Source organism: Mesoplodon densirostris, chromosome X (genome assembly GCF_025265405.1).
Source record: "Mesoplodon densirostris isolate mMesDen1 chromosome X, mMesDen1 primary haplotype, whole genome shotgun sequence".
NCBI classification, from domain to species: domain Eukaryota; kingdom Metazoa; phylum Chordata; class Mammalia; order Artiodactyla; family Ziphiidae; genus Mesoplodon; species Mesoplodon densirostris.
In genome coordinates this window covers 41203052-41347230 of record NC_082681.1, presented here as the reverse complement: position 1 = coordinate 41347230, position 144179 = coordinate 41203052, and the positions used below count along the sequence as shown (strand labels likewise).

The 144179-nt window shown below is 39.9% G+C and overlaps 2 protein-coding genes across 6 annotated transcripts; both read right to left on the bottom strand.

Moving 5' to 3' along the window:
- Positions 1–22110: 22110 nt before the first annotated feature.
- KCNE5 (potassium voltage-gated channel subfamily E regulatory subunit 5) lies at positions 22111–22548 on the bottom strand. The gene has a single exon (XM_060088097.1). It carries the CDS (start codon positions 22546–22548, stop codon positions 22111–22113), a length of 438 nt encoding a protein of 145 aa, XP_059944080.1.
- A 15753-nt stretch (positions 22549–38301) lies between these two features.
- Positions 38302–128079, bottom strand: ACSL4 (acyl-CoA synthetase long chain family member 4). Of its 5 annotated transcripts, none has more exons than XM_060086815.1 (17): positions 127942–128077; positions 93679–93731; positions 82205–82311; positions 80508–80747; positions 80092–80269; positions 79585–79694; positions 79329–79467; positions 75259–75409; positions 74986–75109; positions 72864–72935; positions 66390–66529; positions 65426–65598; positions 63240–63314; positions 58918–59109; positions 57226–57340; positions 46700–46857; positions 38302–41139 (listed from the first exon to the last, which is right to left on the bottom strand). In XM_060086815.1, the coding sequence occupies exons 4-17, from the start codon at positions 80733–80735 to the stop codon at positions 40982–40984; spliced, it is 2013 nt and encodes a 670-aa protein (XP_059942798.1). In that variant the 5' UTR covers positions 80736–80747; positions 82205–82311; positions 93679–93731; positions 127942–128077; the 3' UTR covers positions 38302–40981. The 5 variants fall into 5 exon arrangements, with proteins under 5 accessions (XP_059942798.1, XP_059942799.1, XP_059942795.1 ...); XM_060086816.1 differs by having other exon boundaries at positions 80508–80744; XM_060086812.1 differs by lacking the exon at positions 82205–82311 and having other exon boundaries at positions 80508–80924; positions 127942–128079.
- Positions 128080–144179: the final 16100 nt, after the last annotated feature.

Below are 144179 nucleotides of genomic sequence, written 5' to 3'. Positions count from 1 at the left end.
CCACAGAGTTGAAACAGAAGAGTTAAGATAAATGGGAAATGTTGCATTTGTTGTGGTAGCTGTATGGATCTGCCCCCAGGTTTGGCCATTTGTGACTTGCCTCAGGCCTACATGGCTAGAACTGAATATAAGAGTAGCAGACACTGTTTTTCACTAAGAAAGAATGTCCTTTGGCTAGATAGCTGGGATCAAATTGTTAGACTGTTACCTTGTGCCATAAAATAAATTCCAAATGGATTAAATATTTAAATTTTCAAATGAAAACTTTAGAAGAAAATTTAAAATTATATTTTTAGAACCGAAGGGTGGGAGAGGCCTTCTTGTGCAAGACAGGAAACTTAGAAGCCATAAAGATTGACAAATTTGGGCCTCCCTGGTGGTGCAAGTGGTTGAGAGTCCGCCTGCCGATGCAGGGGATACGGGTTCGTGCCCCGGTCTGGGAGGATCCCATATGCCGCGGAGCGGCTGGGCCCGTGAGCCATGGCCGCTGAGCCTGCGTGTCCGGAGCCTGCGCGTCCGGAGCCTGTGCTCCGCAACGGGGGAGGCCACAACAGTGAGAGGCCCGCATACTGCAAAAAAAAAAAAAAAAAGATTGACAAATTTGACAACATAATTTAAAACTTGTTGTGGATCAAAAGATGCAGTAAAATGTCCACTGAGAGAAAATATCTGCAATTAAATAAAAGAAAACATACTCATAACCCTATAATATAAAAGGAACAGATTTATAACCCTACAATATAAACATAAACCCTATAATATAAATATAAACCCTATAATATAACCCTAAAATTTTCTATTGAAAAAGCCAACAACCTAAAAATTGTGGCAAAGGTTGTGAAGAGGCAAAATCACAGAAGTAGAAATACAGATACCAAGCATGAGAAGTTTCCAACCTCATGGGTTGTCACAGATATAAAATATTATAAATAATGGGGTAGCACTTTTTTTACCCTTCTGACTGACACCATTCTAAAATATTGATGGTATTCAGTACTGGCAAGAAGATGGGCAAACAGCAACTCTCTTACACCTGTCTTTAGTAGAAGAAGGTGTTGCTACAACCATTTTAGAAGGTAATCAGATAGCAACTATCAAAAATTGTAAATGTGCAAACCTTTGATCTGGTAATACCTCATACAGACATGTAACTTAATATGTTATTTTTACAAGTGAGCAGAGACCTATGCCCAAGGATGTTCACTCCAGTTGGCAGTGGCAAAATAAAGGAAAACAATCTGAAGGTCCATCAAAAGGGTAATGGTTGAGTAAGTTAAAGGAATACTGAAAAGCTGAAATCACGCATGAGTGCTAGCTCTGTATCTGTCGGCCAGGAAAGCTTTTCATGATACATTGTTATTTTTTTTTAAAGATGCAAAGTATGGAGCATAGTAAGATGCAATTTTTATTTTACAATAGGTGGGGGAAGGGGCCATATATCCCTGGGCATTGAGCTGAACTCCTCTGAATTCGACTCAGTGCAGTTCAAGCTACAACTGAACATTTGTATGGGAAACGTGCCCTTGTCTATCAAACAAAAATGCTTCATTTCTGCCACAAGATTGTGATATTGTGGGTATCTTGCTATATTTATTAAAGGAACATGTAATAAGCCAGAAGTTTTCAAATAACGGAGAACATCTGCAATTTTGGTAAAGTCTTCGAGTCTAAAGAAAGTCTGTGTCAAAACTTAAACTAAGGTGTGTGTGTGTGGAGAAAAGTGTTAAAGGACACACAACAAACTGTTAACACTGGTTGTACTCCAGAGATTGTACAGGAAGGGGGGAGCTTTTTTCCCAATACATCTTCGAATTGTTTGAGAGCAAGCATGTAATCTAAAAAACACTTGGCAAAAATAAATTCTGGAAGGCGAGAAAAAGAGAAAGCAAGACGGAAGCCAGCATGAAAGATGAAAGGAGAGAGAGAGAGAAAAGGAAAGAAAGAAAGAAAGAAAGAAAGAAAGAAAGAAAGAAAGAAAGAAAGAAAGAGGGAGGGAGGGAGGAAGGAAGGAAGAGGAAGGTAGAAAGAAAGAGAAAGAAAGAAAAGCAAAGAAAGAAAGGAAGGAAGGACGGAAGGAAGGAAAAGAAAGAAGTAGATGGAAGAAAGAAAAGAAAAGGGAAAGAAAGGAGGGGGGGAGGGAGGAAAGAAGGAAAGACGAGCGGGCAAGGCGCGCAGAGGCAGGCGTGCGGGAGGATGGGTGCGCGGAGCCGAGCGGCGCTGGAGGTCAGCCGCAGCCTAGGAGCTGCTAATCCCCGCGCGTCTGGGGCCAGCTGCCTGCAGCGGCCTGGACTGGTGGGCGCTCCAATAATGTGGGAAGAAGCGGGACCTCATACAGTCATTTCTGAAGGGAAGGAGAGCAAGCCTCTGAATGCAGGCAGATGGGAGCGGCTACTGCCGAAAGCAGAGCAAAAAAGACAGGCAGGTAGAGTCTGGGCCGCCAGTGCGCAGGAGCCGGGTCTCCCGAGATGCCCTCGTGGAAGCTCGGACTGCAGCACATCCTGCCACCCGCCCCTTGAGCCATTAAGCACAGATACAGGAAGCACGTCTTGTCACAAGTGGGTGAGAATCTGGAGGAGGAGGTGAGGTAGCGCAGAGGATCACTAAGGACCGGAGCGGGACAGAGGCAGGCCAGCTATTCCCGCCCCGCTTCCCACTGAGCCCTGCGCTTTGGAGGGGAGTCGGGGAAGGCTCCTGTCCCTGCGCCCCGGCCGCGGACAGGCCCTGGGGCCTGAGGATGGGAGGACTACTGCTGGGAGATGGCGGCAGGGAGGCCTGACTCTGAGAAGGAAGAGCGTGGAGCTGGAGACATCATTTAGGAACAGAGCCCCCGCATCCCGCCAACCCTGATCATCCACTTTGAGGCCATTCACACAAGGCAAGAGGTTGAGCGCTCAGGCGCTGGATTCAAAGCCCAGCTCTGCCACTTGCTAACTGTGACCTGAGGCAAGTTAGGTAACACCTCTGGGATTCAGTGTCTTATTTGTAAAACGAAGGCAATAATATTATCGCCCATCCTCTAGGGTATTGAGGAAGGCGAGAAAGAGAGAGAGATTCAACATGATAACGCTTATGAAGTCTAGCTCCTGGGAAAATTTAAGTGCTCGATAAATCTTAGTTATTCTTAGAACATTAATTAATGTGTCATTTGTGGGCAGAGCCCTAGACCAGGTGCTGAGTTTTAATAGCCGCAGAGGCTCCTAGATTCCATCTCCTTCCACCATTTCCAACCCCTCCCCATCTCTTCTTCCTGCCCGCACCAGTGCCGGATCTAAAATTCTCTCTTGCCTTGGAGCGTCTCCAGCTGTTTGCTCATTTTCCACCAGCTCGCTGTGGGCCCCCCACACACATTCCCTTGGGGCACACCTTCACTTGGAGGGTGAAACACACACACACACACACCCCAACCCTCCTCTCTTCCAAATCCCTGTGGAACCGTGGGGTAGCTGGACGGATTGGGGGGGGCAGTCTTAAGCTGCCAACAGACACCCAGAGAAGATTGAGAAAGGATACCGAGCCCCTCTTGTGATGCCTTCGGGGTGCTCAAGGCGGCCAGCAAAGAGCAAACGCATAAGGTTGGTTTTTTTCATCAAGCATCTGCAGTTGCTGGATGTAACCCTAGCCTCCTTCCTCTGTGAAATGTGTGAATGCCCTCTCGTCAAGCACTCCGCGTATCGATTCTCTCACATTTCACTGACTTGATCCCTCTTGCCCCCATTAACCCCACGTCATGGGCACTTGCCCTTTCCAATTCAGCTCAACCCCACTGATGACCAAGTGCTATCATGGTTAACCAGCCATCCCGTGCTCCCCATCTCTGCTCAGAATATGCTACCCTGTAGAAGAAAACGTGGGGTGTACAAAGGAAGCCAAAGATTATTTCTTTGAACCTTCGCCTGTTTTGCCAAAGCATAAACATGATGCTGCAGAATATGTCCAAATGTTCCCAAAATAGACCCAGTGCTGAGGCTGTGTTCATGCCTGGACATTCCCAGAACTGGTCTCGCTCTCCAGCTTCAAGTCGCTATCTGTGCAGAAGGTGGTGAGGAATTCTCACTTGATGTGGTGCTGAATAGTCAATCCTTCGAGATTAGAAAAGCTTCTTGATTTAGGAGACATGTGTCATGGAAAGATCTCAGTCCCCTTTGAGGAATCTTCTTCCCTCAAGCCCCCACCCCCAGCCACTTCTCAGGCAGGTTATAGGCAAGGCAAGGATGTCCCCACATTTGCTCAGCCTGGACCACTCTGGGCAACCGTAACTGTCCACATATTCCTTTCTTTTCTCCAAGTTGCACAAAGTAGATGTGCTTCTTTTTAGTTACTTATCTTCTGCTGCCTCACCCTCATCATCACCACCCGCCATCATGCCTTTAGGATATACATCTTTATTAAGTCGGATTATGAAAGTTAAACATGATTATTATAATCATGGAAAAATTACAACACCACAATCTAACCATGAGTACACATCAGATGAGCCTAAATTGAGGGACATGCTATAAAATGGTTGACCCCTCCTCCTCATAACTGTCAAGGTCATCAAAAACCAGGAGAGCCTGTGAAACTGTCAGAGCCCAGAGGAGTCAAAAAAAAAGAGATAAAGACGTAGATGTAGACAATGGACTTGAGGACACGGGGGAAGGGGGGAAGGGTAAGCTGGGATGAAGTGAGAGAGTGGCATGGACATATATACACTACCAAACGTAAAATAGATAGCTAGTGGGAAGCAGCCACATAGCACAGGGAGATCAGCTCGGTGCTTTGTGTCCACCAAGAGGGGTGGGATAGGGAGGGTGGGAGGGAGACGCAAGAGGGAGGAGATATGGGGATATATATATATGTATAGCTGATTCATGTGATATCCTGGATGGCATACTGGAACAGAAAAAGGGCATTAGGGGAAAACTAGTAAAATGTGAATAAAGTGGTGTGGGCGTTGGTTAATAATAATGTATCAGTATCGGTTCATTAGTTATCACAAATATACCATAGTGATGTAAGGTGTCAGCAGTAGGGGAAACTGGGTGTGGAGGTATATGAAAATTCTGTTCTACCTTTGCAATTTTTCTGTAAATTTGTGAATATTCTAATGTTAATAGTTTATGTAAATATTTTCAATGTTACCAAAAGGGGTGGGTTGGAGATTGGGGTGGGCATGAGGAAACTTCCTGGGGTGATGATAGCATTCTCTGTCTTGACAGACATTTGGGTTACACAGGCATATTCGCTTGTCACACCTGTGGAATCATTTACTTAGATTTGTGCAATTCATTGCGTATAAATTTTATCACCAAAGGAAAAACTGTAAATAAATATAAATCCAGTAAATAATATGCATGCTGAAGTATTTTGGGGATAATGTGCTGATGTCAGCAACTTATTTTAAACGTAAACTGAATTTAGAATATATGATGGATTGAAGGGATGGAGAGAGGGATAGGTAGTTGGAGAGATGCATGTGACAAGGCAAGTAAAGTAAAATGTATGGCGGAAACTAGGCATGAGAGAACAGGTGTTCACTACACAAGTCTTTCTAATTTTCTGTACATTTAAATTTTTTTCATGGTGCAATGCTGGGAAAAATTGCAGACAGACATTAAGTAGGAAGTCATTATAACCCCCTCCCAGGAGTAACCACTGTTAAGTTTGTTGTGTATTCCTCCACATATTTTCCTACTATATACATATATTTTTAAAGGGGATACAGTTATACATATACTGTTCTACACTATTTTCATTTAATCATTTATCTTGGGTTATTTCCAAGGCATCCTTTTTAATATGGCTTCATAATACTCCATCATATGTTACATAATCAATTTTCTTTTGAAGGAAATTTTAGTTCTGTACAAGGGTTTTTGTCTGTTGGCTTGTTTTTTAGTGTTACAAACTTCGAAGCAGTGGATATCATTACACATATATCTCTGTGTATTTGTGTGAGTCTATCCGTAGAATAAATTGGTAGAAATGGAATTCCCAGCTTAGAGATATTGTGCCAGCCTGCACTCCCACCAACACTAACTATGAATGATTTGTTTTAATTTTTGTAAATCTGATACGTAAAAGTACAAGAAATTGTTGTTTGTTTAAATCTTAATTTTTTTATTAGTGAGGCTCCGGACACACAGGCCCAGTGGCCATGGCTCACAGGTCCAACCGCTCCGCGGCATGTGGGATCTTCCAGGACCGGGGCACGAACCCGTGTCCCCTGCATCGGCAGGCAGACTCTCAACCACTACTGCGCCACCAGGGAAGCCCTGTTTATCACTCTTTGTAGTTCTTCTTCCATTAATTGCCTACTCATTCTTTTTGCCCATTTTTCTACTTTCTTTTTGATTTGTAAGTGCCCTTTGTGTAGTAAACCCATTGTAGTATGTGTTGCAAATGTTTTCTTTTTTTTAAATTTTCCCACAATTTATTTTTCAAGGTGTTTATGATGGAACTGTTTTTCCCTTTCTTTGGTTTTACCAGTCTCCTTTCTTTCACATAACAACCCTTTGAGGTAGATAAGATAAAAGATAGAAAAAGGTCACGTTAGCTGTCGCGCGGTCACACAGATGATGATGAAACGCTGCACTTGGACCCAGGCCTCTTCAGTCCTAATCCAGGACCTTTTCCATGACCAAGAAAGAGCAGAAATAGTTACTTCCACTTGAGAGAAGGGCAAACTTCTTTCTCCATGCTTGTTGCTAAGCGCTGCTGGAGAAATACACAACTGGGCAGCCTTTTACATACCATCCAGTCATGACTACCAATCTCAGCTGGGTCCTTCCTGCTGCCACACAATCTTTTTGGTTCCCTAATTAACTTGTTCAAACCTCCTCCACAACGTTGCTGTCTGCGAGAGCACTTGTTCTCTGTATCTCTGTGAGGTGGGCACTGACGTTGGTTGACAGTCCCAGGAGATGAACTTCACAAGTGCCACTGTATGCCTTGAGCACTGGCAGAATTTTCCCTGGGGAAAGCGTGTCTCTGATAAACTCCTGTTGGTTCTGAACTTGGAGATCTCAAATAACCACAAGTCTGTCCTTAGGTCATTATGCACTGAAGTTTGAGGAGAAGATAACAGGAGAGACTTTTTTTAATAAAAGCAAATTTCAAAGAGTGACTTGAAGTTGATGCAGATTGTGGAAAATTTTCCGCAACTCATCGAACCTCTGATCATCATCCCTCGCCTCCGCCTTCTCTGGTTTCATAGAGAGAATAGAAACTATCGGGTGGGAATGCTCAACTTCCTACCCCACCACTGCTAAATTGTCCAACTGGGTAGGTCCTCATTTAGTGCTCCCTCCCTCCTGTCACAAAGGGGAGAGGGGGTCCCACCCTTTGCCTTCCACTCCAGGTCCCGGCTCCAGCTATAACCCCCTTCATTCCTGTGTCTTCACCTTCTTCCTGTCTACTGACCCTCCTCAGAACATTGAAACATGCTCAAACCTCTCCTTTCTTAGTAGAAGCAAACATGAAATCGATTTTCAACTCTAGGTCCTCCTCCAACTTGTTCCTTATAACCATACAGCTGTAAAAGCCAAGACAGACCCAGCCTCGGAGTGGAGGTGTCTGAGATGTTTGTGTGTGTGTTGCTACAAACCTGCTTTGAAGGTGAAGGACAAAATAATTGCTTCTGGTAGCAGAGGCAAGGCTGCTTTGGCGAGAAAAAATGGGTTTTTAGCTGGGCAGAGAGGAGGCTGACTTGGGAGAATGGTCGGGCTTCTGATCCCCTTCTGGTCCACTGAGCTGGCTTTAAGCCCCTCTGGTGAGAGGAGTGGCCAGAAACCAGCAGAGTCTTTGTAAGTGACAGTGTGAGCACTGGAGCTCCGAGGCTGGGAGAACAATTGGGAATTGTTTATGAGACTCTAGGCATAAACAGGCCTACCTTTGGGCACCACTAACCTAGTGTGGAAGAGAATTGGAGAAGGATGGTTTGTCCAACCCATAACTCAGCTCTCCAGTGGCTCACAGAGGAGCGTGTAATACCAGGCAGTTCCCTAGGTGTGGACACACATACGCCCCTGATGGCTACCCTCAGCCACAATAGCCAATGTGGACAATGGGTTCTGGAGTAGAAGAAAAAGAGTAGGGTAGTGAGTACAGGTGACAGAACTGAGTATAGGCACATGGCAGGCATCTCTTTTGGGGATTCTCAGAAACAAGTGGAGGAGTTTCTGAGGGGGCCAACCTACTACTTGGAACAGCTGAGGGGTGGAGAAATATAAAAACTTGAGCATAACTCTAAATGTGACCCAGAGTCACAGGCTGGAGGTGCTGGGAAGCCTCTGAGTCACAGGACTACGCTCAGTCACTCAGAGAATCTCCAAATGCAGAACTGATATTACATCCAGAGTCAAGGGCTCTACCTCTCCAAGACATCCTTTCTTCTTTCCCAAAAGGTGACCAGCACACGTTGAAGAGAGGGCCCAGCAGCCTGTAGATGGACCTTTCTGCTCCCCAAAGGAGAGGTAGACTGCACATTGTATTTGGATTAGGCCTGGGCTTGGAGGAAAAATGCTGCTTTACTCTAGCTAGATGAGAGCAGGCTTGTTTCACCAAAGCCTGGGACTCCCTTCTGATCAGCTGACAGGGCTCAGTGGCAGGGTTCCCTGAATCTGCTATAGAAAACTCTTGCCTCTACATCCCCCCTTCCAGGCATCTTGCTTGAATTCCAGTTCTCTGCCAAAACAGAGTCCCACTTTAGGAAAGCTCTAGTCAGTGTCACCAGATATACACAAGCAGCAACTTCAGCCATGGGAAAGAGGTCTTTCCAACTGGAAACATCTCTGAGACTGACCTAGGTGAGAGGGCAGGAAGGGTTGTAATTGTGGGTGGTCACTCCAAAGACTCAAGGGAAAGGAGCAGAAGAACAATGACAAGGGAGGTAAAGAAACTGGGGTGGGGTTGAGAGGGAAAATCCCCAGAAGAAGCCTAACATCCCTTTCCATGTGAGTTGCTATTAGGTGGAAGCTTCTAGAAGCCAGGGCCTACATGTTGCTCAAAGATCACTGGGTCAGCACTTGCTCTCCATGTCTCTATGAGGTGGGCACTGATGTGAGTTGCCAGGCCCAGGAGATGAACTTCACAAGTGCCACTGTATGCCTTGAGCACTGGCAGAATTTTCCCTGGGGAAAGCGTGTCTCTGATAAACTCCTGTTGGTCCTGAACTTGGAGATCTCTAATAACCACAAGTCTGTCTTTGGGTCATTATGCACTCAACTTTGAGGAGAAGATAACAGGAGAGACTTTTTTTAATAAAAGCATGTTTCGAAGAATGACTTTAGGTTGATGCAGATTCTGGAAATTTTTCTACAGCATATAGAGATACAGACCTGAACAATAGATGCTTCTGACCTCTGAGATCTTGCAAGATCCTTAAGTGCATTCGGAATCCTGAAAGAAAAACTCAGTAATGTCTAGGAGAGTTTTGGCGTTACATGTATCCCATTGTATTGTCATGTTTTTAAAAACATTTGCATGGAGTTCATGGAGATTTTCAAAGGAAAAAAGAAGAGACAGTGGGGAGAATTTCCCATGTTGAAAGTGGGCAAATCTCCTTAAATACCTAATGCCAAGAAGCTTTAGGTTTTATTTGCTTCCTCAGATGCTTAGAGAAACCAGGACAGGAAACGGTCTGTGGTAAGTCACTTCCCCTTCAAAGCTCTGGTTCTCTACCTAGTCACTGTACAGAGAGGTAACGAGTTGAAAGGCCATCTGTCTTTAGCTTCTGTGGTTTGAGTTTAGCCTCTGTGACTTGACTTCAGTCTGAGGTGACCCCAAGAAGATGTTCCTATCGACAGCAATTGCTGACTCCAGTCTGGTCATCACTAATCTCAAAAACCTCGAGGAAGCTGGAGTCAGAAGTTTCCTGAATTCTCAAGATCACTGAACTAGATTCATTGACATTTATTGAGCGACAAATAACAATAGTTAATCATGTACCCACTCTATCAGTATGCATTTTACATGCATTGTCTCACTTTCTAACCCTATTATAACAGGTTGTTGTTATTATTATTTTATATATATATATCTATATATATCTATATATAATTATCATTACTGTTATTATTATGAGGAAACTGAGGCTCCAAGAAGTTAAATCATTTACCCAAGGTCACCCAGCAAGTAAGTGGCAGAACAAGAAATCTGATCTGTCTGCATGATCCAAGATGCTGTGCTGATTTCTTCCAAAACTTTATCAATCAGTTATCATTCCCTTTCAGTTCATTTCCAACATTCCCAAAAGAATAGTCCATACCAGCTGCCTTCTGTTCCTACCACCATCTCACTCCTTAACCCTGTGCCTCTGGCTTTCCCTGTCCCCCACTAACTAGCCTAGCCATCTGGAAGGTGACCAGTGACAATCACCAGCAGATCAAATGACCCCTTCTCAGCCCTTCAGTTGGAACACATCTGCAGGATCAGACACTCCTTCCTTCTTGAAACTTTCTTCTCCTTTGACCTCTACAATTTCTCCATTTTCCTGTTACCTTCCTATGTCCTCTTCTCTGTCTTCTTCAGCAGATTCCTCTTATGCTTTTCTCTCCTCAGATGCAGATATTCCTTAAGGCTCTTCCCTCAGCCTTGCCTCTACCGTCCTAGATTCAAGTATTATCCCTCTGCAGACGAAATGACCCCTGCGCAAGGCAGTACAGTATAATGGCTGTGAGCACTGACCCTAAATCAGTCTGCTTGAGTTCCAATCCCTTCTACCCCGTCACATGCTAGTAACTTTGGCAAATTACTCTGTACCTTGGTTTGCTTATCCGTAACATGAGGATTAACTGAGATCATGTATATAGAGTACTTGGACCAGTGTCTGACAAGTAGTGAGCCTCATGTGTTTGCTGTTGTAGAGTCTGGACCCCCAGGCCCTAACTTTCACCTGCACTCCAGATTCACTCCAACTGGCTGCTTCATATTTGCCCCTGCAGGTGTCTAAGAAATTCAACATGTTCATAATTGCCTTCATGTTTTCTTCATTTCTACCTGTGCAAGGTCTCACTTTTTATTCACTTGCCTCTATTAGAGATCACCATTATCCTGATTAGCATGCCATCGAAACCTAATGAACTTGACCCATGCCTCTCACTCACCATCAATATTTCATCCATTACACAGCCCTGCCAGTTCTACCTTTTCGAATTCTCCAATCTGGGTGATGAAAATGTTTTGAAAGTGATAGTGTTGGTGGTTGCACACCATGTGAATGCACTAAACACCACTGAATTGTACATTTTAAAATGGTTCGAAGGGTGAATTTATGTTAAGTGTATTTTACCACAATTAAAAAAATCTGTCTACGGCTCTCCACTTCCATAGCCACCACCATAGTCCAGGCCACTGCCATCTCCTCTGGAATACTGCCATAGCCTCCTAACTGGTCTTTCATGCTTCTGCTTTAGCCTACCCTCAGAGGTACTGATCTGGTAGGTCTGAGGGTAAAGCCTGGAATTCTGCCCTATTAACAAGCACCCCACAGACAGCTGACTAAAGTTTGGGAATTACTACCTACAGGATGAAGTTCAAACTCCTTAGTCTGGCAATATCCTTCATGACACTAATGTGTCTCTCTTCCCCTTTAGTTTACTTTTTCCTATAGTTACTTTATATTTTGGCCAAAGATGATAATTGGCCATGAAGTGAGGACTAGGGTTAGGAGAACCCTCTGAACTTCAAGAGAGGGAGAGCAAGTGGGAGAGAGAGAGGGAGAGGAAAGAAGGAAAGAGAGGGCTCTGGAATTAGATCTTAGCTTAAATCTTAGCTTCGCCATTTACTAGCTCTATGACCCAAAGTAAGTTACTTAACCTTTCTGATCCCCAGTCTTCTTATTCGATTTTTTTTAATGGCACTACGCTGCAAGCTGGCTGTGAAGATTAAGTTAGATAACACATGCCAAGTGCAATGCTTTTGTACAATAAAATGCGTTTTTAAGCTTACAGGAAAAAAAGAGAAATGAGACATGTTAAAAACATAGTTTTTCAACAAAAATCAGAGTTGTTTTATCAGTACTTATCCTAGTGTATGGTCCATATCCAGAGCTAAATCCTTTTTTTTTTTTTTTTAAAGCTGGGGCTGGGATCAAGCACACCGGCAGAGAGCTTAACCTTGGCAAGGTGAGGGAGCACGTCTCCTTGAGAGCCGGAAGCATCTGAGATGGCTATGTGGAGATGGCTCCAATGGAAGCTGAAGAAGCCCTTGTCAGTTGGCCTCAATCTTCTCAGTAATGAAGGAGGTGAAGTCATCTCCTGAGAATGAGGGGGAGGGCTGAGGCTGGGGGCTTGAGGAGAGGGCAGGAAGTTTGGAGCAGCTGCTGCAGGGAATGTGATAGGGAGCCAGCAAGCGAGGAATGAACGGATTGTTGAACAGCCAGAGGGGCCAGCTTAGGGTAGAGAGCATGCGCTGGCAGTGAACCCAATGAGCAGGGTTTCTCCAACAAGCCAAGAGTGGAAACACTCACCTTCCACTCAAGGGGTCACCCAGGGCTGCAGATTGGAAGGGCAAGAGGAGGATAAGTGTTATGGTGGTGAAGGATTCTACAGTGGGCACAAGAACAGTGGAAACATCCACTAACCTGGGCTAAAAAGGAAGGCTCAATCATTCGTTCAACAGATATTTAACCACCACATGCTGTATAAATATTATACAGGTGCCTGGGCATGGGAGATGTTGCAAAGAACCAGACACATAAAATCTCTGCCTTCAACATATATCTACATAAAGACTTGCTGACAAATGTTAATAGAGGCTTTGTCCAGCATTGTGAAAAACTGGAAAAAACCCAGATATCCTTCAACAGGTGAATTGATAAACAAACTGTGGTACATTTCTACAATTACTCAGTAATAAAGAGAAACAAACTCTCGATACATGCAACAACATGGGTGAATCTCAAAATCAGTATGCTGAGTAAAAGAAGTGCATACTGCAGGATTACATTTATATAGAATTTTAGAAAATACAAATTAATCAATAGCAACAAAAAGCAGATTATTGATGGTCTGGACCAGTAGGAAGAAGGCACAAAGAAAGGATCACATGGAAACTTTTGGTGGTAATGGGTATGTTCATTAATGTGATTTTGATGATGATTTCATAGGTGTGTACATATGTCAAAATCAACAATGTTATGTGTTTTACATGTGTGCGCTTTTTAATGTTAATTATACCTCAAAAAGTTACAAAAATAAATTTTAAATGTTTTAATTGACCTAAAAAAGCCCTGCTTTCATGGAACTTACAGCCTACATGGGAAAGATGGACAATAAACTATGATATCTTTAGTCAGTGCTTTGTGCTGTGAAGTTAAAATAAATAGGGTAATGGAATAGAGAATAGCGTGGGGCAGAGAAAAAGGAGCAACTGCATATAGGATGGTCAAGGAAGGCCTCTGGGGAAGTGATGTTTGAGCTGAGACTGAATGATAAGGAGGAAACAGCCTTGAGAATGTGTGGAGGAATAATATTCCAGGCAGGGGGAGAAGAACATGCAAAGGCTCTGTGGCAGGAATGAGCTTGATGTATTCAAGGAACAACAAGAAGACTAGTGTAACTTGAGTTTACTGAGCAAGATGGAAGAGTATCAGAAGATGAGGTTTAGAGAGGTCAGCAAGCGTCAGATTGCATGGAGTCTTGTAGACCAGGGGTCTCCAACCCGGGGCCATGGACCGGTACCCCACCACATCTGTGGAAAAATTGTCTTCCATGAAACCAGTCCATGGTGCCAAAAAGGTTGGAGACCATTGTTGTAGACCACGATAAGGAGTTGAGATTGTATTCTAATTGGATGGGTCATCCAATGGAGGGCCTTAAGGAGAGATGGAACATGATCTGCTTTATGCTTTAATATTGCTTTGGCTGTTGTGTAAAGAACTGACTGCAGGAGGACCAGTTAGAAAGTGTTATATTAGTCCAGGTAAGAAATGATGGGGGTGTAGACTAGGGTAGTAGAAGAGAATATCACGAGAATTGGTCATATTTAGAATCCTTTTTGGAAGTAGAGTTGAAAGGACTTGGCTCCTAAACTGAATGTGGAATAGTGAGGGAAAGAGCCGAATCAATATGACTCCTGTTTTGGCCTAACCATTTATAAAAACGGGTTGGGGGAGAGATTAATGCATTAATGCCTTCCAGCTAACAACCACAAGGAACAAACCTGCAGTTGAACAAGTTAGCTTTATTACTCATGGCACGAGTGAAGAATTCACAGCATGGTGAACCATGGGTATCTAAGTAAGAAGTGTAAGAAATATTAGAAAAGACTTATTATTGGGTTGGAGGTTATGTTAGGTGTTTTTAGGGTGGGTCCAAGGAATCAAGTGTTCACTCTAGGTTGGATGTGATTAGGCAATGAGGCTAATTCTGTGATTGGGTATCTTAATAAATCTTATCCAAAATGGAGGAAAGCTAAAGCAAGACTAAAGCTGTGATGGGTAGAGAAGTAGCGGTCACTCAAATTGACTGGGAGAAGAGGATGTTTGGTACTTTGTGAGTTTCACAGTAACCTTGTTTTTGTCTGTACTTAGATAACATTATTAAACATTCTTGTTTTGTCTCATTCCATCATAGTCACAGAAACGTGTCTTGTCTCGGCTGATGTGGGTGTTCTGTGAGATGATTACTGTCTGACAGGAGAGTAACATGGCTTACGTGTGAACAGCTTCTAACCAACGGTGAGGCCTAGATGCAAATGTCAGACCAGTTCCCAGATGGCAGGAAACTTTCTTTTTCAGGTAGAGGAGTAAATTTTGAGGGAAGGGACTCAAAAGCTCTGATTTGGGCATGTAAACTTTGAGACAGGTATAGATATCTAGGTAGAGTTGTTAAGTAGGCAGTCAGATATGAAACCCAGGAGCTCAGAGTAGTGGGTTTTAGGGATAAAAATATATATATCATTGTAAAGATGGTATTCGTATATGAAGATGATACTTTGAATGTTGGGACTAGTCGACATCACCAAGGGAGAGAGAATAGATGAAAAAAGAAAAGAAGTCCCAGAATAGAGCCCTGGGTAACTCAATATTGAGATGTTGAGGAGATGAGGAGAAACCAGCAAAGGAAAGACTAAAAAGAAGGAGGCAAACCAGGAGACTAAGGTGTTTTGGAAGTCAAGAAAAAAGTTTCAAGGAAGGAGTGATCGATTGCATTAAATGCTGCCAAGTGTCATAGAAAACGAGGGCTGAGAATTGAGCATTTGATTCAGCAGCATGCAGGTCATTGGTGACCGTGACAAAGCAGTTTCATTGGTGTGGTGTAGGTGACAACCCTGCTTGGGTTGGGGAAAGATTGGAAGCTACCATTACTGAACTTTTACCCTGAACCAGGCACTATGTTAAGTATTCAATCTTTACAACTCTGTGAGGTAGGTATTATTTCTTCCATCCATTTTACAGATGGAGAAAGGAAGCTTAGAGAAAGTCAAGTAATGTTCCTGACATTACATAGCTGATGAAAGGCAGACGATAGATGTGTACCTAAGCAGTCTGGCTCTAGAGCCCATACCCTATGCACTACACTATCTTACTTTACTGGATGAAGGAGAAAGCCAAAAGATGGGGGCTTTTGAACTGACCAGCTCCCTGGACTTGCTAGAAGGAAAGCCCAATACTCTGAAGGTTAGTGTCAGTTACTTGGGGCTGGGATGGGGACTAACCCAGCTGATTCTAGAGCAGCCTCCTCCAAGCAGGGCTTGTCATTTGGCTGCCGCCTTGGCTTGGTACAGATGTATAGGGAGATGGCAGAAAAATAATAGGAATTCCATCTTGACAGTTTTCAAGGGATCCATCCTAATATTTCTTTTCTCACTCACCTCAGTCATTCCTCTCCAGTGTCCTGTTTGTTAAGTTAGCCTCCCAGTGTAGAGAGACCTAACTGGGGAGCAGGCCAAGGGTTTCTCACCCTTCTGCCTGTCCTAGTTACCCCTATCCTCACCCCCATCCCACCCTCCACCCCAGGAGGCTCACCTGGAAATGCAGGTGCCCTCCTAGATGGCTAAAGTCTACAGTCTTCTGAACACACCCAGAAGGAGTGGGGATAAAGAAAGAGCCAAAGTTCTGTTCTTGAGCTTACCACAATGATGTGACTGTCAGAGACGGCTTACCCAAATCAGATTTGAGAGTCCTAGGACAAGTCCCCATTGACATCTCTCTTTCATCCAGTGTCTGAAAGCCACCATTAAAGATACACTCCTTGGATCATCGCTGGGATGAATAGCAGATGAGATTAAATGAATAAGATCATTAGACCCTGGCAGTAGGGAAGAAACAGTTTTGGAGGACTGAGAATGTCAAGGGGAAGCTTGGAACAGGAAGGGGGAAAATGAGATAAATACCAATTCCATAGTTTTGCCAAGGGCTGGTCCCAACCACAGTGGCCCCCAGAGCAGTGATCCCACAAGAAGAGGAGCAAAATTAATGTGCCCCCTTGTCTCCATTCTTTCTATTCCAGGTTCGCAGGAGCTGCAACCCCTACTAGATCATATCTAGATCCTAAAAAGAGCCAAGGGAAGGCCTCTTGTCCTTCCAGAGACCTGAAGTGTTTTCATGAATGGACATCTTGAGTCAGGTATGTGGGAATTCAGCGAATTCCTACTGAAATCCAGTCATCCATGGCCACCCTGGTCCTCCCCAGGGTTCTAAGAGCATCTGGCAAGAGGAGTAAGATGTGACTTGAGAAGTAGTGGGAAGTTCAGTACACCTCTCCCACAAGGACCTTCCTCCTCGTGCACAGACATCTCCAGATAGCTCTCCTTCCAGATTCCACTGAAATTCACAACTCAAGAGTCTTTCCTTGGGTTTCACCTTTACATCGCCCTGAGTGGTCTATTATAAAGTGTGAATACCCTAGAGGGGGAGTCATCTGAGCAATGATTAAGTCCTGATGCTTCTATATAATTGAGCTGCTTGCATTTTTCTCTGACTTCAAGGGCACTGTGACAGAAACAATATGAATGTACTTAATGCTACTGAACTATATACTTTTAAAAAATGGCTAAGATGGTGAATTTTATGTTATATGTAGTTTATCACAATTTTTTAAAATAAATAAATAAATTCATTTAAAAAAATGATTGGCTAGGTGGGACATCGTTAAGGATTTTTTTTTAAACAACTTTATTGGAGTATAATTGCTTTACAATGGTGTGTTAGTTTCTGCTTTATAACAAAGTGAATCAGCTATACATATACATATGTCTCCATATCTCCTCCCTCTTGCGTCTCCCTCCCACCCTCCCCATCCCACCCCTCCAGGCGGTCACAAAGCACCGAGCTGATCTCCCTGTGCTATGCGGCTGCTACCCGCTAGCTATCTACCTTACGTTTGGTACTGTATATATGTCCACGCCTCTCTCTCGTTTTGTCACAGCTTACCCTTCCCCCTCCCCATATCCTCAAGTCCATTCTCAAGTAGGTCTGTGTCTTTATTCCTGTTTTACCCCTAGGTTCTTCATGACTTTTTTTCCCTTAAATTCCATATATATGTGTTAGCATACGGTATTTGTCTTTCTCTTTCTGACTTACTTCACTCTGTATGACAGACTCTAGGTCCATCCACCTCACTACAAATAACTCAATTTTGTTTCTTTTTATGGCTGAGTAATATTCCATTGTATATATGGGCCACATCTTCTTTATATATTCATCTGTCGATGGACACTTAGGTTGCTTCCATGTCCTGGCTATTGTAAATAGAGCTGCAGTGAACATTGTGGTACATGACTCTTTTTGAATTATGGTTTTCTCAGGGTATATACCCAGTAGTGGGATTGCTGGGTTGTATGGCAGTTCTATTTGTAGTTTTTTAAGGAACCTCCATACTGTTCTCCGTAGTGGCTGTATCAATTTACATTCCCACCAACGGTGCAAGGGGGTTCCCTTTTCTTTACATCCTCACCAAATCTTGTTATTTCATGTCTTTTTGATAATAACCATTCTACCAGGTGTGAGGTGATATCTCATTGTTATTTTGATTTGCACTTCTCTGATGAGACTGGCAGATATAGAGAACAAACTAGTGATTACCAGTGGGGAGAGGGAAGGGGGGAGGGGCAGTATAGGGGAGGGGAAAAAAGGGGCTTATTATGGGATTATATGAAATCATGTGTGTGAAACTTTTGAAAATTGTAAAGCACTATAGAATTGAAAGAATCTTTCGTTCAATTAAAAAAAACACATCTGATGAGGGACTGGTGGGGTCACCTGGTCTCATGCTCTGAGATCTAACAGAGAAAAAGAGTTGCCTTAGTCACATTGTTTGTCTTCCAGGATAGGCAGTAGTGTAGGTTAAGTAACAAAAGGGGCTGCGAAGTGACTTTCCAACCAACTTCTTCTCTCAAAGCCATTCTGATGGGTGGTTCAAGTTCACTTAGGCTTGGCTATTGACCGATCTAATCTATTCACCCTTGGGGGTCCTCGTTCATGCTCTTCCCAGAACATTCTAGACTGCCCTTCCTCCTACCTCTCTCATGAAGCCCACAGCCTGTGATTCTTTCCCTTCATTCTCTTCTCTTATGCCATCCCTCAATCCCTGACCCGTGTCTTCAGGGTCTAGACATCAGTTCTGGTAGAGCCCTGAAAGTACAGTATGTATTGTCTTTTTTTTTTTTTTAAGGGCACTTGCAAGCCTACAGGTAAAAGGGAGTAGAGTAGAATGGTGAGAAAGTTATGCACAGATTCCTAGTCATCCAAGATTCTGAGAATGGGGGGAAAGGCTCAGAAATCTGGGAGCTAGTGGCCAAGTCACTGCAATCCTCTTCTTTATAAAATAAGAGTAGACTATGCAGTAGAGAATTTTCTCTTCCCCACTTTCCCCGCACTGCCCAAGGGCACTCCCCCAAGGAAGGAAAAGGAAAGTATAAACGTAACACCATATACTTTTATAGCTGCTGTACTTCTCCTTTCCCATATGTTATCTCACTAGATCCTCAGATTCCCACAGCTGTGGAGACAGGCCCAGAGAGGTTAAGCAGCTCACCCTGAGAAACAAAGCTTGTTAAGTGGCAAAGCCAAGGCTGGACCCCAGTTCTCCTGACTCTCGTCCTATGCTCTCTCCACGACACCACAGTGCACTTGCTTTAGCCATCAGGCAAGACTGTTTGGAAAGCAGCCCGTTCCCTTTTCTCTTTGTTAATACAAATCATGTGCAGATCTTTGGTTTCTAAAGGATATGGCAAATTGAAAAGGAGATGGTAGCTACAAACAAAGGAAAGACCCCATTTATATCCCTCTAGAAAAGTGACTCGACAGCACAGAAGTTTGTCTGTAGTGGGAGAAAAGCTTCTGTTTATTTTTGCTCCGTCGATGAGCACTTCCAGACATTGGAACTCAAAACATCTCCTAGCCCCACTTGGTTGAAAGCCTCAAGTTACAAGTAAGGAAGTGCGGGTCTTCTTCTTCCTTATTATTATGGAGCAAAGATCTGAACCTGAACTGAAACGGGACCTGCTTACACAGAAGAAATAGACTGGTGGGGGAGGGAGTTGAAAAAAATTCACTCTAATTGATTAGAATCACATTGAAGGAGAAGGCTAAAAATTTCCCAGTTTGTACTGTCAGCTTGCGCTATTCAGCAACACATTATTAAAACTGCAGGCTGGCCAGGCCTCTAGTTTTTCTTTCTTCTATCTCTTGCTCACCACAGTGTGATCACTTCAATGCTGTTGACACACGCACTGGTTGGTAGAGAGTCGAGTGTCCAAACTTCTGGGAAACTTCATTATCTGGGACACAGTTGCAACCCTGAAAGTGTTTGGGGAAAGTTGGCAGTCAAGCAAATCGCTCTCCCCAGACCAGCTCACTTTTCTCACTGGGAAATCTCGGTGGCTACTCTCACGACATGTGTCTTAATGAGGAACGTCATCATCATAAAAAGGTTAAAATGTGTTTAAAAGCAGGAATATTTTGGCAGTGGGATTTGTTTCCCACAGCTGGCACATTCATGATTATTATGGGCATTATCCCAACTGCTCCCAGCTGCCTTTCTTTGGCAATATATATATTTTAGTGTCTATGAAAAATAGTACAGATGTTTACAAAATTTCAACACCTAAAGCAGTGAGAATGCTTCATTATCAAACAACCTCGTGTCCCCAGTTATGCCAGATCAATGAGGGACCTTGTTGTACCTGAAATACAAGGCTGAGGCCTGCCCTCCCCCATATGCCCCTGGCATGGCTGGATATCTGTGCCCTCCCTCCGCATCCCACTCAGGCCTCCCTGCCTGGCCCTGAGATGGCTCTCACAGCATCACCTCTCTTTGTCTCGTTATCTTGGACCACTGCCCAATCCCTGGCCCCCACCTGCAAGGAAAGGGGTCGACCTTAGGGCTGGAACTAGGACTGGAGAGGAGCCAATGGGGTAAGGCCAATATATCTTCAAGGAGTGAATCCTGGGAATGAAAGTAAGTTCATTTAGCTTATTAATAGCTCCAGTAAAATACCATATGGGCTACAAGGTCAAAACCAATGCCTTGAATGAGGCTTGTGTATTATCAGTGCATTTAAGTAACCCATAATTTCTTTGTCCTGCTATTACTGAGAAACCAGTTGTCTTGAAGCAAGTTGGCTTAACGCTAAGAGGTGATTTTATGTGTGTTTGATGAGGCCCAAACAGCCACCATCAGGTATAAGCATTTAAGCCCTAAGCAGGCAAGTTTCTGATGACCTTCAAAGGAGAATAAATCAATAAGCATACACCTCTAAACTTACCCATCATTGATTAAGACAGCTTAGTTCAAGCATCTCCTCTCTGACTTAAGATTTACACTCTTTGGTGGCTTTTTCTCTTTTAATAAGTCGCTTCTTTGGGAGAGTTATGAAGGTGGCTTCTAAAAATGAACTTTGATAATAGCTAATAGTGATGGGTGTGAGAGGTTGTTTTAATTTAAAGTATATCCTGAAAAACTGCAAGAGGTAAGTGGGAAATCCTTATTTAGCATTGTGATATTTGAAAGTGCTTCAGAATTAAGGGAAAAGGAGCGGAGAAGTAAGAAAGTAGTTATAACTTGGAAACACTTGAAAAAACAACCCATTTAGCCATACATAAAACTTTTCTTCATGCACAGTGATATCTGTTGCATTGGAACTGGATATATAGATATAGGTATCAAAACAACCCAACTCCCCAATCTAAACATTATTTCCAAAAGCAAAAAGGGTTCCTTCTCTATATAGTACTGGGTCTCATGGCTGGGATCTTTGAGAAAAGAGTCTCAGGTTATTGTTTAAACGACCTTTATTACCTGCCTCTGACATTCCCCAGGTTACAGAGCAGGAGACGACCAAGCCTCATGTTCCATGGATGAAGCAGACAGCTGCCATGACAACTGAATCAATATAGGAGGCATTGGGAAGTATTGGGGTGATATGCCCAGCAATGGTTACCCATGGCAAAAGATGGCAGAGCTACTCAAAATTAGGCAAGTTACCTTCAGGACGACAACTGGATGCAAGAAAACCATACAGTTGGGGGTAGTAGGTCTTCCCCACCCTCTGAGCCCCCTTCCACCTCCAGTCCCATTAAGTCCATTCTATGCCACAGACTGGTCCTAGTGTCCTGCTAGCTCCCTGCTGAAGGAGGAGGGAGGGAAAAGATGTCTGAGTTCTCTTCATTTTCTTTGTCTCTGTCCCTAAGGCAACAGGAAGCTGGAGCTGCCCCAGCCGGCCTGGCAGTGATGGCAAGCCCGTTGGCTCTGCAGAGTGAGCAGTCCCTGGCAGCCCCCGGAACAGCTGCCAGTTAGACGGCCCAGAGTTCGGATAGACTTCATGGCTTCAGTTCAGTGCCAAGTGTTGGACGTGTTGGATTCAGTTCCCAGAGGGCTGGAGCGTGCTGTCAGGGCCGTCTGAAGACAAGAGAGCAGAGACAGTTTAGTGCAGTGGGTTGTGCAGGGTCGGGGGTGGGGGGTGGGGGGGGAGAGGAGGGAGAGGCTGGCCCGGAGAGGGTAGGGTGGTGCTTCTTCCAGGGCCTTCCAGACAAGGTCTCCTGGCCTCTCAACGTTGTCCGGGCCTCAGGTGAGGAGAGCCCTGGAAGGGGAGGAGAGGAAAAGGCGGCAAGGCAGGCGGGTGCTGCGCCCAGGGATGAGCGAGCTGAGGAGGGCGCGGGCGAGCCAGCGAGCTGGGGCGGCGTCTCTAGACCCCCTCGGCGGCCCGGGCAAGGGCTGGGCCGGGCAGACCGGCGGGGCCGAGCTGGCGGCGGTCCTCGGCGGGCGATCCAGCGGCTGTCTCAGCGTCAGCGGCGGCCGGGGCACCTCCCGGGAGCCACTCGTGCTGGGCGCAAGCCTGGGACGGCTCGTCCTTGGCCTCGACGAGCTTGCGGGAGCGAGTGTAGGCCAGGATGAGGCCTCCGGCCAGGCAGGCGTAGAAGATCATGATGAGCAGGATGTAGAGATAGGCGTCGTTGCCCTTGGCGCTGGTCACCTCGCGGCCCACGAAGGGGTCGGGCACGACCCCCATGCCCATGCTCGGGCCGGGGCCAGCGCCCAGGCCGCTGGCGTTGCCCCGGTGGTGCAGCTCGAGCAGCAGGCGGCTCAGCAGGGTCCGCAGCCGCTGGCTCTCGCTGCAGTTCATAGCTGTCGGGGAGTGACACGGCGGCTCCAGATCGCTGCTGACCTTGCCCCCGGGCCGGGACGAGGGGATGCGGGCGAGCGGCGGCGGCTGCACCCGGCTCCCGGGCGCGCGACGCAGTGGCTGGGGGACCCCGCCGCCCGGGCCTCCTTATCCCCTCACCCCGGCGCCTCCTCCCCTTCCCCACCACGCCCCCTCGGCCCGAGGCCGCCTCTTCCCAGGCTCCGGCTGTCTCGCCGCCCCGGGGAAAGGGGACAGCTGGTGGGGGGAGGAGAAGGGGACGAGGGAGGGGACGAGGCCGGGAGAGGGGCGGAGGGGGCGGGGGCGCGCGGAATGCGCGGGGCCCCGGGCAGCAGAGGCTGGCAGGGCGGCTCGCTGGGGCCAAGCGTGGACCCCGGGCTACTGAAGAGAATTCCTTCCACGTTCTGGCCACCTGCCCTGCAGGCCCAGCTTTGGCCCAGATACAGCATCTGGCCCCCACGAGGCGGGCCCTGCACCGGGGTTCCATCAGCACTCACGAAACGTGGCAGCCGAGACCGTGGGTCCACATCTCAGGGCGGGTGATTACTCCCATGGACAAGAACCCTGGCCTATCTTTCCAGCCCTCACTGCTTCCCCTGGACCGAGGTGAGCATCTTATTCAGAAGATGCTCAGGACAAATTTGGTGACTGAAGTGGAGTAGGACGCCCGGGGCTTCCAAAAAAGGTTTCTGATATTATACCAGCCTCCTGGGAAGTACCCCTGCTCTGATTTCCTATCACATTTTTAGAGGGGCCTCCACATCTTAGCGTATGAGTGTACCATCTATGATATGACCCTGTTTCCCGTGGGCGGCAAGCCATCTTCCCAGAAATGCAACCAAGTTCTTCCATTAAAAGGAGTAAGGACATTTAAAAAGCCCTTTGGCTACACTCCCTAGACGTCTCGGGATCTGAAAAGTGCCAGTTCTAGAGAATATGCTTACCTCCACAAGCAATTAGCCAGATACTCAGCTCTGTGCCTTTCTGGGGCTTGGGAACAGGTCTAGGCCCTGCTGGCTCATGAGGCAGCCTTTTTTTTTCTCAGAAGGTATCTTCCTTTAGGGGAAAACAAGTCACTAAGACAGAAATAAATCCATAGTATGTCAAACTGGAAACAGACTGGGATTCACAAAGGGAAAGTGCTCAAAGGATTGATTTCTAGACAGCGAGTAGGAAAAAAAAAAGTGAAGTAGTGCTGGTCGGGTCGGGTTGTATATGATTGCCAAGTAATAGAAGGAATGAAACAAAGCTATATGCCTTTATGTACCCCTTGCAAACCAAGGTGCCTGTTCAAGACCATTCGGTCCAGGGACCATTCAATTGTCAGGGGCCATGGGTTAAAAAAGAAGGTTTTCTGATGCCTCTGTTTCAGTCACCCTTCAGCCCACTGTCCACTCCGGGCTGTAGCCTTCTGTGTGTTGGAGTGAGGTTGGCACCAAACTATATCCAGGGTCTCAAACGGAGCCTTGTTTAACAGCCTCTACATACATCTTAGAGACATTCCACGTGCCCCTGACCACTGGCTCCCTCCTAATCACCTTGCCTCAATGTCCTCACCTCAGAGGGGCTCAGGGAAGAATTGTTCAAGTGAGTTGGCGTGACTAACGACAGAGGACACAGCTAGGAAATTCTCAAAGCAGTACCAACCTAGCGACAGGACTGTTAAGCTAAAAGACTCCTCTGATCTGTTAAAACATGCCCAGAATCTCTAGGGTTTTTTTCGGTTTGGGGCAGTGGGAGGAAGAAGCCCCTTCACTGTAGCATAAAAGCAATCATTTAAACGTGTATTGTACTTTCAACAGCCTTATGAGCCAGTAGATTCAAATGGTTGAGCAGCAGGTTTAGAATAATAAAGTTTGACCTTGTTCTATGTCATAACACATGACTCTTGTCACATGGGCTGCCTCCATTTCCCCACCACTCCCTTCCCTGGAACTTTCTAGAGTCCAGCACTTTCTGCCCAAACCACTCTCTGTAAGTAAGTTCACCAGCGGCCTCTCAGCCAAATTTAAGGGTCTCTGCTCAGTTTGCATCTTTGACCTCAAGGATGAATTTGATACCATCAACCACCCACTCCTTCCTGTCCTACCCTTGGCTCTCATGGCATTGCATTCTCAAGTTTCTCTTCTTATCTCTCTGACGCGTCACTCTCTGTCTCCTTTGCTGGCCCCTCTTCTTTCCTCCTCCCACTAACTGTTGGAATTCCTTAAGACTCAATCCTCAGCTATTCTCTCTTAACATCCATTTCCTTGGAAAGTGTCTCCTTACATGCTTTCACCTACCACCTGGCATATATTTAGCCAAATTTGAATCTCTAGCTCTGATTCTTTCTTGGTAACATCTCTCAAATCCATCCGCTCCTTCCTTGCTGGTTTTATTGCCACAAGCTTAATCCAAGCTCTCGTTACCTCAGGTCAAATATGCAAACTGAGAGTCTCCTGGCAGATCACCCTGCCTACAACCCAGTCCACCCTGCTATGGCTGGAATAATCCTCTGCCAACACCACTTCCATCCACTCACCCCTGTGTTCAGAGACCCAGAGTTGCTCCCCCACTGCTTCTTTAATGGAGCCCAGTCTTCTTTGATGGGCCTGAAGTCCTCACCACCGTAGACACCACCTTCTTCCTTTGCACTTGAAAAACAGCATATTCCTCGAGTTCCTCTCCAATACTCTATGCCTTTCACCTTCCTCAAAATACACTCACAAAAGGAAGTCTTGCTTGATTCCCCTTACTTGTGCTTTCAGAGTCCCTACAATGCACCCCTCTTGATAGTGCCCCAATTCAGACTGCAGCATTCAGTGCAGAAAATTTGGAAAACACAGAAAAACATCAATAAGAAAAGTCAACAATAGCGCACATGTGTTGCACATGGACACACACACACACACAGGCACTATACATCATTGTTTTGTAGCCTATTTTTTCACTTAACAAGATATTGGGAATTTTTCCCCATGTCAGTTACTATTTTTTACAACATCATTTTACTACCTATACAGTATTCCATACTATGGATCTGCTATTATGTATTTAATTTAGCTCTTATTGTAAGATTTCTGATTAATTTCCAGGTTCTCGCTCTTGAAGATAATGTTTTAATGAACACATACAAGGCCAATTCTAATTCCATTAAAAGAAATAATTACCAGAGAGAAAGCAAATTAGAAATTTACAGAAGACTGGCATAGGAAGCAAGAGATGTATAGAAGGGGGTGGAAACAGGAATGGAGACTAGTCATAAAATTTAAAAAGGCCCAACCCTCAGAAAAAAACAACAGGTGTGTGTGTGGGAGACTCTGGCTTTCTTTTCACTCAAGGAGCTGCTGGACATCCCTTCAATCCCAGCCCTGAATGGCTGAGATGCCAACCCCCTTTTCCTCCCCACACTTAATGAAAGTCCGAATCCATCAGACAAGGACTGAGTCTCATTCCTCCCCAGACTTCCAGCCCCTCTACACCTGTCCCATACCTGCCCCATAATCATCTGTTGATCTGTTGTCCAGAACTCACTTATTTCCTGAACGGTAATCAAGTGTGTTGACAAAGGGAAGTAATTTATAATCATGTATTTAGACTTTCAAAAAGTCTTGGAAAAGGTTCTGTTCCATGCCAAGGTTGTTTTAAAAGTACAATTGAGGCGCCATGGGCTAGGAAATGCTTTCACCATTCCTTGAGACTGTGAATGCTTCCTGCCAATAGTGCAGCTCCATGGAAGTTGGTTGAATTGAACTGAGTTGAGTTTGGCTAGTTGCCAAACGACGGGCACAGATGGTAAGCACTGTTGGAGTCCAGGAGGTTGGCAAAGCCACAATGGGCTCTGAGGGAGGGGAGGAAAAATGTCTTCGTGAAGCACCAACTACAGACCCAGAAAGAATCACTCATTCATTCATTCATTTATTCAACAAACACTTGTTGCATGTTACACTTTGCAAGGCACTGTGCTGGGTCCTAGAGACACATCAGTGAACAAGTCACACTGGTGAACTGTCTGTGGCTTTGATGGCTTACAGCCACTTCTTTGTGAACTGGGGACAAGCAGGGAGTGCCAGGATCTGGAGTGGGATGAGCAGTGGGCATGAAATCCAGTGAGAATTCTGATTTGGAGATAATTTTTTTTTTTTTTTTTTTTTTGCGGTACGCGGGCCTCTCACTGTTGTGGCCTCTCCCGTTGCGGAGGAGCACAGGCTCTGGACGCGCAGGCTCAGTGGCCATGGCTCACGGGCCCAGCCGCTCCATGGCATGTGGGATCTTCCCGGACCGGGGCACGAACCCATGTGCCCTGCATCGGCAGGCGGACTCTCATCCACTGCGCCACCAGGGAAGCCCTGGACAGAATTTTGACTCTGGACCCAAATACTAGAGTCCAAAGCCTTGTTCAAAAAAGGAAGATCCCTTTTTATTCAAAAGAGGGAGGAGAATAAATGGGACCGTTCCTGGATCCAACTGGGGCTTCTCAGTTGCTTCATGGGAATACATGCTATATTTGGGGTGGGGGAAGTGGGGTTTGATAAAGATCGATATTTATGGGTTGGAATGCACCCCAGGGGCTTCGAGTGCCTACCTTAAAGATTTCTTGGGGGTCTTGTGCTGGGGTCACCCTATATCAGGCCACATACTAGAGCATTAAATATAGTCCCTGATCTCATTTATCAAATGCCTAGCATGTGCTATTAATTAACCTTACAGCAACCCTATGAGGTGGGTAGGGTTGATATTAAAACTATTTAACAGGGAGTTCCCTGGTGACGCAGTGGTTAAGAATCTGCCTGCCAGGTCGGGGGACATGGGTTCAAGCCCTGGTCCAGGAAGATCTCACATGCTGCAGAGCAACTAAGCCCGGGCGCCACAACTACTGAGCCCGTGAGCCACAACTACTGAGCCCGCGTGCCGCAACTACTGAAGCCCACGTGCCTAGAGCCCGTGCTCCGCAACAAGAGAAGCCACCACAGTGAGAAGCCCGTGCACCGCATCAAAGAGTAACCCCCGCTTGCCGCAACTAGAGAAAGCCCACGCGCTGCAACGAAGACCCAACGCAGCCAAAAATAAATTAATTAATTAATTTAAAAAAATCTATCTAACAGCCCTATGTCTTGGACACTGACCAATCAGAATGGACTAGCAAACAAACAGAATAGATGCTGGCTGTAAACAACCAGTATAGCCTTGCAGAGGCACAACATCATGGGGCAAAGTGGTAGGAGAAGGGCACAGACCAAATAGCTTCCCGTTTCCCAGAAGATGAAACCAAGATCTCATCTCCTTGGACTTCAGAGCTGTACCAGGTCTTTCTGAACCCCCTTCCTCCCTGTGGATGCCTCCACTGCTTCCTGTGTTCATTGCAGGTACGTGAAAAGATCCCTTGCCTGCTGACTCCTCTAAAGCAATGATATCTACTGCAGCTGCCCCTTTCTCCCAGCAATTTTCTAAGGATGCCACTTGTTGGCTCAAAATTCTTGAATGTGCCCCATCAGATTGACAAATTATCACCTTAGTGTGGACTTCAAGACTCTCTGGGCTCTGGCTTGAAGACACCTTCCAATCATACTTGCAGCAATAACTACCCACATGTCTCCAATACCAGAAACCTTTTCTTTTTTTTTACAAATTATTTTTTATTCAGATATAATTGACATGTAACACTGTGTAAATTTGAGGTGTCAAATGTGTTGATTTGGTACATGTGTATTGCAATATGATTACCACCGTAGCGTTAGCTAATGCCTATATCACTTCACATAATGATTATTTCTTTTTTGTGGGGAGAACTTTCAAGAACTCTTTCAACTAGATGAAATCTCACTGTCCTTAGCAACTCGACAGCATAGGATAACAGTGATATGTGTGCTTGTCAGGTGGCCCCAACAATCCTTTTGAGGGCAAGGGCTGTATTCTTCCTCTTCGTATTCCTCACCTAGCCTGGAACAGTGCCTGGCATTATAGTAGGTGATCAGGAAATATTTACCTGGGTTTGAGGTCTGCCTTCCTCCAACGAAGGCTTTTAAGTTTGAAAAAAAAATTGGCTCCATTCAGGATATGGAACTTTGTGGATACATTTTTTCCAAAAAATTATGCAAATTTCAAACATACAGCGGAGTTGAAAGAATTTTCCAGTGGTGCCTTGTTACTAGCCAGATTCTACTGCTAATGTTTTCCGATACTGGCTTTATCCATCCCTCACCTATCTATCTGTCTGTCTATCCAGTGTCTTTTCTTTTTGAAGTTGCAGATATCAGTACACTTCACCCGTAAGCACCTTCCACATACCCATCCTTAACTAGAGTTCAATATTTGTTTATTATTCTTTTGTTTTCCTTTTGAAGTAACATGTATGTTTGATGAAATACACAAACATTAGTTGTATATTTGCTGAGTTTTGACAAAGGTAACTGCGTAACTTAGCCCCCTACTAAGATGTAGAACGTTACCACCACTCAAGAAAGTTTCCTCTTGCCACTTCCTAGGCGATCCCCTCCCTTCACCCCTAGAGGCAACCACTGCTTTGATTTTTTTCCATCATTGATTAGTTTTGCCTGTTACAGAACTTCATATATATGAAATCATATAGTATGAAGTCTTTTGTATAAGACTTCTTTTACTCAGCCTGATGTTTTTGAGAAACATCCGCATTGTTGCATGTACCTGTAGTTTGTTCCTTTTTTACTGCTGAGTAGTAGTCCATTGTATGACAATACCACAGTTTGTTTATTGATTATCCATTTATCCATTATCCATTCTCCCACTGATGGACACTTGGGTTGTTTCCAGTTTCTGTTTATTAAAAGTAAAGTTGCTATGAATGTTCTCAAACAAATCTTTTTGTAAACATATGTTTTCCTTTTTCTTGGGTAAATATCTAGGAGGAGAAATGCTGGGTCACAGGGAAGATGTAGTTTAGCTTTATAAGAAACTGCCAGACCTTTTCCCAAAGTGGTTGTATTTTTCTATACTCCCACCAGTAATGTATGAGGATTCCAATTGTTTGTGGTTACTTTTGCAGCTCTTTGCTTCAATCGCACACTTAACTTTGTCTTGTACACATGACATGCGTTTACTCTTATGATAGGGCCAACCCTGATTGTTTGTGGTTTATTACTTAAAGCTCCCCCCATTTTCCTGACTACTAAATGTACAGCCAAACTCTAGATGGAGTTGCTAAAATGTGAATCAACTCTATGAGATAATAGCTTTTCCTGAAAGCGTATGTGTGCCGAGCATTGTGTTAAGCACTTTATATGCATTATCTCACTTAATCCTTACAGGAACCCCATTATACAGATGAGGAAACTGAGGCCCAGAGAGGTTAACTTGCTCAAAGTCACATAGCTTGTAGGTGGCCGAGACTTGAACCAGAGTCTGTAATCTATTTACCATCATGCTATAATGCTGCTGCCTAAGGTCCTTTGTCCAGAGGCTAGCAGGAAAAAAAAAAAAAAAAGCTCTGTGTTCCCTCATCTAACCCCCTTATTTTTCAGCTGAGGATACGAAGATCCAGAGAGGAGAAAGGACTTGCCTGAAGTCTCCTATTAGTTAATGGCAGAGCCATCAGAATCCAAGTCTCCTGCCTCCCAGTCAGGAAATCTTTCCACTCCAGTGCACAGCCTTCTTCAATGCTTAGGGCAATTCAGATTTTATCTCTAGCTTTTTAGTGTATGAAAAGAGTCTGAAAACCACTTTGAGATCTTTGAAAGAAGCGCGAGAATCTAGGAGGGTGGAGTAAGGTCAATCTTCCCTTTGGGGCCAAAACATAAGGTCATATATTAAATTGTCAAATTTGTGTCAATTCATACCTAAACGTTATCATGAAAAATGTTTCTCCTGGGGCTTCCCTGGTGGCGCAGTGGTTGGGAGTCTGCCTGCCAATGAAGGAGACGCGGGTTCGCGCCCTGGTCTGGGAAGATCCCACATGCCGCGGAGCAACTAGGCCCGTGAGCCACAATTACTGAGCCTGCGCGTCTGGAGCCTGTGCTCCGCAACAAGAGAGGCCGCGATAGCGAGAGGCCCGCGCACCGCGATGAAGAGTGGCCCCCGCTCGCCGCAACTAGAGAAAGCCCTCGCACAGAAACGAAGACCCAACACAGCCATATATAAATTAATTAATTAATTTTAAAAAATGTTTCTCCCGCCCACTGAGTCTTCTCTGGAAAACAATGTGAAGACTTGGGGTATTCTGTGGGAAAGGAATGGGAAGCCAGAGGGCACTTTTCTCTTGGACTCCCACATCGCCATCTGGTGGAAGCCTTGCGTTTTTGTTTTTCTTCGTTTTTCTGCTCACAAGTTTGTTGTCCTCTTCTGTGCCACGCCCTGCGTTAGGAGCCGGGGATCCAGATGAGACTTGCTTAATGACGTAATGGAGCTAAAACTCTAGCGGGGGGCGGGCTACCCAGACCCTTACAACGCCATGTGGTCAAGGCCTTATTAGAGGCAAATAAGACAAACCTGCATTTTAGTTCTGGCTTGGCTACCTAGCAGCTGTGTTACCTTGAGCAACGTCACTTAACTTCTCTGTGCTCCGGTTTCCTCTTCTGTAAAATGGAAATAATAATAGAAAGCGCTCACTGTAGGATTTTGTGGCAAGGACTGAATAAGATAATTCTGGGAAAGCACTTAGCATAGTGCCTTGAACATGTTAAATGTTCAAAAATGTCAGCTGTGGTTACTTAATTATTAACAATAAGCGTACGGTGCTGTGAGGCCCAGAAGAGAGGCATTTAACTCAACCTTGGAGAGCTCAGAGAAGACGTCTCCATGGATGTGACATCTGAAATGTTTTGAATAGGAAGTAGCCATCCGGACCCTTTCTCCACGTGGAAAGCAATATCTGCAACGTATGAATAAGGAAAACAACAGCGTTCACCTCCCCCTCACCCCTGCATCAGGAGGGATGGCACAGGCATCCTTGCCTCGGGGGTGCCAGGGGTTTCAGTGAGGGCCTCTGAGCTGGAAGATGATGTGGGAACATTTAGGAATTATTGGAATCGGGACCCAGACCAAGTGAGAAATTGGTTCCCACAGTGGGTAGGCAAAGCTTGACTTGAAATTAGATGCTAAGAGAAAAATCAAGACCAGTTGTGTCAACTACCACGTGTTTGTTTTAATTTTGACTTTGTTTGGGGGTAATAATGCTTCAGTGGCTCTTTATTCATCCAATATTATGTTCAATAAGCACGATGGAGCCTGCTCATTTCCCACTGCCTCAAAACATGAATAATTCTGGGCCCCTCAGCTGCTCTCAAAATTTTGCCTGGCACACACCATGACCACATCTGATTCTGTTCATACTGTTTTTCCCTGCCAACACTTAACCCTTCCACATTGTCCACGTTTTACTCATCCTTCAAGGTCTAGACTTTCTCATTTGTTCATTCATTCATGAAATATTTTCTTTTTTTAATTAAGGTATAATTGACCTATAACATTAATTAGTTATAAGTGTACAACATAATGCTTCGATATTTGTATATATTGTGAAATGATTGCCAGAATAAGGCTAGTTAACATCCGTCACCATACAGAGTTACAAATTTTTTTCTTGTGATGAGAACTTTTAAGATCTACTCCCTTAGCAACTTACAAATATGCAGTACAGTGTTATTAACTAGTCACCATGCTGTACATTACATGCCCAGGACTTATTTATTTTATAACTGGAAGTTTGTACTTTTGACCCCCTTCACCCTTTTCTCCCACACACCTCCCAGCAACTACCAATGTTTTCTGTATCTATGAGCTTGCTTTTTTTTATGTTAGATTCCACATATAAGTGAGATCATGCGGTATTTGTCTTTCTCTGTCTGACTTATTTCACCTATTCCATTGTATATATACACCACGTTTTCCTTATTCATTCATCCATTAATGGACATTTAGATTGTTTCCATATCTTGGTTATTGTAAATAATACTGCAGTGAACATGGGGAAGCATATATCTTTTCAAGTCAATGTTTTCATTTTCTTCAGATAAACACCCAGAAGTGGAATTGCTTGATCGCATGGTAGTTCTATTTTTAATTTTTTGAGGAACCCCCATACTGTTTTCCACAGCGGCTGCACCAATTAACATTCCCACCCAACAGTGCATGAGGGTTCCCTTTTCTCCACACCCTCTCCAGCACTTGTTATTTCTTGTCTTCTTGATAATAGCCATCCTAACAGGTGTGAGGTAGTAGCTCATTGTGGTTTTGACTTGCATGAAATATTTCTGAGAACGTACTATGTGCCAGGCACAGTGGCAGGCGCTAGAGGTGTAGCAGTGAACAAGACAGACACAATCTGTCTACCTTCCCAGAGCTGACAGTCTGTCTGAAACTACAGACATGAAAACAAAGCACTGTGACCATGTGTTACCAGGGTTTTCTCAGACGAGGGATATATCTAGAATAGTGCTTTCCAATTGTTTTCACCACATAGCACACATAGATAACATATATGACCCCCTAGGATAAATGGATAAGAAAGCAGCCTGCCAGGGAGCTCTGGCCACTCCAAGGGCAGAGGGCATCAATACCTCAGGCACACCTAGCATCTCTGGGGGATCTCTGGTTGAGAATCTCAAGCTATGGCCCATGGCATTGCTATTGCTCTCACCCCACTTTGTCCTTGCAGGCTGATGGGCACAGAAGGGATGCTGCTGCAGATGAATACACACTCTTTGTTATTAGCTAGAAGTTGGTAAGAGTCACTCTTGCCTCTTCAGCATTAGGCTTGGACTGGAGGCTCCAAGGAAGCCTTCCCAGATAACTGAAGCCTAAAAGGATCTCTGTCTTTTCCAAATTCCTACATATTTAGAGTCTTCAGCTCACAGTTCAGCTTCTAATTCACCCCCATAGTCTGACATTGTATGCTGAGAGCATAAGACCATCTTTTGTCTCCTCTATAGCAATATTACACATGAGAGGGCTCAGAAGTACTTCTTAAGTGATATGTTTCAAGACAAAAGAAATCTTATTGGAACTTAAGAGGGCCTTCAAGTGGAAATGGCTTGGCTATCTAAGAAAAGTTCAGTGCCCAAGACACCTTTTAAAACTTCAGAGAGAAAATCCAAAAGCTGTAAGAGAATGAGATCATCCAGCTCCAGGCCAGTTTGGAGTTTTTCTTCTCTGAGCACAACCAAAGGCCAACCAAGATATCCCACAACCCCAGGAGATGGGGTCGAGAGAGCTATTGTTTATATCATGAGCAAAAGGAAAGAATTCACAAGCAAAGAGAGCCAAAGGGGCGTCTTGCAGAGAAAACAAAGACTCCTGCTGAAATGAAACAGAAGAGTCCACATCTTTTCCTTCACTGGGACTCCCTGAGAAAGGTTAATTCTCTCACCATCAAGAATCCTGATGGCTAATGAAATGCAGATCCAGTTTAGAAATGCTGCAAACTCCAGCAAGGCTGGGGGGCAAATCTGACAAATTTTAACTCATCTCTGTGCGTTGCTTGCTCAAATAGTTCGTGATTCAGTCACTAGGCAGGAAACCTTCCTGATTTCCCTCTCTGGCCCCGTCTCTCTCCCACTCTTGGGGAGCTACATTGCTACTTTCCTATACTGATGCATACAATTCACCATCCCAAACTGAACGTGGGCATTGGAATGCCTTATCTTAAGGAATGTCAAAGATACAGCTAAGGTAGAGCTGTTGACCATAAAGAAGAAAATATGTGTGGACATGTCTGGAATATATACATATATATATATATATCTTGTTCTGAGCTTCTTATAACTCTACGAGCTAGAAAAAGCTGGGCACAAGAAGAAATACCTGACTTCAAAAGAATCATTTTCATAATTCTGCTTCAAAAGTCACTCTGAAGAGATATATGGATGGGTCAACATATTCTCTCTTCTTTTCCCTTGTCCCTAGGAGTCTCTTGACTTTTTTTTTATTATTGATTTCTCACAGCCCCAAGGCAAAGATATGAACTAGGTAAAGTTGATGTTTAGCACTTCCAAGCGGTCCCAACACTAGAGCCCATTTCTGATTCTTGATACGCTTAGGAGTGTCTTCTAAGAAATAAACTGGTTCTAGATCTCATTCTCTCAGAATCTCTCAGGTTTTCAAGTGTCAAAGGAAATAGCTAATCTATCAACACAAAAGAAAAATCAATCCCATATCAACAGAAGAGGGTTAGGGGAGCCAACAGTTAACCAGGAGCCTCCTTCCTTGGTAACCTGTGAAAACTGCCCTCTCTTCTGTGAATTATTTTGTAATTTAATCCTAAGGACAGGTGTTAATAGAGGAATTTACAGATCCAGCAAACAGGTGACTGTTGGCCAGTGAGAGAGGACGAGGCACAGGTACTGTTTTTTGTTTGTTTGGGTTTTGGGCGTTGTTATTGCTGTTAAACTCCCATGTGATTCCTAAGTGCAGCCAGGGTGAAGAACAACATGGAGGGATGTGCTTGGCAGACTGGAGAACACAGAAGTAAAAGAGAATGGAGTTAAGGTTAGACAGGTAAAGAGAGATCTTCTGATTCAGGGACTTGAATACCAAGCTGACATTTTGATTTGAATAAGAACAGCATCAACAAGGTGGTATTTTAAGAAGGTAAGTTTGGCAGATCTCTATACAAAATGGAGTATACTGAGTATACTGACAGTGATGGAAAGAAAAGACTTGCCAAGAAACTAGTTAGGAGGTCAGTATAGCTCTTCTAGGTGAAAAGGGGTGAAGGTCTGACCTAGGGTGGTAATAGCGGGAAGAGAGTAAGAAATGAACTTTAGGCACATGATGTCATGTCTCTCAAAAACTAAGCCCAACTGAGACTGAAAGTGGGTGCAAACACTGAAATATACTGACATACTTCAGGTATTTTAAGTTCACCCAAGTTATGTGTGTCCCTTACTTCACAGCTGCCTAGGTCTACTTCCTCCCAATCAAGCCCACAAAAATGCTTCTCATCAGATGAACCTTTCAGGTTCTCCCACACCCTTAATTAAACACACTTGTTCCAAAGACTGATCAGTTTGATGATTAGTACATGCTGGACAGAATATGATGAACCTGATAGGTTCATCCTCTTCTCCTCCAACACACCCAAATACACCCAACTTTCAACTTCTCCTCCATATTATCAATCTTACCTGCTCATGCCAGATATGTCTGATCCTACCTACCCAGGATGCTCATGTAAACAAGATATGGGACATTTTTAGCATGCCAGAAGATTCCCTCATGCCCGTTTCCAGGCAATACCACTCTCTTCAGAGAAAACCATTATCCTGGATTTTATCACCATAGGTCTGTTGTGCCTATTCTCGAACTTCATATAAATACAATCATAATGTACTGTGAATAGCTTCTTTCGTACATCATAATTATCTGTGAACATAATTTATCCATGTCTTTGCATGTAGCAGTAGTTTACTCTTTTTAATTGCTATGTAGCATTTCCTTGTATGGATATACCATAATTTGTCCATTCTCCTGTTGATGGACATTAGAGTTGTTTAGAATTTGTGGGTCATTATGAATACTGCTGACATGGGATCAACTTATAGCAAAGCTTTTTTAACAAGCCCCACCCACACTGTTCTGGGAAATTTTCTTGAATTCTTGTAATCCCTTTTCTTTGTTGTTCTCTCTCTCTAGAACTTCTGTTATTCAAATGAGGAATCACTTGGGCCGATCCATTAATATTCTTATCTTTTTGTTCCTATTTTTCATCTTTAAAAAATACTGTTTGGAATTAGATAGTGGTGATGGTTGTACAAAATCGTGAATATAATTGTCACCTAACTGTACACTCAAAAATGGCTAAAATGGCAAACTTTATTATATATATTTTACCACAATAAAAAACATTTGGCCCCTCCAAAAGTTCTACTTCCTGAGAGATTTCCTCTACTGGCTATTTCAACCTTTCTCTTGAAATTTTCATTTCAGCCATCATGTTTATAATTTCTAAGAGATGTTTTTATTCTTTTTTGTTTTCTATATATTCCTTTTTTGCAGCCTTCTCGTTTAATGGTAGTTTTAAACGTTTTTTTAAAGCTTTATTTACCCTGCAGAACCAATTTACTCCAATTTGCTTTTTTCTCCTTGCTTTTATCTCTAGTCTTCCAAGGTTTGGTATTCCTTGCCTTCTCATTTAAGAAGAGAGTACTAGTACTGACTGGGAGGTCTAAGAGTGTGGTTGCCACTGAGGTAGAGGAGGTGGGAGTATGATGGCAGGGGATAGCTTTCTTTCATGGACATCATAGGATAGCTTTCAACCTGTGCTTTCCAAACTGTGGCTTGCAGACCCTCTAAAGCCGTGCTGTCCAACATGGAAATGAAATTTAAAATTCAGTTCCTCAGTCACACTAACTACATCTCAAATGCTCAATGGCCACACGTGACTAGTGGTACTATAATGGATAGCACAGATATGGAACATCTCCAACCTCACAGGAGTTCCATCGGACAGCACTATCTTGCGGGGTCATGAAATCAGTTTAGAGGGTGACAACCAACATTTAAATAAATGAAATAGAAAGTCTCATTAGTATTGTTTTATCACATAAACATTGTTCATGTTTTCACATAAACATTTCACATAAAATATTGTTTTATATACACATAAGCATGTGTGCAAAGCATCGTGGATCACAGTAAAAAAAATGAAAGCACTGCTTTAAATTATATGTGCACAACTCTGATTTTTAAAGAGAGAGAACATGAGAGTAACAGAAATTCCTTGTACCTAGTAGAATCCTCACTTCTTGTGATGGCATCAGCCACAGCCTAATATCCCTATAGGAAACTTGGGACCTAGGGCATCATTAAAAAACAAAAAATCACCTTGGGACAGCAAAATCACAATATGAAAGCTAGATGTGATGGGCCTTAGGGACAATTACACTCCCTATTTCTTCTCTCATTCATCTTTCCCTTTTTACAAAGCATCTTTTTTTGAAGTCCAGTGTCTCTGTCTCTGTCTCTCTCTTTCTTTGATACAGGAAGAAACTAAAGCTAAGGAGGGTATTTTGAGATTTGTCCAGGCTACAAAACTAGTGATACAAAGAGCCCAGGTCTCCTCACCTCTAAATCCAGAAGTTTTTCTTTAAAGTCTTCAGGGGCAAGCAGTCCTTTAAGGCCCTGAGGTGCGAACCAATATGTTAAATAACTTGACTCATGAATGTTACCTGGATACAATGATAATGATAACAGTTAACATATGTTTACTATGTTTTAAACACTTTATATGGATTAACTCATTTTTACCCTCACAACCATCCTCTGAAGTAGATCCTATTTTATCAATCAGCCCCATTTTTCGGGAAGGAGAAACATAGTGGAGGGATGTTAATGAACTTGCCCAAAGTCACACAGCGAGTGAGTGGCAAAGACAGGAAATAAATTGAGGCAATGGTTCCACGGCTCTAATACTATTTTACATATACCCTCGTATAACTCAGATAAATTAATTTCTCCCTAAAGTTTAATTAGCCTAAAGGTAACAGTTACCATTTATTAGCACGTACTAATAATCCACACAGCATGACTATGTTTTGTCCCACAGTATCAGTGCTGCAAAGGGATTCTACTCTATTAACTGTACGAAAGTTAACAGCTTTGGGTTCAAATCCTCCAAACTAATGGATATGATTTATACAACCCAGGTTATCTGCTTAATGCAATTCTATAAACCTAGAGAGGAGTACTTCTGAAATATGTGTTTAAAAGTTTGGCTGGTATTCTTCAAACTTGCAGATTTTATCTTGATGCATAATTAAGCACAAATTGGCTTGATAATGTGGGTGAATTTATTTCTTAAGATTCGAGTGCAAACTTAAAAACCAGAACAAATGGAGCTTTTCATCAAGGAAAACATGAAAACCTAAGTAACAATCCTGCAATCGTGCATTTTAACAGAAAGTAGAAATATGAATACATTCTAATTTGTAACTACATTTGAAAATTAAAATATTTCTCTCCAAATCCCAAATACCACACAATCTTTAATCTGTTCTCATCTTGTTACTCCAGAAACATCTGTCACATGCTTCAGGAAAATATAGGCAAGGATTATTAATCAGTCTTTATGACCAAAGAAACATTATTCTCCTTAACTTCTGACTTTTTGAATCATTCATATGTATCTCAGTTCCAAAAAGTGACACAATTATACTTCCATTCCAGAAAAAAAAATCAATACGAATATCAAATATCAAGGAGGCAAGGTACTTTCATGTAATTAAAGCAAAAGTCACAAGTGTTCGTCTTAGAAATGTACATAATTGCAGGAATTTTTTTAAGTACAACTTTATTTGATGGCTGACATGTAATAGTAACAGTGAACAATTTAAACAGGTATAAAAATGTAGGATCAAAATCTTTACGCTCAAATACTTGAAAAGTCACTATGAATATGGAAAGATCTGTTTACATAAACACGTATATTTGTTGAGGAAAAATCAGGGGGTAGTGGCATCTCCCTGGTCCGTTAACAATATTTGGATTTTCGCAAAGAATTAGCAGCACCCAACCTTAAGTGTTAATTATGCGTTTCTAAAGGACCCATACAACAGATTAGTTGGCAGTGTTCTAGCTTTTGGGAGATGGGAGCGGGTGAGGGTTCAAATATCTGAGTACGCATGCACTCACACATTTAAAATCACCATTCCAAAAGGAGGGGACTCACATACAGGAAAAGTCTAAGAACATCATCCTTAGAGGATCAAGAGTGGGCCAGGAACAGTGGAAGCTGAATAGTAGTCTACTTGGTAAGAATGATTTTTCACTCTTAGAAGGCAAGTTGGGAAGAATGAGAATACTCACATACACATAACTCAGGGAGACCTTGCTTCAAATTTTACATTGCAGAACACTGAACATTCTTTACAAAAACCTCCATTCTTGCTTATAATAACACCAGATGATTTTTCCTTTTTACCACCATATACATAACATTTAAATATTTTCTTTATAAATATTCTAGAGCAAACAGAATGTGTTTTGTTGCAGTAGTGGCCCACATCTGTACAAAGCAATGTAAGCAACATATATATAGGTATATATATATATAAAATGATTAAGAAAAAAGTGCAAAGAATAACAGTATTAAGAATTTTTTTTTTTTACAGTAACTATGGTTCAAGTGTGAATACCTATCAGGGATATATAATCCCAGATTTTAATTAAAGATTCAAAAAGAAGCCCACATACCAAGTTACTGCACAAGTATCAGTCCCTTAGTGAGTAACTTCCCTTCTCCCAAATCCAGCATTTCCAGTTTCTGAACTCTTCTCAAACAGAAAAAAAGTGGTAACAGTGTGTTCTTCCCTTTAAGTTCCCAAAATTCATCCAAGTTAATTAATCATTCATAGATTAAAACAAGATAGTAGGGAAGTCATTCATCATACCCCACTTTTGCTAAAATTAAAGCAAAATGAAAGGCTTTTGGTAATACAAATAATTGATCAAGAATCAAATCAGCAACAGCAAACAGACCTTAAATTACAAGTTTGATTTAATACAGTTTAAAATCAATCCCTGTTATCAAAGATAAGTTCAAAGTCTAAATCCTCTCCCAGGTTCAGTGCTGTGCAAGGGTTATAATTCTAAATACTTACAATTTCATCACCTTTTCTAACAGAGAAAGTGCTTCCTGTTAAAATTTGGTTAACTTTCTATTATTTTAACTCTTGGTTTGTCTTATTTTGAGCAAACAGAAATGCAATGTTCAGCATTTTTTAAGATGTACTTTTAAGTTATTCAAATAATTACAGTTACTGATTTTACATCTCCAAGTTTCAAAAAAGCACGTTGAATTTCCCTTTAAATATATTACTAGATATTTTTTGGTGCGTTTATATTGTTTTATTCTTACTTCAGACACTGTAATTATTCACAATATTATAATGATTCTATGCGTAACCTACATAACAATTACGAATGCTAAAATGGTTTCCAAGGTATTATTTGATTCTGTATATCATATCATGATTCAAGACAAATGGTTGGAAGAGAATTTTAAAGCCCTGCAGCACTTCTGCTTTGAGTAGTGTTAATATATTTTTTGGTCATGCTTAATATTTGAGCATCCTCTGAACTAGGAAGACAATAGACATTGGAAGTTGCAAATTTCCTCAAACTACATTCTACTCCAGTTCCAACTTATTTTGTTCAATATTAAATATTTTTTCTTTACTGAAACAAGTATATCTTAGGCTAATTTTTCAAAACAGAAATTTTGCTCTAAAATTAATAACACAGCTACAGGGAAATAACTTTTCAGTTTCAGCTTCACTAGAACTATGCAAAACTAAGTCAAAGTAGAATCAACAACTATTTTAATCACTTTGGGTTTTGTTTTTTTATTACCATGATTTTAGAATGATACATTTTACATTCTAACAGACAGCTCAACAAGGCTGAAAACTCCAGAAATGAAAAACCACCAGGCAGCCTCCTGCACAACTGTAAGTAAGAGAGCAGCATTTTATTTGCCCCCATACATTCGCTCAATGTCTTTGAGGTAATGGTTCTTCAGTTCCTTCCTTTTCAGTTTGAAAGCATCAGTGACCAAACCAGTTTCAGGGGTCCAGGGCTCCGGGCTTAAGCGAACCTTGATTGGAGTTTCAAATCGCTCCAATTTCACTGAAATGAGAAAGGGGGGGTAGGAAAGAGAGAGAAAGAGGGAAAGAGCGGGAGAGAGGGGAAAGAAGGGGGAAGAGTGACAAGGGTTGGGAAAATGGGGGTGAGTGGGAGAGAGAGAAACAATAAAACATGAATTTTGCAGGATTCACCTAGATGATGCAGGTGATGAGACAAACTTAATGGTATGTTATAGTTAATTAATGATACCAACACCTTACAATTTCATTTTATATTTCTCAAAGTACACATCAGTTGTTTCAGTTGGATGGTTTTGGACTATGCAGTTTTTTTCCCTAATATATATGTAGACACCCTCCTCTTCAGAGTCTTTCTATCTGTTGCACCTTCTGCCTGGGATGGCCTTCCCTGCTGTAGTTGCATGGCTCACCTCCCTACCTCATCCACGTGTCTGTTCAAATGCCACCTCCTCAGAGAGGACTCCCTTGACCAATCCTAACAAAATAGAAGTCCCTTTGTCTCTCTGTATCCTCTTATGCTATGTCTTCTTCAAAATACTTATCACCACCCCATATATTATATATTTATGTCACCTACTAGAATGTAAGCTCCATGAAAGCAGGGGCTTTGTTCTGTTCACTGCCATCCATACGCTACACTGAGCCCTCAAGAAACATACATATGTATTCATTCATTCTACAGAAAATTAGCCTCTAGACAACTGTTCTTCATAAACTTTATTGTAATTCAAATAAGAATCAAAAGGGGGGTTGTGAGTTTCATACTCTTAAATGATATAAGAATTGATGCAGCACATATTGGATTTGAGTTAGACAACACAACACATGTCGAAAGAAAGGTAAGAAAATGGTGAAAATAAGGACATAGAAGCAATCCATACAGTATTCAATAATTTTAAATTCAATAAATTATATTCAGTGAAGTTACTTATTATTAATACAAGGTCATCCTTAAAATTCTGAAGCCCTACTAACAGTAATGTTAATCTACAGATGAGCTTTATTTTATATGTAATTATTTAAAATAGCAATTTCAAAGAAGCAAACATCTGCATGTTTTAAAACTACTGCTAAACAGCCTAGGTAACTTGAGAAACAACTTGGTTTCAGTGATAAGCACAAAGAACTCAAATTCAATGAAGTTTTTGTTCTAATGCTAGTCTGAGTTTTACGAAAGCTTGGGTGAATTAGCAAGTTTCTCATTAAAATAAGAGAAAAATATAAAGCTGAGTGTGAAAAGTAATCTTTCAAATTACTTAGAACCAACTTCCTAAAAGTAATGCCTAAAAAGGTAATAAAGGAATATAAAACTTGTTCAAATTAACCATATCTACTCTGATGATAGATTATAGCTCAGTTATACAGAGGTGCCTGAAATAAGGTCATATTTGGATCTCAAGGGAATAGTTAAATTCTCAAATATTGATCTGGCTCCAAAACCTTTTATTTCATATTATTTTACCTACTTACATAGGTCGTATTCCAGAAACACTGACAACAATGGGACAAAGCAAGCACGTTATTTCAATTGCACACAAGCAAATTAAGCATTTTTTTTTTTTAATGCTGCATTAGAGGTTTCATAGTTTTGGAAACTCCTAAACATTAGCTAGTACCACAAGCTATAGAGAGCAACGGGCAGTCACACAGTTTCCTATAAATTAAATAAATTTATAAATTGCAAACAAGTGAAAAAGATTAGGGGAAGAAAAAAACAAAAACTTTACACGTGGCATTTTATCAGAATTACCTAGGACATTATGAAATGTGACCTGCAGGTGGCAGCAAATGTCAATTTTTCTAGCCACTGATAGTTGTCAAATCACCCCAAAACCATTATTTTGCATTCTTATGATACTACCTATACCTTGCACTTATATTTAAAACATGAAGAGGCCTGCTATGAACGATGTATGACTTCAGGCAGATTTAACTGAATACAATCAAAACTATTTTATAGTTTTTGGCCTAAGTCTCTGAAATTATAATTTGAAGCAAAAGGTTAGCAAAATAAATCTTCTGTGGCACAGACGAGCTTCTGAGTTATTTAGATTTAGCTCATGATTAGTGTTCATTATCCAAATCATGAATTGTTTGATTTCACGCCTCAATCCAAGCACAGGAAAGTTATGTAGGCCTAGCAGGTCCTAGAATTTTACTCCATTTTCCAGCCTGAAAAACTTCCCCCAGTGTTGCTTTTACACAGGTGAATATTCAATGACAAATTATTCAAGTCACATTCTGCTCCATTAGTATGTTCAGAGAGTGACTAAGAATAACAGCCTATTGGCTGAAATACTTTTTAAAATACTACATTTAAAGAAAAAAATGAGGATTTGTATCAAAGAAAATTCTGGAAGCCTGGTGATATTAACATTAAAAAGTATGATATGTCAATAATACTATAATTAACAAAACCAACTTTAAGAAAAAAATTAAGCTACTGTCTTTATGCTTATACAGTAACTTACTTCGCAGATTATGTTAATAGGTAACTGCTATTTAAAACTTTACAGTGACCAGAGTTAACTAGAAGAATGTTCTTCTTGGGGAAAATAGTTTTTCAACTTCAACTTGCTAACAAATGTTACAAACTATATTTTTTAACCAAAATGGAACCCAAGTAGTTAATTTTAAAAAATAAATAATAGTAGCCTAGTTAGGGAAATAGGTGTGCTCATGTATCTCTGACAGGAGTATAAACTAGTCCAGTTTTTCTGGGTGAAGAGGGAGTTATTTGGCAACATAAGGGAAAAAAGCTTTAAAAATATACATTTTTCTTGACTCAGAAATTCCATTTCTAAGAATCCATATTAAGAATATAATTACAGGGCCTCCCTGGTGGCGCAGTGGTTGAGAGTCCGCCTGCCGATGCAGGGGATACGGGTTCGTGCCCCGGTCTGGGAGGATCCCATATGCCACGGAGTGGCTGGGCCCGTGAGCCATGGCCACTGAGCCTGCGCGTCCGGAGCCTGTGCTCCGCAACGGGAGAGGCCACAACTGTGAGAGGCCCGCGTACAGCAAAAAAAAAAAAAAAAAAAAAAAAAAAAAAAAAAGAATATAATTACATAAGACAATAAATTAGAATAAAAGATATATATTCTATTTGCTTACAGTGGAGGGAAAAAGTCTAACAATAAGGACTTAAGTGGACACTCCTATACTGGAATACTATTTAGCTTAAAAAATGGTAATTCAATTCTATATCTACTGACTTAGAAGAAAGTCGATGACGTTGGTAAGTTAAGTATATATAACAGAATGTAATGTCACCACCCAAAGGTAACTACTATCAAGTGATTTTTACTTCCTCCTTTAAACTTTCTGTATTGTCCAGTACTTTATAATGAATATAGATACCTGTAATCAGAAAAATGATATTTTCATTTTTTAGAAGGGAAAGCAATAGGTTAAAACTAGGTTAATCGCTTCCAATTAAACATGAAGAGTACACAGTTTATCTCTGCTCCCCTGGAAAATAAACAGTTTAAAAATAATATTTTGAATTAAAAAGGTATTAACCACAAACAAACAATAGAAATGAGAGAAAGGGGACACTGGGTGAGAAGGCCCAACAAAATCTTAGAAGACGAAAAGCAAACAGGCCAGCAGTTAACTGACTGGGAGCCAAGAGAGCTAAAAGCTAACTGCCCACATCAAAGAGCGCCAACAAGAGGCAAACCAATCTCCCGAGCCCATAGACAGAAGCTGAGGGACAGAAGACAGAGATGAGGGGCATGCTGAAAACAGCAGGGCTGGCCCTCATCTGTTCAGAGGACAGTTCTCCCTCATCCTGCTCTTCCCCAACCAGGCTGGAGATAGATTTACCTTCTGGAAAAACTGAACTAGAGAGACTCTGGACTCAGGACACTTACAATAGAGGGAGGGAGTAAGGCTGAAAACCTAAGGGTTCAGTGAGGGGAAGACCTAACCACCCCACCCCCAGCCCCCTTCCAATGCTTTTTTTTTTTTTTGGCTACCAGAATATTGGCAGTCATGCTAATATCCCCCAGGTAAGAGACTGCAGAAGTCTCCTCTGGAGAAGTGGAATGACTCAAGACACTAACATTTGAATAACTTTTCAGTGAAGCCCAGAAAGCTTTCCAAACAGCTTTTTAGAACCTCATTCTCAAATATGAATGGAGAGACAAGAATCAGCAGATATATGCGAGGCTGACCAAAGCAAGCAGAAAGTGGAACTTGAAGGAAACAGAAACAATAACAGGAGAAGGAAACTTCATAAAATGAATCCTTTCAACATCCTCAGAGGATGACTGCACCCATGAAAGAGCAACAGGATGCTATTAAAGGGACACTAAGAAAGCAGGAAAGAACTCTTGAAAATTGAAATTCTGATATTGGAAGTTGGAAGCTCAATAGACAGAGGCAATGATAAAGTTGAGGGATCTGCCACAATATAAAACAAAAAGGACAAGATATAAAGAAGATGTAGCACATATATACAATGGAATATTACTCAGCCATAAAAAGAAACGAAGTTGAGTTATTTGTAGTGAGGTGGCTGGAACTAGAGTCTGTCATACAGAGTGAAGTAAGTCAGAAAGAGAAAAACAAACACTGTATGCTAATACATATACATGGGATCTAATGGTCATGAAAAACCTAGGGGCAGGACAGGAATAAAGATGCAGACCTACTAGAGAATGGACCTGAGGACATGGGGAGGGGGAAGGGTAAGCCGGGATGAAGTGAGAGAGTGGCATGCACTTATATATACTACTAAATGTAAAATAGATAGCTAGTGGGAAGCAGCCACATAGCACAGGGAGATCAGCTCAGTGCTCTGTGACCACCTAGAAGGGTGGGATAGGGAGGGTGGGAGGGAGATGCAAGAGAGAGGAGATATGGGGATATATGTATATGTATAACTGATTCACTTTGTTATAAAGCAGAAATTAACACACCATTGTAAAGCAATTATACTCCAATAAAGATGTAAAATAAATAAATAAATTGCAATCCTCCCACCCCCAGCAAAAAAAAAAAAAGACAAGATAGATTACAAAAGAAAAAAAAGATAATAAAATTAGAGGATGAAAGTAGAAGGTCAACAACCATATAAAAGTAGTCCCAGATACAAACATGAATACAAAACTCAGAGGGGAAAAGCAATGAAAGAAAAGCAAACAAACAACAAAAGGTAAAGAGATTTCCTGGAACCAAAGGGCAGAGATCTCTAGATTGAAAGGGCCCACACCAAGTAAGTATATGCAATGGTAAATGATAAAAGATTCACACCAGGGCACATTAGTATGAACTATCAGAACGAAGATGGACCATTCCAAACACAGACTAGATGACTACCTAGCAGGGATGCTGTGACATACAATAAAGAACTAGTTACATTATTCTACCATATAACATTTAAAGATCCTTCCAACATGGAAATTCATTATGTATATTTAAGAGGCAGGTTTTTTAAAACACAACATAGTAAATTGACTGTACTCCAATAAAAATTTAAAACAAACAAACCAAATAGACATCTTGAAGAGTCTAATGCACAGGACCTCATTAAATAACTTTTAGGGACATCAACAGATAAGCCATTTCTTACTTACTGGTATTTGCAGCTTCTCTAATCTCTTTCAGTATTTCAGCTTCCATGGCAGGGTCATTGCAGATATCAACCCAGGTGCCTTCCACCCCTTTCTGTTGTGCCAAAAGTGTCAACCTTTGCTGATTAGGAACCACAAAACTTATCACATAGGACTGGTCACTAAAAAATTAGAAAATAAAACAAACTAGAAATTAAAACATTAAGAACAATTATTCATAAATTATGCAAAGAAATACTACACATAATTCTGAATATATATTTCTCTTATTTGTTACAGCTTCATTAAGAAGAAATAAAGCCCATAGTACCGTCATAACGACAGACACATAGATAGCCCAATGATATAGAGTCCAGAATAAACCCTTGCATATATGGTTAAATGATCTTCAACAATGGTTCCACGACTGTTCAATGGGGAAAAGACAGTCTCTTCAACAAGTGGTATTAAAAGAACTGGATATCCATATACAAAGGAATGAAGTTGGACCCTTACCTTCTAGCACATACAAAAATTAACTCAGAATAGATCAAAGACCTAAATCCGTAAGAGCTAAAATTATAAAATGCCTAGAAAAAAACATAGGGGAAAAGATTCATGACATTGGATTTGGCAATGCTTTCTTAGATATGACACCAAAAGCACAGGAGACAAAAGAATAAATAGATGAAGAGTACAACAAAAATAAAAAATGGGGAGCTGGGGTAAGATGGCGGAAGAGTAAGACGCGGAGATCACCTTCCTCCTCACAGATACATCAGAAATTCATCTACAGGTGGAACAACTCCTACAGAACACCTACTGAACGCTGACAGAAGACCTCAGACCCCCCAAAAGGCAAGAAACTCCCCACGTACCTGGGTAGGGCAAAAGAAACAAGAATAAACAGAGACAAAAGGGTAGGGACGGGACCTGCACCAGTGGGATGGAGCCGTGAAGGAGGAAAGGTTTCCACACACTAGGAAGCCCCTTCACGGGTGGAGACTGTGGGTGGCAGAGGGGGAAAGCTTCAGAGTAGCAGAGGAGAGCTCAGCAACAGGGGTGCAGAGGGCAAAGCGGAGAGGTTCCCACACAGAGGATCGGTGCCGACCAGCACTCACCAGCCCGAGAGGCTTGTCTGCTCGGCCACCAGGTCAAGCGGGGATGGGAGCTGAGGCTCGGGTTTCGGGTTTCAGTCAGAGCGCGGGGAGAAGACTGGGGTTGGCGGCGGGAAGGGAGCCTGAAGGGGTTAGTGCACCACAGCTAGCCAGGAGGGAGTCCGGGAAAATGTCTGGAGCTGCCGAAGAGGCAAGAGACTTTTTCTTCCCTCTGTTTCCTGGTGCACAAGGACAGGGGATTAAGAGCGCTGCTTAAAGGAGCTCCAGAGACAGGCGTGAGCTGCGGCTAAAAGCGCGGACCCCATAAACGGGCATGGGACGCTGGGGCTGCTGCTGCCGCCGCCAAGAGGCCTGTGTGCGAGCGCAGGTCACTGTCCACGCCCCCTTTCCGGGGAGTCTGTGCAGCCCGCCACTGCCGGGGTCCCGGGATCCAGGGACGGCTTCCCCGGGAGAGTGCATGGCGCACCTCGGGCTGGTGCAATGTCACGCCGGCCTCTGCCGCCACAGGCTCGCCCCGCACTCCGTACCCCTCCCTCCCCCTGGCCTGAGTGAGCCAGAGCCCCCAAAGCAGCTGCTCCTTTAACCCTGTCCTGTCTGAGTGAAGAACAGATGCCCTCCGGTGACCTACACGCAGAGGTGGGGCCAAATCCAAAGCTGAGACCCGGGAGCTGTGAGAGAATAAAGAAGAGACAGGGAAATCTCTCCCTGCAACCTCAGAAGCAGCGGATTAAAGCTCCACAATCAATTTGATATACCTTGCATCTGTGGAATACATGAATAGGCAACGAATCATCCCAAATTGAGGAGGTAGACTTTGAGAACAAGATCTATGATTTTTTCCCCTTTTCCTCTTTCTACAACGAATTATCCCAAGTTGAGGAGGTGGACTTTGAGAGCAAGATTTACGATTTTTTCCCCTTGTTCTCTTTCTGTGAAAGTGTATGTGTATGCTTCTGTGTGAGATTTTGTCTATTTAGCTTTGCATCCACCATTTGTCCCAGGGTTCTATCTGTCCGTTTTTTTTTTTGTTTGTTTGTTTTGTTTTTAATTTTTCTAATAATTACATTTTTATTTTAATAATGTTATTATATTTTATCATACTTTATTCTATTTTACTTTATCTTCTCTTTGTCTTTTTCCTACCTTCCCTCCTTCCTCCCTCCCCCTCCCTCCTTTCTTTTTCTTTCTTTCTTTCTTTCCTCCCTCCCTCCCTCCCTCCTTTCTTTCTTTCTTTCCTTCTTTCTTTCTTTCTTCTTTCTTTCTTTCCTTCTTTCTTTCTTCTACTAATTCTTTCTTTCTACTTTTTCTCCCTTTTATTCTGAGCTGGGTGGATGAAAGGCTCTTGGTGTGGCAGCCAGAGGTCAGTGCTGTGCCTCTGAGGTGGGAGAGCCAACTTCAGGACACTGGTACACAAGAGACCTCCCAGCTCCACATAATATGAAATGGCGAAAATCTCCCAGAGATCTCCATCTCAACACCAGGACCCAGCTTCACTCAACGACCAGCAAGCTACATTGCTGGCCACCCTATGCCAAGCAACTAGCAAGACAGGAATACAACCCCACCCATTAGCAGAGAGGCTGCCTAAAAACATAATAAGGCCACAGACACCCCAAAACACACCACCAGACGTGGACCCATCCAGCAGAAAGACAAGATCGAGCCTCATCCACCAGAACACAGGCACTAGTCCCCTCCACCAGGAAGCCTACACAACCCACTGAAACAACCTTAGCCACTGGGGACAGACACCAAAAACAACGGGAACTACGAACCTGCAGCCTGCAAAAAGGAGACCCCAAACACAGTAAGATAAGCAAAATGAGAAGACAGAAAAACACACAGCAGGTGAAGGAGCAAGATAAAAACCCACCAGACCTAACAAATGAAGAGGAAATAGGCAGTCTACCTGAAAAAGAATTCAGAATAATGATGGTAAAGATGATCCAAAATCTTGGAAATAGAATAGACAAAATGCAAGAAACAGTTAACAAGGACCTAGAAAAACTAAAGATGAATCAAGCAACGATTAAAAACACAATAAATGAAATGAAAAATACTCTAGATGGGATCAATAGCAGAATAACTGAGGCAGAAGAACGGATAAGTCACGTGGAAGATAAAGTAGTAGAAATAACTGCTGCAAAGCAAAATAAAGAAAAAAGACTGAAAAGAACTGAGGACAGTCTCAGAGACCTCTGGGACAACATTAAACGCATCAACATTCGAGTTATAGGGGTTCCAGAAGAAGAAGAGTAAAAGAAAGGGACTGAGAAAATATTTCAAGAGATTATAGTTGAAAACTTCCCTAATATGGGAAAGGAAATAGTTAATCAAGTTCAGGAGGCACAGAGAGTCCCATACAGAATAAATCCAAGGAGAAATACGCCAAGACACATATTAATCAAACTGTCAAAAATTAAACACAAAGAAATCATATTAAAAGCAGCAAGGCAAAAACAACAAATAACACACAAGGGAATCCCCATCAGGATCACAGCTGATCTCTCAGCAGAAACTCTACAAGCCAGAAGGGAGTGGCAGGACATATTTAAAGTGATGAAGAAGAAAAACCTGCAACCAAGAATACTCTACCCAGCAAGGATCTCATTCAGATTTGATGGAGAAATTAAAACCTTTACAGACAAGCAAAAGCTGAGAGAGTTCAGCACCACCAAACCAGCTTTACAACAAATACTAAAGGAACTTCTCTAGGCAAGAAACACAACAGAAGGAAAATACCTACAATAACGAACCCAAAACAATGAAGGAAATGGGAATAGGAACATACATATCGATAATTACCTTAAATGTAAATGGACTAAATGCTCCCACCAAAAGACACAGATTGGCTGAATGGATACAAAAACAAGACCCATATATATGCTGTCTACAAGAGACCCACTTCAGACCTAGAGACACATACAGATTGAAAGTAAGGGGATGGAAAAAGATATTCCATGCAAATGGAAATCAAAAGAAAGCTGGAGTAGCAATTCTCATATCAGACAAAATAGACTTTAAAATAAAGACTATTAGAAGAGACAAAGAAGGACACTACATAATGATCAAGGGATCGATCCAAGAAGAAGATATAATTGTAAATATTTATGCACCCAACATAGGAGCACCTCAATACATAAGGCAAATACTAACAGCCATAAAAGGGGAAATTGACAGTAACACAATCATAGTAGGGGACTTTAACACCCCACTTTCACCAATGGACAGATCATCCAAAATGAAAATAAATAAGGAAACACAAGCTTTAAATGATACATTAAACAAGATGGACTTAATTGATATTTATAGGACATTCCATCCAAAAACAACAGAATACACATTTTTCTCAAGTGCTCATGGAACATTCTCCAGGATAGATCATATCTTGGGTCACAAATCAAGCCTTGGTAAATTTAAGAAAATTGAAATTGTATCAAGTATCTTTTCCGACCACAATGCTATGAGACTAGACATCAATTACAGGAAAAGATCTGTAAAAAATACAAACACATGGAGGTTAAACAATACACTACTTAATAACGAAGTGATCACTGAAGAAATCAAAGAGGAAATTTAAAAATACCTAGAAACAAATGACAATGGAGACACGATGACCCAAAACCTATGGGACGCAGCAAAAGCAGTTCTAAGGAGGAAGTTTATAGCAATACAATCCCACCTTAAGAAACAGGAAACATCTCGAGTAAACAACCTGACCCAGCACCTAAAGCAATTAGAGAAAGAAGAACAAAAATCCCCCAAAGTTAGCAAAAGGAAAGAAATCATAAAAATCAGATCAGAAATAAATGAAAAAGAAATGAAGGAAATGATAGCAAAGATCAATAAAACTAAAAGCTGGTTCTTTGAGAAGATAAACAAAATTGATAAACCATTAGCCAGACTCATCAAGAAAAAAAGGGAGAAGACTCAAATCAATAGATTTAGAAATGAAAAAGGAGAAGTAACAGCTGACACTGCAGAAATACAAAAGATCATGAGAGATTACTACAAGCAACTCTATGCCAATAAAATGGAAAACCTGGAAGAAATGGACAAATTCTTAGAAATGCACAACCTGCCAAGACTGAATCAGGAAGAAATAGAACATATGAACAGACCAATCACAAGCACTGAAATGGAAACTGTGATAAAAAATCTTCCAACAAACAAAAGCCCAGGACCAGATGGTTTCACAGGCGAATTCTATCAAACATTTAGAGAAGAGCTAACACCTATCCTTCTCAAACTCTTCCAAAATATAGCAGAGGGAGGAACACTCCCAAACTCATTCTACGAGGCCACCATCACCTTGATACCAAAACCAGGCAAGGATGTCAAAAAGAAAGAAATCTACAGGCCAATATCACTGATAAACATAGAGGCAAAAATCCTCAACAAAATACTAGCAAACAGAATCCAACAGCACATTAAAAGGATCATACACCATGATCAAGTGGGATTTATTCCAGGAATGCAAGGATTCTTCAATATATGCAAATCAATCAATGTGATACACCATATTAACAAATTGAAGGAGAAAAACCATATGATCATCTCAATAGATGCAGAGAAAGCTTTTGACAAAATTCAACACCCATTTATGATAGAAATCCTGCAGAAAGTAGGCATAGAGGGAACTTTCCTCAACATAATAAAGGCCATATATGACAAACCCACAGCCAACATCGTCCTCAGTGGTAAAAAACTGAAACCATTTCCACTAAGATCAGGAACAAGACAAGGCTGCCCACTCTCACCACTCTTATTCAACCTAGTTTTGGAAGTTTTAGCCACAGCAATCAGAGAAGAAAAGGAAATAAAAGGAATCCAAACTGGAAAAGAAGAAGTAAAGCTGTCACTGTGCGCAGATGACAAGATACTGTACATAGAGAATCCTAAAGATGCTACCAGAAAACTACTAGAGCTAATCAATGAATTTGGTAAAGTAGCAGGATACAAAATTAATGCATAGAAATCTCTGGCATTCCTGTACACTGATGATGAAAAATCTGAAAGTGAAATCAGGAAAACACTCCCATTTACCATTGCAACAAAAAGCATAAAATATCTAGGAATAAACCTACCTAAGGAGATAAAAGACCTGTATGCAGAAAATTATAAGACACTGATGAAAGAAATTAAAGATGATACAAATAGATGGAGAGATATACCATGTTCCTGGATTGGAAGAATCAATATTGTGAAAATGACTCTACTACCCAAAGCAATCTACAGATTCAATGCAATCCCTATCAAACTACCACTGGCATTTTTCACAGAACTAGAACAAAAAATTTCAAAATTTGTTTGGAAAAACAAAAGACCCCGAATAGCCAAAGCAATCTTGAGAACGAAAAATGGAGCTGGAGGAATCAGGCTCCCTGACTTCAGACTATACTACACAGCTACAATAATCAAGACAGTATGGTACTGGCACAAAAACAGAAAGATAGATCAATGGAACAGGATAGAAAACCCAGAGATAAACCCACGCACATATGGTCAACTTATCTTTGATAAAGGAGGCAGGAATGTACAGTGGAGAAAGGACAGCCTCTTCAATAAGTGGTGCTGGGAAAACTGGACAGGGACATGTAAAAGTATGAGATTAGATCATTCCTTAACACCATACACAAAAATAAGCTCAAAATGGATTAAAGGCCTAAATGTAAGTCCAGAAACTATCAAACTCTTAGAGGAAAACATAGGCAGAACACTCTAAGACATAAATCACAGCAAGATCCTTTTGGACCCACCTCCTAGAGAAATGGAAATAAAGACAAAAATAAACACATGGGACCTAATGAAACTTCAAAGCTTTTGCACAGCAAAGGAAACCATAAACAAGACCAAAAGACAACCCTCAGAATGGGAGAAAATATTTGCAAATGAAGCAACTGACAAAGGATTAATATCCAAAATTTATAAGCAGCTCATGCAGCTCAATAGCCAAAAAACAAACAACCCAATCCAAAAATGGGCAGAAGACCTAAAAAGACATTTCTCCAAAGAAGATATACCGACTGCAAACAAACACATGAAAGAATGCTCAACATCATTAATGATTAGAGAAATGCAAATCAAAACTACAATGAGATATCATCTCACACCAGTCAGAATGGCCATCATCAAGAAATCTAGAAACAATAAATGCTGGAGAGGGTGTGGAGAAAAGGGAACACTCTTGCACTGCTGATGGGAATGTGAATTGGTACAGCCTCTATGGAGAACAGTATGGAGGTTCCTTAAAAAACTACAAATAGAACTACCATATGACCCAGCAATCCCACTACTAGGCATATACCCTGAGAAAACCATAATTCAAAAAGAGACATGTACCAAAATGTTCATTGCAGCTCTATTCACAATAGCCCAGAGATGGAAACAACCTAAGTGTCCATCATCAGATGAATGGATAAAGAAGGTGTGGCACATATATACAATGGAATATTACTCAGCCATATAAAGAAATGAAATTGAGCTATTTGTAATGAGGTGGATAGACCTAGAATCTGTCATACAGAATGAAGTAAGTCAGAAAGAGAAAGATAAATACTGTATGCTAACACATATATATGGAATTTAAGGAAAAAAATGTCATGAAGAACCTAGGGGTAAAACAGGAATAAATACACAGACCTACTTGAGAATGGACTTGAGGATATGGGGAGGGGGAAGGGTAAGCTGTGACAAAGCGAGAGAGAGGCATAGACATATATACAGTACCAAACGTAAGGTAGATAGCTAGTGGGTAGCAGCCGCATAGCACAGGGAGATCAGCTCGGTGCTTTGTGACCGCCTGGAGGGGTGGGATAGGGAGGGTGGGAGGGAGGGAGATGCAAGAGGGAACGGATATGGGAACAGATGTATATGTATGACTGATTCAATTTGTTATAAGGCAGAAACTATTAAAAAATAAAAAATGTTCTGTGTATCATATGTCACAACAGAGTGTAAAAAGGCAGTCTATGGAACTGGATAAAATATTTGCAAATCATATGTCTGTTAAGGGGTTTATATCTAGAATGTATAAAGGATTCCTACAACTCAACAACAACAACAAAATAACCCCATGAAAAATGGGCAAAGACCTGAAACCATAAAACTCGTAGAAGGAAACATAGGGGGAAGATCTTTTGACATAGGTCGTGGCAATGACTTATTGAATTTGACACCAAAAGCAAAGGCAACAAAATCAAAAATAAACAAGTGGGAGTATATAAAACTAAAATGCTTCTGCACAGCAAAGGAAACTATCAACAAAATGAAAAGGCAACCTACAAAATAGGAGAAAGTATTTGAAAATCATATATGATAAGGGGTTAATATCCAAAACACATAAAGAGCTCATACTACTCAATAGCAAAAAAAAATCAATTAAAATATGGACAGGGGAATTGAATAGACGTTTCTCCAAAGAAGACATACAGATGGCCAATGGGTACATGAAAAGGTGCTCAATATTACCCGTTATCAGGGAAATGCAAATCAAAACCACAACAAGATATCACCTCATACCTTTTAAAATGCCTATTATCAAAAAGACAAGAAATAACAAGTTTTGGTGAGGATGTGAAGAAAAGGGAAGGGAACCCTTGTGCACTGTTGGTGGGAATGCAAAGTGGTGCAGGCACTATGGAAAACTGTATGGAGACTCCTCAAAAAATTAAAAATGGAACTACCATATGATCCAGCAATCCAACTTCTTGGTATAAATCCAAAGGAAATGAAAACAGGATATCAAGGAGATATCTGGTCCATGTTCATTGCTGCATTCGTCCATAATAGCCAAGATATAGAAACAACCAAGTGTCCATCAACAAGTGAATGGATAAGGAAGATGTGGTGTATATGTTCAGTGGAATATTACTGAGCCATGAGAAAGAGATTCTGCCATTTGAGATAAAATTGATGAACCTGGAGGGCATCATGCTAAGTGTAACAAACCAGACAGAGAAAGACAAAAACTGCATGGTATTGCTTAAATGTGGAATCTTAAAAAAAAAAAAAAGTCAAACTCATAGAAACAGAGAGTAGAAAAGTGGTTGCTATGGGCTGGGAGTGGAGGCTGATAAAAGGGTACAAACTTTTAGCTATAAGATGAATAGGGTCTGATGATCTAATGTGTAACATGGTGATTACAGCTGATAACACTATATTGTATAATCAAAAATAAGAGGGAAAAAATTTTAATGAGCAAAGGACTTGATTAGACATTTCTCCAGAGGTGATAAACAAACGGCCAAACAAGCAGATGAAAAGATGCTCAAACATCACTAATCCTGAGGGGCAAGATATCCCCTCAAACTCATTACCGTGACTACTATAAAAAAATTTTTTTAAGTAGAAACAAATGTTGCTGAGGATGTGGAGAAATTAAAACCCTTATACACTGTTGATGGGAAGGAAAAAAAAAAGTGCTGCCATAATGGAAAGAGTATGGCAGTTCCTCAAAAAATAAAAAAATAGAACTATCATATGATCCAGCAATCCCACATCTGGGTATATACCCAAAAGAATTGAAAGCAGGATCTTCAAGAGATATTTGAATATTCATGTTCATAGCAGTATCATTCACAATAGTCAAGAGGTAGAAGCAACCCAAGTTGTCCATTGATGGATGAATGACTAAACAAAAAAGTGGTCTATACATACAACGGAATATTATTCAGCCTTAAAAAGGAAGGAAATTCTGACACATACTACAATGTAGATGAATCCTGAGGAGCATTCTGCTAAGTGAAATAAGCCAGTCACAAAAAGACAAACACTGTATGATTCTATTTATTCAAGGTATCTAGAGGAGTCAGATTCACAGAAACAGAAAGTAGAATGGTGGTGGCCAGGGGCTGGGCGGGGGGAGGGGAAATGGGGAGTGGTTTAATGGATATTGAGTTTCATTTTTTCAAGATGAAAAGTTCTGGAGATTGGTTGTACAACAGTGTGAATATACTTAACCCTAGTGAACGGTACACTTAGGATGGTTAAGATGGTAAATTTAGGTTTTGTGTTTTTTATAATTAAATTTTTTAAAGGGAGTAACGAAGCCCAGAAAAATAAACCATATTAACACATAAAGAAAGAAAATGGTTCAATCTCTCAGGTTTTTTTATTTAGGAAACTTGTACTAGCTGTGTTACCCTCTTGGGAAAATTACCTATGCTAAGTTTCAGTTGTTATGGATGTTAAATGAAATAACTGTTGTGGCATAGCTAAGTATTTAGCAAGACATAGTAGGTGGTCCAGTAAATAGTTAAAATGTTTGGATTATCTCAAATGACCTTTAAGCTGTTGAATTCAAGAACTTTCATAAATTTACAACATTCCCCAACTCTGAAGGTTTGATGTTTCCCTTATGATTGTATCAATTTTTTCCCAATTATCCTTTTACTGTAAGTATATGAAACACAAATGCAACTTTAAAATTACCTTTTGGCAAAAGCACAGATGTTGTCAATAAGTGGACAGTTCTTCAGTGCAGCTTCTACTTTCCCAAGAGATACATATTCCCCTGCTTGTAACTTCACCAGATCTTTCTTACGATCTGTAAGTCATGAAGCATGTTATGTTATCCATAGTACATTTATTAAGGTATGTCCAATTCTGATTTTCTTTCAGTCTCATCACCTTAATCTTTATTTATAAAGATACTTCTTTTAAAATCTTGTTATATCTAATGTTTGCCCATACACATCAGTTAAAAAGAAAATGCCTAGTTAAAGAAGTACTGGCTAAAATGTTATATCCTACACCAAAAGCTTTAATATCTTACTATAATGTTTAATATTATAATGAATTTAATAGAAGGAACAAAGACTTTGGGGCTTTAGATTTGAATGGTAGCTCTGCCCCTTACTAGCTATGTGATCCTAGACATGTCATCTGACCGCTCCAACCCTCAAATTTTATCAGGGATAATGATGCCTACCTCATACTGGCATGTAGCACAATGTCTGACCTACAGAACACAGTCAATAAATGCTAATTCCCCATTTTCCAGATTTGTCATTATCTTGTTAAAATGACAGTGCACTAATAACACTCTGGCATAGGATGGCACATCATCAGGTTACCTTACATCCTTTGTGTGAGTGCTGACTTGCCTACCCATAGGCTGGGAACCCAGTACACATGCCACCAGAGACAGCCTTTGATTCCAGCACAATTAAGGATCAAGGGGAAAAAGGCGGTGGTGGTGTAGGTGGGGGAGTTACTGGTTCTAGACTGAGCCATGTTTCCTGGGAATTTCCCTGGCAGATCAAACTTCTAGGCGAAGAACCAATTTTCCCAGGAATCTCTAACTATATTCAGGTCACATAAGGGTCCAGAGACAGACTTAAATGGACCATTAGAGATAATGACTGAGGAAATTTTATGGCTTGAAAAGGATCTGAATGGGACCCAACAGAGTGGTCCTTATCGGCTAGTCAAATTTTTAACTTTTGCCTGATTAAAGTGAGTAGTGTAAGGGCTATTTTGGAGTAGCTTTGAACATAATCTATTTCAGTAGGCTCAATAAGGGCAGTGCCAAGCCAACTGACATTCTCAGAAGAACAGATTAATGTTGAGAACTGATATTATAATTTTCTAAGAGTCCAGGCTAGTTAGAGTCATATAAATGGCCACTAGGGAAAATATCATGTCCACAATGCTTCTTGGGTGGGGAGGTAAATGGTGAGGAAGGCCTAGAATAGGGTATGTTACAGTAGATGGTTATACAGAACCAAATGTATCAATAGTTGACCAAAAGAAAACAAAACAAAGAAACAAACAAAGAAAACCTCTTCTGAGCAATTTTTGTTTTCTCACTGCCAACTGCTATTTTCCTGCCCACCCTCCCTACCCCAATGCTGCTTCTGCTACCACTTAGTAAGGTGTAGGCACTGCCCTGCTCTAAACATTTTACATGTAACAACTCATTTAATCCTAACAAAACCCCTACCAGGTCAGTATTGTTGTCCCTATTTCACAGATGGAGAAGCACAGACCAAAGTTAAATAACTTTTCTAAAGTTTAAACCAATGGAATCCTCAACCCTATTAATGACTTGACCAATATTACCTTTCATATATGTGGAAGTTGCAAAAACTAAAGAAAAGCACAAAAAGAGAATACACTGACCGATAATCTGTAAACACCCATCGGGATGGAATTCTCCAATATCACCAGTGCAAAACCACCTTTGGCCATTTTCGTCCACAGAATAATCCTCAGCTGTTTTCTCTTCATTTTTAAAATATCCCATGGAGATATTCTGTCCACCGATTACGATTTCACCTCTGGGGTTTGGTTTGTCATGAACTGTATAACCACCTGGAAGTCATAAAAGCAAATTAGCTATTGTTCTAAAACAAATTTACTTGTATTAATTCTTAAAGATCCTTTGCTACTATTTTTCTGCTGATCAAATTTTACTTCAGTTTACAGGAGCATATTAGTTAATATTTCCCAGGATCATAAAATTTCACACTTGGAACATCATTAAAGCTTAGGGTTCATAGAGTTCTGTTAAGATAAAATCACCCCCAAGAAGGGTAACACTTGAAGTTGTTAGAAGTAAATTATTAATATGTTGATATCAAATGTGTTTCAGATATATTCTAAGGAGGTTTTAATCAAAGAGCATAGGTAGTTATAAATTTAAAACTATTCAATATTTCAGTATGACAAAACCCATTGTACATAAAACATTAAACTCATTATATAAAGCAAAGGATCTTTCATAGCAAGGAAAACTCCAAATATGGACCCACTCTCCAAAACTGACATTAAAGCCCAGTACCAGAAAAATTAGAAAAATAAAAATTAAAGGCAAAATTCTCCTTACCAAGTTTTACAATATACCTTGTTTCTCTGATTCCACTGCTTAATAAATAACCCATTTAGTAAAGCAATATTGATGCTGATGCCCAATATACATAGACACACACTTGCTATATTTTTTAAGATTTTCATTCTAAAATTGGAAAGGCATTACCATGGGAGAAAGGAGGACTTATTCCCAAGATGTAAAACTCTTGGGAATAAAATTGGCCTTTCAGTGTGGTATTTAAAAAGGAACGGTTGTTTGCTCATAGAGCACCACAGTAATGCACATAATAAAAAGTCACATAGGAGAAACACTTTTTGAAACTTCAAATTTATGCCAGATAAAGCTCATTCATTTTCTTGGGTTCAAATAACCTAAGGGATGTGTCCTACAAGGTAACTGGTCCTTTAAAGGTTCAGTCTATGGCTCTTTACACACAACAATATTGTACTATATTCATCAGACTTGTTTAGAGACTAAAACTTAACTATCCCAGCCACTAAAAAGGCAATTATGTAATGTAATAGAGATGCTAAATATCGCTATGGCAGTGATCATATTATAACATGTAAATGTATCAAATTAACATGTTGTACACCTTAAATTTACACAATGTTGTACGTCAAATATACCAAATTGAAAAGTTAAAGAGGGATTTCCCTGGTGGCTCAGTGGTTAAGAATCCACCTGCCAACGCAGGGGACACAGGTTTGATCCCTGGTCTGGGAAGATCCCACATGCCACGGAGCAACTAAACCCGTGCACCACAGCTACTGAGCCTGCGCTCTGGAGCCTGCAAGCCACAATTACTGAGTCCGTGTGCCACAACTACTGAAGCCCTCGCACCTAGAGCCTGTGCTTCGCAACAAGAGAAGCCACCGCAATGAGACGCCCGCACACCGCAATGAGATGCCTGCACACCGCAATGAAGGGTTCCCCCTGCTCATCGCAACTAGAGAAAGCCCACGCGCAGCAACAAAGACCCAAAGCAGCCAAATATGAATAAATAAATAATTTTTTTAAAAATAAAAGAAAATCTTAAGCTTTTTAATTACTCTTCCTTTATCTGGCATGGCTAGGCTATTCATTATTTTGCAGTTAATGAATATGTTTAATATTTTTCACAATTTCATCATAGGAAGACTGCTTTGCTTTTGCAGATTATCACCACTGTCTATAAAACACAGGTTTCCTCTAAGTGGCTCGCCTTCTGCAGTTACTTATAAAAATTAAACTATACAAATACCTGGACAATTGATTCTCAACTATAAAAATGTTTGCTGGGGGCAATTGGGATTGACATGTATACACTGATGTGTATAAAATTGATGACTAATAAGAACCTGCAGTATAAAAAAACAAACAAAAACAACTAATACTAAACTTTCTTTGGGTTATTTGTATGGAAATATGTTAATATAAATGTTTCAGACATTACATGAAATTTCTAAAAATCTTATATGTTCTGGTATAATGTTATAAGTCATAATTCTAGTTATTACTTTAAAATGTATATCTCAGAAATAACTAAATTTCCTTGTCAATTGCATTATTATGAACTTTCATCAAATCTTTAACTGTGGTCATTTTTAAGTCTTTTGTCATTTACAGACAGCTCTGGGTGTACTCTGATGCTTTTGCAAAAATGTTCCTATAAAAGGGTTTCATCTTCAAGGAATTCATGGAAAAGACTCTGACAAGTACAGGTATCTGGTAACTGACTATACTGCTGAACTGAATGAATAAGCATTTTCAGAACTCTAATGGAAAACTGATGAATTCATAAAAGTGCTAACAAAAGATCAAGATGAAAAAAAAATTACATGGAACTGAGTGAACTGATGAGGATGATTATAATTTTTGTGACTTTCTGTTTGAATAAAAAAAAATCCCACAAGGACCCAGAGGCAAAAAATATACAAATCAATTTTCACTGCAAAATAAAGGAGCTGTTACAGTGGAGGATTGCTGGACTGAATGTCAATATTATGACATAGTATGAGTGTGTTTCATGTTTGGTAATTGCAATCATTGTTGCTTTTGTTGTGGTCATCCATTTACAATGCTTGGTGTCAGTTTATTTATCTCTTGTAAAAATAAAATACAGTGTGTGTGTGTGTGAAGAAAAAAAAAACAAAGCTGGAAAATTCCAAAATACTTGAAGGTTAAATGGTTCTATTCTAAGCAATACATGGATCTTGCTGTCTGTATGTGAACTGAATAACATGCACAGTGACCAAGCAAAAAAAAAAAAAAAAGAAATACAAATTATCAGGTCTCCTCAGATCTACTGAATGAGTCTTTCTGGAGGTAGGGTCCAGGAATTTGTGTTTTATCAGCTTTCCAGATGATTCTCATGCATGCTAAAGAGTAGGAACCACTCTTCTATATGCCAGGTTCTGTGAAAATCTGTCCCCATTGCTACATTCTCTGTGAGGTTGTAAGACCATATGGATAAGACAGGGAGTAAAGAAGGTAGTTTTTGAAAAGCCAGTAAAAAATTACTTAATATTGTTTACATAAGGCTGTTTGTTAACTTCCTCCTTTCACTTAGTTATTTGGAATATCAAATTTTCTAAGTGAGTTTAAGGTGCACTGGTGAATTAAATGCAAAACCTGGATTAAGGTTGAGATTTTCTTACTCCTTGTTCAGACCCAGTCCATTCTTTTTATTTTCCTCCACAAGGTTCCCATTTGCCTCTTGAGTAATCCAGTGGAACTGTTTTTTCCTTACTAAACTTCAGGATGTACCAGGAGTCAGGTCCAGGAAAATGTCTTCAAAATAATTCTCTCCTTGGTATCTTTTCTGATATAAGATCTTGCCAAGAGCTTGTTCTCCACTGCAAAATCATATGGTGATTCACTGTTTACCAAAAGTTTGATTGAGCCAAACCAGGGATGTGATTTAGGAGACAGCAAAGTATGGTAGAAAGTGCATCAGTTTTAGTGTCAAACAGTTCTAGGTGTGATTCATGGTCTGCCACTTACTAGCTGTGCAATTAATGTCTCTGAATTACAATTTCCTTGGCCATTGAATGTGCTGTGTGTTAAGTAGTTCTTAATTCACTTGTTTGTCAGTCTATGGGTTTATTTGTATATGCCTATCTCACTACAAACAGCTGATGAAGTTAATGAAATAATTCACATCAAGTGTCTAGTCCTTTGCCTAGAACCTATAAGATATTTAATAAAAGTTAACTCTCTTTAAAAAAAATGTTTGCTGGGGTCAAGCGCTAAGTTGGGGGGTATGTGTGTGTGTGTGATTAGTCACTCTATCCCCTGAGAATATGGGGTTTCATTTCCCAGCCGAAACCTACTCACTAGCAAAATCTAGCTTCAAAAGGTAGGATATACATCCTTCTCCAAATCCAGGGAATGCCCCACTAAGAATTTTTTCCTCTTTACCATCGAGTATTCCCAAGTTCAGAATCATCATGCCTAGATTCTAGAGATCTCCCTTTCCTCTTGGGAACCTAACAATGTTACTGAAGAAAAAGAAAGCACAGGGAAAAGCAACAGCAAAGACTCGCTTGCTACCGCAGACAACCTAATGCTTTATAAAAATGGAAGTCTAGAAGCTCGCAGTAGTTTTTAGCATATCTAGAAACACTAGAGCTTGTCATAAAATGCTTACCTTCCTGCCAGTCTTTTAGCTTAATCTCACAGCAAATAAGAGGGGCTCCAACTCTGCCAGTAGTATAGTCAGTAACTATAAGGGAAAGAGCAACAAAGATATTAATTAGTGTAACAAATTTCAGACTCCCACTAATGTGATTACAGGAATATTAAAGTTGGAGCCAGATTCTGAAAGATGACAAAAGAAGAGGCCATAGTGAGAGGAATGCAAAGCGTGACCATTTTTCAATAATTCAGCTTCATTATTTATTTATTTATTTATTTTTGGCCACACCACACAATGTGCGGGATCTTAGTTCCCTGACCAGGGATCAAACCCGTGCCCCCTGCAGTGGAAGCATGGAGTCTTAACCACTGGACCGCCAGGGAAGTCCCTTCAGCTTCATTTTAACAGTGTAATTGATTTCAATGTTGGTACATCATTTTGGCTTCTCATGGCTACATTTCGGATAATTAAGTATAAAAATCTGTTAAGGGAGGAGAGCTGGCTCCACCATTATCTACGTAGGATTCTGGTAAGACAGATTTTGATTGGAAGTCCTCCTCTACAACTCGCTGACTGGATGTATAAATTGGACAAGTTACTTAACTTCCCTAAACCTCCATTTCCTCATCTATATAAAAGGGGATAATAACAGAACCCATTTCATACAGGGATATGCTGTGAGGGTTAAATGAGATGATTCGTGGACAGTGCTTAACACTTCTTGGCAAAAAACAAAGTGTTCAATAAATGTTAGCAGCTATTATCCAACATGATGATGATGATGATATTATCCTTTTGTAGTTTGTGATTATTGCTCACAGTAATCAAGTATTTATGGACAACCTATTATGTACCTAGCATTATATTAAACATTGTGAGGAAAACACATTAAAGGTAAGGAGACCCTGCCCTCAATGAGCTTACAAACAAACTACCTGGAGAGAAAAGTACGTGAAATAATTTAGAGCACTTTTAAATACTAAACTGCGTGGTACTGATGGTGAGAACAACAGCACCTTGGAGACTAGAAAGATCAATGTAAGATGAAATGTCTGGGAAACCCTTAACTGAAGAGTTGCACATGAGAAGATGGCTGTGACCAGATAGCAAAAAGGGTATTGCAAGAGAAGGGAACAGAAAATACAAGAGAGAGTAAGAAGGTTGGCTTATTTGGAAACAATAATCCTGGTGTGTACACAGGTGGCAAAGAATGATGAAGAGGTACAATGGTGCCAGGTTAGAGACATCTTGAAAGCTACGTTCACCAGGTATGAAGCAGTGTTTGAGGTGGATGTGTCTAACAGAAGAATAGAGGATGAATCAGAAGTAATATAATAGAGGCAGACACAGCAGCTGAAAGGCTGTTACCACAGGGCAGTGTGAAGTAATAAAAGGTTAGATGCCAAAGGTGGCAGGCAGTGGAGGGAGCAATCCAATGAAAAAGTGGGAAGATCTGGTGAAAGTTAAAGATATTAAAAATAAACAATCAGATGACTTCAAAGCTAATGCCCTGAATGATTTTAAGGATGGTAATAACACTGTCAAACAATTTGGCAATGGAAAGATGGTTTTGGATAATGGCATTGACTTTGGACATAAGTTTAAAGTGAAAGTGAGATAGTAAAAAAATTACTATACCCATTGTTTCACAACCTAGGGTGATTTGCCCCTTAAGGGATATTTGGTAACATCTAAAGATATAATTCATTGTCATGTTATATGGCAGCTATCTAGTGGCTAAACAACCTACAATGTGCAGGAGAGCTCCCAACAATAAAGAATTATCTGCTTCAAAATTTCAGCAGTGCTGAAGTTGAGAAACCCTGCTATAGGCTGTTGAAAACAACAGAAAGCAAACAAGAAGTCAGGGCAGGAATACAGATTCGAGAGGGAACACAAAAGTGATACCTTATTCCAAGACTGCAGTTCTCCGAGGAAGTGATCATTTAGAGAAAGAAGATTACAAGACCAGGGTGACAGAACTTTCAGGACTGACAATGTGTCATAAGTATTTACGAGGCTTAAAAATAAAGGGTACACATGACTCAACTACAAGTTTCTAAAACTAAAATATGTAGATTTTCATTGAATCTGATATTACTTAAGAGGTATAAAGTTACCATGGTTCCCAAAGGCAATGCAAATTGGCCTTACCAGTAGCAATTAACATAATTATTTGCCACATTAAAAATGCTTACCTTCAGTAACTGTGCCAGCACCACATGATTCTGTCAGTCCATAACCCTGACCAACCGGGCAGCAGAAGCAGACATTCATGAATCGTTGTGTCTGCGGAGACAGGGGTGCTCCACCAGACAGCATCATACGGACATTCCCTCCTAGCAGAGCCTTCACCTTTTTAAACAGTATCCTTGATAAAAGGGATGATAAATGATTTTAATATACGCACAGATTATTCTTGGTGACACACTAATTTATAGGCTCTGGAAGAGATTTCTCAACTTTGGTTGAACACCTATATTTCAGGACTATTGTGATAATGAGAGGTGAACAAAGCAACAACTAGTAGCACATTGAAAAAAAATGCCAGAAAAACTCTTAAAAAGGCAAAAAGAAAAATGTATGGTGTCAGGAAACTACTTTGACACACAGTAAATGAAAGAAAAGGATGATGTCAAAGGAAAAAATGTAAAGTTACCTTTGGAACATTTAGTCATCTATCTTATTTCCCTTCCAATGAAAAATGCTTCCCCATCTCAACTCCCCAGCACCACATTTAAAATAACCATTATATTCATACACTTAATATGCTATTTTATGAATACAATAAATCAGAAACCTTCACGCCAAATAAATCTTGAAAATCACTTTTTTTGAGTTAGAAATGGCATTTTTTAAACTCAGTTGTCTTGACACAAAAGTCTACTCTAGTTTTTCTTCATGAGACCAAATATTATAATTAAATCTTAAATATGTACGCAATTATTAAAATTTGTTAATTTGCCAAGATCAGAGTTCAAGGTCCTCTGCTTGCTATACAAGCAATGAGGCTTAGAAGTGAATAAAAGAGTAATTCAACATTATGATCATGGTGGTGATGCTCAAACTAAATTAACTTGTTGTTTACTTACTCATCTGCCAGATGTAAAAACACAAAAAGATTTAAAGGCTCAAACTACAGAGTCTATGAGATATACTTACAGATTGCAAAGCGGTGCATCATATCCCTTTTTGATCTGTTCCAATTTGTAATCATACCCTATCTTGAACAGAGTTTTCTGGATATAATTCATCTCTTGGACTTTGCTCATAACATTCTTATAAATTCTATCCATGATTTCCTAAAAGGCAAGCAACATATTAAATAATCTGAAAAGAACTACACCAACACTGAGACAGTCTTAGTCGAAAATACCTTATTTACAATACCTTAGGTAAAAGTCTTTAGTAGAATGGAAATATTTATTATATTGTAGGATTAATTTCACTAACTTGTTCACTATTTCAAAAACACTAAGGACAAGTATAGGGGTTTCTTCAGTTCTACACACTAAGTTTATCTAAAATTTTTAAAAAATTGACTGGAGAATAAATAGTTCATTCACCTATCACATAAAGATAATTTTTTAAATTCTTTTCTTCAAATATATTCACTTACTCTCAAATAGCACTAAAACATCCAACTATGTTGAATCTAATCCTGATGTTTTTCTTACTACTACCTGGGACTCTTACAGCCTGGCAGAGAGTTTTACAGTTTCTTAAAATTCTTATGTCCTTATAATTTAGGCATTTCTATTCCATTTTAATAGAAGCTAAGATAACAACAAAAAAATAGGATTCTTGTTCACAGCTCCTTGGGAAATTAGAAGTAGGACTAGGTTTGGGATATACTGACTCCCAAGATAATACATGCAAAACAGAAAACAAAAAAACCCCAAACAAACCAATAAAAGCCCCAACTACCACTAAATGATGTTTTCTTGGCATTACTTAGCACAAATTAACAAGAGTTATTGCATAAAGCACACCTATTTATAAATACCTAGTTTTAAATATTTAAAATAGCAATTAATGTAAATTCAGTTGTGCTACAATGAATAACTCTATGGATGGCTCTTTCAAGATTAGAACAGAGTCATACACAAATGAGGACAGCAGAACCAGCCCTTGCATTATGCTAAGTGAAATAAGTCAGACAGAAAAAGACAAATACTACATGATCTCACTTACATGCAAAACCTAAAAAAGCTGAATTCATAGCAACAGAGAGTAAATAAGTGGTTGTCCAGGTCTGGGGTGGGAGGGAAATGGGGAGATGTTGGTCAAAGGGTACAAACTTCCAGGTGAATAAGTCTAGAGATCTAATGTACAGCACGGTGACTACACTTAACAAGACTGTATTGTATACTTAAAAGGTGGTAAAACAATAGATCTTAAATGTTCTCATCATAAACACACAAATAGTAACTATGTGAGGTGATAAATGTGTTGATTAACATTACTGTGGTAACCATTCCACAATACATATGTATATCAAATCATCACACTGTACACCTTAAACTGACACAATGCTACGTGTCAATTATATGTCAATAAAGCTGGGGGGGTGCATAGTACAATGTTGTTTTCTACATTTCCACAAAAGGTATCACCGTTGGATAACTGAAATCTTTGTTTATATCTGTGACTGAGAAATCCCAGAAGTTCCCTAAAAGGATTTCAACATCCTATAACTATCCTGCTTTAAAAAGTGTATGGAAACCAGACAAAGATGTCACAAAGAAAGAAACCTACAGGCCAATATCACTGATGAACATAGAAGCAAAACTCCTCAACAAGATACTAGCAAACAGAATCCAACAGCACATTAAAAGGATCATACACCATGATCAAGTGGGGTTTACCCCAGGAATGCAAGGATTCTTCAATATATACAAATCAATCAATGTGATGCACCACATTAACAAATTGAAGAAGAAAAACCATATGATCAACTCAAAAGATGCAGAGAAAGCTTTCAACAAAATTCAACACCCATTTATGATAAAAACACTCCAGAAAATAGGCATAGAGGGAACTTACCTCAACATAATAAAGGCCATATATCACAAACCCACAGCCAACATCCTTCTCAATGGTGAAAAACTGAAACCATTGCCTCTAAGATCAGGAACAAGACAAGGTTGTCCACTCTCACCACTATTATTCAACATAGTTTTGGAAGTTTTAGCCACAGCAATCAGAGAAGAAAAAGAAATAAAAGGAATCCAAATCAGAGAAGAAGTAAAGCTGTCACTGTTTGCAGACGACATGATACTATACATAGAGAATCCTAAACATGCTACTAGAAAACTACTAGAGCTAATCAACGAATCTGGTAAAGTAGCAGGATACAAAATTAATGCATAGAAATCTCTTGCATTCCTATACACGAAGGATGAAAAATCTGAAAGAAAAATTAAGGAAACACTCCCATTTACCACTGCAACAAAAAGAATAAAATACCTAGGAATAAACCTACCTAAGGAGACAAAAGACCTGTATGCAGAAAACTATAAGACACTGATGAAAGAAATTAAAGATGATACAAACAGATGGAGAGATATACCATGTTCTGGGATTGGAAGAATCAACATTGTGAAACTGACTATACTACCCAAAGCAATCTACAGATTCAATGCAATCCCTATCAAACTACCAATGGCATTTTTCAGAGAACTAGAACAAAAAATTTCACTATTTGTATGGAAACACAAAAGACCCTGAATAGCCAAAGCAATCTTGAGAAAGAAAAACAGAGCTGGAGGAATCAGGCTCCCACTTCAGACTATACTACAAGGCTACAGTAATCAAGACAGTATGGTTCTGGCACAAAAACAGAAATACAGATCAATGGAACAGGATAGAAAGCCCAGAGATAAACCCATGCACGTATGGTCACCTTATTTTTGAAAAAGGAGGCAAGACTATACAATGGAGAAAACACAGCCTCTTCAATAAGGGGTGCTGGGAAAACTGGACAGCTACATGTAAAAGAATGAAATTAGAACAATCCCTAACACCATACACAAAAATAAACTCAAAATGGATTAAAGACCTAAATTTAAGACCAGACGTTATAAAACTCGTAGAGGAAAACATAGGCAGAACACTCTATGACATAAATCACAGCAAGATCCTTTTGGACCCGCCTCCTAGAGAAATGCAAATAAAAACAAAAATAAACAAAGGGACCTAATGAAACTTAAAAGCTTTTGCACAGCAAAGGAAACCATAAACAAGACCAAAAGACAACCCTCAGAATGGGAGAAAATATTTGCAAATGAAGCAACTGACAAAGGATTAGTCTCCAAAATATATAAGCAGCTCATGCAGCTCAATATCAAAAAAACAAACCACCCAATCCAAAAATGGGCAGAGACCTAAATAGATATTTCTCCAAAGAAGATATACAGACTGCAAACAAACACATGAAAGGATGCTCAACATCACTAACTATTAGAGAAATGAAAATCAAAACTACAACGAGGTATCACCTCGCATTGGTCAGAATGACCACCATCAAAAAATCTACAAACAATCAATGCTAGAGAGGGTGTGGAGAAAAGGGAACCCTCTTGCACTGTTTGTGGGAATGTGAATTGATAGAGCCACTATGGAGAACAGTATAGTGGTTTCTTAAAAAACTAAAAATAGACTTACCAAATGACCCAGCAATCCCTCTACTGGGCATATATCCTGAGAAAACCATAATTCAAAAAGAGTCATGAACCACAATGTTCACTGCAGCTCTATTTACAATAGCCAGGACATGGAAGCAATGTAAGCGTCCATCGACAGATGAATGGATAAAGAAGATCTGGCACATATATACAATGGAATATTACTCAGCCATAAAAAGAAACGAAATTGAGTTATTTGTAGTGAGGTGGATGGACCTAGAGTCTGTCATACAGAGTGAAGTAAGTCAGAAAGAGAAAGACAAATGCCGTATGCTAACACATATATATGGAATCTAAAAAGAAAAAAAAATGGTTGTGAAGAACCTAGGGGCAGGACAGGAATAAAGACTCAGACATAGAGAATGGACTTGAGGACATGGGGAGGGGTAGTGTAAGCTGGGACCAAGTGAGAGAGTGGCAGGGACATATATACACTACGAAATATAAAATAGTTAGCTCGTGGGAAGCAGCCGCATAGCACAGGGAGATCAGCTTGGTGCTTTGTGACCACCTGGAGGGGTGGGATAGGGAGGGTGGGAGGGAGATGCAAGAGGGAGGGGATATGGAGATATATGTATACGTATAGCTGATTCACTTTGTTATACAGGAGAAACTAACACAACATTGTGAAGCAATTGTATTCCAATAAAGATGTTAAAAAAGTGTATGGTATGCAAATGTCAAATCATGTAGTACACCTGAAACTAACATAATATATATCAACTATATTTCAATTTAAAAAATCACCCCCAAAGGAAATAAATAAATTGTACCATGTGCACCCTACCAATAAATCATGTGTATGTCATTTTTTAAAGAAAGTATGTTGGGTGGAAGAGAGCATATGGGAGTGAGACAGATGTGTGAGAACCACTTCCAGCGCTCCTTCCAACACTATATACCAATCACAGGCACAGAAAGGGCTTAATGAGTAAGGAACACAACACAGTTGCAACAGGTTGGCAGGGTTTATTGTTAGCACATTCAGTCACCCTTTACCTCAACCTAACATTACATGACGTTCAGTGGAGTCACTGCTTATCAGCAGCGATTTAGTCTGAATTCTCACACTGGGAATATGTGACCATTACAATACTAAATGGACCTTTTATTCTGACTCAGGAAAGAAACAAACTAAGAAGATAGAATCTATCAAAAACAATTGTCAATAATAAGATTTTTTAAAGGCCTATTTCCAGACGAGTGGGAGGAGCTAAGGGAGCCAATAAGGTTTGGTGAAGCATCAATGGACTAGCAACATAGGAGGCCATTTACTATCCCTAGGCCTGAAGAAATAAGAGGAGAGAAGTATTACTGGAACCTGGTAGAGGATGGTAACCATGGGAAAGACCTGGTTAGAGCCAACAGGAAAGAGACTGTCCAATGAGCACCTGGCAACAAGTGCCAAAAATCGCAGCGCAGCAGGGAGAGGCAAAGGCAGTAAGTATGCAGACCTCTCTCCCTGCCCTCTGAACTTTCATGAGCACCAACAAGTGGCTAAGCCCCACCAGAAATCAGAAGGCAAGCAAGTCCTCCTGGTAATTCATCCACAGAAATTAGCCTCCCAAAACACAAAGTAAAGAAGAATGAACAATGGGTAATTAAAGGATACATAGCATATCAGCTAACTCCTGTTTATCTTTCAGGCCTAAATTCAGACATTACTTCCTAGACTCCTCGGCCCTTCCCCCTCCCTAATTATGTTCTCTGATACTGTTTCCTAGGAACTCCTGAGTAATAAACCCAACATATTGTTTCCCAAAACAACAAAAACAATCCTAAATAGACAGCCATAGTGGTTAAGAAGTCTCTGAGATCATACTGCTACAAGAGTTCAAGCTTTAATGACCATCTATGGGCTCTGTGACCTTTGGCAAGTTTTTTTTTTCTTTATAAAATGGGGATAACAGGACCCACCTAGCAGAGTCTTAGGGGGGATTAAGTGAGATGATCCATCTAAAGCACTTTAGCACAGTGTCTAGAACATACTTAAGTACTATGGTACCTATTGTTAGCATTGTGTTATGCTTTTAATCAAAAGCCTCTCCTTTTAGTTTGTAAACTTGCTGAATTCTACAGCACCTCTACATAAAAAAGCAAAGGCTATACTGATCTAATTCTTTGGTTATTCGGTAATTTTGTAATTAGAAGCTAAAAAAAAGTTATCTTCCATCTGTAATTCTTAGAAAAAACTGAACACTTCATTGTGTAATCGCAGGTTTTCCGTGTGCAAAAACAATTCTTTGAAAGATAATGGGATAAGATGTAAAGTCTGATCATGATACAAGCAGTGGTGTTACTCCCACTGGAGTTTCGGAAGCCTAAAGCGCTAGAATATATTTGATTATACAAGTTAGAAACACTGTGTTAAATAGCTCATAATTTATCATTATAAGGCTATAAAATATAACATCTTATTTTTATAAAAGGCAATATTTCACATAAGGATTTTGAGTATCTAGAATTCAACTTTTTCTCTGGGAGTTCTCTCAAATGACAGTTTCCTTACTCTTTCTTAGCCACCATAAGGGTCAGGAGGCTTGGATTCTAGAATCAGCTCTGCCATGAATCAGCTCTGCAGTGTTGGGTACACTGCCCCAGTTATCTAGGATGGCCTACGTTGCCTCACTTTTGAATGAAGTCATTAAACAAAATGATCTTTAGAGTGTATTCTACCTTTAAAATATTATGACCAATTCTCAGACTAGGTAATTTGAGCTAGGTCAGTTTCATCACTTAATTTTCAAAAATTGGCAAACCCTAACAGGCATACACTTCAGAAGTTTGCCATTTCATCTTTTCCCAGTGCTTAGCTAAGATTTTAAGGGACACGTTTGGCCATAATTTTCCCAAAGTACAATTATTTTAAAATGTAGAAAAATACCTAAGAGTGTTACTTTTTTACAAGTCCAAGTGCAGGCAGTGAATAACATAAACATTCTGTACTCACCGGGACAGCTGCCATGAGTGAAGGCTTCAGTACAGTACAGTCTCCTTTGCTTCCCTTTTTAATTTTGCTGGACTAGAGTAAAGAAAAAGTAAATAGGATCAAGGAAAGAAACTTTCAGCAGAAAAGGTTATAATTCAAGTATTAACAAGAGCAAAGACAGACTTTTTTAAACATCTTTATTGGAGTATAATTGCTTTACAATGGTGTGTTAGTTTCTGCTTTATAACAAAGTGAATCAGGTATACATATACATATATCCCCATATCTCTTCCCTCTTGTGTCTCCCTCCCTCTCACCCTCCCGATCCCACCCCTCTAGGTGGTCACAAAGCACCCCTCTAGGTGGTCACAAAGCACCAAGCTGATCTCCCTGTGCTATGTGGCTACTTCCCACTAGCTATCTATTTTACATTGAGTAGTGTATATATGTCCATGTCACTCTCTCACTTTGTCCCAGCTTACCCTTCCCCCTCCCCGTATCCTGAAGTCCATTCTCTAGTAGGTCTGTGTCTTTATTCCCGTCTTGCCGTTAGGTTCTTTGTGGCCATTTTTTTTTTTTTAGATTCCATGTATATGTGTTAGCATACGGTATTTGTTTTTCTCCTTCTGACGTCACTCTGTATGACAGACTCTAGGTCCATCCACCTCACTACAAATAACTCAATTTCATTTCTTTTTATGGCTGAGTAATATTCCATTGTATATATGTGCCACATCTTCTTTATTCATTCATCTGTTGATGGACACTTAGGTTGCTTCCATGTCCTGGCTATTGTAAATAGAGCTGCAGTGAACATTGTGGTACATGACTCTTTTTGAATTATGGTTTTCTCAGGGTATATGCCCAGTAGTGGGATTGCTGGGTCGTATGGTAGTTCTATTTTTAGTTTTTTAAGGAACCTCCATACTGTTCTCCATAGTGGCTGTATCAATTTACATTCCCACCAACAGTGCAAGAGGGTTCCCTTTTCTGCACACCCTCTCCAGCATTTGTTGTTTGTAGATTTTTTGATGATGGCCATTCTGAGCAGTGTGAGATGGTATCTCATTGTAGTTTTGATTTGCATTTCTCTAATGATTAACGATGTTGAGCATTCTTTCATGTGTTTGTTGGCAATCTTTATATCTTCTTTGGAGAAATGTCTATTTAGGTCTGCTGCCCATTTTTGGATTGGGTTGTTTTTTTTGATATTGAGCTGCATGAGCTGCTTGTAAATTTTGGAGATTAATCCTTTGTCTGTTGCTTCATCTGCAAATATTTTCTCCCATTCTGAGGGTTGTCTTTTGGTCTTGTTTATGGTTTCCTTTGCTGTGCAAAAGCTATTAAGTTTCATTAGGTCCCATTTGTTTATTTTTGTTTTTATTTCCATTTCTCTAGGAGGTGGGTCAAAAAGGATCTTGCTGTGATTTATGTCATAGAGTGTTCTGCCTATGTTTTCCTCTACGAGTTTGATGGTGTGTGACCTTACACTTAGGGCAAAGACAGACAGTTACACATGGAATTTGATCTACTGCTCTGTGAGTTATCTGTTCCAACTAAAATATCCTACAAGTCTGAGGTATGAGTGCATAAGTGCTTTATGATGTAGATTATTTCTTCTAGCACATTTCAGCCTTTCTTAGAGGAGAAACTCTGATCCAGGATAAAAGAAAATGGGATATTTTGGTAAACTGAGCATTTTTATTAATAACATATCACACATAGCAGACCATCCATTTTCAAACAAAAACAAAAAGCAAAAAACTTCAACTAAGGTAGATAAAACACTGAAACAAGCCTGAAGATAATTTTAACTTTCTTTGATTAGCCAAAAGGCAAAGCCACATCTCAAAGTCACCACTATGAACATCAACTAACATCATACAGAAATACTAATTTGATAACATTTTGGTTGATAGAATACTGAAGACAATGGAAGTAATTATTTGTCTCAAAATAATTTTAAAATATGTAAAATAAAGCAATGCTAACAAATCCTCAAGGTTATTCACTGCAGCTGCATACTTTTGAAGCCAAGGAGAAAGTTTTAGCTGAATTAAAATATCTCATGTTTTAGTAATCTATCCTCAGCCAAACACTGTAACTTAATATGATCATGCCAATATACTGAAAAGCTTGTCACCTGGTCAGAGAGAGTAAGTGGAGAAGAATATCCAATCCTACAACCATAGGTAAAACAAGATATCTCTGCTGTCAATTCTAGTACATGAGCCAAAGGCAGGTAGCCAATATATGTGTCCTTTGGTCTAAAACAAAGTAAGAGAAACATTTTAGCCATTCTTACAAAGACACTGTAAATTAGAAACATCAATGACCTTATCATTTTAATACAGACTAGAGAATGCCAAACATGAGCTCTGATTTCTAGGAAGAAAGCTGAATAATTCTCTCTTACCCCAGTCCAGGAATTCTCTCACACTGGCCTGTCATTCCAGCTATCAAATTGCTATGATGCATCATCACTCCCTTAGGTCGGCCAGTAGAACCACTGGTATACATGACGATAGCCAAGTCCGAAGGAGTTGGTCTATTTGGAGGAACGCTTGCTAAATAAATGACAAAGCACCAAATTTTCTCTAGTTTACAAGTCAAATTGCTAAGCAAAGATAAGACTTTTAGATTTTGGCATAATGGTAAACTATTTAAAACAAATACTCTCTACTGTTAATCACCACAAAAATGGTTATCAAATTCTGGTTACCTGCAATGAGAATTTCAAACTCAATCTGGCCCATCTTCTGGATGTTTAGCCTAATCCCTGCTGTTTACAGGGCCTTGTTGTGGAAAGATATCTAAGATTTGGACAATCAGGAAGATAGAGTATTTTGTGTGAGCTCCTCAAACCTCCGTTTTCTCATCTCTAAAATGAGACAGTTGGACGAGATTATGGTTCTTAAACCACTGGTGGGAATGAGAATCACCTGTGGAACTTAAATAAAATACTATCTCTGGACCCTAGTTCTGAAAATTCTGATTCTGTATGTCTGAAATGGATCAAAGGCTCCACAGGTGACACTAATACACACTCCTGATTGAAAACCACTGGACTTGATTTTTTCAAGTTTTTAGAAAAATAATTTTATTTTAAAATAATTGAACCATGGATATTGAATTAGAGAACCATTATACATTTAACATATTTTTATTAGATTCCAAGTAGCAAGTAAACTCCAAAGGATATCAAACCCAAACGATAATGTCTACTGTTTTGATTGTTGCTTCTTGAAATCTATACAGGAAATCATTGTTTAAAAGTATTGAAAGTGCAGTGAGATTAAAATTATAGCAGGAGATCCTTTCTCTCTGCTACACACACACACACACACACACATATGCTCACTCACTCCTGTAGTTAGAATACTTGGTATGTGTCTGGATTGGGGATTCTTTTGCATCTTCCAGAATTAGTGCTTTTTTCCCTATCAGGGCATACCATACTTTGATTCTTTTTAATCAAATCAGACAGGAATTTTTGGAAACTAAGAAAAAGAGACAGTTTAAAGGGGTTTACAAGCCCTTCATTTCCTACCAAAGGTAATATCTAAACAGTTTCTAAACTTCGTTTGTTTTTGCCCTCTGTCTGCTGGTAGGAACGCTTAATCATCTTAAGGGTCCTGAACCCCAGTGCCATCTCTGCTTATTGAATGATTGGCGGAGGGAAATAGAGAGGTCTTCCCAACAGATTACAGTCAGCCATCTTGAACAGGAATCTGCAGGCTTTCTTTGCAAAGGACCACACAGTAAATATTTTAGGCTTGGAGGGTCATATGGTTTGTGCCAAAACTACCCAACTTTGTTGCTGTAGAGTGAAAGGAACCATATGCAGTGGTTAAAATGGATGTGACTGTGTTCCAATCCAACTTCATTTAGAGAAACAGATGCAGGCTGGAGTTTGTTAACCTGTCTGCTAGAGTTGTGCTTCTCAAACTATCTGCTGTGAGGACCCTTTCTTCCCCTAATAATTTATGGATGGGTGCATTTGTAAAATACAATAAAAATGAATTACTGGAACAATGAAGTTAAAAAGGCATAACATAGAAGCTTAAAACTTTTAGATGAAACAGGCAACAAATTACATTTCACTAAATATAATTAGAATAGTCATACACAGGGAAAAGGAATTAGAAAAACTGTAAATGTTCCTTGAAAGTATCTTTCAGCCTATTAATAAAAGGAACTGCTATTATAAGACATAGCTTTTTTGTCATTCCAAGATACTAACTAAACAAAAAGTTGAGTGAAATTTCAATTCCCCATTTATTAACTGCCTACATGCACACTCTAAACAAACACTGTATATATATATCTATATATATCTATATATATATATATATAGATATATATATATATATATGTCAATATTTTAAATTTTAACGTGACATGAATTTGCTTCCAGCTCTTAATCTATCGAACCTAGGTTGGACGGACAACAGTGCTGCTCACAAGAGATAATGTATATCTAAACTGCTCATATAGCTTTTTAATAGCTTTATTGAGGTATAATTGATAATATAAAGAACTGAATATATTAATGTGTACAATTTGATGACTGAACATATACAAACATCTGTGATACAATCACAACAATCAGGGCAACAGGCGTGTCCATCACTTCCCTAAGTTTCCTTGTGTTCCTTTGTTGTTGCTGTTGTTGTTGTTTTTGATTTGATCTTTAAGGCGACATCAACTCTAAGATTCTAACATGCTAAGTTTTAAACAGCACACTGGGGCTTCCACTTTCAAGACAGTGTATTGTGCTAACCTAGTAATCTCCTTTCCTTTCTAGAATACACCAAACTAACCAAGAATCCCCAGGTATATGATCATAATTAAATAAATAAAAGTTTAATGAGGTTGTTGGATTCTAAAAAATGAGTTTATACTCTGTATGATACTATAATGATAATACATGTCAGTATACGTTTGTCCAAACCCGTAGGATGTGTAACACCAAGAGGGATCCCTAATGTAAACTATGGCTTTGTGGTGATAATGATGTCAATGTAGGGTCATCATTTGTAACAAACATACCACTCTGGGATGCTGATAATGGGGGATGCTGTGCATGTGTGTACCTTCCCCTCAGTTTTGCTGTGAACCTAAAACTGCTCTACAAAATAAACTTTTTTACAAATCAGTTTATAAAATGAATCACACTTATATATACAAGTTAAAATAACCATTTTAAACAGTATGATTTAGTACTGAGATAACCAAAGATAAAGTTATACTTAAATGGGGTAATGTTAATGCTCCTTAAAGGTATCTACTGTCATAGTTTATAAATCAAGCAAATAGGGACTGCATCCTTCTTCTGATGACTGATGGAAGCGGCAGCGGTAGATATGTTAAGGTCTTCTCAGGCTAAGCACACAATGTGACACTTCACTTCTTGTCATCATCATAACAACTGTCTACTCAGGTAAAGTATCACCCCAAACATATGTGTCTTATTAACTGTAGCGATGAGTGGACTAGGTGGGACCTGTGGTCTATCATGCTCTGGCTCACACAAAATTATGAGGGCCATTACCCCCCATAGTTTTGTGCCAGCAAATCCCTACCAATCAGGACTTCCCAGTCAAGTTCACCGCGATCTTGCAGGGTCAACCTGGTGTTGAGAGATAATTCTCCATGGGTCTCTTGAGTTTCTGTACATCTTGCGAGCAGAGGCACTGACTGTTCCAGACTGTCTTTGCAAGGATGACTGCACAGTGAACAGCCTTGGAAGACAGAGAAAGTGTCTCCCTCCAGAGCAAAGAGCAGGCATGTTCACTGCCCAGTACAATAAAGATAATATCTTTCCCCAGAGCAAAGGACAGGCATACTTACGCCTATGATAAAAGACTCGGATTACTCATCTAGTAGAGTATTGTGATCTTCTCATTAAACATGAGAAAGAAAAATATTTCAATGGAGTATTTCATTTGCTCAACCCTCTGTCCTGATGACCAACTGACATTTTGATATAAGACACACTTAACTTGTTTCAAATGAAATACCAACTACCATATCAGTGGTAGAATAAGCCAAGTATGGTTTTGGCAAACGGCTCTGCATCCTCTGAGACATGATGAAAATCAGTAGCATTAAGCATTAAAAAAAAAAAAAAAAGGTTACTGAATGGAAGGCCTGAGATCTTTGCCTTACGTTGAGTCCAGATTGGAAGGTTATAGTAGGTTTCTTTGAAAAAAGAAAAGTTTGGCAGCAACTGCCATAAGCCTCAACCATTTAGTAATATTTCAAATAGTGGTTACCTTTTTGAGGAGAAAGGGAGAGAAAAATCTTAATCATGTATGGTCTTGATAGTTTTTAAACGTTTTTAACGTTTTTTTATTGAGTTACACAAACTTTTTTTTAAATCAGAGAACTTCACAGCTTTCACTTGCATTACTGCTTTTCCTAACCTACTGGAATAACAAGCCTTGAAGAGATTAATACATTTGTTTTAACTGCTTTACTTACAGTTTTCTGGCTTGGATCCCAACTCTTCTACTGATTGCATGCTGTGAATCTCAAATCCTTCAGGGTATTCTGCCTTATTGATCGTCTTATTATCCACATAAATGATATGTTTAACACAGTTAATATCTAACAATGCAGTCTGTTGAGCAGAAAGAAAATCCAGTTATTAAATATGGGTATGCAATAAACTCAATTCTTGAATATTCTCTTATGCTGTCAAACACTACCATGAATTAAAAGAAAACTTCATACTTACCTTAAGTTTACTTTCCAGAAGTTCAACACTAGTAATCAGATAGGTAGCCTCAGATTCATTTAACCCGTGAACTACAGCTTCTTTGCCAAGTGTGGCATATAAAGTCACAACTACATAATAAAAAATGAACACAAAAGTTAAATGATAAATATTTCTTAGATATATTATTTAAGTCAACTTTTAATGACAGATATACTCACAGATGCAAAGACATTTTATAATCTAATTCGATTTCATAGTCTCTGCTATTACCCTTCAACCTTGCCTCAAACTTCCCGGTAGTCACAAATCTTTCTTACAAATTTTCGGGATTCTAACTTTTTAAACCTAAAGAAACCCAGAAACACTGGAAGTGCCACAAACTGGGCAAAAATCATCAGTCAATTCAGTTTCTCAAGGCCAATAGGTTCTGGCTGAACACTTGCTGGGAAAACAAGAGGATCTCAGGACAATTTCACATGTAAGCAAAGCCCACTCTCTCCCCCTCCAAAAACACCAGGCACTTACGAGGAAAGTTGTACTTAAAGCAGGTCTGTGCTGCAATCATCCATTCAGCCCTTGTCTCACAGAAAATGGCAATAGTGCTCTTTGGTTTCAGTCCCAATGCAGCGAGTCCACTACCAAAGTTATTCACTCTGCGGTTCACTTCGAGATAGTTCATCCATTTATAATTCCCAAGAATTAACTGTTAAAGTGAGACATTCTGTAATATTAGCATATGTACTCAAACAAGCAATTAACATACTATTCAAAGTGTAGAACTCTAAAAATACCCTTAAGTGAATTACACAGATGCTGTGAGCACCTTCTGAGAATTAGTTACGGACACTATAATGGAATGCCAGCATGTTTTAAATGCACTTGATTTATAATAAAGTGTACCTTCCCCTTTAAAAACAATAGGAAGCACAAAAATGCTTTACCTTCTTAAAAACCTTTCCATTTGGCTGCATTTCATTTTCTTCACTTAGGATTTCCCTGGTCCCCAGGCTGTCCTTCTTCCCAAACTTGGATACAGCATGATCGAATAATTTATCCAGGGTGTCTGCTCCAGGGATGTCTATGACAGCTAGTGAGTCGAAGTGCGTGACAGAGCGATACGGACTTCCAGGTTTGTCTGAGGTGGGCTTAGCTTTTATTCTCTTTGCCATAGCGTTTTTCTTCTTGGCATTGGTAAGAAAATACCACGGAATAAATACAAGGGCACTGTATATTGTTATTAACAAGTGGATAGGCAGCAAAATAATGGTGAGCACATTTTGCTTAAGTTTCATAGTGGCAAGGCTTCTAAAATGGTGTTTATTTCTTGTTATTCTTTGGCTTCAGAAAGCCTTATTTTGCTGAAGAAGGCAATAATGGAAGCAGTAGTAAGAGTAGCAGAAGAGTCAAGGCAGTTCAATTTTAATGATACAGATAAGAGTTAGTAATCTTTGGAAGCCGACAATAAAGTACACCTGTAGGTGAAGACAATGAACCAGGCAGAGAGCAGGGAAAACAAAACAAAACAAAAACAAAACAAAAGAGTATTAGCAAGTTGATAGACCACCGATTTAAATACTCAGGTCTTTATTAGTTTCTAAAATTGATTTGATACAAGAAAGCAGAAATAACTGGTCTGAAAGACTGGCATTTTCCAGTTGTAATCATTATGGCCATAAATTTTAAATTTAATTTTTATAGGTTTTTAGGTATACTACACACCACTCTATAAGTCAGTCGTGTAACACTTATAGTGCCTATATGAGTGCAGGCATGTGGTATTTAAGTTTGGCTAAACTTTGGGAGAGTAGTGAATACCAATATTTAGGTTTCTCTTAAATATGTATATGTAAACTGGACAGCTTTAAATAGGATTAGGTTTCGTTTCCAAAAGAGAGAAAAAAATCCACCAATTTCGGTTTATTTCTCAAAGATCAAACCAGAAATATTATTCTGAGTTCTTCTTTAAGATAATTTCTTGGTAATGCTATTCACTACCTCCTATCCCCCAAATTGGAGCAATACAGTCATAAAATCATTTCCTACCTGCCCACTTTTGTGCTCAAAATTGCACTAGTTGCCTTGGAGTGGTAGTATTAAGTCCAAAGTAGTGTAAGTCCTGGCCCTTGCTCATTACGAGTTAACACTTGTGAGGCCATCAGCACACAAGATAGATCCAGTGTTTTTCAAACTTTGTTTGCAGGAGAAGGTGGCAGCAAAACCATTTCTTCAAATAAACACTCGTGCAGACTTCCCATATATAGACACTAAAGTGGAATTGCTCTGGCTGAAGCAGGGATTGGGGGTGCCCAGAGTCCCACCCTGGACTTCCGGGAACCCCACTCCCAAAGTGACCACTGGACCCTTTCCGATGAAAAGCCTGTGGAAATACCTAAGTGCTATGGTGTGCAGTGCAAGCAATAAATGCGATAGCAGTTCAGAGCAAGTGCAAAATGGTCCACAGTTACTAGGGGAGGCTTTGTGGAGATTAGACTTAAGCTGGACCTTATGTCAGGGATCTGGAAACAAAGGAGAAAGAATGGAGGTCATTCTGGGCTGGGGAACCACATGATAAAAGATAAAGAGGTAGAAATGAAAGGACTTTGGGAGAGGAGAGACTGCCAAAAAACAGGACACTCACCTGAGTGGGGCACAGAGTACTCGCTGGCTAAACAGGCCACAGTAGTACAGGGTCTGACAAATCAGGCAAAGTAGTTTTGATTTGATTTGACAGGAAACTGGAGGCCACTGCAGGTCAGAAAAAACAGTGCCAAATGGAAAGGAACTGCAGAAACAGCCTCAGGGAGAATAATGTCTCTCCGGGAGCTTGCCTTCAGCTGAGAAAGCTATTTTGGAGAGTGGCAGTGTATTTCTACTACAAAAATTAAAATATTAGTTCACTTTGAGGAGACAAATTGAAGTGCATCCTTCTGCAACTCTTGTGGAAATGGACTACTGACCCCAAGAGAGTTGTGCGCTTTTACACCAACTACTATAAAATGGTAGCTTAATCCTTAATCCTGCCTCTGCTTTTGTTCATGTCCTTCAACTGAGTGTGGTGAAATGAGCAAGAAACTACAGGTGAAAAGGCCTGGGTTTCAGACCCCATCTCTGTCACTGACTGGCTGTGTTAACCTTGGGCAAAACAATCTGTCTGAGCTTAGGATCTGACTAGATCAGTAGCCCTTAAGTTCCTAGAGGTGATGGGCCCCTTTCAGAATCCAATGAGAACTATGAACCCAGTTCCCCGCAGAAAGATATGCAAAATGGTATACACAAATTCAGGGGATTCCTGAGTTCCCTGGAATCCATCCATGAACACCAAAGGGTGACACCACGCTTACACTAAAAATTTATGGCCTAGATGATTTCCTGGGGCCCTTCCAACTTTAATTTTATGATTTACTATACCTAGAAATTGCTTTCTCAGTCTCTTTGACAAGTCTGGTCATTCATTTTTTCAAGATAAGGTACATCAAGTGTCTATCATAGTGCCTGATCCTCAATATGCAAGATTCCCTCTAACAATCCTCTCCTCCATCAGACATTCCATGACTACCCAAATCCTTGATAATCTTTCCTTTTTCTAATTTCCCACATCACTTGAAATGTCTACCACTCATTCTGATCCTTGATTATACCATCATTTTTAAACATCTGAGCACCTAAGTATAGAGCACAGACCAGGAGTTCTCAACCCTATCAAACCCAACACCTCTTTGTTATAACAAATACTTTATAATATTCCTTTATACACCTTAAAGGATAGTCAGAGATGACAGTCTCAGATGATAGTCTACCTACACACACAATTTTTTAAAATAATTCTTTACTGGTAATATAAAGAAGTACTGAAAGGAAATCAATTCAAAATAAATACTTATTTCAATATGTAAATTATCAGGGACAATACCAGAAGTACCACCTCAGGCTCACCCTTGGGGCTAAAGAAGTAGAAGACAGCTTTTGAAGGGCTTACAATCTAGCTAGATTTAAACTGTATTGTATGTGTTCAGTCATTCATGTTGTTACATACACTTAATCTTTTAAACAGATTTGCCTTAAGTCTTGGAGGTAGGGAAACATCTACTTAATCCTTGTAGTACAGAGACACATAAACACACACACACACACACACACACACACACACACACAGAGTACACAAGGCTCAAAGAACATTCAGGTAAAGAGAGATCAGAGAGGTCATTTAGTCCAGAAGTTTTCTAATTCTTTCTGGTGGTACTAGGGGCAGGGGGCGAGGCATGGCTCATTCATTTGAATAAAATCTTCTGTGGACGTGAAAACACAAGTACAGATAAAAGCAAAAGCCAGAGTTGCTTTGGTGGGGGCACACTGGAACCTCCATTTCAGCTGAATATTTGAGCCACTGATATTGTCTGATCTTTCATCTCAAAGAGAAGCAAATGTGTGACAGTACAAACTGTAACCAAGGCCTGTCCGCAGTGTTACATCCAGACTATTGATACATTCATTAAAAAAAAAAAAGATTTGAACACCTACTATGTGTAAGTTCTGAGCACTTAACACAAAGATGAGTAAAACATGCTCTCAATCCTTTATATGCACTGTGCATGTACATATGTGTCCATATGTATGGTAGGGTGCAGGGAGATGAGTTCACAAATATATACAGTAGAATATGATAGATCCCATCCAAGAAACAAGAACAAAACACTAAAGGTATTCAAAAGAGGGATGAGATTACATCCAGTTTTGGGGGGAAAAAAAGAGGGAGGAAGGAGAACCATCCAGAAAGGTTTCACAAAATAGCACAGTATTTGGAGTCGGTATGAAGGATGGATATGTTTTCAAAAGGAGAGGACAAAGATTGGGAAATGAGGACAGTCCTCATGGACTGGGGAATGGATGGGGGCAGAACTGCAGGATGTATCAGAAAACAGCAAGTAGAGTAGCAGACGCTTTCGAGCTTTCTGTGTAAAGTGCTGTTCCCCTTTTATGAGTCTAAGTCAATGGGAAAATTGAATTATTTCAGAGCCAACGTTACTAGAACACCACTATACTATAAGAGACACGTGTATGATGATTTGGCAACTCAAGACTAAGCACCCTGCTATTATGTTAGGGGAAAATGAATTGTTCTCTAAAGAAGAGAAAGTCTGATATCCTGGGTGGTAAATGGACTAAACAAAGTTAGGAGGTCTGGCTTCTAACCTCAGCGTCTGCTCCTATGTGTGACTTCGGATGAGATATATGACCTCTCACCTAAAAGCTCTGTACCAGTGGCATTGTGTGTAAAACAGGAATACCGCTTGTGTTATCTACTTCATGGCACTGTTGGGAGAATCCTTCATCTGATCCAGCTTCAGTTTCACGAGCATTAATAATCAGTTCCTGGAATACACTTTCGACCCACTTGCATCTCTCCCTCTTCGTTGTACTCACTCGGCTAAACCACAAGCTGGTGAAATCCTGTCCGCCACCTAATCTGCACCTCTCCCCATGCAGCTGAATTTGGCTGGAGAAAAACCCAGCTGTGCTGAACGACCCCCTTTAGATCCATGATTGCTCCCTCAAATGGACCCTTGAAGCTGCACAGAAACCATGCTGTGCTGCACTAGGCCATCCACAGGCTTGCTCTCCTGGGGTTACACTTTGTTCTCTCTCTTCAGACCACCGAGGCTCCTCTGCCATCCTCATCCTCAGCTGCTGACCTGGCTTACCATTTGGCTGAGAAAACTAAAACCGTCTGAAGAGAACTTCCACAGACTCCCGCCAGTGTGTCTCCCCATCTACTCGGATCTGTGGCCACGTGCTCTCTTCTCTCCCGTGACTAGAGATGAACTAGTGATGCTCCTAGCTAAGGCCGACCCCTTCACTTGTGTGTGACACCCCTGTCTAGACCAGAAAGACCTGGCCGCGCCACTCTACTGATTCTTCCCTCTCTCTCCTGCCTCATTAATTTTTCCAGCTCTACTGAATCGGTCCCATCAGCATCCTAACAGGCTATTATTTCTTTCATCTTAAAAACCACCCCCTCTCTTGTTCCTTCTTCTCTGGCTATGGCCCCATTTCTTCTCCTTCTCTGTAGGAGAAGGAGAAGCGTTGTCTCTGTGCTCTGTCACTCAGTTCCCTCCTCCTATTTTCTCTTGAACCCACTACGCTCCTTTCCCCTCTACCATTCCACAAAACTGTTCTGATCAAGTTCACTGATGACTTCTACGTTGTCAGATCCCAAGGTCAATTAAAGCTCAGTCCTCATCCCCTTTGACCCACTACCAGCCTTTAGCCCCATTGACCCCTCTTTTCCCGCTAGAAACTTCTTCACTTGGCTTCCAGTAGACCCCATTCTTCAGGTTTTCTTCCGATTTCCCTGGCCATTCCTTCTCCATCTTCTTTGCTGCTTCTTCCTCATCTCCCTGACCTCTAAATGCTATAGTGCTCAGTCCCTGAACCTTTTCTTTATCTATGCTCACTCCCGTGGTGATTGATCTCATTTAGTCTCACAGCTTTAATTAGCATATATATGGTGATGACTCTCAAAATGTCCCCCCTTAGCCTGGAGGTCTCCCTTAGGCACCAAGGTTTGTATGTCCAACTGTTTCCTCAACAGATCCATTTAGATATCAGTTTCATATTCAAATTTAATACATATGTTGAAAATTGAGCCACTGATCATCCTCCCAGAAACCTAGCACACCCAGTCTTGCCCCTTTCTGTAGTTCCAGTTGCTTTGACCAAAAGCCTTCGATGACCAGATTCACTTTCACTCCCCTCTCTTTCTCACACATTCCACACCCAATTCAACAGCAAATCCTACCAGCTCTACTTACAAAACAGATGTCAAATTCAACTACTTCTCACCACCTCTACCACTACCATCCTGGCTCAAGCCACTATCCTCTCTCACCTGGATAAATGCAATAGCCAATCTGATCTCCCTGCTTCCACCTTTATAATAAATTCTAAACTCAGCAGCCAGAGTGCTCTAGTTCAAAGTGCAAGTTAGATCATACCATTCCTCTGCCCAAAACCTTTCAAAGAATCCCCATATGACTCATTCAGAAATACAGTCCTTACTCTGACCTAGGAGATGGGATCTGTCCTCCACCTCAAGTTTCCATCTTCATCTCCGACACTTTTCCCTGCCTCATTCTGCTACCGCCCCACTTGTTCCTTGCTGTTTCTGGGACACACCAAGCATGACCCTGCCTCAGGGCCCTTGTACATGCTATTCTCTTTGCCTGGAATGTTCTTCTAAGATACCTGCACAGCTTATTCTCTCACCTTCTTTTTGTCTTTACTCAAATATCACCTTCTCAGTGAGGCCTTCTCTAGCCACTCCAAAATCGAACCCCAAGACCTCCTATCCCTTTCTTGCTTTATTATTCTCCTTAGTACTTGTAACTACTATGTCATATGCTTTATTTTTCATGTTTATTATGAATGCCCCCATTAGAACATAAAAGCTCCATGAGGCAGAGAGTTTATTGTTTGCTGCTGAACCCTCCTACAACAGTACCTCTGTGTGTTAACTGTTCAATAAACTTGTTGACTGAAATAAGAATGGACATGGAGGGACTTCCCTGGTGGTCCAGAGGTTAAGAATCCGCCTGCCAATGCAGGGGACACAGGTTAGATCCCTGGTCCAGGAAGATCCCATATGCCACAGGGCAACTAAGCCCGTGTGCCACAACTACTGAGCCTGCGCTCTAGAGCCCATGAGCCACAACTACTGAGCCCACGTGCCACAACTACTGAAGCCCGAGTGCCTAGAGCCCGTGCTCCGCAACAATAGAAGCCACCGCAATGAGAAGCGTGCACACTGCAATGAAGAGTAGCCCCCACTCGCCGCAACTAGAGAAAGCCCGTGCGCAGCAATGAAGACCCAGCACAGCCAAAAAAAAAAAAAAAAAAAAAAATGGACATGGATTGCTCTGAAACTATAAAGTAAAAATGGACGTAAGTGCAGTAGCCGGAAGACAACCAACCTTAGTCATCTTTTTAAAAAATCACTTGTCCATGCCAACACTCTAGGAAATGGTATACTCTTAAAAGTCCCTGGTAATTAATTTGAACATGTGTTTAGTTGCTCGAAAGAAAATATGAAACTGGAAAAACTGCCTGTTACATGGAGGGAAAAGACAGTTGTTATAAAAGCAAGAGGGTTATAGAATTTTTACTATGTGCTTTTTCACGGATGCCTTTCAGAGAGGAATGCTGTCCTGCCATGTATGAAGAGAAATACTGCTGTCCCACCAGGAGGACATAAACTCTGAGTTGCGCTTCCTTGAAATCAAGTGATGCATTTGTATTTCAGCTGTAAAAGGGCAGGGCATCAGCTTCAGTGAGGGGATAACTAATCATTCCTGTTGATGTTCAGCATTCTATATGAGAATCAGATTAATAACCACTTATTGAGCCTGTACTAGGAGCTAGGCACTGTGCTCAGTCCTTTAGATACATTATTTCATTTAGTCCATCATAAAACCCTTTTGAAGTAATACCCTGATGACATAGCTGATGATATAACAGTCTCAGACAGATCATTTGCCCAAGTTAACACAGCTAAGTAGGGATTTGGACCCAGGTCTATCTGATTTTAAAGTCCATACTTTTAGCTGTACTGTCTGTGACCTTGGTCATACTGGTATAATCTAAATGGGTGAGAGTGACAAACTTTGTATATGAAAAAAATCCTGATGACAACTTTGAGCACTGATCTGTCCTACAGCCTAAGTCATTTTTATAGGGTAAAAAAAGCCCTTTAGGTGTCTAGTAAGTCCTAGAAGTGTAAGTGAAAATCAGATGCAATTTTTTTTATTTTGAGGTCAAGTTTAATGTTAAGTATTTCATTCCAGTTACTTCAAACGCTCTGAGATAGTTAGGTTAAACACAAAAAGCATTAGTAATACATTGAGCTCCAGTACACAAAGTAAACAAACACTACATACTGATTAAAGTCTGAATTTAAAAGAAATCATCTCTCCCAGCAGCATGTGACACAACACCCATTTAAGAATTAAAGAGAAAAACTAATAAACTGAAGTCAATGTCAAGACACTTTTTTTCAGAAGTTTTATAAAACAGACTAAACCAAGCAAGGATGCACACATCTACCAAGCTGAAACACGTGGTAGGGCAAATTAACTTAATCTGTCCTTGATATAACACTTTATGAAAACATAAAAAATATAAACTTGATAATCAATGATTAACTATGTCAGTGCTACTTTAAGAAATCACATTTTCAAATCATACATCACTTAAGGGTAATTTAAACACCAAATAAAGAGATAATTTGCCTTCTGAAAAGGATAAGCTGTATTCACTAAACTTTAAATCAAAAAATTATAAAAAATCCAAGAGATTAAACAGGTAAGCATACCAGTTGCACTTTAAAAGATCATACTCCTACATAGATATTACATCACCAAGACTTCTGTAAAGGGCTGGGGTGCTTTTTTTAAAAATCCTATTTTCTTTCACACACTATTAAAAAGCTCCAAATGATCTTAAAACATATAGGAGAAAGCTCATATACATGTTAAAGAAACTGGTTGCCTTTGGTTCATGAAATCAAATTTTACAGACGCTACATTACAATATAATTCACTTTATATTTTAATATTAAAACTTTTAACATTAAAACATTTGTAGACAAATTACTTATTTAGTCATTTTCTTACAAAGTGGCTAAATAAGTCACTACAACTCAGCTACCTGTCCACCATGATGTGAAACCGTATCATGGTAGAGAACAAACAAAAAAACCTCACTCTGCTCTTATACCTTATAAGTGAGATTAATAAAAGAACTCAAAGACTGATAAATCTATTGAAGACTGAAATCTTACAGCCATTCAGTCAACTTTTAACACTAAAACTAAAACATTAAAATTAACATTTTAACATTAAAACTTTTTACATGTTAATATTTTAAGAAAATAAAAGTCATTAAGAGTAGCTAGCAGGATCTTTTGATATCAGGCAGTCTACAAGACTGAATAATCATGTGAAATATACATCCATCTGCCCCTTGTAAGTCTCATCTGACTCAAAGTTAGTAAGCCAATATAATAAATATGAAATAGCTTATACAAGCCAACTTTTAACCCGGTATACAGTAATTATAATAAATACATTTGAAAACTGAAAAAGGCAAACCAAAAACACCTAGGGTGAATATATAGATGCTCTCTAACACCACATTGCACCTGTGCCTAGCTACTTTGACTAGGAGTGTCTCACAACCATGACTGATCTTTGGGTGTGTCTCTAACAAGATGAACCGAACCTGTTTACTTCATTACCTGGACAGGTATTAACTAGTGAAGTCGCCATCCTGCTAGTCTCTTCCCAGCTTTCCCCAGCAAAGAAAGCACCTCAGCTGCCATGTTGAAGATGCTCTTTCTTGTTCTAGCACATGTTCCCTCCCATAACACCTTAAGAACATCCTCAGCATTCATTCATCAGATAATGCTTTTTCTAGGTCATTGGATAGTATATAATTGGGACCCTACTCACATGTGTTAAAATGAGATCTAGTATGTTGAAATGAGATCTAGGAGCCCATGTTGTGCTTCTGCACTTCACACACACTGTGTATAATTACATATCTCTTCCTCATTTTAAGTGATCGCAACACACAATTTTTTTTAACATCTTTATTGGAGTATAATTGCTTTACAATGTTTTGTTAGTTTCTGCTGTATAACAAAGTGAATCAGCTATACATATACATATGTTCCCATATCTCTTCCCTCTTGCATCTCCCTCCCTCCCTCCCACCCTCCCTATCCCACCCCTCTAGGTGGTCACAAAGCACCAAGCTGATCTCCCCGTGCTATGCGGCTGCTTCCCACTAGCTATCTATTTCACATTTGGTACTGTATATATGTCAGTGCTACTCTCTCACTTCGTCCCAGCTAGCTTTCCAAAGTTGAGAGTGGGCTGGATATAATTTAATCCGAAGCTTACATGTAAGGAATTTTGAGGATATATCATGCTAGAAGTGGCACCTACTGACAAAGCATGATGTTACAATCCAACTTTATCAGACATCATGAAAAAGGGGAGACAAACTAAGTTCTAGGAGTTATGTGTTTAGAGAGAAATATAAGGGTTCAGTGCTGTAGAAGGGAAGCAGCCAACACAATGACAATTCCAGTGTTCTACAGCTGCTGCTAAAGAGGATCTGCTACAGGTCCCTGTAGACAAAAGCCTGCTGCTACATTAGACAGCCCATCACACATGGTGTAGACTTTAATTTTGTCTGTAGAGTCTTCCATTTACTGGATATTTTTCCTTTATGATCTTAACATTAGTTAATCAAAAACAACTGGGCTACAGATCTGACCTTTCAAATTAGCTCACAGTTACAAATGTGTTTCATCTGAGTGAGAAATATGCAGACACTATTGTCATCTTACCTATTTGTTACTCATCTGTCTTCTAGCATCTTATCTACTAATTATAATAAAGTAATACAACTGTGGGCTGCCAACCATGAACTCAGGTTCAAATAAAAATCTGTAACCAGCAGTGATACTTTCCACAGGAGTACCTTTGTGTTATAGGGAGAATTTTGCAACTTATATCTTTTTTGGCCACATGCCCTATCTTCCACCTTTGCTAGAGGAGGGACCAGTTTAATAGGTTGGTCCTCTGCTAATGCTGTTTCCCAGTACTTCACACTGTTAAAAATATGCAGCAATGTAGTCTTAAACCATTCCTTACAAAATGGCTAAAATAAGTCACTACAACTCAGCTACCTGGCCACCATGATGTGAAACTGTATCATGGCAGAAAACAAAATAAAACAAAACAAAAAAGCTTCACTCTGCTCTTCAGTAGTAAATATTCCTTATAAATGAGGTTAATAAAAGAACTCAAAGAGTGATAAATCTGTTGAAGGCTGAAATCTTATAGCCATTCAGTCAACTCTTAAATATTAGTGTTGGTAAGAAAAGGGTACAGGTATTCCAAAGACAACGAAACATTCAATACCTATTTTTGTTAACATTATTATTAATTCAAAATGTATTTAAATTATTGACATTACTAATTCAATATGTATTTAAATTATTGACATTGCATTAGTGTGTGCCTGACATTTGAGAAATTAAGGAATTTTTAACTAAAGAAGGAAGCCACATGAAGTCAAATACAAGAAGTCATGGAAAAGTACTCCTAGAGATAATGTCTCCATGGTAGGGATGGGTAATACTTTCCATTCTGTTCTCTCTTCACGTTCATTTGTTTACCTGGCCCATGAGAGCTTCACAAACATTGAGTGAGGCAAGGGAGATGAGGGAATTAGGTATTTCTGTTTTGAAGTGTATTTGGGGATAGCCAAGGCAGAGCTATGCCAATTGAAGAGGAGTCTCCAAGGTGTCTGCTGACTCCTGAACACAACTGGCCAGATGCTCTCACTAAGGCTCCTGGCAACTCCAGCTCTTCACCTTGGTAGTTTTTTCTGTTACACATCTAGATGGACTGCAGGCCAACTACTATAAGTATTTATCTATGTGTGTAGGATGTGTGTGTGTGTGTGTGTGTGTGTGTGTAGGAGGGGAGGGAGGGAGAGGGAGAGGGGGAGAGAGGGAGAGAGAGAGAGAGAGAGAGAGAGAGAGAGAGAGAGAGAGAGAGAGAGAGAGAGAGAGAGAACAGACTCTCTGGATAAATAACTATAGAAGCCTGAATAGTACAGCCCTCACAATTGCACTATGGTCTATTTCCCAAAGGAAACACTAAACTTATTGGTATCTTCTTTGTCAATCATGGGATAGCATGCTGCCTATGTAGCTGAATTCAGGGACAACTAATTCTGGCCTGTTGATGAAAATCTTTGGTCATGTTCAAGATTGTTCTAATGCAGGCTGATCAGTAGACTTTAAGCCTTAGCTTTACAACAACATTGAGTGTTTTGAATTAGCACATAAGAACTACTAGATCTTCTGTTTCAATTTCATAATCTATTATAATGAAAGCAATTCTCAGAAGAGCAGAAATACAAGAGAGGCAGCATTGTATACAGGGCTTTGGTCCTAGCTCAGCAGCTTGCTGAGCTGCACTACCTGGAACAAATTAAATAACCTCCTGTCTGTTTCCTCATCTGTACAGTGAGAAAGTTGGATTCAGATTTTAAGATATCATGGACCAATAAAAGTTTTAAAAACAAAGAAGGCAGCAATGACACAGCTGCCAATTTTTTTTTTTTTGGCCAGGTATGGACATAAAAACAAAAAACATAAACCTATCATTTACTATCACCATCATTTCATAAAATACAGAATAGGTCTAACTCCTCAAAATTAGGAGGATATATCTTATAATTAGAAGCAATCCTTTAAATGGAAAAAGTTTAGCTTTAAAAATCTCATGGCCTGTTGTCTTTATTTTCCTCACTTCACCATGGACCAGTAAAAACTCTTCACTGGCAAGGGCACGGGCTAAAGGTCAATGTTTGGGAACCCCTGGACTAGGTAATTTTCAAGGTCCAAGGCTCAAACACTAAAATTCTAACTTTAGGTGCTCTGTTGTGTTTCTTTCATTCTATATTATAGTCTAGAGTAGATGCCTCAGTGAAGGACAGTATAGATGCTTAGATTTTTGAAGATCAGAAATATATGTAAATCAGTTTGAGAAACAGTAACTAGGATAAGCTTCAATTTACTGGAGAAAATATACACTACTACAGATTCAACTTCATCAAGATTAATGAACCATTCACTGGACACTTACACTTATTAAGCTCATTTTACAGATGAGGAAATTGAGGCAAAGGAAGCTAAATAGCTTGTCAAAGACACACCGCCTCAGTAGCCAGAACTGGAACTCCAATCTGTGACTCCATTTTTTGGTAGTACTCAAAAGAAAAAGATTGTATTTAGATTTTAAGTATCACTTCCCCTTTCATAAGTGAGTGACAGATAGTTTAAATTTTAGAAGTTGCCCAGAGTAAAAAGCTTTCCTATTTTACTTTCCCAAATATTGCCTTTTTAACACAAACATAAATACTGGCAGGGCTTTTCTAATATAAAGAGAGGAAAAATGCCTGTTAGTTTGGTCACTTAGATTTCTCCAAAAGCTAACAAGATTGCAAATTTAGAATTTTTAAAGGACAAATACTTACAGATTTCCTCTTTTTCTCTTAAGAAGAATCCGTGTATCTTTCGTGACTCCAATCTGCAATAAGAGACAACATTTATGTGTATAGTGACATGAGAAAAGATCCCCTTTAAAAAGAAACCTCGGACTTCCCTGGTGGCGCAGTGGTTAAGAATCTGCCTGCCAGTGCAGGGGACACTGGTTCAAGCCCTGGTCCGGGAAGATCCCACATGCTGCAGAGCAACTAAGCCCGTGCACCACAACTACTCAGCCTGCACTCTAGAGCCCGCAAACCACAACTACTGTAGCCTGTGCACACAGAGCCTGTGTTCCGCAGTAAGAAAAGCCACCGAAATGAGAAGCCCACGCACTGCAACAAAGAGTAGCCCCCGCTCGCCACAACTAGAGAAAGCCTGCACACAGCAACAAAGACCCAATGCAGCCAAAAATAAAAATAAAAAATAAATAAAATTTTAAACATAACTAAATAAAAAGAAACCTCACGTGCTGTTTCACATTACCTGTGCATGATAAACCAGGTACCAAAGGAAAAACAAGAAATGACTAAAAGTCGTGCTATTGGGATCTCACAAAAGTAACTGAGCCTGGCTCTAAGAAACAGTAATCAAAACTCTACAAGTGGGGTTCACCCCAGGAATGCAAGGATTCTTCAATATATGCAAATCAATCAATGTGATACACCATATTAAAAAATTGAAGGAGAAAAACCATATGATCATCTCAATAGATGCAGAGAAAGCTCCTGACAAAATTCAACACCCATTTATGATAAAAACCCTCCAGAAAGTAGGCATAGAGAGAACTTACCTCAACATAATAAAGGCCATATATCACAAACCCACAGCCAACATCCTTCTCAATGGTGAAAAACTGAAACCATTGCCTCTAAGATCAGGAACAAGACAACGTTGTCCACTCTCACCACTATTATTCAACATAGTTCTGAAAGTTTTAGCCACAGCAATCAGAGAAGAAAAAGAAATAAAAGGAATCCAAATCGGAAAAGAAGTAAAGCTGTCACTGTTTGCAGATGACATGACACTATACATAGAGAATCCAAAACATGCTACCAGAAAACTGCTAGAGCTAATCAACGAATTTGGTAAAGTAGCAGGATACAAAATTAATGCACAGAAATCCCTTGCATTCTTATACACGAAGGATGAAAAATCTGAAAGAGAAATTAAGGAAACACTCCCATTTACCACTGCAACAAAAAGAATAAAATACCAAAGTGAGAGAGTGGCATGGACATATATACACCACCAAACATAAAATAGATAGCTAGTGGGAAGCAGCCACATAGCACAGGGAGATAAGCTAGGTGGTTTGTGACCACCGAGAGGGGTGGGATAGGGAGGGTGGGAGGGAGGGAGATGCAAGAGGGAAGAGATATGGGAACATATGTATATGTAGAACTGATTCACTTTGTTATAAAGCAGAAACTAACACACCATTGTAAAGCAATTATACTCCAATAAAGATGTTTAAAAAAAAAAGAAAAAACCTAGCAATAAACCTACCTAAGGAGACGAAAGACCTGTATGCAGAAAACTATAAGACACTGATGAAAGAAATTAAAGATGATACAAACAGATGGAGAGATATACCATGTTCTTGGATTGGATGAATCAACGTTGTGAAAATGACTATACTACCCAATGCAATCTACAGATTCAGTGCAATCCCTATCAAACTACCAATGGCATTTTTCACAGAACTAGAACAAAAAATTTCACAATTTGTATGGAAACACAAAAGACCCCAAATAGCCAAAGCAATCTTGAGAAAGAAAAACGAAGCTGGAGGAATCAGGCTCCCAGACTTCAGACTACACTACAAAGCTGCAGTAATCAAGACACTATGGTACTGGGACAAAAACAGAAATACAGATCAATGAAACAGATAGAAAGCCCAGAGATAAACCCACGCACGTATGGTCACCTTATTTTTGATAAAGGAGGCAAGAATATACAATGGAGAAAAGACAGCCTCTTCAATAAGTGGTACTGGGAAAACTGGACAGCTACATGGACCATTATATTTTAGAATGATGATAATCAATTTTAGCCAAACAGAAAATCCTTCATTTTACTCCTAAGTCAAAAATTATTATTTTCAATGTTAGAAGAACATATAAATTGTATATCCATGACAACAATGAATATTTCTTTATGTAGTTAAATCTGCAATATTCAGGGGTAAGTTCTTTGTTTCATTTTCTAAGTTTTGAAGCAATATTTATTTATACTACACCCACTATCTTTACCCTAGCTCAAAGACAGAGTCTAGTTTGAATGTGAAGAGAAATACTTCAACTCTAGCTAAGAATTCTATTATCACACATTCTGTTACTTAACTTCTCCCCTTATAATTAGTATGGTAAATTATGTATATAAATTATATATATATACACACACATAGTTTTATCATTAGTATGGTTTTATATATATATATGCACACATACACACAATTTGCATAGCACACATATGTAAATTGTGTGTGTATAAAAATGACAAGTACCTAACCTACAATATAAGTACCAGACTTCACCTGGGATGGGAAGATAAACTACATGCATAGAAATTCCACCCCTTACTTCAAAAGTTGCACACTTTCAGAACTGAAATAGGCTTTAAAATTAGAGTAATGACCTAGTCTCTAAAAACAAACTCTCCCCCCCCAAATGGACCAAAATAGGGTCTACTTTCTAGAACATTAGGAAAGCATCTTATATGCTTCCCTACACAGCAAAATTAAGAATTTCTTTCTAATCAGTATTGATTAGTTTTACTCTTAAGATGAATGTGGGGCTTCCCTGGTGGCGCAGTGGTTGAGAGTCCGCCTGCTGATGCAGGGGACACGGGTTCGTGCCCTGGTCCGGGAATATTCCACATGCTGTGGAGCGGCTGGGCCCGTGAGCCATGGCCGCTGAGCCTGTGCGTCCAGAGCCTGTGCTCCACAATGGGAGAGGCCACAATAGTGAGAGGCCCACGTACCAAAAAAAAAAAAAAAAAAAAGATGAATGTAAGAATATTAGAAAACAAAACAAGGTGCACTATCCCTATCCTTTTGATTACCTTGGATGAAACTAACAACAGTATCAAGAGGGAAAGGCACATTCTTTTTAAAAGCTCTCAATAGAACAACTGCATTTAAATAAGAATTTTTTAAAGCAACAAATATCAAAAATCTACTTGTAAGATCCACCTAAGATATAGCTTGACTATTAGGAAACAACCACTGGGGAAGAAAAATTTTAATAGATGAAAATTGCTGTCACATTGATAATTCTTGACTCAGGACCAACAATCCTTTTTTTTTTTTTGCTTTTTTTAAAATTGTATTTTATTTATTTTTTTATACAGCAGGTACTTATTAGTCATCAATTTTATACACATCAGTGTATGCATGTCAATCCCAATCGTACAATTCAGCACACAACCATCCCCACCCCGCCGCAGCTCTCCCCCCTTCGTGTCCATACGTTTGTTCTCTACATCTGTGTCTCAATTGCCCTGCAAACCAGCTCATCTGTACCATTTTTCTAGGTTCCACATACATGCGCTAATATACAATATTTGTTTTTCTCTTTTCTGACTTACTTCACTCTGTATGACAGTATTTAGATCCATCCACGTCTCAATAAATGAGTCAGTTTCATTCCTTTTTATGGCTGAGTAATATTCCATTGTATATATGTACGACATCTTCTTTACCCATCCGTCCATCGATGGGCATTTAGGATGCTTCCATGACCTGGCTATTGTAAATAGCACTGCAGTGAACATTGGGGTGCATGTGTCTTATTGAATTAAGGTTTTCTCTGGGTATATGCCCAGAAGTGGAATTACTGGATCATATGGTAATTCTATTTTTAGTTTTTGAAGGAAACTCCATACTATTCTCCACAGTGGCTGTATCAATTTACATTCCCACCAACAGTGCAAGAGGGTTCCCTTTTCTCCACACCCTCTCCAGCATTTGTTGTTTGTAGATTTTCTGATGATGCCCATTCTAACTGGTGTGAGGTGATATCTCACTGTAGTTTTGATTTGCATTTCTCTAATAATTAGTGATGTTGAGCAGCTTTTCATGTGCTTCTTGGCCATCTGTATGTCTTCTTTGGAGAAATGTCTATTTAGGTCTTCTGCCCATTTTTGGATTGGGTTGTTTCTTTCTTTAATATTGAGATGCATGAGCTCTTTATATATTTTGGAGATTAATCCTTTGTCCATTGATTCATTTGCAAATATTTTCTCCCATTCTGAGGGTTGTCTTTTCGTCTTGTCTATGGTTTCCTTTGCTGTGCAAAAGCTTTTAAGTTTGATTAGGTCCCATTTGTTTATTTTTGCTTTTATTACCATTACTCTAGGAGGTGAATCAAAAAGATCTTGCTGTGATTTATGTCAAAGAGTGTTCTTCCTATGTTTTCCTCTAAGAGTTTTATAGTGTCCGGTCTTACATTTAGTTCTCGAATCCGTTTGGAGTTTATTTTTGTGTATGGTGTTAGGGAGTGTTCTAATTTCATTCTTTACATGTAGCTGTCCAGTCTTCCCAACACCACTGAATGAAGAGACTGCCTTTTCTCCATTGTATATCCTTGCCTCCTTTGTCACAGATGAGTTGACCATAGGAGCGTGGGTTTATCTCTGGGCTTTCTATCTTGTACCATTGATCTATGTTTCTGTTTTTGTGCCAGTACCATATAGTCTTTTGTGTGTGTGTGTGTGTGGTATGCGGGCCTCTCACTGCAGTGGCCTCTCCTGCTGTGGAGCACAGGCTCCAGATGCGCAGGCCCAGAGGCCATGGCTCATGGGCCCAGCCGCTCCGTGGCATGTGGGATCCTCCCTGACCGGGGCACGAACCCACGTCCCCTGCATCAGCAGGCGGACCCTCAACCAATGTGCCACCAGGGAAGCCCCCCCATATTGTCTTGATTACTGTAGCTTTGTAGTATAGTCTGAAGTCAGGGAGTCTGATTCCACCAGCTAGGTTTTTTTCCCTCAAGACTGCTTTAGCTATTCGGGGTCTTTGTGTCTCCATACAAATTTTAAGATTTTTTGTTCTAGTTCCGTAAAAAATGCCATTGGTAATTTGATAGGGATTGCATTCAATCTGTAGATTGCTTTGGATAGTATAGTAATTTTCACAATATCGATTATTCCAACCCAAGAACATGGTATATCTCTCCATCTGTTGGTATCATCTTTAATTTCTTTCATCAGTGTCTTATAGTTTTCTGCATGCAGATCTTTTGTCTCCCTGGGTAGATTTATTCCTAGGTATTTTATTCTTTTTGTTGCAGTGGTAAATGGGAGTGTTTCCTTAATTTCTCTTGCAGATGTTTCATCATTAGTGTATAGGAATGCAAGAGATTTCTGCGCATTAATTTTGTATCCTGCTACTTTACCAAGTTCATTGATTAGCTCTAGCAGTTTTCTGGTGGCATCTTTAGGATTCTCTATGTATAGTATCATGTCATCTGCAGACAGTGACAGTTTTACTTCTTTTCCAATTTGGATTCCTTTTATTTCTTTTTCTTCTCTGACTGCCATGGCTAGGACTGGCAAAACTATGTTGAAAAATTGTGATGAGAGTGGACATCCTTGTCTTGTTCCTGATCTTAGAGGAAATGCTTTCAGTTTTTCACCATTGAGAATGATGTTTGCTGTGCGTTTGTCGTATATGGCCTTTATTATGTTGAGGGAGGTTCCCTCTATGCCCACTTTCTAGAGAGGTTTTATCATAAATGGGTGTTCAATTTTGTCAAAACCTTTTTCTGCATCTATTGAGATGATCATATGGTTTTTATTCTTTAATTTGTTAATATGGTGTATCACATTGATTGATTTATGTATATTGAAGAATCCTTGCATCCCTGGAATAAATCCCACTTGATCATGGTGTATGATCCTTTTAATGTGTTGTTGGATTCTGTTTGCTAGTAGTTTGTTGAGGATTTTTGCACCTATATTTATCAGTGGTATTGGTCTCTAATTTTCTTTTTTGGTAGTATCATTGTCTGCTTTTGGTATCAGGGTGATGGTGGCCTCATAGAATGAGTTTGGGAGTGTTCCTTCCTCCACAATTTTTTGGAAGAGTTTGAGAAGGATGGGGGTTAGCTCTTCTCTAAGTGTTTGATAGAATTCACCTGTGAAACCTTCTGGCCCTTGACTTTTGTTTGTTGGAAGATTTTTAACCACAGTTTCAATTTCATTACTTGTGATTGGTCTGTTCATATTTTCTATTTCTTCCTGGTTCACTCTTAGGTTATACCTTTCTAAAAATGTGTCCATTTCTTCCAGATTGTCCATTTTATTGGCATAGAGTTGCTTGTAGTAGTCTCTTAGGATGCTTTGTATTTCTGCAGTGTCTGTTGTAAATTCTCCTTTTTCATTTCTCATTTTGTTGCTTTGAGTCCTCTCCCTCTGTCTCTTGATGAGTCTGGCTAATGGTTTATCAATTTTGTTTATCTTCTCAAAGAACCAGCTTTTAGTTTTATTGATCTTTGCTATTGTTTTCTTTGTTTCTATTTCTTTCTGCTCTGACCTTTATGATTTCTTTCCTTCTACTAACTTTGGGTTTTGTTCTTCTTCCTCTACTTCCTTTAGGTGTAAGGTTAGATTGTTTATTTGAGATTTTTCTTGTTTCTTGAGGTAGGCTTGTATTGCTATAAACTTCCCTCTTAGAACTGCTTTTGCTGCATCCCATAGGTTTTGGATCGTCATGTTTTCTTTGTCATTTGTCTCTAGGTATTTTTTGATTTCCTCTTTGACTTCTTCATTGATCTCTTGGTTACTTAGTAACACATTGTTTAGCCTCCATGTGTTTGTGGGTTTTTTTACATTTTTTCCCTGTAATTCATTTCTAATCTCACAGTGTAGTGGTCAGAAAAGATGCTTGATATGATTTCAATTTTCTTAAATTTACTGAGGCTTGATTTGTGACCCAAGATGTGATCTATCCTGGAGAATGTTCTGTGTGCACTTGAGAAGAAAGTGTCATTTGCTGTTTTTGGATGGAATGTCCTATAAATATCAATTAAATCTATCTGGTCTATTGTGTCATTTAAAGCTTGTGTTTCCTTATGTATTTTCTGTTTGGATGATCTGTCCATTGGTGTAATGGAGGTGTTAAAGTCCCCCACTATTATTGTGTTACTGTCGATTTCCTCTTTTATAGCTGTTAGCAGTTGCCTTATGTATTGAAGTGCTCCTATGTTGGGTGCATATATATTTATAATTGTTATATCTTCTTCTTGGATTGATCCCTTGATCATTATGTAGTGTCCTTCCTTGTCTCTTGTAGCATTCTTTATTTTAAAGTCTATTTTATCTGATATGAGTATTGCTACTCCAGCTTTCTTTTGGTTTCCATTTGCATGGAATATCTTTTTCCATCCCCTCACTTTCAGTCTCTATGTGTCCCTAGGTCTGAAGTGGGTCTCTTGTAGACAGCATATAGATGGGTCTTGTTTTCATATCCATTCAGCAAGCCTGTGTCTTTTGGTTGGAGCATTTAATCCATTCATGTTTAAGGTAATTATCAATATATATGTTCCTATTACTATTTTCTTAATTGTTTTGGGTTTGTTTCTGTAGGTCCTTTTCTTCTCTTGTGTTTCCCACTTAGAGAAGTTCCTTTAGCATTTGTTGTAGAGCTGGTTTGGTGGTGCTGAATTCTCCTAGTTTTTGCTTGTCTGTAAAGCTTTGATTTCTCCATCGAATCTGAATGAGATCTTTGCCGTGTAGAGTAATCTTGGTTGTAGGTTCTTCGCTTTCATCACTTTAAGTATATCATGCCACTCTCTTCTGGATTGTAGAGTTTCTGCTGAGAAATGAGCTGTTAACCTTCTGGGAGCTCCCATGCATGCTATTTGTCATTTTTCCCTTGCTGCTTTCAATAATTTTTCTTTGTCTTTAATTTTTGCCAATTAGATTACTATGTGTCTCGGCGTGTTTCTCCTTGGGTTTATCCTGTATGGGACTTGCTGCACTTCCTGGACTTGGGTGGCTATTTCCTTTCCCATGTTAGGGAAGTTTTCAACTGTAATCTCTTCAAATATTTCCTCTGGTCCTTTCTCTCTCTCTTCTCCTTCTGGTGCCCCTATAATGCAAATGCTGTTGCATTTAATGTTGTCCCAGAGGTCTCTTAGGCTGTCTTCATTGCTTTTCATTCTTTTTTCTTATTCTGTTCCGCAGCAGTGAATTCCACCATTCTGTCTTCCAGGTCACTTATCCATTCTTCTGTCTCAGTTATTCTGCTGTTGATTCCTTCTAGTGTAGTTTTCATTTCAGTTATTTTATTGTTCATCTCTGCTTGTTTGTTCTTTAATTCTTCTAGGTCTTTGTTAAACATTTCTTGCATCTTCTAGATCTTTGCCTCTGTTCTTTTTCCGATGTCCTGAATCATCTTCACTATCATTATTCTGAATTCTTTTTCTGGAAGGTTGCCTATCTCCACTTCATTTAGATGTTTTTCTGGGGTTTTATCTTGTTCCTTCATCTAGTACATAACCCTCTGCCTTTTCATCTTGTGTATCTTTCTGTGAATGTGGTTTTTGTTCCACAGGATGCAGGACTGTAGTTCTTCTTGCTTCTGCTGTCCGCCCTCTAGGACCAGCAATCTTATGATTCTGATTTTAGAAAATGTTTTGGACAAATCGATTGCATAATATCAAACGTTGGACTTACCAAATCTCTTCCTTCCAAGTTTACTCAAGCTGTATGGTGATACATGGGTGATTCCAAATTCACAAGGCCTTTACTAAAATACTAAAGAACTGAATAATAGTTGAAAGAAGTATTTGTTAATTTAAGAGAACTTGACCAGAAATTACTGCTGTGTAACAAACCAAATGTTCCAAAAACTTGGACAATTTTTGCCAGAAGTTATATTTTGTTTTCGAAGGCAGGACTCAATAAATATACATACCGAAAGCACTAACGTAATGAACAATAAGCACTCATGAAGCAATAATTTTTTATTAATTTTTATTGGAGTATAGTTGCTTTATAATTTTGTGTTAGTTTCTGCTGTACAGCAAAGTACAGTTATTGAAGCAATAATTTTAGAAGAAAAGTATTAGCATTTTCCTCTACATTAAAGATGAGATTGACAAACTACTTGAAAAGGGAAAACATATTTTTAGAAACACAGACAGAGCTAAAATATGGCCTGTTTCAACAATTCTCAAAGTATCTGGGGCTGCCAGTTCGTTGTCATACTACTGTTTATAATATTACATCCCCCACTTTCATTTCTGCCAGGAATAATTTTTATTTGCTGAAACAGACAGCAATGCACTGGGGATCCATCAAAAGTAGTGCCAATTAAGAATAAAGAAATTATTCATTGTTCCCAAATGTATACAGAAAGGCACTTTTTATCCTGTTGACAGAAGTGTAAATTGATACAAGCTTTATAGAAAGCAATTTGGCAATAGGCATCTGGATGCTTGAAGTCATACATAACTCATGACTGAATAATTTCACTCTCTACTTCTACGAATATCCTAAGGAAATAGTCCGAGATGCACACACACACACACAAATGTAGACAATAGTCACCATTGTGATATAAATAACAGAAAAACTAGAAACAACATCAAATGCCCAAGAGGAGATTGGTAAAATAATGATGTATCCTTATGATTGAATACTACACAGTCATCAAGTGCAGTGTTGTCAAAGATATTTAAGGATATGAGAAAACAGTCAAGACATATGAAGTGAAATTGGTTTAAGATGCAAATTAACCAAATATATGCAGGCTACAATCTGAAATGTTAATCTCTGGGTTGTAGAATTATAGGTGACTTTTAGTTTTGTCCTTCTATTTTTCCCTACATTTTCTAAAACTTCTGCAGTGAACGTATTACTTTTATCATTCAATACATAAGTAGAAAACATAGCACCACTCTCAACTAATTCTAGCTTGTGTCTGTGTGTATATGTGTGTGTTGATAAGTGACAATGAGTATGGCCCTTAAGACATTTGGCCCTATTCACGTGGTGAAGAAATGCTACAAAAGGAGCCAAAAGTTGACTTCAACCTCACTACGAAAGAAGATTTGACACTTCTGTTTTTAAACTAGACTCAAAGTAAAATAAACTTCTTTCGCTCATGTAATATGATCTATGAAGCGAGATAAAATGAGTGGGTTTTTTTCTTGCTATAACTACAATGTTTCCTAAAGCTAAGCATCCCCGTGGTACCCTAGGTCAAAATATGACTAACAAAAATTGACTACTACTGGCAAGTGAATAGACAATATCAAAAAGCCAGATAATCATGAGGGGTTCCATACAGATAGAAATTCTGTATCAATAATTTCCTTAAAGCCCAGAGTTCCACTCACTTATACTATTAAAACAAACAGGAACTCAAATGCCAGATGATGCCAGCATAAGATTTAATAGGTATGAGAAGAGTCATATTGGCACTCCTCTGCCCCATAAGGAAACCATTTTTCAGCTAACCAGACCCAGGCCCCTAACGGGAATTGAGGCCTCCCAGATGAAGGAGTCATGGGCAAAAGGCACCAACTGGGTATCCCTTCTTTGCTTACCACACAGGTGATGAGAGGGACGGTGAAGGGAGGGGATTTCAGAAGTCAGCTCTCCATCAGTACCCACTTGTTTACAACCTGAACTCTGGGACCAACTACTCAGAACTTTAGAGGATATCATCTTACCTAAGAATGTCTTGCTTCAGACGTTCCAATCAACTGTGGTATCAGCTTACTAATGTGTACTAGCTGACTTCAAAAAGCAGTAGGAGGCAGAAAAGGCTGAATCATTTCTTTCCCTCAAAGTTTTCATTTCAAAATGTTTCAGGCAACAGTAAAGTATCATTAAGTAATCTCACTTCCTGTAAGGCCCACACAGCTCTGTGTCCTGCAATAACCTCAACAGGGCCTAGCAGCACCAAGTTCACAATGCTCAAAATTCTAAAAGGAACCCAGCTGCTACACATACAATTCCACTGCAATATACGATAATACATTTACTGGAAAATTAATGGTTTTACTCCAAAGTAAAGGTAAAGCTACCTGTGGCTGCCGGTTACCTCAATCAGGTTGAGACAGTGCTTCTGAAGCTAAGCACACAAATTTGAGCTCTATGTGAATTGGTTTAAACAAGGGTAATCACATTTCCCAGCTTGCCTAGGTCTGTCCCCTGGTTTACACATGTTGTCCCAGAGTAATTCTTATCAGAGTGTCCCCCCGCCTTTTTGCAAAAACATCCCTAAAGATGACCCTAGTAATAACCCTAACTCTGGTCGCATAGAGAACAAGGCAAGAATGTGTGGCTACATCAGCAAAAGCCTACCTTCACTACAGGAAAGACACTTCCAAGTACTAAGTCCTGACTGAATCCACAGTCATATACAAATGGGAAAATAAATGAAACAACCAGCTTTGTGCCATTTCACACACACACACACACACACACAAACACACACACACAACTTTTTATTCCAAGTGTTTCAACGATATCTAATTACAACAATCTTAAATAGTTTATATACAACTGAGTATTTATAACCCAACTTCTAAAATCTAGAATTAAACTTTAATTAATAATTTCAAACTGAAGTCAATTCCTCATCTTACAAAGCACACGCTTTTATATTAAGTACGTAAAGGACAAATCAGATCTGTTGTAAGAAAATATCTCCATGAATAGGTTTTTAATTCATATGACTTTTAAAGACTATAGTCCTATTTAAGAAGTTGTGTTTACCCTTTCACTAACTTAACCTAAGTCAGAGAAAAGGATATTGCCAACTTTAGCAAGCAAACAAAAATTCTAGCCTTGCGGGGAATATATACCTTACACTCATTTTTTAAAAATACGACCAATTACAACTTCCCGTCTATGATTTTCTGGAAAATATGGGTTAGCAACCATAGAGTTGCATATCAAATGAGGTATTTGATTCCCAATCAATGATAAAAGACTAAAGCAAACCCGAGACTTTCCGGGCTAACCCAGATGCTGTAAGCTTAAGGACTTTTTCACATTATTTATAAGCTCCAGTTCTTGGAAGAGGTTGTACCCAGTACAGCCTAACGTTCAGTTTACTAAGAAAGATTTAACTTGGCCCTTAAAAAGACCACAGATGACAGGATAAGGCGCTATGCTTCATCAAAGGGTAAAGGGGGGAGGAGCCGGGGAGGGGGGGAGGACAATGAAGCTCCAGTATCTATAACGCAGCGTCCTGCTGAGGTAGTTGTGAGCCAACGTGCTGGAGCCAGACGGCCTGGGTCCAGTTCCTGGCGCTACCACTTACTAGAGTGGGGTGACCTCGGGCAAGTTCTGTGCCCTCTGTGCCTCATCTGCTACAACTCTAAAATGGAGGGAATACTACTCCTACCTCCCAGGACTGCTGTGAAACTTATAAATGAGTTGATCTCACAGCTCGAGCCATCACAAACTTCTTTTAGGTTCTCAAAAGCACGAAGCTTAATCTCTCACCTCTGCGTCTAGCACATCCTTTTCTCTCTGCCAAGAACATTCTCTTCTCCCTTTTCCTGGCTTCCTTTAGGTCTCAGTTTGAATGACGCTTCTAAAAAGGCTTCCTTGACCTCCCCGCTTTACGTCAGGTGCCTCTGCTGTTTCCTCTCCCAGCACAGCACCTAAACGCATTCAAGTTTCTGTTCCCCGGCTGGGCTGTAAGCTCTTTAAAGACAGAAGTCATCTCTGTCCCCATCACTGCTATAATCCCCAGAACCTAGCACAGTACAGGTACACAGTAGGTGCTTACTAAATAGTTCTTGACTTAAATAACAAGTCATACTAAAGAGGAAGGAAACCAAAGAATGATTTCCCAGTTAAATCTTTCACTCTATGTATGTATGCCTCCTCACATCTGACATACATAGGCGTGCTTCCACTCATACACTGACAAGCTTGAAATTAAACACAAGACGGGCCACATTCTGGCAGAGTACAAATTTTACTCCCATTCTGGGTAGGAATCATGACTTCATAAGCAGAGCGAATAACAGTCTGCTCAGTATGTTTACACGTATGATTTCATGTCTCATATTCCAAAGCCTTTACTTAAATAAGGATATCACAGCAAAATTATATGGCTAGTGTAGCGCTCTGATTCTTATCAGCTGGGCTAAATGAAACCCGTTACTGCAATTGGCACAGATGAAGAAAAGAAAAGGAAGGTGAGACTATAAACATGGGAGAAGAGGAAAGAAAGAAAAAAGTGAAAGTAGAGGTAAGAGCAACATCAGCTGCTCGTCTACAAGGTACCACTGGGTGGCGCCAGTGCCCCTGGCTATCCAATACAGATACAGAACCAGGACGCAGAGCCATCAGTCAGCCTGTATTTTCCAGAGCTTAGGCTGGATGCTCAGAAGTCTATTTTCAACATGCTGATGGACAGATGCAATTCACCGGAGTTCAAGTTCTCTGCATATGTCATCAACATAGGCATAAGTCATAAGGATGTTGTGTTTATCAGAGACACCTGGAAGGTGATTTGTCAACATTTTTGCCTGGTGAAATGTTTCAGAGTTAGCTCACCATTCTAAATGCAGGGATTCTCAGTAGAGTTGAGAGGCCAGGGGTTCTCAGTTGAGTGAGATCGGAGGAAAGGGATCAGAATGAACTAGAAAGCTTTTTTAAACTATTAGGTTGAACCATATAAAATTGCCAATAGTCGAAAAGCTGTTACATACAAAAATATAGCAATTTCAAATGGTTCAACCTAATACACACATATTTAGAATCAATGGGTTAATGAAACATTGTTACTGATAAGAGTGTCCTATTTCTCAGGTTTGTTGGGGGGGAAAACGTTGAGAACACATGCATAGTTTGGCCTTAAACCATGAAGAATTAACTGAACAAAGAAATGGAAACAAAATAACTAAGGACAGGGAATTCCCCGGCAGTCCAGTGGGTAGGACTTGGCGCTTTCACTGCCGGGGGCCTGGGTTCAATCCCTGGTCAGGGAACTAAGATCCCTCAAGCCACTGGCACGGCCAAATAAACAAACAAATAAATAAGGATAGGGAATAGATTAAACTATATTAAAAATAGCAGACATGGGAAGATGTTCACAAAAATATTTAAATGCTATATTAAGTGTAAAAAAGCAAATTACAAAACGGTATATAAAATACATTTTATTTTTTAGGTGAATTCAGAAAGGTTTGGGGGATATGGAAGTATATATACTAAAAAATCTCAATAGTTGTCTCTGTGTAGGGGGACTACCTGTACTTTGTTTTGTTTTTTTATCCATACATGTTTTCTAAAATAAACATGTATAACAATTTTGGATCCTGGAACAGGAAAAAAATTGAAGACTTTGATAGTAAAACTAGGGAAATCCAAATAAATTATATAGTTTAGAGTACTGCAACAGTGTCTGTTATGTAAAATGTTAACATTATGGGGAGCTGGGGAAAGATATCCAGGACCTCTGAACTATCCTTACAAATTCATTGTAAATCTAAAATTATTCCAAAATGAAACATTTATTTTTAAAAATAAGCCACGTATTAAGATCACATTTTTTAAATCCAGAAGAAAAAATCCATTTAGTTAAGAGATTCCTACATTTAAACAAGAATATGATGGAATAAAACTTCTTTGGTAGAAAGAAGTCTTGGAAGAAGCTATGCCTTCCAGCATGACAACCGAAAGTTGTAAAGACTTAATGACATATGCAGTGACTTTCATAATATGAAAGTGATGTTATCCTATTGGGCATAGGCTCACTGAAGCAGGAAACAGACGGTTGAGTCTCTACTTTCTTCGGTTTTGTAATCATCACTGCTGAAGACTAACCACCATAAGGACATTTGAGGGAAATAATTAAAAATAAGTATAGGCAGTAACCACCCTTTTCATCTGTAATATTTTTAAAAATTTAGTTTCCCAAATCATGGGCAGCTACAGGTATATGCACATGCATTCGTTCAAGAAAAATTGAATGAGCATTTACCAAGCCCACCCCTTCTGGAGCTTACTGTTCAATAGACAATATTTTAAGAGGACATGACAAACATAGAGAGTAGACATATACATAGAATAGGAAAGGAGGGATACCCATGAGCCAACCCTCAACCCTATAATAATAGCCCAACCAGACTTTTTTAAAAACTTAATAATAATAGCTGCCCTCTGGGATTATCCAGTTATACCTGTTAATGCTTAGGTACCAGCTGGCTTGCTCAAAATGGATTTTCTTTTTTTTTTTTTTTTTTTTTTAAGTTTGCAGTTTTTTTTTTTTACAAATTTAATCAGTTATACATATACATATGTTCCCATATCCCCTCCCTTTTGCGTCTCCCTCCCACCCTCCCTATCCCACTCCTCCAGGCAGTCACAAAGAACCGAGCTGATCTCCCTGTGCTATGCGGCTGCTTCCCACTAGCTATCTACCTTATGTTTGGTAGTGTATATATGTCCATGCCGCTCTTTCACTTTATCACAGCTTACCCTTCCCCCTCCCCATATCCTCAAGTCCATGCTCTAGTAGGTCTGTGTCTTTATTCCTGTCTTACTCCTAGGTTCTTGATGACATTTTTTTTCTTAAATTCCATATATATGTGTCAGCATACAGTATTTGTCTTTCTCTTTCTGACTTACTTCACTCTGTATGACAGACTCTAGGTCCATCCACCTCATTACAAATAGCTCAATTTCATTTCTTTTTACGGCTGAGTAATATTCCATTGTATATATGTGCCACATCTTCTTTACCCATTCATCCGATGATGGACACTTAGGTTGTTTCCATTTCAGGGCTATTGTAAATAGGGCTGCTATGAACATTTTGGTACATGTCTCTTTTTGAATTATGGTTTTCTCTGGGTATATGCCCAGGAGTGGGATTGCTGGGTCATATGGTAGTTCTATTTGTAGTTTTTTAAGGAACCTCCATACCGTTCTCCATAGTGGCTGTACCAATTCACAAACCCACCAGCAGTGCAAGAGTGTTCCCTTTTTTCCACACCCTCTCCAGCATTTATTGTTTCTAGATTTTTTGATGATTGCCATTCTGACTGGTGTGAGATGATATCTCATTGTAGTTTTGATTTGCATTTCTCTAATGAGTAAAGACGTTGAGCATTCTTTCATGTGTTTGTTGGCAGTCTGTATATCTTCTTTGGAGAAATGTCTATTTAGGTCTTCTGCCCATTTTTGGATTGGGTTGTTTGTTTTTTTGCTATTGAGCTGCATGAGCTGCTTATAAATTTTGGAGATTAATCCTTTGTCAGTTGCTTCATTTGCAAATATTTTCTCCCATTCTGAGGGTTGTCTTTTGGTCTTGTTTATGGTTTCCTTTGCTGTGCAAAAGCTTTTAAGTTTCATTAGGTCCCATGTGTTTATTTTTGTCTTTATTTCCATTTCTCTAGGAGGTGGGTCAAAAAGGATCTTGCTGTGATTTATGTCATAGAGTGTTCTGCCTATGTTTTCCTCTAGGAGTTTGATAGTGTCTGGCCTTACATTTAGGTCTTTAATCCATTTTGAGCTTATTTTTGTGTATGGTGTTAGGGAGTGATCTAATCTCATACTTTTACATGTCCCTGTCCAGTTTTCCCAGCACCACTTATTGAAGAGACTGTCCTTTCTCCACTGTACATTCCTGCCTCCCTTATCAAAGATAAGGTGACCATATGTGCGTGGGTTTATCTCTGGGCTTTCTATCCTGTTCCATTGATCTATCTTTCTGTTTTTGTGCCAGTACCATACTGTCTTGATTACTGTAGCTTTGTAGTATAGTCTGAAGTCAGGGAGCCTGATTCCTCCAGCTCCATTTTTCGTTCTCAAGATTGCTTTGGCTATTCGGGGTCTTTTGTGTTTCCATACAAATTGTGAAATTTTTTGTTCTAGCTCTGTGAAAAATGCCATTGGTAGTTTGATAGTGATTGCATTGAATCTGTAGATTGCTTTGGGTAGTAGAGTCATTTTCACAATGTTGATTCTTCCAATCCAAGAACATGGTACATCTCTCCATCTATTTGTATCATCTTTAATTTCTTTCATCAGTGTCTTATAATTTTCTGCATACAGGTCTTTTGTCTCCTTAGGTAGGTTTATTCCTAGATATTTTATGCTTTTTGTTGCAATGGTAAATGGGAGTGTTTCCTTGATTTCACTTTCAGATTTTTCATCATTAGTATATAGGAATGCCAGAGATTTCTGTGCATTAATTTTGTATCCTGCAACTTTCCCAAATTCATTGATTAGCTCTAGTAGTTTTCTGGTAGCATCCTTAGGATTCTCTATGTATAGTATCATGTCATCTGCAAACAGTGACAGCTTTACTTCTTCTTTTCCCATTTGGATTCCTTTTATTTCCTTTTCTTCTCTGATTGCTGTGGCTAAAACCTCCAAAACTATGTTGAATAAGAGTGGTGAGAGTGGGCAACCTTGTCTTGTTCCTGATCTTAGTGGAAATGGTTTCAATTTTTCACCATAGAGGACGATGCTGGCTGTGGGTTTGTCATATATGGCCTTTATTATGTTGAGGAAAGTTCCCTCTATGCCTACTTTCTGCAGGGTTTTTATCATAAATGGGTGTTGAATATTGTCAAAAGCTTTCTCTGCATCTATTGAGATGATCATATGGTTTTTCTCTTTCAGTTTGTTAATATGGTGTATCACGTTGATTGATTTGCGTATATTGAAGAATCCTTGCATTCCTGGAATAAACCCCACTTGATCATGGTGTATGATCCTTTTAATGTGCTGTTGGATTCTGTGTGCTAGTATTTTGTTGAGGATTTTTGCATCTATGTTCATCAGTGATATTGGCCTGTAGTTTTCTTTCTTTGTGACATCCTTGTCTGGTTTTGGTATCAAGGTGATGGTGGCCTCGTAGAATGAGTTTGGGAGTGTTCCTCCCTCTGCTATATTTTGGAAGAGTTTGAGAAGGATAGGTGTTAGCTCTTCTCTAAATGCTTGATAGAATTCGCCTGTGAAGCCATCTGGTCCTGGGCTTTTGTTTGTTGGAAGATTTTTGATCACAGTTTCAATTTCAGTGCTTGTGATTGGTCTGTTCATATGTTCTATTTCTTCCTGATTCAGTCTTGGCAGGTTGTGCATTTCTAAGAATTTGTCCATTTCTTCCAGGTTGTCCATTTTATTGGCATAGAGTTGCTTATAGTAATCTCTCATGATCTTTTGTATTTCTGCCGTGTCAGTTGTTACTTCTCCTTTTTCATTTCTAATTCTATTGATTTGAGTCTTCTCCCTTTTTTTCTTGATGAGTCTGGCTAATGGTTTATCAATTTTGTTTATCTTCTCAAAGAACCAGCTTTTAGTTTTATTGATCTTTGCTATCGTTTCCTTCATTTCTTTTTCATTTATTTCTCATCTGATTTTTATGATTTCTTTCCTTCTGCTAACTTTGGGATGTTTTTGTTCTTCTTTCTCTAATTGCTTTAGGTGCAAGGTTAGGTTGTTTATTCGAGATGTTTCCTGTTTCTTAAGGTGGGATTGTATTGCCATAAACTTCCCTCTTAGAACTGCTTTTGCTGCATCCCATAGGTTTTGGGTCGTCGTGTCTCCATTGTCATTTGTTTCTAGGTATTTTTTAATTTCCTCTTTGATTTCTTCAGTGATCACTTCGTTATTAAGTAGTGTATTGTTTAGCCTCCATGTGTTTGTATGTTTTACAGCTCTTTTCCTGTAATTGATATCTAGTCTCATAGCATTGTGGTCGGAAAAGATACTTGATACAATTTCAATTTTCTTAAATTTACCAAGGCTTGATTTGTGACCCAAGATATGATCTATCCTGGAGAATGTTCCATGAGCACTTGAGAAAAATGTGTATTCTGTTGTTTTTGGATGGAATGTCCTATAAATATCAATTAAGTCCATCTTGTTTAATGTATCATTTAAAGCTTGTGTTTCCTTATTTATTTTCATTTTGGATGACCTGTCCATTGGTGAAAGTGGGGTGTTAAAGTCCCCTACTATGATTGTGTTACTGTCGATTTCTCCTTTTATGGCTGTTAATATTTCCCTTATGTATTGAGGTGCTCCTATGTTTGGTGCATAAATATTTACAATTGTTATATCTTCTTCTTGGATTGATCCCTTGATCATTATGTAGTGTCCTTCTTTGTCTCTTCTAGTAGTCTTTATTTTAAAGTCTATTTTGTCTGATATGAGAATTGCTACTCCAGCTTTCTTTTGGTTTCCATTTGCATGGAATATCTTTTTCCATCCCCTTACTTTCAGTCTGTATGTGTCTCTAGGTCTGAAGTGGGTCTCTTGTAGACAGCATATATATGGGTCTTGTTTTTGTATCCATTCAGCCAGTCTGTGTCTTTTGGTGGGAGCATTTAGTCCATTTACATTTAAGGTAATTATTGATATGTATGTTCCTATTCCCATTTTCTTAATTGTCTTGGGTTCGTTATTGTAGTTCTTTTCCTTCTATTGTGTTTCTTGCCTAGAGAAATTCCTTTAGCATTTGTTGTAAAGCTGGTTTGGTGGTGCTGAACTCTCTCAGCTTTTGCTTGTCTGTAAACGTTTTAATTTCTCCACCAAATCTGAATGAGATCCTTGCTGGGTAGAGTAATCTTGGTTGCAGGTTTTTCTCCTTCATCACTTTAATTATGTCCTGCCACTCCCTTCTGGCTTGTAGAGTTTCTGCTGAGAGATCAGCTGTTATCCTGATGGGGATTCCCTTGTGTGTTATTTGTTGTTTTTGCCTTGCTGCTTTTTTTTTTTTTTTTTTTTTCTGGTATGCGGGCCTCTCACTGTTGTGGCCTCCCCCGTCGCGGAGCACAGGCTCCGGACGCGCAGGCTCCGGACGCGCAGGCTCAGCGGCCATGGCTCACGGGCTCAGCCGCTCCGCGGCATGTGGGATCCTCCCAGACCGGGGCACGAACCCGTATCCCCTGCATCGGCAGGCGGACGCTCAACCACTGCGCCACCAGGGAGGCCCTACCTTGCTGCTTTTAATATGATTTCTTTGTGTTTAATTTTTGACAGTTTGATTAATATGTGTCTTGGTGTATTTCTCCTTGGATTTATTCTGTATGGGACTCTCTGTGCCTCCTGGACTTGATTAACTATTTCCTTTCCCATATTAGGGAAGTTTTCAACTATAATCTCTTCAAATATTTTCTCAGTCCCTTTCTTTTTCTCTTCTTCTTCTGGAACCCCTATAATTCGAATGTTGGTGCGTTTAATGTTGTCCCAGAGGTCTCTGAGACTGTCCTCTGTTCTTTTCATTCTTTTTTCTTTATTTTGCTCTGCAGCAGTTATTTCCACTATTTTATCTTCCACCTCACTTATCCGTTCTTCTGCCTCAGTTATTCTGCTATTGATCCCATCTAGAGTATTTTTTATTTCATTTATTGTGTTTCTAATCGATGCTTGATTCAACTTTAGTTCTTCTAGGTCCTTGTTAACTGTTTCTTGCATTTTGTCTATTCTATTTCCAAGATTTTGGATCATCTTTACCATCATTATTCTGAATTCTTTTTCAGGTAGACTGCCTATTACCTCTTCATTTGTTAGGTCTGGTGGGTTTTTATCTTGCTCCTTCTCCTGCTGTGTGTTTTTCTGTCTTCTCATTTTGCTTATCTTACTGTGTTTGGGGTCTCCTTTTTGCAGGCTGCAGGTTCGTAGTTCCCGTTGTTTTTGGTGTCTGTCCCCAGTGGCTAAGGTTGGTTTAGTGGGTTGTGTAGGCTTCTTGGTGGAGGGGACTACTGCCTGTGTTCTGGTGGATGAGGCTGGATCTTGTCTTTCTGGTGGGCAGGTCCACGTTTGGTGGTGTGTTTTGGGGTGTCTGCGGACTTTTTATGATTTTAGGCCACCTCTCTGCTAATGGGTGGCATTGTGTTCCTGTCTTGCTAGTTGTTTGGCATAGGGTGTCCAGCACTATAGCTTGCTGGTCGTTGAGTGAAGCTGGGTGCTGCTGTTGAGATGGAGATCTCTGGAAGATTTTCGCCGTTTGATATTGTGTGGAGCTGGGAGGTCTCTTGTGGACCAGTGTCCTGAAGTTGGCTCTCCCACCTCAGAGGCACAGCACTGACTCCTGGCTCCTCAATTTGGGATGATTTGTTGTCTATTCATGTATTCCACAGATTCAGGGTACATCAAGTTGATTGTGGAGCTTTAATCCGCTGCTTCTGAGGCTGCTGGGAGAGGTTTCCCTTTCTCTTCTTTGTTCTCACAGCTCCTCGGTCTCAGCTTTGGATTTGGCCCCGCCTCTGCATGTAGGTCACCGGAGGGCGTCTGTTCTTCGCTCAGACAGGACAGGGTTAAAGGAGCAGCCTCTTCGGGGACTCTGGCTCACTCAGGCCGGGCGGGAGGGAGGGGGACGGAGTGCGGGGCGAGCCTGCAGCGGCAGAGGTCGGCGTGATGTTGCACCAGCCCGAGGCGCGCCGTGCGTTCTCCCAGGGAAGCCGCCCCTGGATCCCGGGACCCCGGCAGTGGCAGGCTGCACAGGCTCCCGGAAGGGCGGTGTGGACAGTGACCTGCGCTCGCACACAGGCTTCTTGGCGGTGGCAGCAGCAGCCCCAGCGTCCCACGCCCGTCTCTGGGGTCCGCGCTTTCAGCCACGACTCGCGCCCGTCTCTGGAGCTCCTTTACGCGGCGCTCTTAATCCCCTCTCCTCGCGCACCAGGAAACCAAGGGGGAAGAAAAAGTCTCCTGCCTCTTCGGCAGCTCCAGAGTTTTCCCGGATTCCCTCCCGGCTAGCTGTGGCACATTAGCCCCCTTCAGGCTGAGTTCTCGCCGCCAGCCCCAGTCCTCTCCCTGCGCTCTGACCGAAGCCCGAGCCTCAGCTCCAGCGCCACCCGCCCCGGCGGGGGAGCAGACAAGCCTCTCGGGCTGGTGAGTGCCGCTCGGCACCGCTCCTCTGTGCGGGAATCTCTCCGCTTTGCCCTACCCAGGTATGTGGGGAGTTTCTTGCCTTTTGGGAGGTCTGGGGTCTTCTGCCAGCGTTCAGTAGGTGTTCTGTAGGAGTTGTTCCACGTGTAGCTGTATTTCTGGTGTATCCGTGGGGAGGAAGGTGATCTCCGCGTCTTACTCTTCCGCCATCTTACCCGGAAGTCCCAAAATGGATTTTTTAAATTTCCTTTAAATATTGGGGCAAGGAAAAATTATGCAAAGCCTGAAAGTGAGGTTCTGAAAAGGAATAAAGGAAAGGACAATGCAGAGCTAAAAACACAAACAGAAAACTAAAAGGTCTGGATCAATTTCATCTGCAGACTACTATCCACCTGTTACAAACAGATTATAACCTTCTGGTTATAATACTCCTCCAGCAAGTGTAAAATTTGGAATAGGTTAGTTCCACTTCAGAACACACCCAACGGAGGTTTCCTTACTTGTAGGTTTCCTTACTTGTAGGTTTCATTACTTGAGTATTGACAATGCCTCAATATAAGGCACTTTTGCAGAAGATGAGATCCGAAACAAGAATTTCAAAAACAGATTTAAAGAGAAGCACCAGTGTACTAAAAACTCCCAAGCAGAGCAGAAGTCTTTTTCCCATCTCAATGAAACACTGTTTAAGGAAGGGGAGTTATCTGTCCCCATAAAAAGGTCAGCCAAGAAACTTGCTATAACTTCAACAGTGTTGATATTTCCGACCAGCAGATATCATCCATTTATCCCTAAAGCATTTAACTTCTGCTGTACCTACAATGTGTAATTTGCCTTTAAGACATCCCTTTGCAGTTATTTCTGTGAATAGTTAAGTGAAAATACATCTTTAAATTAGGTTATAATTCAATCCTCCTGGAAGCATCTGCAAACAATGTGAGCAGCAGTAAAAGGTAAAGGCGGTTCGCTTTCTCATGTACTATACGGGGCAACCTGCTGCTTACTCTTCTTCAAAAGCAAAACTAAGGTCAACACAGAGGAGGTTCTGAAAATAAACGTTCTCTGTTAAGCATACATCTTGAGGCCTGATGGTTGTGTGACAGCAACAGGCCAGATTTTTAAAGAATAAGAAAAGGGATTATCAGAATGCTTCCAGCACCTTGATCTTATGGTTTCCAGGTCTGCTATGCCTGAAAGTAGAAGAGAAAGGCATTGAGGTTCGGCGCCTGATGCCAAGTCCAGGCAACATCCTGATCTTTCATCAGCAATGGGGTACTGCCATAAAAGCAAGAAAAAAAAAATTTTTTAAAAAGGTGTAGCAATCGCAGGACATGGCCCCAGATATGGCCAAGTACCAAACTCAAATTCTAAAAGTTTAGCTCATTCTACAGAACAATTTTATGCAACCCAAATATGTAACTGTATGACTTTGAAACATCATTGATTTTCTTTCACACAGGAGGCAGAGGCCAGCAGCAGAGGCAACAAATCTAAGAATTGATTTTCCATCCTAAACAGACTCCTAATCACTCCTCTCAAAGCAGAAGAAACATTTTCTCATGATCTCATGACAAAATGTAATGACATCTAGAAGAGACCAGACAAATAAAATTACCTTAGTGTCACATTAGCTAGGAATGATGCAAAATTAAAGAAATCAACTCTAGGCTGAAAAGCAATTCTTTCAGCCAAAATTAGCTGCTTCAAAATAAGTTGCTTGCATCTCATCAAAGTCATTAAAGTAACATATATGTGTTTCATAACAACAATCCTGTCTTTGGAAAAACAAAGAGTTTTGACTCACTTTTGCAGATTTCCACCAGAGACTGTGATATCAGATTAAACACTGCAAGGCTTCTCATCACACTCTTAGCTTAGGGACCCAATAGGCTGCAGCTTGTTTTTAAAATATGTCTCTAAAGAACAAACTGGAGTTGAGATTCCTAGTTTTCAAAACTCAAGGTACGCTCTGGCTAGAGACCATATGTTCATGGTCAACTCTCACTCCTTTGGTCATGCCCTAGTATAGCACTGACCTCCTCTTTCCTGTGGGCAGTGCCCTAAGCAACATGACCCTTCAATCAAAGGCAGGGAGGGAAGTGGTCAACAGTCTTCCTCAGTTGAGGACAATTAGAAGCTAGATTGTAAGGAAGCACTTTCTCCCTAAGAAGTTAAAAAAAAAAAAAACCTACAATCTTTAGGGTTAGGGGCTTTTTGAGAAAAAGATCAGCTGTCTGAAAGTTAAGTTAGGAATGACTCTCCCATTGCACCACATGTACTATATCACTGCAATCATAGGCCAATCACTCCACACAAACATTTCATATAACCAAATAACAACGGCTCAAATGCAGGGTACCACTGAGACAAGACAGAGATTGGGAAGCTATCTGAGCACTGGAATATTCTTCCTCCAAGAGCCAGGTAGAATATTCTTCTACCTTTGCAGAGCCCTTATGCTTACAGTGACTCCAGAATGACTCTACTGAGCTAGGATTCAAGTCAGCCGGCAGGGCAAGTACAAGTATCTTTTTAACCCCAATGAACACTTTGTACTTCTGGGGTTGAGGATCACCCCTCATTCAATTCTACTCAGTCCTAAAAGAAAGGCATAAAAGTGAGGTTGGGGAACTCCATTTCAAAACATGGATTAAAAAAGGATGTGGGAGATTCACCAGGGAAGTTTCCATTTTGCAGTTGTCTTTTCTCAAATTACCTGTAAAGAAGTAAATTCTTTGGGGGATACTTCCTAAATAAAGTTACTCCCTTACTAACAGTTTAATATTCAACAATCTCTTGGTGATCAGGAGAATATTAAAATTAATGTAAATATGTGCATAAATTAAAAACCTGCTTCCACATAAAAACCCTGGCCTTTATACTTGACACTGAAAACAAAATCTAAGCAAAGGAATCCAAAAATTTCTGGTGGAAAATCTGTGTTATATAATGTCCTTACGAGTTCAGTCATTCTGCTTAAAAATGTATAATGTGTAACTATATTTGAATGAATATGCTAATACTGACATTTCTTTCTATTGGGAAAAATAAACACTACACAGCTTCCCATCTGCAGGTTGCTATAATTCACCAAACAGTGAGCCTGAACCATGACTTTTCTAGTTTCCAGAGTATGGAAACCACCTGCTTCACAGAAATTCTAACCTACTCACTCCTGTAAGGAAGTGCCTGGGCACAAACGGAATCCCAAATATTTCACCAGAGGCTTTAAACCATACTAAACTAACCTTGCACCAAATCCTGAAGGTCTCTGTGGTTCCAAGTACAAGAATACCATTATCCTAGCCTGCTTTTCCCTTTTCTGCTCTATTTGTCTGAAACACATTCATCTGACAGTTGTTTGTGGCTAGTTCTGCCCAGTTCTACCCCTCAGTCAAGTGATGATTTTTCAATTACTCTTTTAAGCTATGTCTCAACTTAGTATCTTCAGTGGTCATGGGGAACACAGCATCTTTTACTTGGATGCATCCCATGAGATACTAGTGCTAGTTCTGTCTTCTCTTCTGTTTCCAAAACCATAACTGAACTTTAAGCTCATTCAACCAAGTTCCTGTTTCCTGTCTGCGGGAAATGTTCAGCTTTCAGTTCATTTGAGAAGCAGAAATGACTAACATATTCTGAGAATAACGAATGACCACCATTTCAGCAGGAGCAGCTCTGCCCATTTCTGCAGGCTTTCTCTGATGACTCGTCACTCGGGTACCCCCAGGGGAGTGGTCCTTCAAAACCCTATCATTACTTTTTTTTTGTAGTATTAAAATGCTTTAGGCACATATTGAAGGTAATAAACAGGACACCTAAGAGAAAACAGGTATTTCACCATGCCTTCCACTGCCTTAACTTCTTAACAACCACTAGAAGCCACCATAAATATTTTCAATACCTCTGTTAATAGCCTCATCTCACATGTCCCTGTCATTAATCAAGTGAGAAATGGGAAACCTCTATTCTGACTCCCACATAAAATCTGCTAACTTCACAGTGCTTATGAAAAAAAAATCCTCTTGCTGTGAAATCAATTCCAGAAAGGCCAAAATGCACAAGATGCACAGCCTTGGAGAGCGGCGAAGCTATTTCAATCGCCATAACAAAAATATGAGCAGCTACGCTAGGCCATCACATTAACACCATTGTCTACAAGGTAGAATCTTCTTTCGTAAAATACTCTATTGAATTCATCATAAACTAAGGTCTTTTCACCTCTAAGTCCCACAGCATAAACCCAGAAAAGGATATAATGGGCCTACAGCGGATGTGCTTAATAAATGCTTCTAGAGGACATGCGAGCAGAATACGTACATACTTGCCCAAATCAAACACAGTTCTCCTAATGTACAATTTTATATACTATAGACTGAGTTACCGTAGACAAAGATTCATGTTGCCACAGAGACCTAGATTTTCTTTACTTTTATAAGTTGTGAAAACACAACTAAGCCCACACATTTACCAAAAATTAGAGCAGTTGGTTTTTCTTTGAACCAAAATAACTGTTCAAGCTCAGTTTTAAAATCTTCATTAAAACCAAACTCCACCCAAAAGATTCCTAATGACATTTTAATACATTGCACTTATACATCATTACTAGTAACTACAATTTAAACAACATGTGCATAAATTCCAAACAGAACTGAACTGGTTTAACATTGAGGAGTTTTTAATTCCTTGGTTATTTACTTTTGGTGGCCATGACTTTAAGATTATAGTTTGTCCTAGAAACCAGTTATTTTAAGTAGAACACTACACTTACATGGCACAGTGTTGTTCTTCTTCCCACTAAGATGTCTTTTTCACTTATTCAGAGTTACCAAACGCGAAAGATGCTCACAGTATAGAGTCAAGTTAAAGGAAGCAAATTACAAATCGGTATGCACAGTAAGAACCCATTTTTGTAGAAAGAAGATACATGTGTGCACACGTGTATGTATGTGTGCACACGTGTGCATGCAAGCATCCAAACATGTGTGTACACAAACGTGTACCCAAAAGTTGACAAAAGATCTCCCTGGGTATGGGATTATGGTGCTCTTATTCTTCTTTATACTCATATTTTCAGTGCAGAAAATTTAGACAATACAAATAGTACTTTAACAAAGGGAGAAAATTATTTTTAAAAACTACCTGAGTGCTCTCTAAATACAAGGCATTCACTCCATTTCAGAATCGCATTGTAATTATCCTCCAGTGTGTAATGTTGCATATGATGAATCTGTATAATTACTATCAAAATAGTAATCATAAACTAAAATTCATTGTAGAATTGTATAGGGTAAAATGTATAAGTATCTCTATACTGCCTTCCTCTAACACCACTCCCTTCTGCCCTAGAGATAACCATTTGTGGTGCATATCAATCACATTTTTTTGTATCATCCATACGCATGGTAAGGTTTTGTTCTTTTAGATAAGTGGAATCATGGTATACGGACTGTTCTATAACTCCCTCCTCTGCCTCCCCCACTTTTAACAACATATTTTGGAACTCCTATATCAGTTTACATAGGTCTGAAGGGTTTCTTTCCTTTAATAGCCCCATGTTACTCCACAGAACAGCATGCCATTTATTTAAATCATTCCCCTTCTGATGGACATTTAGGTTGCTGCCAAGTTTTCACTGTTATGACCAGTTTCACTGCATTGAAATCTTGTATGCATCTTTATACAAATGTGCAGCTATTTCCTTAGAATAGCTTCCTACAGAATTGCTGGGTCAAAATATATGCATATTTAAAAAATTAGAGGATTTTGGTACTATCAAAAAGCTACACAATTTGCACTCTCATTAACAGTGTATGAGAGTGCCCATTTCTTTCAAAAAGTGAGTATTATAGTTTTTGCCAATGTATTTGGTAAAAAAAAAAAAAAGTTTTCATTTCCCTAATTACTAGAATGAATTTGAGCATGTTTTCTTTTTAAATCATCATTTCAATCTCTTATTATGTGAAAGGTCAACTCATAACCTTGTGCCACTTTTTCCAACAGGTGCCTTTTTCTTATTGATCTGTAGGAGCTCTTTACATATCATAGATATTACACAGTAGAAACCTTTTTATCTAATGTTATTTGGAACACTTGATTAGCTAATTGAAAAGGACAACTAAGGTGAACAGTCATAAGAAAATATGCACATGACAAACATTTCATTTTATCAGTGGTAAATGTACACTCGCTCGTCAAACTTTTGATAAAGGGCCAAGAAGCCAAGACCTTTCTTTAACTCCAGGCCCACGGATTGTAAAGAAATTTAATTTGAATTATTAGATAATGTAGAACTTCAAAGAACTTAAAAGACACTTGCAAGGAACTATGAGTAGAGAACCCTTCAGATTTTTTGTATTTATTTTATACAAATCTTTTATCGTTGTCTTACCCACACCCAATTATACAGTAATAACTTGCTTTCACCAACTCTTTCCAAAGCATACCATTTGTTTTGTTATAATAAACCTATCTCCAGCTTCAACAATTATCTATACGTGCTGAATTTTATTTCTTTCACATCTCTATGCACTCCGTACCTCAACCCCCATATAATCTGAAGCAAATACCAGACACCATATCATTTCATATGTAAATTTTCAGTAAGAACTTCAATTCCCCACTACTCAGACTGTATCACATTATAAAATATGAAAATAAATTACATATTTACAAAAACAAGAACAACGAGCATATATAGGTTCAGTAATAAAAAATCTGTTGTACTGGTGGGTCCACAACCCTGGCTTACCTGAGACCAACCTACTAATAGCAAGTGTTCAGTGCACAGTGTATTTTACGAAAGAAATGAGTATCATTTAATATGGTGAGTCAGTTAAGTAGAAGTCAATAAAAGCTTCCACTGCATATGTAGAAGTTATTTTCCCCCAGTCTGTCATATGCCTTTTTAACTTTGTTACGGTATCTTGTGCTTTCCAGAAATTTTTAAAATACATCTTTAATGTATTTTTGTGTATGATGTGAGGCTGAGATCCATTTCTTTCCAAATATACAGCCCACGGTGCTAACTCAATTTCCATTTTCAACATTACTTGTAGGTAAGACATTTAAAAGAACTAAAGTGTGAACTTCTAACTTACGAAAGGAAGCTGTGCAAACAAAATAATAAACCAGCCAGTCTTAAGGTCAGCTTGATAGGCTCGAACTACTATGTATTTAAAGATCACAGAAGTCTGGGGAGCAGGAGCAACAGTGCTGCCATACCTGGCTCTGTCGTTACCGTTCTGGCTCATGGTGGGATCTCCAAAGGACATCGCAACTGGACAGGCCTTCTTCTCAATCTCACTATTTGCCATACTTGTAGATTGACATTCACACTGAAATATCCCACACTTGACGACAACAACAACAACATCAACCTTCCCAACTCTCTATCCACTCCTTAATGCTGCTCCTAGACCACAGTGCCTTCAGACTTAAAGAAAATGAATACACTGTTCTGAACCACAATTTCCCACGGAAATATACCTAAAAGATACTAAAAGTCAAGGTAAAGTCTGTCAAATTTCCTTTATAACATAGAGACTCAATAATTTTTAAGGTTGCTTTATCTCTGGGCAAACTTTTTGTATAAAATTTACCAGAGAGTAAATTGGCTTTTAGGGCCATAAGTTCTCTGTTTCAACTCTGACATTGTATTTTGAATGCAGCCAGACAATACATAAATGAATGGATGTGCCTGTATTCCAACAGAAATTTATTCATAAAAACAGGTGGTGGGCAGGATTTGGCCACCGGCAGTATTTTACCAGCCCTTGTCTTATACCAATGATTGATCTTTTTCAAATCCACTTCCCTGGCTATACACTTATTTGAACAAATATGGTGACACTGAAGGGACAATTAATAATTTCAGTACCACCTTACAGAAGTGAATAATCTAAAAATCGATCACTAAGCTCTTCCTGTAAGTTCTCATAATATGAGCACATATATTTTTCAAAATATAACACTGTAAGTCACCTTAAAACTAATGCTTATTCTAAAAGATAATTAAAATGAACATTAAGTAGCTACTATAAAAGAAAAACATGCAGTCTAGACAGACAAATTCAACAGTCTTCTATTCACTATTCTGAGTAGCAAAAGCCTACTAAATCTATCATCATATTCGCAACTTCACTACTTAAAATGCAGAAGCAGACTTTCAAAGTACATTTAAATGAGAACACAATTTTTTTTATTTGGAATACTTACCACAATGTTGATTAGAAACTATAGAGTTTTGCCAAACTATTTTAAAATTAGAAAGTGAAACCAAAAATCTCCTTGGCATATGACGTGTCTACTTAATTTTAAAATATTAATTTTAATGTTTCATTTGACTGCCTGGTAAGGCAGAAATTATATTTTAAGGCACAAAAGGATGGCAGCCATTTTAATATAGTGAGAGCATGTATGAGTATGTACATACACTGTAAGCCATCAAGACCACTAGTTCAAAGAATACATCTGAGCTCCAGGATTGCTCAAAGAAAAAAATATTCACACTGTTTACAGAAGTACTGGATGTTATACAGAACAGCAAGGAATAAAATTAAATAACAAAAGTACATAAGACCCCTTGACACCAAAGGCATGATCCATAAAAGGAAAAATTGATAAACTGGACCTCATCAAAATTAAAGATTTTTGTTCTGCGAAACTTCCCTGTGAAGACGACGAAAAGGCAAGCTGCAGGATGGGAGAAGATATTTGCAAACCATGTAGCCAACAAAGCACTAGTATTAAGAATATATAAAGAACTCTCAGAACTCCACAGTAAAAAAAAAAAAAAAAATCCAACTAGAAAATGGACAAAAGACATGACCACACATTTCACTGATGAAAATACAGAGATGGCAGATAAGCACATGAAAAGATGTTCAACGTCATTAGCCACCAGGGAAATGCAAATTAAAACTATGAGAAGATATCACTATATACATATCTATCAGAATGGCTAAAATAAAAAATAGTGACAACACCAAGTGTCAGCAAGGATGAGCACCATTCATGCATTGCTGGGGCACGGGCAGGGGTATGTAAAATGGCACAGTCACTCTGGAAAGCAGTTCGGCAGTTCCTTATAAAACTAAACATGCAACTACCATACGAGCAGCAATTGCACTCTTGGGCAACTATCCCAGAGAAATGGAAATTTATGTTCCTACAAAAACCAGTTCACAATTTTTCATAGGAGTTTTATTCATAATAGGTTACAAAATACGGGAAATAGCCAGATGTCCTTCAATGGGTGAACGATTAAACTATAATACATCCACAGCATGGAATACAACTCAGGAATGAAAAGGAACTAACTATTGATACAAGACACATTCCCTGCATGAATCTCCAGGGAATTACACTGAGTGAAAAAAAGTCGATCACAAAAGATTACATATCGCATGATTTCATTTGTATACCATTCTTGAAATGACAAAATTATAGGCAAGGAAAACAGATCAGTCATTGCCAGGGATCAGGGAGGGAGGGAGATGGCTGTGGCTATAAAAGGGCAACATTAGAGACCTTTGGGGTGATGGAATTGTCCTGTATCTTGACTGTGGTGGTAGTCACACGAATTTACACATATGGTAACACTGCATAGAACTAAATACACACATGCAAGTGAGTGGATGTAAAACTGGAGATCTCTGAATCAGGTGGATGGACTGTATCTGTCTCAATTTCCTTGTGACATTATGCTACAGTTATGCCAGATGTTACCACTGGGGAAAATTAAAGGGGATTATTTTTATGATTGTATGAGAAGCTACAACTATCTTAAAATAAACAGTTAAAAGAGAAAGGAAGAAAAAGAATATATAAGACCAGCCAATAGCAGGAGTGGAAAAAATAAAGCTTTCATTTTTGCTAAAGTCTCAATCACTGAAAGTCAAGGAAAGAAAAAAAGAAAAAAGAAATGCCAAGAAGAGAGTCTACAGGCTATAATTAATACAATCATCTCCTCCTCCCCTGGGGAGCCTTAACTTCCCCAGGATTTTGCTTCTGTCCCTGATTTGACTGTTGTTAATAAAAATAAACTGACATATAAACTGTCTCTCCATAACTCCCACCATCATCACCTACATCCTGGACTATAAAACTAAACCTTGCAGGGTAAGGATTGTCTTCTTAACCATCATATCCTAGTGGCCTGGCACAAAATACGTGACAGATGGAGGAATAAGATAAGTTGAATGAACGAACAAATGAATGAATGACTGAGATGCCTGCATATTCTTTTCAAGCGCCTAGCCAATTACAGTTATAAGGCAGTATGTATACATTCCCGTACAAATTTCTTAAAAGCCCTGAATGTTTAAAAAAAATAATAAAGTGTGGTATGCACACTCTTCACTTGCAAGCCTAAGTTAGCAATACCTGACTTTTGTAAAATGCTTCCCAATTTATAGACTTCCACATATAGTAATTCATTTGATAAGGATGAATTAAGAATTATGCATATATAGATTGGAACTAGTGTAAGCAGATCTTTCAGAAAAACGTTCTAAATAACTAAGGATTTACGGCACAGCCTTAATGCAAATTGTGATATATATATATATATATATATATATATGTATGTATGTATTTTTCAGATTGGGGGACTTATACGGATTATTCTGCCAATATCAAGACCCTTTGACAGATGCAAAAATGAAGAGAGGTAAAGTGACTTATTCAAGGTTATACAATCAGCTAGCACTGGAACTGGCACCTGAGCCTCTCTGGAGTCCCAATTCATTTCTCTTCTCACTGAACTGGGCAAGCCTCTCCTTTCTCCACCCATCCCACCCCTACCCAAAACACTCAAACAAAAAATCTTAATCTGAATCGCTTATTTTTAAAATAGGGGTTTTAGGGGGAAAATTGAATTTATTCAAGATGTTAATTGTTGCATTACACCTTCTGTGGATTTTTCGGTGTCAAATTACTTCTCCTATCAGAACAATAAGGTACTTTATTCTGTGGTGTGAGCAGACTAACAGTTTAATGTTTCATCCTCCACCTAAATGGCAGAGAGGGTGTTAATTATTACAGGAGTCTTACAAGTCTCACACTTCTTTTCAATCGAAAAGATGAGCTATATTACAATCCGAGGAAGAGGCCTCACACTATTAAAATCTTGATTGATATGCTCATTGACAGTACAGTCATTGGATCTCTGCTTACAGCCTTATGTATCAAGAGCAGTTAAAACTATTTGTTAGAGGCAATATAAAAGAAAAAGTAACGTGACTTTTTGTTAGAGGCAACATAAAAGAAAAAGTAACGTAGCAACAAGCAACTACCGGGAAATGAGGATTTCATCAGGTTAAATCTCCGTTATGCTGCAACATGTTACTAAGCATGAGTTTAGAGGTCCTAGAATCAAAACACTAGAAGGAACCTTCGTTCAACATCCTCATTTTTGTAAATGAGGAAACTGAGGCGTTGATTAAACCATTAACCAATAAAGCAGACTGCTTACTTTTTCAAAGGGATTCATTTAAATGCCATTTCGCCCTTATTCTCCATCTCGCTGTTTCTTAGAGGGATGATTTTTTTTTAAGGTGAAAAGAACGATTAGAGCAAAGTCATTTCAAGAGGGTGAAAAAACATGCCTTTGAAGGAGGAGATGGCTGGAGTGAAGAGAAGAAATGACGTCTTATTTAAAATATGTAACCCCTTAATGGGGGTTAGGCAGTGAATCATATTCTCCTCGATTCTTCTCTGTGCTATTGACATCGACCACAGTTCTTTCTGTAGGGCAATCGAATGAGAGGAAGAGGAAGTGAATAAAGCTGATGCTAAATATACAGCACCCATGGAGGACAGGGATGTAGATAGGTAGAACAGGAAAAAATAAGAGCATGTTTCTGCTATAAACCAGCCGTTTTTCTAACCTACCTAAAGATACGGAAGCTAAGAGGATATCGGAAGCTAAGGCATCCCTCAAATTCGAAGGGCGGATGCTTCTAGGGCCAGAGAGATCCCCTAGCTCTCAGATATAGAGAGACCCGAAGGGGACAAAATGGAGTTGAGGTCCAGGAGCTCCCTAAAGGTCGTTTGGAGGTCTGGCGAGCCCTTGATGTGCTCATTTGGAAAGAAAGGGTCATGGCAAAGCCTAGTACCCGATCGGGAAGATGCTTTTGGCTCTCGGAAGGCGGTGAGCGGCAGGAAGAGGCAGGCCAGGGTCTCGAGGACCCCAGACCTCAGCAAAGGAGATGATAGCGGGACCTCGGGAATCTTCCCAGCCTCGGAGGAGGCGCAAGGGTAGAACGCCCGAGCTCCAGAAGAAAGCGATCGGATTCCGGTAATGAAACGTCCCCTCAACCTCCTCCGGGCTCAGGTGTGGGACGATAGCTTGGCCGGAGCGGGGGCCCCGGCACAGCGACAGGGCAGGGGTTGCCGGGGCAGGAGCCTCGCCGGCTGGGGTTACTCACCGGGGCGCTGCCTGCGGCGTCTCTGCAGCCGGCCAACGCTCGACACTCGAGAGGCTGGTGGAAAGGAGCCGCGTGCCCGTTAGCGCTGGGGCGAGGAGGGGCGCGCCACGGAGGCCGGAGAAAAAACCGCAGCGGCGCGCGCACACACGGAGGGCCGGCGGAGGAGGAGGCGGGGCGAGGCGCGGCGCGGGCCCGGAAAAGACGCGCCCGGAGGGGCGGGCGGAGCGGGGGCGCGCGGTGGTGTGGCACAGCCGGCCGAATCGCCGGCGAAGGCGCGCTCGGCCCACCCACGCTCCCGCCTCCGCTCACCCCGACGTCAGCCGAAAAGGAGGGCCCGAGCGGGCCGCTAGCGGCGGGGGGGCGGGGGGTGTTCGGTGCGCTCCGGGGAAGCTGAGCCGGCTAACGGCTCCCCGCGGGCTCACCGCAGGGTCCAGCTCCAGTCCCCGGGGCCGGGTGATTGAGCGTGTTTTCGTGAGGTCCGGGCGCCTGATTTCAGCGAGGTGCAGAACGGACCCACTCCCGCACCTGCGCTCGCTTCCCAGAACTCCACCCCAGAATGAAAGTTCCCCTCGGGTCGTCTTCCAGCTGCCCTTTCAAGATATTCATCTTCGGACTTCACTGCTCTTCCTATAGAGAGAGATCTTAACGTTCTTTGCCTAAGACATCCTGCTTCTTCGAGCCCCAGCTAACGCCTCTCTTCCCTTTATCTCGCCTCTCACTTCGTTAAGACCCCATCCAGCCATCCCCACTTATGAAATATTACAGGAATGCAGGGTTTTCACTTAATGCCTTGCATTTCCACGATGGTGTAATGGCAGAAGAGCTCTTAACTGATAAGGAAATGTCACCGCAGCACTATGACATCTTACTGGCCCCGATTGTTGCTTCTGAGCCAGTCCTACAAATACTGTTCCTAAGAGATTCAAGAAATTGTTGTTAAAAATAAAATGCTGGCGAACTGTCTCGGGGTTTCAAAAGAGACAGACCATAATTGCAAATGAGCCACGACAAACTGCCAAGAATATATCACCAAAAGAAAGAAAATGCCAGTATGCTTCCAGTTGTCTGATGCACAATGGAGGACTAGCTTCCTCTTCTTGCTAGGAAAGGACATGTCATTTCACTTGCTGTTTTGTATTTTCCCATAGAATTACTGGAGGTAACAACGTGTGTATTTGTGTGCGTGTTTGTGTGTGTGTGTGACCACCTCAGATTACAGGCTAGAGTTGTTCTTAGACTTTAGTATGCATCTGAATCATCTGGGTTGATTGTTAAAAATATGGATACCTGGATCTGAGCAGGGCTGAGAAATATGAATCTTTAATAAGCATCTCAGGTGACACTCTACGTGGTTGGAGGCCCACAACTGGACAGCATAGAGCTACAGCCTTTGTATGTTACTTCTTTGAAGTGGGATTACTCATCCAATTTCCAACAGGCCCACCCACTTATATATAATATGCCTATGAATTTTGCTATGGCAGTCATATAACTTCCTTTTTCGAGATTGACCTAGAAAGTTCAGGACTTCAACAACAAGTTTAATTGTCTTGTTTATTTACAAGATCTTGTTGTAATACCAGAAATAACTAATCATTTCTCAGCTATATAATTCACTGGGTACCTACAGTGACAGAGCACTGTCATGTACAGTAGGGTTAACACACACGAAATCAAAGAAATGGTCATCCCTGCCCTCAACAAACTTAGTGTCTAGTGGTGGAATTAAAACACAGACACAGAACAGACCCAGTGTAGCACGTAAATCAGACCAAAATGAAAAAGGACACGTAATGAAAGAGTACTCTTTTTTTTTTTTGCAGTACACGGGCCTCTTACTGCAACGGGCTCTCCCGCTGTGCTCCAGAGCACAGGCTCCGGACGCACAGGCTGTGGCCATGGCTCACAGGCCCAGCTACTCCACGGCACGTGGGATCCTCCTGGACCGGAACACGAACCCACATTCCCCCCATCAGCAGGCAGACTCCCAACGACTGCGCCACCAGGGAAGTCCTGAAAGAGTACTCTTGTCAGTTTCCTTTACTAGCAGTCACTGAGCCCAGGCCTTTTCAATTAGGTAACTTCCTATGAACACTGAGTCAGTCCTAGGTTACTGAAGTTCCTCCAGCTTTACGAGGTATAAAGGGAAAAGCCTGAAGCTATCAGCTTTTGTTTGTATGTATGAATATGTCTACATATATACCTATGTATAAGGATGTCTGTAAATATAGATATAGAGGTACTTATCAGACAAGAAACTAGTTGAATTTTCAAGATCGTTATCACTTACACTATTCACTAATGCTGACAGTTCTGGCTACCTTTATCACCTACTGTACCCCACCTTTTCCTCACCAGTTAACCACACCCCGGGTGAAGAGGATAAAAGAGCTACATCTCCAAAAAGGAAACCAAGTGTATCCACATTATTTCTAGCTGCTCTTTTTTCACTTTTTCAGGGTCAAAATAAACCTTGCTTAATTTCTTGTCATCAGAAACCCTCCAGAACAACTACCCAGGAACAAAACATTCCCCCAGCCAACTGTCTGACATTTTAGAGAGAACATTTGCACCATTGTTTACTAGTTTGGAAGACAGGGGAATATTATCCCTAGTTTACAAATAGAGAAACAGATGCAGGTTAAATGACTTGTCTAGTCATACAACTAACTAGTAGCAGAGCCCGGATTTCCTACCAGAGTTCCCAAGACTCCTAGACCGGGGTGCCACTACATCAGGCTTCCTAGGTAATAAGTTTTGCCCAGAACTACTACTCCAATTAGAAACAGAAGAGATAAACATATGAAAATGGAGAAGAGTTAGGAAAATGTACAGTGCAATTGACAGATTCAAAATACAACATAAAAGTCACCGAAAGCATGGAAATTAAACTGAAGGCAAACAGAATTTACCAAGACAGCTCTGTTAGCAGGTACTAATATATAGGCCTTGACCATTTTACTCTCCTGTAACAAGAAGCTGAAACAGATAGCCAGGCCGCTCTTGGCATTAGTTATTTATGGAAGGGCAGAAAACAACTGTTCTTCATTGACTGTGTAACAAGCCTTTGCATGTTAAACATACTTCACATGTTTGTAAAATAATAATTTCCTTTTTGGTCCCACTACAAGCAGCAGGACTTTATAATAATATTTGCATAGACAAATGATGTTATGCTTTGTCATTCATGAGACCTTTTTTTTCCTCAGACCCAATAACCAAGCCAAATATTGTCTTCAATGGCATGTCTGAAACAACTGGTGAAATCAGAAACCTAGGCAGAAGATGCTCTCACTGTGAACATAAGTAATAACCTAGGCTACTCCTTTCAAAAATGGCCAAAGCCACTGCAGCTAGATTTAATGTCATTTTTTGAGCAATGACTCTTTTATCTTTTCAAACAACCATTTCTTGTCATTCCAGTACATTTCACTGGCTTTTAAATTAATTGAAAAGCCAAAACAAGTGGAAAGACATTGAACGCATCTGGATGGGAAAACACGGTATAGTAAAAACTCGATTCTTCCCAAATTCATCTGTAAAGTCCAAATCAAAATCCCAGCAGGGTTTTAATGAAACTTGAATTTACTGTCTCTCATTAACTCATTCTTTCTCTTCTGAAAAATGAATTCCTATCCCCCCTAAATAAAATCCTCCACAATATCCTTGCAAATTGCTTTAGCAACCTTCCCAAAAAGAAAAGAAAAACAAAATATTCATATTATTCATAAGACCAGAGGCAAATTAACGGGCGGTGGTAGTCATCAAATCTGCAAAAAGTTACCTTTTGTATATTTTGCCCATTTTCTGTAGTGATTCTAGCCCAGTAATGTTAGGGGAAAAGGTCATCAATATCATAAATCACCTTAAATCTCTATTTTCCTTTCCTTTTCACATACAAGAAGATTTGATTTCATCACCCATTCTTAAAAGACAAGGCAATTTTTAAAATTTTTAAATTTTTAAATGTCCCTTACTCAGAATCATTGGCTACTAGAGTCAGGAGGCCACATAGAGTCAGAGTAGCAGGAGGAAATCTATTTGGGCTTTGGACTTGGATCACCCTAGACCAAGTTATATAACCTCTTCTGAGCCTCAGCCTCCTCATCTGTAAGTTGAGGATAATAATGGTACCTCATTCATAAGGCTTTTCTGAGGGAGGGTTCAATGAAATCATGCTCCTAAGATGCCTGGCTTATGGCAAGCATGTACAAAATGGTGGCTATTAATTACTAACTTTGACCTCCTCATTTTACAGATGAGAAAAAAGGAAACTAGAACCAAAACTTGTATCCTTCCATTACACCACACCAATCTTTCTCCAGATTCTCCTATTTATTGAGTGACTTCTTTAAAGCCAAGGGCTAAATTCCTTTCAAAGTGGTCTACAACCACCACCTTCACTTTCATTCACTAAATCACTCTCTGACCTCCAAGCCAACCCCCCTTCTTTTCAATCCTCTAAATGTACCCTTTCTAATGCCTTCTTTGAAATCCACAAGCCCATCATTATACCTAGGTATTCACTCTGCTTAAACCTTCGAACATTCATTCAAAGCAATCCTTTTTCAAACTAAAATACTGTAAGAAATATGTCTCCTTCACTTGGACCATATATGGCACCTGGCACAGGCCAAGTTATTGTTATTCAAATGGAAAATCTTTAGCAAGTGATTGGATAATGATGGCCACCAGTTATTGAATACTTAGTATGTGCCGGGCACTGCCCCAAACACATTACATGTATTATTTCATTTTACCCTCGCAATGAGCCTATGAGGTGGATACTATTATTATTCCAGAGGAAATGTACATATGACTGAATAAGTAATGTTTCACATGTCCATCTCATTATCACATAAACCCATTTAAGAGAGAAGCAAAATCTCATTTTGAAACATCCTACTTCTATATTATTCCTAGGGAAAACCCTTCCTATAAAAAGACATTTCAAGCAAATACCTTGGGGCTTCCCTGGTGGTGCAGTGCTTGAGAGTCCGCCTGCCGACGCGGGGGACACAGGTTCGTGCCCCGGTCCGGGAGGATCCCACATGCCGTGGAGCGGCTGGGCCTGTGAGCCATGGCCGCTGAGCCTGTGCGTCCGGAACCTGTGCTCCGCAACGGGAGGGGCCACAACAGTGAGAGGCCCACGTACCGCAAAAAAAAAAAAAAAAAAAAGCAAACACCTTGAAGGCGAATTCATAGATTTTGAGAGTCACTTTTAGCTATGATATGTATCTAATCCATCCACACAGGCAACTTTCAGAATCGGTGGCTAAACTCAACTTTCTGCAAGTTCATTTCAATGGTATTTATGAAAGAGTTCAACAAACCTGATTTTATTGCCCCTGGGCAAAATTTAAGTATGGCAGTCTAGATCAGTTTATGAATCAGTTCCTGCCTGAGACTATGCTCTCTCTTTATTGAGCCATGGTGCAGATTAGGTCTTATATGAAGGTGGACAAACTCTTAGTAGCTGTACACCACTGTACATGGAACAATTCATTTCTGAAAGGCTATTTACAAAGCAAATTTTCATACAGCAATCCCCACTTTCCACTGATTGTCTCTTTATTTTATATATATATATATATATATTTTTTTTTTATTACAAACGAAGTGCATGTTTACTTCTTTTGTTCAAATAGAAGTATATGAAGTAAAAGAATCTCTGATCCCTCTCCACAGACATAACTGTGAACAATCTGGTATATATCATTCTAAATGTTTTCTGTGCACATATACAGTCACATATACTTATTTTTTCAAAATGAGATTATTCATATTGCTCTACAAATTGCTCTTATGCACTTAATAATATATCACAAACATTATTCCATGTCATTATGTTTGTATGTAGATAGATATCTAAAGAATTATTCCTCGGGCTTCCCTGGTGGTGCAGTGGTTGAGAGTCCGCCTGCCGATGCAGGGGACATGGGTTCATGCCCCAGTACGGGAAGATCCCACATGCCGCAGAGCTGCTAGGCCCGTGAGCCATGGCCGCTGAGCCTGCGTGTCCAGATCCTGTGCTCTGCAACGGGAGAGGCCACAACAGTGAGAGGCCCGCATACCGCAAAAAAAAAAAAAAAAAAAAGAATTATACCTCATCCTTTTTACACAGTTACACAGTATTCCGTAGTATGGATATACCATAATGTATTAGTCATAGCCCTATTCGTGTACATTCAGGATTTTTCCCGGCATTTTGCAGAAGCTGCTGCTTTTTGGGAAATAAACCAGCTGACCTAGGGCTAAGAGAAAGACTAAATACAGAAACACAAGGAAAGCACTGATGCAAAGTACACCTGTAAATTAACAAAAAAGAAATAGCTAAGAAGTAATAAATATATGAAAAACAGGTCCTAAGTGCAGAACAGACCACTTTTCTGATAAAGTTCTGTGATCATAAATTTTGATAGAGTCTTTATCTTATCTAGTACAGTTTTTTTAACATCTTTATTGGAGTGTAATTGTTTTACAATGTTGTGTTAGTTTCTGCTTTCTAACAAAGTGAATCAGCTATACATATACATATATCTCGATATCCACTCCCTCTTGCATCTCCCTCCCACCCTCCCTAAACCACCCCTCTAGGTGGTCACAAAGCACCAAGCTGATCTCCGTGCGCTATGCAGCTGCTTCCCACTAGCTATCTATTTTACATTTGGTAGTGTATATATGTCAGTGCTACTCTTTCACTTTGTCCCAGCTTACCCTTCCCCCTCCCCATATCCTCAAGTCCATTCTCTAGTAGGTCTGTGTCTTTATTCCTGTCTTATCCCTACGTTCTTTATGACATTTTTTCCCCTTAGATTCCATATATATGTGTTAGCATACGGTATTTTTCTCTTTCTGACTTACTTCACTCTGTATGACAGATTCTAGGTCCAACCACCTCACTACAAATAACTCTATTTCATTCCTTTTATGGCTGAGTAATATTCCACTGTATATATGTGCCACATCTTATTTATCCAGTCATCTGTTGATGGACACTTAGGTTGCTTCCATGTCCTGGCTATTATAAATAGTGCTGCAATGAACACTGTAGTACATGTCTCCTTTTGAATTATGGTTTTCTAAGGGTATATGCCCAGTAGTGGGATTGCTGGGTCATATGGTAGTTCTATTTTTAGTTTTTTAAGGAACCTCCATACTGTTTTCCTTAGTGGCTGTATCAATTTACATTCCCACCAGCAGTGCAAGAGGGTTCGCTTTTCTCCACACTCTCTCCAGCATTTATTGTTTGTAGATTTTTTGATGATGGCCATTCTGACTGGTGTGAGGTGATACCTCACTGTAGTTTTGATTTGCGTTTCTCTAACGATTAGTGATGTTGAGCATCTTTTCATGTGTTTGTGGGCAATCTGTATATCTTCTTTGGAGAAATGTCTATTTAGGTCTTCTGCCCATTTTTGGATTGGGTTGTTTTTTTGTTGTTGTTGTTGTTATTGAGCTGCATGAGCTGCTTGTATATTTTGGAGATTAATCCTTTGTCAGTTGTTTCATTTGCAAATAATTTCTCCCATTCTGAGGGTTGTCTTTTGGTCTTGTTTATGGTTTCCTTTGCTGTGCAAAAGCTTTTAAGTTTCATTAGATCCCATTTGTTTATTTTTGTTTTTATTTCCATTTCTTGAGGAGGTGGGTCAAAAAGGATCTTGCTGTGATTCATGCCATAGAGGGTTCTGGCTATATTTTCCTCTAAGAGTTTTATAGTGTCTGGCCTTACGTTTAAGTCATTAATCCATTTTGTGTTTGTTTTTGTGTATGGTGTTAGGAAGTGTTCTAATTTCATTCTTTTACATGTAGCTGTCCAGTTTTCCTAGCACCACTTATTGAAGAAGCTGTCTTTTCTCCATTGTATATCCTTGCCTCCTTTGTCAAAGATAAGGTGACCATATGTGCGTGGGTTTATCTCTGGGCTTTCTATCATGTTCCATTGATCTACATTTCTGTTTTTGTGCTGGTACCATACTGTCTTGATTACTGTAGCTTTGTAGTATAGTCTGAAGTCAGGAAGCCAGATACCTCCAGCTCCGTTTTTCTTTCTCAAGATTGCTTTGGCTATTCGGGGTCTTTTGTGTTTCCATACAAATTGTAAAATGGTTTTCTCTACTTCTGTGAAAAATGCCCTTGGCAGCTTGATAGGGATTGCATTGAATCTGTACATGGCTTTGGGTAGTATAGTCATTTTCACAATATTGATTCTTCCAATCCAAGAACATGGTATATATCTCCATCTGTTTGTGTCATCTTCGATTTCTTTCATCAGTGTCTTATAGTTTTCTGCATACAGGTCTTTTGTCTCCTTAGGGAGGTTTATTCCTAGATATTTTATTCTTTTTGTTGCAATGGTTAATAGGATAGTTTCCTTAATTTCTCTTTAAGATTTTTCATCGTTAGTGTATAGGAATGCAAGAGATTTCTGTGCATTAATTTTGAATCCTGCTACTTTACCAAATTCATTGATTAGCTATAGTAGTTTTCTGGTAGCATCCTAATGTGAGGAAACCTCTAAAATTGGAAGTAAATACTAATGCAAAGACCACGTCAGCTTCTCTCATCTGAGATGACCAGCTTCACCCTTTCCATTGGCTTTGTATATTAATCCCAATATTATGAACATGCTGTACCTACATGTAACATAACCCTTCCCAGATAGATCGTAAGCTCTTGACTCTTCATCAGGGACTAGAGTTGTCAGTTTTACTCCCCTGGCAATGGCAATGAAGTGACCCAGAGCTCCCCAGGTCTTGTGCCACAAGGCCTGGAAGGAGGCTGTATGGGTGGCAGGGCAGAATCACCTTATCATTTAGTATAAAGTTTTCCACAAGTGAAGGGAGGGGATCGTTTCAAAACCCAGTATCTTCCTGCAAAAAAATAAATAAATAAATAAATAAATAAATAAATAAAACCATCATCAGATTAAGTGAAAGTCAAGGTATCTCCATTTGAGGTCACAGAAGTTATGAAATTTAAGACTGGTAAAGTTCAGGAGGTGAGAAACGTTTTAGCCACTGACTAGGAAATAGTGTTATGTCCTGTCTGAGCCAGTTGCATTATGTTTGATAAACAACTATCTAAGACACACATTGCAAAACGTAGATTAAGAAACCTCAGGGCAGAGGACAGATCTTCACATGTAGAAAATACCAAGGCACTTAGACAGTACACAAAGAGGAGCGTGGCTTCAGAACTTGAAAGCCTCTGTCCCTAGGCCTTCCTTTTTTCTCCTTTTTAACTTATTCTGTTGATACATGTTTGAACTGAGGCAACAGTTTTAATTTTTATATATGCAAACATAGAAAGAGTATGCATTGCCTCGGAAAGTTAACATAACACATGAACTTCTCAAGTAGAATTTTAGAGCTGTAATGGACTTTAAGGATAATCTAGAGTCCAATCATTCATTTATTTACAAATGAGGAAACTGGGGCTTCAAGAGGTTAAGTAATTTATCCAAGTTTACAGAACTAGTTATTTCAGAACTGGGGACCGGAACACAGATCTCCTGACTGGGCTCAAAGCTCAACCTATTTTGCTACATTGCCTACCTCTTGTCAATTTGCCAGACGTTTGATAATCTAACCATAAGCAAAATTACCATAACCACACTTATTAAAGTGCCCTGTATTGCTCAGATTAAAAGAATAATCAGGAATATCATTTAAAAAACAGGAAAATATGGTATGTTCTAATTATGTGGAATGTGTCTGAGAAAGCAAGTGGAAATTTTGAGGGGAAAGATGATTTCTTCTCCATTACCTAATTTGTTAAAGAAAAAAAGTAAACTATTCCAATACATTTGTCAGTTATCTGCATGTGGTCAATCTACTCTACAAAGGTCCACTCCTTTGAAGAGGAGGTTGCAACCTCCTCTTTACCCAATGGATACATGGAGTTGGTGGTCAACTTACCCCATCTATATGCCTTCCATATTTCCTGTTTGCCACTTTTATGACATTCCTGCTATGATACAGTTAAATGTAACTGTATCAGCAAATATTCAAGGCCAGTAAGACCTGATATCAGAAAGGAACTTTCCAGTGTTACGGAAAATGTGATATTCTCAGGAGTTGAGGCCAGGAAGACATTTGGGGTATCTGCCAAATATAATTTTATAACACTATCTGTCTCATTCCTGTTTGCTTCTGATCTTTCTAACTTCTGCCCAGTATAAAAGGAACTGTACAAGTTCAGTAATATTCTAAAGTCAGAAGTAATATGAAGATGGTGGAGTAGAAGGACGTGCACTCACTCCCTCCTGTGAGAGCACCAGAATTACAATTAACTGCTGAACAATCATTGACAGAAAGACACTGGAACCCACCAAAAAAGATACCCCACATCCAAAGACAAAGGAGAAGCCACAATGAGATGGCAGGAGGGGCACAATCACAATAAAATCAAATCCCATAACCACTGGGTTGGTGACTCACGAACTGGAGAACAATTATACCACAGAAGTCCACCTACTGGAGTGAAGGTTCTGAGCCCCACATCAGGCCTCCCCCCTGGGGGTCCAGCAATGGGAGGAGGAATTCCCAAAGAATCAGACTTAGAAGGCCAGTGGGACTTGATTGCAGGACTTTGACAGGTCTGGGGGAAACAGAGACTCCACTCTTGGAAGGCACACGCAAAGTAATGTGTGCATTAGGACGCAGGGGGAAGGAGCAGTGACCCCATAGGAGACTGAACCAGACCTACCTGCTAGTGTTGGAGGGTCTCCTGCAGAAGCAGGGGATGGCTGTGGCCCACCATGGGGACAAGGACATTGGCAGCAGAAGTTCTGGGAAGTACTCCTTGGTGTTAGCCCTCCTGGAGTCCACCATTAGCCCTACCAAAGAGCCTATAAGCTCCAGTGCTGGGTTGCCTCAGGCCAAACAACCAAGAGGGAGGGAACTCTGTCCCACCCATCAGCAGACAAGTGGATCAAAGTTTTACTGAGCTCTGCCCACCAGAGCAACACCCAGCTCTACCCACCATCAATCCCTCCCATCAGGAAGCTTGCACAAGCCTCTCAGATAGCCTCATCCACCAGAGGGTCAACAGCAGAAGCAAGAAGAACTACAGTCCTGCAGCCTGAGGAACAAAAACCACATTCACAGAAAGATAGACAAAATGAAAAGGCAGAGGACTATGTACCAGATGAAAGAACAAGATAAGACCCCAGATAAACAACTAAGTGAAGTGGAGATAGGCAACCTTCCAGAAAAAGAATTCAGAATAATGATAGTGAAGATGCTCCAGGACGTCGGAAAAAAGAATGGAGGCAAAGATTGAGAAGATGCAAGAAATATTTAACAAAGACCTAGAAGAATTAAAGAACAAACAAACAGAGATGAACAATACAATAACTGAAAGGAAAACTACACTAGAAGGAATAAATAGCAGAATAACTGAGGCAGAAGAACGGATAAGTGACCTGGAGGAGAGAATGGTGGAATTCACTGCTGTAGAACAGAATAAAGAAGAAAGAATGAAAAAAAATGAAGACAGCCTAAGGGACCTTTACGACAACATTAAACACACCAACATTCACATTATAGAGGTCCCAGAAGGAGAAGAGAGAAAGGACCTGAGAAAATATATGAAGAGACTATAGCTGAAAATTTCCCTAACATGGGAAAGGAAATAGCCACCCAAGTTCAGGAAGCACAGGGAGTTCCAGGCAGGATAAACCCAAGGATAAACACACCGAGACACATAGTAATCAAATTGACAAAAGTTAAAGACAAAGAAAAATTGTTAAAAGCAACAAGGGAAAAATGACAAATAACATACAATGGAACTCTGATAAGGTCAATAGCTGATTTCTCAGCAGAAACTCTACAAGCCAGAAGGGAGTGGCATGATATACTTAAAGTGATGAAAGGGAAGAACCTACAACCAAGATTACTCTACCCAGCAAGGATCTCATTTAGATTCGACAGAGAAATCAAAAGTTTACAGACAAGCAAAAGCTAAGAGAATTCAGCACCACCAAACCAGCTCTACAACAAACGTTAAAGGAACTTATCTAAGTGGTAAACACAAGAGAAGAAGAGGACCTACAAAAACAAACCCCAAACAATTAAGAAAATAGTAATAGGAACATACATATCGATAAATACCTTAAATGTGAATTGATTAAATGTTCCAACCAAAAGACATAGGATCACTGAATGGCTACAAAAACAAGATCCATATATATGCAGTCTACAAGAGACCCACTTCAGACCTTGGGACACATACAGACTGAAAGTGAAGGATGGAAAAAGATTCCATGCAAATGGAAATCAAAATAAAGCTGGAGTCATAATACTCATATCAGGTGAAATAGACTTTAAAATAAAGAATGTTAGAAGAGACAAGGAAGGACACTACATAATGATCAAGGGTTCAATCCAAGAAGCAGATATAACAATTATAAATATATATGCACCCAACATAGGAGCACCTCAATACATAAGTCAAATGCTAACAGCTATAAAAGAGAAAATTGACAGTAACACAGTAATAGTGGAGAACTTTAACACCTCATTTACACCAATGGACAGATCATCCAGACAGAAAATTAATAAGGAAACACAAGCTTTAAATGGCACAATAGACCAGATAGATTTAATTGATATTCATAGGACTTTCCATCTGCAAACAAAAGATTACACTTTCTTCACAAGTGCGCATGGAACATCCTCCAGGATAGATCACATCTTGGGTAACAAATCAAGCCTTGGTAAATTTAAGAAAATTGAAATGATATCAAGCATCTTTTCTGACCACAACGCTATGAGATTCGAAATAAATTACAGAGAAAAAATATAAAAAACACAAACACATGGAGGCTAAACAATATGCTACTAAATAACCAAGAGATCCCTGAAGAAATCAAAGAGGAAACCTAAAAATACCAAGAGACAAATGACAACGAAAACACAATGATCCAAAACCTATGGGATGCAGCAAAAGCAGTTCTAAGAGGGAAGTTTATAGCTATACAATCCTACCTCAAGAAACAAGAAAAATCTCAAATAAACAATTTAACCTTACACCTAAAGGAACTAGAGAAAGAAGAACAAACAAAACCCAAAGTTAGTAGAAGGAAAGAAATCATAAAGATCAGAGCAGAAATAAATGAAATAGAAACAAAGAAAACAATAGCAAAGATCAATAAAACTAAAAGCTTGTTCTTTGAGAAGATAAACAAAACTGATAAACCTTTAGCCAGATGCATCAAGGAAAAGAGGGAGAGAATTCACATCCATAAAATTAGAAATGAAAAAGGAGAAGTTACAATGGACACCACAGAAATACAAAGCATCATAAGAGACGACTACAAGCAACTCTATGCCAATAAAGTGGACAACCTGGAAGAAGTGGACAAAATCTCAGAAAAGTATAACCTTCCAAGACTGAACCAGGAAGAAATAGAAAATATGAACAGACCAATCACAAGTAATGAGATTGAAACTGTGATGAAAAATCTTCCAACAAACAAAAGTCCAGGACCAGATGGCTTCACAGGTGAACTACATCAAACATTTAGAAAAGAGCTAACACCCATCCTTCTCAAACTCTTCTGAAAACCTGCAGAGGGAGGAACACTGCCAAACTCATGCTATGAGGCCACCATCACGCTGATATCAAAACCAAACATACTACAAAAAAAGAAAATTACAGACCAATATCACTGATGAATATAGATGCAAAAATCCTCAACAAAATACTAGCAAACAGAAGCCAACAACACATTAAAAGGATCATACACCATGATCAAGTGGGATTTAACCCAGGAATGCAAGGATTCTTCAATGTACACAAATCAATCAATGTGATACGCCATATCAACAAACTGAAGAAAAAAAAAACCTTATGGTCACCTCAATAGATGTAGAAAAAGCTTTCAACAAAATTGAACACCCATTTATGATAAAAAGTCTCCAGAAAGTGGGCATAGAGGGAACCTACCTCAACATAATAAAGGCCATATGTGACAAACCCACAGCAAACATCACTCTCAATGGTGAAAAACTGAAAGCATTTCTCTAAGATCAAGAACAAGACAAGGATGTCCACTCTCACCACTATTATTCAACATAGTTTTGGAAGTCCTAGCCGTGGCAATCAGAGAAGAAAAAGAAATAAAAGGAATCCAAATCAGAAAAGAAGAAGTAAAACTGGCACTGTTTGCAGAGGATATGACATTATGCATAGATAACCCTAAAGATGCCACCAGAAAACAACCAGAGCTAATCAATGAATTTTTAAGGTAGCAGCATACAAAATTAATGCACAGAAATTTCTTGTATTCCTATACACTAATGATGAAAGATCAGAAAGAGAGATTAAGGAGACAATCCCATTCACCATTGCAACAAAAAGAATAAAATACCTAGGAATGAACCTACCTAAGGAGGTGAAAGACCTCTAATCAGTAATCTATAAGAAACTGATGAAAGAGATCGAAGATGACACAGACAGACGGAGATATATACCATGTTCTTGGATTGGAAGAATCAATATTGTGAAAATGACTATTCTACCCAAAGCAATCTACAGATTCAATGCAATCCCTATCAAATTAGCAATGGCATTTTTTACAGAACTAGGACAAAAAATCTTAAAATTTGTGTGGAGACACAAAAGACCCTGAGTAGCCAAAGCAACCCTGAGGAAAAAAAGAAAACAGAGCTGGAGGAATCAGACTCTCTGACCTCAGACTATACTACAAAGCTACAGTAATCAAGACTATATGGTACTGGCACAGAAACAGAAATATAGATCAATGGAACATGATAGAAAGCCCAGAGATAAACCCACGCACCTATGGTCAACTAATCTATGACAAAGGAGGCAAGGATATACAATGGAGAAAAAACAGTCTCTTCAGTAAGTGGTGCTGGGAAAACTGGACAGCTACATGTATAAAAATGAAATTAGAACACTCCCTAACACCGTACACAAAAATAAACTCAAAATGGATTAGTGGCCTAAATGTAAGACTGGACACTCTAAAACTCTTAGAGGAAAACATAGGAAGAACACTCTTTGACATAAATCACAGCAAGATCTTTTTTGACCCACCTCCTAGAGTAATGGAAATAAAAACAAACATAAACAAATGGGAACTAATGAAACTTAAAAGCTTTTGCACAGCAAAGGACACTATAAATAAGACAAGAAGACAATCCTCAGTGCTATGTATCACTCAGAGATGGTCCCTTACTGCCCTAGCTCATCAATGATACTCTCTTGAGTCTGGGGCAGGAAGACCCAGTGGAATAATGTTTTAGAAACTAAAGCAAGAACTCAGGAACCAGCGTTAATAGCACTCCTTCCAGGAACTCTGATAAAGCTAAGAGAGGACCCATTACTGTAGGTACCATGTGCTGGTACAATAATGGTATGAGTTAATGCATCAGGCAAGGCCACATCCTAATGAGATCTTTCACTCACCCATTGATAGATTGAGACAGAGATCTGCTAGTTTATTCATTCATTAATTTACCTGCTATATGTATCACACCCCTAATAAGTGCTAAGAAAGATGCAACAGAAATTAACCCATATTCAGTATACAGATGGTGCCTAATAAACATTCTTTCACTTCCAGAAGCTTAAAATATTTTACAGAGATAAGATACTGGAAAGAGCTAAGTAAATGTAACATGTACGATATCAAGGCAGTGTTACACGATAGAAAGAACATAGGTTTCTACCAATATCAAAATGTATTATTTAAAGTTATTTCTTTATTATTTAAAGTTATAGGAATTAAAATTGTGTGTTATTCATGTAAGACTAGACAGATCAACGGTATAGAACAGAGAACAGTACCATAAATAACCATGTAAATGTAGATGAAAACAACAAAAAGATACCACTTTCAACAACCAGATTAAATGTTTGACAACGCCACCTGCTGGTAAGAGTGGTGGGAAAAGGGAAATCTTATATAGAAAGTAGTTCATTGCAGCTCTATTCACAATAGCCCGTAGCCCGGAGCTGGAAACAACCTAAGTGTCCATCATCGGATGAATGGATAAAGAAGATGTGGCACATATATACAATGGAATATTACTCAGCCATAAAAAGAAACGAAACTGAGCTATTTGTAATGAGGTGGATAGACCTAGAGTCTGTCATACAGAGTGAAGTAAGTCAGAAAGAGAAAGACAAATACCGTATGCTAACACATATATATGGAATTTAAGAAAAAAAAATGTCATGAAGAACCTAGGGGTAAAACGGGA

Excerpts from the sequence above, each read along its gene's own strand:
- KCNE5 (XM_060088097.1), bottom strand. The coding sequence starts at position 22,548 with ATGAACTGCAGCGAGAGCCAGCGGCTGCGGACCCTGCTGAGCCGCCTG.
- ACSL4 (XM_060086812.1), bottom strand. The coding sequence starts at position 80,858 with ATGAAACTTAAGCAAAATGTGCTCACCATTATTTTGCTGCCTATCCAC. Across the intron at positions 72,936-74,985 it reads CACTTACTCTCTCTGACCAG|TCCAGCAAAATTAAAAAGGG; the intron begins GTGACAAGCTTT and ends TCTTTACTCTAG. Across the intron at positions 59,110-63,239 it reads GCTAAAAGACTGGCAGGAAG|GTGGTTATACAGTTCATGAC; the intron begins GTAAGCATTTTA and ends TATGACTTCCAG.